Source organism: Nothobranchius furzeri, chromosome 14 (assembly GCF_043380555.1).
Source record: "Nothobranchius furzeri strain GRZ-AD chromosome 14, NfurGRZ-RIMD1, whole genome shotgun sequence".
Lineage (NCBI taxonomy): Eukaryota > Metazoa > Chordata > Actinopteri > Cyprinodontiformes > Nothobranchiidae > Nothobranchius > Nothobranchius furzeri.
In genome coordinates this window covers 33,098,844-33,209,913 of record NC_091754.1, presented here as the reverse complement: position 1 = coordinate 33,209,913, position 111,070 = coordinate 33,098,844, and the positions used below count along the sequence as shown (strand labels likewise).

Below are 111,070 nucleotides of genomic sequence, written 5' to 3'. Positions count from 1 at the left end.
CAGGGCAGTCCAGAGGAGGGTCAGCCAGATAAATAACTTGCAGGCCCACATGATGAACAGCAGTGGGCAGCTGGCCGATAGCAGCGGGTCAAGAGCCGGGAGGAGTGAGAGGTAGGTTTAGTCCGCTTGTACACCCAAACAACAAATTGACAACCAAACAGGATCCAAGGGAGGCAGAAAGTATAGCACCCACTTAGGAAAACTACAATCTAGTGCTCCATTAAAGTGCAAAACACGATAAAATCACGTTCAAATCACCAATGAGCAGCGGCTGCAAAAATGCGCCAGCGTCTACTCCAAGTAATGTGAACATAAATAAAAGCAGCTTATTTAATATGTTAACAACAAAGAAATCCCTGTAATTCTATTAAGCTTTCAGCCTGAACCCCACATTTCCCTGTAAGCTGCTTCATGATTACAGTGGAAGGGTGATGAACAGAACCCTGGTGTTGCTGGTCTGTAGTGACAAGGATGCACAAAGAAACAATGTAGTAGCTTTGCATCAACTGGGTCTTTATTTCTTTTGACACAATTCACATGAATAATTAAAACATGAAATTAGTCTACAAACAACATCAAGTTAAAGCTCTCATTTCAGCTTAACCCTCTGGAGGCAGGCGTTGCAGATTTGCAACGTTAAAACCTACCTACCTGGTTACTCCACATACGTATTTCATGAGCATCTTTTAACTCAGAAGTACCCCTGAAGGACTTGGTTGTTCATCCTTTTATCAAAACTTATTTAGAGCCTGAGAGGGTTAAAGGGAGACTAGGTAGTTTAGGCTTGCTTTTAGCACCTCCTAGTGTTCTTTTGTAGAACCGAAAGCGAAACTTATCTCCTTGCTGTGCGTTCGTCTTTTTAACACCTTAAACTAACAGCTGAAATGTCTCCTCAGCCTTTTTTAGCATCTACAGGAGTGATTCATCACTAAATTAATCAAATCAGCTGTGTTCATGATCTAAAAACACGCAGGAAACGTGCTGGAACCAGACTGCAGCACCAGGTATGTCAGCTCCATTTTTTCCACATTCAACAGACTGGACCAGCACTCCAAAGTTGAAAGTGGAAAATTCTGTTTACAGGGAGCAATAGGGGCTGGGTAGCATTTCATTATCCTTGTAAAAGGTCATTTTAGCACATACTGGCTCAAGAAAATTATTTAAAAATATGAAAGAGCTGCAGAGTCTCTTTAAAATACCATAAGAAGCTCAAACTACCTCCAATTACTTGAAACAAGAAAAATATCAGTAGAAAACAAACTTGTTCTGATTACTATTGCATTTTCTTTATTCTAATAGCTCACCATAATTTTACAAAATCTGTGGAATTTGACTCATGTATAAAACTTAAAAGTATGTTAATGTTATGGGTGACGGTGGCACAGGAGTTACGTACTCGCTCCGTAATCACTCAGTTTGTCACTGTCACTGTGTCCTTGGGTCTGTAAACACTGTTCACCCTTAGTGGAGTTCATGATCATTGTGTCCTTGGGCAAGACCCTAACCCTGGCTTACCAGCTTCATACCAGACTGTGCCATTCAGCTCAACCAGCTAACATGCTATTGAGCTGACAGAACTTTTACTGGAGAAAGAATGAAAGAAAACGATCTTTTATATAGTGCTTCTCAAGATAGAAATCACGAGGCACTTCACAACAAAAATAAAAAGCAAAAAAAAAACTATTAAAGTATAAAAAGATTTCAAAAATTGGTTAGAAATGTGTTTAAAATGAGAAAAAAAATTGTGTTTAAAAAATAATTATGTAAGGAATGGGAGATAAAACATGAATAGGAAACAGGGAAATAAGTGGATCGCGGAGAAAGGCGGAAAAGGTAGAAAGAGCAAAATAAGAAGAGGGTGGTGATGAAGGTCACACAAAAACCAGCTTGAACAGGCGAGTTTTCAGCTGCTTTTTAAAGGAGTCCACTGATCTCAGGCTCAGGGGGAGAAAGGTCCAGAGTCTGGGGGCCACAGCAGCAAATGATCTGTCACCTTTGGTCTTTAGCCTGGTGCTGCACAACCAGTAGGCTTTGATCACTGGACCTCAGGGACCTGCTGGGGGTGTAGGGACTAAGATGATCACCAATGTAAGATGGTGCTTGTCCATGTAAGGCCCTATAGACCAGAACCAGGATCTTGAAATGAACCCTGAAGTTGACTGGCAGCCAGTGAAGCTGGAGGAGAAGCGGGGTGATGTGGGTGTGTTTGGAGGACTTGGTCAGAAGCCGAGCACAGGCGTTCTGAACCACCTGTAGACGGTTCAGAGAGGTTTTACTCAGACACGTGAAAAGAGAGTTACAGTAGTCTAAGCGTGAGGAGATGAAGGTGTGGATAACGGTCTCAAGTTCAGAGCAGGATAGAATGGGACTCAGCAATGTTCCTGAGATGAAAGAAGGAAGAGCGAACAAGAGAACTGACATGAGAATCCAGAGGTGAGAGTTGGGTCATGAAGAAATACACTCCTCCATGTCAAATGGTTTTATTGGGGCTGGACTAGATAAGCTTTTGCTTCTTCCAGTTCCCTCTCAAATGGTTTTATGTTATTGTATGTTTTGTATTGTTTCATTCAACAGCATATGTTTATCGTATTCCTCATTTAAAAAAAAAAAAAATTTTGTATGCACCAGGAATATGGGGGAGTGCATATGCAATTTCATGTTTTCGATGGTTTGAGATAAATAAATAAATAAAATAAATAAAATAAATTGACAAGGATGAAGGAGCCCTGCGGCGACATACAAAGCTGAGTGAGCAGAAGCTAACGGCAGCGTGAAGCAGCAGCATGGGCTGAAGACCAAAGCTAAGCAATGCGATAAAATGGGTAAATAAATGCTGCGCCGCTTAGCGTGCATACTGACAATGTGGCCATTTCATTAGCTTAACAAGCAGGTGAAGACTTACAAGTCAAACAGTAGCATGGATAGACAGCAGTGTGATGGTTGAGCGGCAGCAATCCAAATGAGAAGCAGCAGTATGTACAGTGAGGGATAGTCGCATGTACGTGACTTCAGGCATGTCCCTGCGGTGGATAGTCACCTGTACGTGACTTCAGGCACATCCCTGAATGCACCTTTTTCCCTCGAGGCTTGATCGCAGCACACCCTAGTGGCCAGTGGTGACCTCTGCAAAGGTCACAACAAAATTCCTGACAGAGGGTTTGGTGTGAGAAGAAAGCTGACCAAGAGTCTCTGACTTTGGGAATCAGTTTGTCTGGGGCACAGATGAGGATGTCAGTCTTATCTTCATTCAGCTGCAGAAAGCTCCCAGTCATCCAGGTTTTGATAGAGTCTAAGCAGGAGCATAACAGCTGCAGCTTAGAAATCTCATGGGGCTTAAAGGAGATGTACAGTTGGATTTCATCTGCATAAAGATGGTAGGAGATTTCTTTAAAGGAGCTCAGGTTGTGCTGAAGAGGAAGCAGATAGAGAAGGAAGAGTAGGGGGCCCAGCACAGAACCTTGTTGGACACCATGAGTGAGGGAGGTGGTGGAGGACCTAAACTTGGAGACGGCCACAGAAAAGGAACGATCAGACGGATACAAAGAGAACCATTCCAGAGCAGATCCTGAAAGGCTTACACAGTCTCTCCAGTAGGAGGTGATCGTCAACAGCGTCAAAGGCTGCAGCCAGGTCCAGCAGGACCAGAACAGAACAGTCCCCTTCATCACTGAGTCAGAAGGTCATTAGAGACCCTAAGATGAGCTGTTTCAGCAGGAGCAGGTAAGACCCGTGGCGGAGGGCTTTGTGTTTACATCAACGATGCATGGTGTCATGATGCTGTTGTGGTCTGTAAACACTGCTCACCCTTAGTGGAGTGCATGATCAGTAAGTGATGGCCATTCTATCTGGTGAGGGAATACGCAGCTATACTGCTCTTTGCTGTATATATTCCTTCCAGCTCCAATAATAAAAATAGGAGCAAGGCACTAAACAAGCTGTATCAGCTCACTAGTGAGCAAAAGACAGCCCACCCCAATGCTTTTCTCATTCTGGCTGGGGAATTCAACCATGCAGACCTAAAGAGTGTGTCGGTGTGTATGCCGACACATAGACTTCCCAACAAGAGGAGAAAACACTCTGGACTTGGCTTACACCACTCAGAGATGAGCTTGCAAGGCCCTCCCCCTCCCTTGATTAGGAGCCTCTTATCACTGCGGTCCCTCAAGGATGTGTGTTGAGCCCCCTCCTCTTTACTCTGCTGACCCACGACAGTATTTCATCACGACTCTAACTTTTTCATTAAGTTTGTAGATTGCACAACTGTGATGGGTCTCATCAGTAATAGAGACAAGACAGATTACAGGAGAGAGGTGAGCCGCCTGACGGAGTGGTGCAGTGACAACAATTTCCATCTGAATGTGGAGAAGACAAATTTGTTGTTAACTTCATGTGGCAGTGTGAGCGTCCTGTCACAGTGCCCTGATTGATCATGCGCCCTGGCTACTTGGCCAAGGGGATGTCCCTTTGGCTGACTGGTTAGCGCGCATGACTCTCACCCGGGAGTCTGGGGATCGAATCCCACCCAGGCCCTCGTTTCTCCACCTTGCCACATTCAGAAGAGTACTTACCCAGCATGCTTGTTCTGACCATCATTGGTGAAACTGTGGAGAGGATAGCAACAAGTTTCTGAGAGTGCATAATGCAGAGGACCTCTCCTGGACTAAAAACTCTGTGGCATTAGCCAAGAAAGCACAACAGCGTCTCCTTTCTCCTCAAACTGAAGAAAGCCAGAGCCCTGGCCTCCATCATGGGTACTTTCTACAGAGGCACCGTTGAGAGCATATTAACCTACTGCATCATTGTGTGGTATGGGATTTGTAACGCATCCTGCTGAGTCACTCCAGCGCATAGTGAATGCGGTTGAGAGGATTGTTGGTGTCTCCCTTCTCTTCAAGACATCTACAACAGTTGTCTTACCCGCAAAGCCCTCACCATTGCAGGTGATTCCACACACCGATCTTAGTCTGCTGCCATCATGGAGGAGACTGCGGAGGCTCCAGGCATGGACCAACAGATTGAAGGACTTGTTGGAATGTTTATTATGTGAAGTGCCTTGAGACGACGCTTGTCGTGATTTGGTGCTATATAAATAAATTGAGATGAATTGTGGATTGTGGAACATTCACTTCAATCTCTGGTGCTGAGATCACAGAGTCAGTCAAAGTGCTTCTCTGTTGTAGAGCCCCAGGGATGGATGAAATTTGCCTGGAGTTCCATAAGGCTATGGATGTTGTAGGTATTCGTTGGTTTACATGGCTCTGCAATATTGCGCTGAAACCGCCAGCAGTTTCACTGAATTTGCAGACTGGAGACATTTCTCCCCTATTAAAAAGGGGGACCTAAGTGTGTGTTCTGCTATAGAGGGATCACAATCCTATGCTTCCCTGGTATAGTCAATTCAGGGGTTTGGCTGTGGAACACTGGGCCAGCTCTAAAACCTTTGCAGGGTCCAACAGGATGGGATAGGATGTGTTTTGTGAACTTGAAGATGGGTCCCTCAGTGAATCCTGTGAGGGTACTCCAGCAGTATGGGTTACCAGGCCCCTTGATATGGGCAGATAAGTACCTGTACAATCAGTGCCAGAGTTTGGTCTGCTTCATGCAGATGACGTAGTCATACAGGACCAACAGGTTCTGATGAAGACATGTTGTCTTCATCAGAACCTGATCTACATTGTTAGTTTGAGCAGTTTGCAGCCGAGTGTGACACAGCTGGGAAGCCCATGGTCTTCAGCTTGAAAGAAATACATTTTCTTCTCTGGGTCAGGGTTTTGGTCCTGCCTTAAGTGGAGGAGCTTAAAGAGCCTATATCGTGCAAAATATGTGTGTAGAGTTCAGTTTTTGGCCATGTTATATACTACCCGGCCCAAAAAAAGTCGCCACCTGGTTTTAACTAAGCAAATAGGTACAAGCCTCCTATTGGATAATTACTGCATGGGTGATTATCTTTCAGCTGGAAACAAGTTATGTAACCCCAACTGGTGCAATGAGCTGCTTCTCATTTCTTAAACAACCATGTGGAAAGACACACCTGGTGGTCATGGATGTTAGTCTGTTTGAGGAGGGTCAGATCATTGGCATGCATCAAGCAGAGACAACATCCAAGGAGGTTGCAGAAACGACTAAAACTGGGTTAAGAACTGTCCAACACTTTATTAAAAACTGGTCTGATGAGTCCAGATGGACCCTGTTCCAGAGTGATGGTGCATCAGGGTAAGAAAAGAAGCAGATGATGTGATGCACCCATCAGGCTTAGTGCCTACTGTACAAGCCTGTGGGGGCAGTGCTATGATCTGGGGTTGCTGCAGTTGATCAGGTCTAGGTTAAGCAACAGGATGTGCTCAGTCTACATTCTAACACCCATTTGTGGTCCTAAGCTTTGGGGTAGCGACCAGAAGAACCAGATTGCTGATACAAGCTGCCAAACAGAGTTTTCTCCGGAGGGTGGCTGGGCTCTCTCTAACGGGCCATTCCCATCTGTACCGGGTCGGCCCGGGCTGGCCCGGTTGACTCCACACATCCTTGCCTTAAGCCTATGTGGGCTGATTCTACCCACCAATCAGAGGCTTGCTCTAATGGAAGGTGTGAATTTGCTGTCAGCAGTGGGTGTGTTGGCCCTGGTCGGCCTGAAGCGGACCCCCTCGAGAAGAGGGCTGAGAATGAGCCTTGGTTGGCCCGGAAAAATACCAGGCCACCCAGATATGTAAACAACCTACGCTACCCGGCCCGGGCCGACCCAGTACAGATGGGAATGGCCCATTAGAGATAGGATGAGAAGCTCAGTCATTCAGGAGAGGGCCAAAAGTAGATCTGCTGTTCCGCCACATTGAATGGAGCCAATTCATGTGAATTGGGAATCTGGTTCAGATGCCTCCTACACAGATTTATTGTGAAGTGTTTTGGACATGTCCAACCAGGAGGAGACTTAAAGGAAAACCCAGGGAATGCTAGAGGGACTATGTTTCTCACCTGGCCTGGGAACACCTTAGGATTCCCCCAGAAGAGCTGGCCCAAGTGGCTGGGGAGAGGAAAGTCTGGGCCTCTCTGCTAAGGCTGCTACTCCTGCAACCCAACCTGGGTGGATGACTGACTTTACGACAAACAGCAGCAAATTTGTTTTTGTCTTTTTCAGACTTAACTGTTCCGGGACAGTTTTATGATGATGAATTACAAAATATTTTCAACTGAGTTTCATTCCTTCCCATTGTCTGAGAATGTTTACATCTTCTTAGCTGTGTGAACTCTCATGTGTTGAGTTGCCTACGCAGGGAGGCCCAGACGTTCCCCAGCTACTTGGGCCAGCTCCTCTGGGGGAATCCCAAGGCGTTCCCTGGCCAGCTGAGGGACGCAGTCCCTCTAACGTGTCCTGGGTTCTTATGATTGGACGTGCCCAGAAAACCTCATCAGGAAGGCATCCTAATCAGATGCCTGAGCCACCTCAACTGGCTCCTCTTGACGTGGAGGAGGAGCGGGTCTATTCCAAGCCCCACCCGCATGATCGAGCTTCTCACCCTATCTGTAAGGGAGGGCCCAGCCACCCTGTGGAGAAAGCTCATTTTGGCCGCTTGTATCTGTGATCTCGTTCTTTCGGTCACTGCCCAAAGCTCGTGACCATAGGTGAGGGTAGGATTGTAGATCAGCCGGTAAATTGAGAGCTTTGCCTTCCGGCTCAGCTGTTTTCACCACAACAGACCGGTACAACGCCCGCATCTCTGCAGACGCAGCACCAATCTACCAAAACATTTCATGAATAAATTCTTAAATGTGAAGCTTCATGTGCGAAGTAAAAGATGATAACTGGCTGAATCTCTTTCCACAGATCAAACATAGAAAAGACTTCTCGTCTTTGTGAGTCGTCATGTGTTTGGTCAAGGAACCTCTCTGAGCAAAACACCTGCCGCACGTTTCACATGGATATGGCTTCTCACCTGTGTGAGTTCTCAGGTGAACAGTCAATTGACCACTTCGAGAGAAACATTTACCACAAAAATCACATGGGTAGGGCTTCTCACCTGTGTGAGTTCTCATGTGATCTGTCAGTTTACTACTCTGGGAGAAACATTTACCACAAACCTCACATGGATACGGTTTCTCACCCGTGTGAGTTCTTATGTGAAATGTTAACTCACTACTCCGAGAGAAACATCTACCACACGTTTCACATGAATATGGCTTTTCACCTGTGTGAGTTCTCATGTGAATACCCAAGTGACCACTCTGAGAGAAACATTTACCACACGTTTCACATGGATAGGGCTTTTCACCTGTGTGACTTCTCATGTGAACAGCCAATTTACTAGCCAAAGAGAAGCATTTTCCACAGATTTCACATGAAAATGACCTCTCACCTCTCTGATCTTTGTTTTTTTTACATCTTTTATTTTGTTTTAGTTCTTCATCGCCGTTTGATTTTGAGTTTTCATTGCTGCATCCATCCTGAGCTTGGTTCTCGGCTTCAGTAGAACCCTGACACAAGGGTTGGTTCCTGTTTGGTTCTGGTTCCCAGCAGTCTGATTCTTCAGAAAAAGTCCCCATGAAGGTAGACTTTTCCTGCTTCAGAATGGACAACTCTTCATGCTGACTGATGCAGTGTTCCTCCGGTTCCTCTTTGATCAGTGGATGTTCTGGTTCCTCCTGGTCCAAATTGGAGGTTGTCTCCTGATTACAGCGCTGCTGGTCAGTCACATCCTCCTCATTTACCCTCACGTGATGCTGTGGGGGTTCTGGACAGGCTAAAAGATAAATGAAAATGCGAATTGTTGTGACATTAAGAAAGCGTGTTTCATTTTATTCATCTGATAAAACTGAAGATGTAATGGAAGTAAAGTAATGAACCTCCAGAATAGTTGCAGATAGGGCTGAGCGATGTGGCCTAAAATCATTATCACAATATATTGAAAAGTTTACCTCGATAACGATAGACGATAACTACGTGTATGTGCAAAAAATATGTTGTCCACTAGATGGGGCTGTTACGTGTATTACGTTGAACCTGGTGTTTATGTGACTCCAGATGGTACAACTTTGTTTCCCCCAGTGTCCTGTCCGGCTAAAGCAATCAGAATTGATGTCGGAGTGCCGAAGACAAACCTAACAGTTTTACTCTCACAGGTGGAGCAGTATAGCTTCAGCTACATTGCTTCACCTGATACTAAAACTAGGGATGGCCCGATCCGATCACATGATCGGAAATCGGCCCCGATCACGTGGTTTCAGACTGATCGGGACTCGGGCTTTACTTCCCGATCCAAGCCCCGATTCGGACTTGGATACTGGGTTCAAATTACAGGAGAGCAACTTGGTTCTCCTTAAATGATGTCAGGCTCCCCTGATGCACTTAACTAACACACCCAGAAGGAGCACAAAAGAGATCCAGTTTCTACCCATATTATATTATTTATGTGGACTCAGCGTAGCGGGGATTCTTTTGAGCAGAGACGCAGAGAGCGGCAGGCAGACCGCTGATTATTCATGAACTCCAGCTGTGTTCTGCACACGGCCACAGTAACATTTTCTAAATTTCTAAGTGGCGTCAGCAAAAATATATAATTAACACACAGTCATTCGTGTCCGTTCATTTTCTCTCTGGTAAGTTCTGTCTGGATTTGAGCATGAAGTATGGACGCGCTCGCGCTCGTCACTGGCGCAGCCGGGCAGCGCGGCGTACACTCTGCTTTTTAGCGGTCAATAGATCAATTTGATCTGCTGGTTAAAAAGTTACTTGTGAGGTGTACAAGATGGAAGCAGGCAGGAGTTTTTCTGGAGGAAGATCAGAGAAAGACAGGACAGCAAGATAGGTAAATAAAAACCAAGAAAACAAAACAAAGTTCTTAAATAAATAAAATGTAGATAGATTGATCCCACTACACGTTTGTACCTGTATAAAGCAATAATTTATCAGCATGTAGTATTTATGTATTTGATACGATTCAGATCATCTTCTAAACTCCATCCCACGCCCAGGGACGTAGCTAAGCATTTTGGGGGCCGAGGCTAAATATACCCCTGCCAGGTATTTTAAGTTGAAGTGCGATCTGTTTTTATATTAGACTTTTTATGTTTGCAATCAAGTCCAAAAGTGAAGAGTCAGCCCATCTGAGTGTAGTTTTGCTACCAAGCTAGCTCCATGACTTCAAGTGGGTGCGCCCCTCATGGGTGCAGGTGGAGGAAGGGGCCTCTGATCCACCAAAGCAGATCCACTCAACACCTTGGCTGCACCTAGAAATCCTGTCCATAAAGGTTATGAACAGAATTGGTGACAAAGGGCACCCGAGTCCAACTTACTGCCAGCAACGCGGACCAAGCTCTGACACCACAATCATACAGGGACCAAACAGCTAATATCAGAGAGCCTGGTGCCCCATACTCCCGGAGTATAAACCCTTTAAAAACATTTACCACAGATTTAACAATCACACAGATTTTACCTGAGTGAGTTTTTCTGCGCCTCTGTAGTTCTGAAAGGTCTACATCTTCTCTGTGATCTCTGGTTTGTGGACTTCCCTGACTTTGCTCCACCTTTTCATTTCTGCTTGCTTTCTGTTGTCGGATCTCAGCCCCAGGAAACATTGAGAAAAGGAGCTGGTTTCTGTTTGGTTCTGGTTCGATGTGGTTTCTTTCCTCATCAGTAGGAGTCACGAGGGAGATAACAGCCTCCTGCTTCAGCACAAACTGCTCTTCATCCTGACTGCTGCAGAACTCCTCTTGTTCTAGAAACTGTAACGGATCTGCCTCATCCTGCTCCACTTTAATCAGTAAAGGTTCTGGTTCTTCGTGGTCCAAACTGGAGGCTGTGCCCCGGTTACAGAGCTGCTGGTCAGTCGGACTCTCCTCTGTTACCCAGCCATGTTGCTGTGGGGGTTCTGGGCAGGCTAAAGGAGAAAAGAAAAGAAAACCTAATTTTAATCATCTGGTGCATCTAAAGATTATAAGGAACCAGTAATTTGGCAAATATTCTTCCTAAAATCCCCGAATTGTTGTTTATATTTCTAAAGCGCAAAAATAAAGTGGGAAAACGTTTTACAGTGATTTCACCTGGATTGTGTCTTAAGGCTTCAGAAAAGAAGCATTTCCTAATCCAACCAGACTGATGTTCTGTTCCCAGTAAAACCCGCTGGTGAAACATACCCATTCTGAGCAGGTTTGTGGTTTCCAGCTCACATCCAGCCAGCAGCGCTGACGACCGATCACGTCCTTGTTCGGTCTGCATATTCCTCAAGCAGCAGCAGCAGCAGGAGATAGTCGCTTGCTGATCAACTCTCTCAGTGACTAAATTATTACAGAGACTCACATAATTACCTCATTTTAAAAAAAAAACAACAAGCTAATAATGCTACAAGTCTTTCGTGGTAGTTCGAAGGTTTTAAGTAGTTGGCAAACAACGATGTTGTGTGTTACCGCCACCAACTGGCCTGGAGCCATCATAGCTACAACTAAAAACCCTTATTTCCTCTCATATAAACCATAACTTTTTTACAAACCGATATATATATATATATATATATATATATATATATATATATATATATATATATATATATATATATATATACCTTTGTGGTACCTCCCAGAGACATCCATATATACAAGAGGTGGCTCCTTGTATGCATATATATATATATGCATACAAGGAGCCACCTCTTGTATATATGGATGTCTCTGGGAGGTACCACAAAGGTATATATATATATATATATATATATATATATATATATATATATATATATATATATATATATATTAACCATCAACTCCTGAAAAAAATGCTAATTAAACTTGTTTTCATAACTATGCAGCCTAAAGGACACGGACATACTAATGTTCATCCGGTACTGCACAAGTATTCAACACATACTGAGTATAACATTGACTTTATAGTGTACCAGGATAATGCCAGTCCAAGTTAAACTGAGGAGTTACAGACTCTTACTGCAGAGGGGATGAATGGCCTATGGTAGTGTTCTGTTTTACATCTGGGATGTCTCAGTCTGCCTCTGAAGGAGCTGTCCATGGTCTCCACAGTGGAAAGCAGAGGGTGGGAGGGGTTTTCCAAGATGGAGGTCATCTTTCCCAGCATACTCCTTTCACACATCTCAGCTGAACTGGTTGGCAGCCCAGAACCGAGATTGGTTTGTTAACTAGCTTGTTCGGTCTATTTCCTTCTCACCCAGAGACATTTTTAATACTCCCACAAATGTGGGCCATTGATTACAAACAAGATTTGTTGATTTTCACATGTAAAAAGTAACAAATCCATTCAAGCCCATTTTGCACAAACGAGTACACCCCATTTATAGTCTTAGGAGAAAAGCCACACTTAAGACTACAAAATTAGAATTAGTTTTTCTCAGTTGCTTTGGTGCATTTCTCGCAAAAGAATTGAAATTTGCACCACTGTTATGGCTCTTCTCAAAACAATTAGTGCAAACTGCGAAATATGGTGGATATCTTGCAAAAGTCAGTCACTTCTTCAAAAACAAAAGTCGTTTGCTCAAAATGGGTAGTTCATGCTTCAAAAGCAAGTCCCTTAATCAAAATGGATAATATGTTCATCAAAAGCCAGTATTTATATCAAAGTGTCAGTGCTGTCAAAATCACAAGTCATTACACCAGCATCTTTGGTCACAAAATCAAATGGTTTGAACATGTTTTCATTGTGACGGATTACTTTGTAGGTGCTTACCAATGGCATGTAGTCAGGACAACACAGCATTTTGAAAACTAGAAATTGTAAAGGATAATCAAAACACTTAATATGCACTCTTAATATTTACTTGCAACTGTTCACAGCATTGTGCAGCTGGGGAAATAAAACAATAACAACAAATATAAACTCACGTAGATGTCACAAAGTGGAAAAGTTTGGATTTAGTTTAAGTTGCGTGATTTGTTTGTTTTTTGTTTTTTTGCTTACATGCTTATTTTGTGTTTGGAATGGTTTTTCCCTTTGTGGTACCTCCCAGAGACACTAATTGGAACAAATGGGAACAGGTGTGGAATGCCCACAGGTGCAATGGACTCCAAACGAGGTATAAAAGGAACCGAGAAAAGAGTCCAGGAGAGCAGCAGACACCAGAGACATGCAGAAGGTCTGAGAGTAAGAGACGCACCCTGGATGGTGACGTCTCCGGCAAGGACACGAACGCCCGACCACCCTAGAATGCAGAACGGCACCTGGAGCACTGTCCTGGGATGTGGACAAGCGACCAACTGTGGAGGATCGTGAGTTGCCCTCTCCTCCCCCATGTGAGTGGTGCAATGTTGGTGCTGGTGCCTCTACATCTTGTTAGGGCCTTGGGCCGAGGAGGGCGTGACGTGTCCAAGGAGCGGAGCTGTGCCAGGGGGCTGCAGAGAGACTGGCGGTGTGTGCAGCTGCCAGCGGGCGAGAGGATGACGCTGGAGCCATGGCGGCAGCACATAGAACTTACAGTAGTTCTCCCAACATTTGGCTGCACCCTTCGACCAGTATCGACCATTGTGAGACCATAGTTTATCACATGATCCACAAGTGCTGCCCTGATTTTGTCAGGAATCTGTCTATGTGGTTAGTCTCTTCTTCCTCAGTCTTGTCCCCTCCTCCTCACATCCTCACCCCTCTTCCACAAGGCTGACCTTCCATGTTCTGCAGTTTTGTAGATACAGTATGCACCTCTTGCCAATCCTGTGTACTGGGTTACAGTATTTATAGATACTTGTAAAGTAGGTGTTAACGCAATTCACCTGTTAGGGACTGTGTAGAAGAGGCATTTCATTGGTTGCAAGTAATAGTTCACGCACCTCTTTTCATTAGTGTAAGACAGGGTTCACCTGAGAAAAGTCATTTATGGAGATTTTCATGGAAACTCTTTAAAAACACTGTTATCAAAATGGATGTGTAAAATATTTGACAAGATGTTCAACAATTTTGAGTGCAATGACACAAGCAATGAAATGAAGATTATTACTTGTATGAACAATGACTAGTTAATTATGACATACATGATGAAAGCAAGGTGATAGTGATGAATAGCAATTTTTAAGATATTTGGACTTACTCAACTGCTTCATGTTCAAAGGCATATGTAGATGTAGATAGATGTAGATGTAGATATCCTTTATTGTCATTAAATGATTGTCCATTCAATGAAATCTCCTAGCACTTCACATTAGGTGTTCACTAAAAATGCTAAAAAAAAAAGCTAAAACAAGTACAATATGCAACATGGAATAAAAACAAAGACAGTACAAAATACAATAAATAGTATCAATGTAGTTGATTTTTCTGTCCATTCAGGGTTCTAACAGCCCAGTCCTGCAGCTGAGGGATCTGAACCTTTTCCCAGAGGGCTGCATGGCAACAAGGTAGTGGTTTGGGTGGTAAACGTCCCTGGAGATGGTCCTTGCTCTAGTGAGACACCTCAGCAAGGCGATGGTGTCCAAGGAGGGGAGGGTGCATGCAATCATCTTTACCGCCGCTCTGATGACCTTCTGGTATCTGTTTTTGTCAGCTACTTTGAACCCCGCGTACCACACAGGGATAGCGTAAGTCATCACGCCCTCAATGATTGATCGATAGAAAGACACCAGGAGGATGGTCTGCAGCCTATTCCACTTCAGGACCCTTATGAAGTGCAGCTGCTGTTGTGCTTTTTTTGACCAAGGCAGTGGTATTGATTGTCCATGACAGATTCTCAGAGATGTAAATCCCGAGAAACTTAAAGGAGGGAACTCTCTCCACCTCAGCTCCTTTAATGCAGAGAGGGCGGGGGGCATCCTTACTCCTTCGGAAGTCAATAACCATCTTGGTCTTCTTGATGTTAAGAGAGAGGTTGTGATCATCACACCATTCTGATAAATGGCAAACCTCATCTCTGTATGCTGCGTCATTGTTGTTATGGATGAGTCCTACAAGAGTGGTGTCATCTGCAAAGTTTATGATCTTATTAGAGCGATGAATAGGAATGCAGTCATGGGTGTAGATGGTGAACAGCAGGGGGCTTAGCACACAGCCCTGAGGGGAACCAGTGCTGAGCATCAGAGTGGATGACCGCCTGTCACGAAACCTGACAGCCTGTGGGCGATTGGTAAGGAAATCTTTGATCCAGCCACAGGTGGTAGGGGGGAGGTTCAGACTGATCAACTTGGCAACAAGAATGTTCGGGGTTATGATATTAAAAGCAGAGCTAAAATCAATAAAAAGCATTCTAACGGAAGTGCTGGAGTTCTCCAGACGTTGTAAAGGGGAGTGGAGAGCATTAGATAAAGCATCCTCAGTGGAGCTGTTTGCTTTATATGCAAACTGGTAGGGATCCATGCTGGGTGGGAGGAAGTCCTTGATATGTTTTTGCACCAGCTTCTCAAAGCATTTGGTCACCCAACGCCCAGCCGTCACCTCAGACCCGCGGACCAGCTGACAAGGATAACCCTCCCTTATTTTAATATTGTTAATAATAAAATGCAGCAAAGCGTAAACCTGCAGTTATTCACTGAAGAAAACGTAGCTTCTGTGAGCAAAAAAAAAACATTAAAATGATTAAATGAATCAGGAAAGCAGGAAGTTTATTTTGTGACGTTTTACTTTTTTTTCAGGGAAGACAACTCTGCACATGCTCAACCTATTTAATCTGATTGAATAATTGGTGCATAAAAAAATCACGGCATGATTGGATCATTTTAGATTTCCGATCAACCAAAATTTGAATCAGATTGGGTAAATTTGGCGCATGTAAATGTGGCTAGTGTTACATTTTTCAACAACATAACTATTGATAATAACAACAATAAACAACTTGCCAGTGCTATTAAATAGCAAAAAGAAAGAAAACAGAACATATAAGTGATTAAAAAAATAAAGACAATAACTACTTCCTGGTAGCACTGGGCTCAGCCATCTTTAAATTTGGGATCTCTGGGTCATCTGAAACCTATGAGCTCGCAGCTCGGAATTCCGAGTTCATTGCATCATTTACGGCCAACTTATATCGGAAAAACAAGTTCCGAGGACAACTGGAACGCACATTTTGACTCACGCGCTGATGTTGCAAAGCACTATGGATTTGTAGTCTTGTAGTCTTTGTGCCAGCAGGCTAGTTAACAGACACTCATACATGATCTCACGAGCCAGTTTTGGCCCGAGGGCCTGATCTTGGCACCTGTGATTCACATCTTCTCAACTATGTGAGTTCTCAAGTGAGTAATCAAGTTGCTTCTCTGACAGAAACCTTTTCCACAAGTTTGACATGAAAATGGCCTCTCACCGGTGTGAGTTCTCATGTGAACAGTCAATATACTCCTCTTAGAAAAACATCTACCACAAGTTTCACATGAAAATGGCCTCTCACCTGTGTGAGTTCTCTTGTGAACAGTCAAGTCACTACTCCGAGAGAAACGTTTACCACAAGTCTGACATGAAAATGGCCTCTCACCTGTGTGAGTCCTCATGTGAACAGTCAATATACTCCTCTTAGAAAAACATCCACCACATGTCTGACATGAAAATGGCCTCTCAGCTGTGTGAGTTCTCTTTTGTGTTTTTAGTTTAGGGCTGTGATCTTTGTGTTTTTTACATTTTTTATTTTGTTTTAGTTCTTCATCACTGTTTGATTCTGAGTTTTCATTGCTGCGTCCATCCTGATCTTGGCTCTCAGCTTCTGTAGAACTCTGACACAAGGGTTGGCTCCTGTTTGGTTCTGGTTGACAGCAGTCGGGCACTTCAGAAGGAGAAGTCTCCATGAAGGCAACACTTTGCTGCTTCAGAATGAACTGCCCTTCAGGCTGACTGATGCAGAGCTCCTGCTGTTCCTCTTTGATCAGTGGAGGTTCTGGTTCCTCCTGGTCTAAACTGGAGGTTGTCTCCGGGCTACAAAGCTGCTGATCAGTCATATCCTCCTCCTTTACCCTGACTTGATTCTGTGGGAGTTCTGGACAGGCTAAAAGGCAGAAGAAAACATTGATTAAAGGTGAAGTATGAGGTGTTTCCTGGAAATATTTTTGCAATATTGCTTGAAATGCTCTTCACATACCAATAGCAACCAATAAATTAAATGTTAAGTCTAAATAAATAATAAATGAAACGTTCAGTCCTGGTAAACTTTATCCAATCCAGTTCTGGTTCCCTTGTAAAGGATTGGATCATAACGCCTCTGCAGAGAACACCCTCTGAGCTAGCTGAGCTGCTTGGTGTCACAGACAAGAGTCCCACTTTGTTTATAAATCTCATGCAAGGAGTCTGGTTATTGTTGGGAAACGTTTAGGTAACAGAGTTATTGGCCTTGTTCGAGATGAGGCTTGGAAAAGAGATGAGAGCAGACGGACCCCACAGGGGGAGTGGCTAAAAGCTGGCGTTTAAGTCGGACAGATTTCCCTATATGTAGCTTGCGAGTGACAACGGCTGAACGTATCGCGTTAGTGTTCATAATAGTGTAAAATTCTGGTGCCTGTTAGCCACTGAAACACATCCTCACATGCTTGTGGATATCATATATTGTAGACGTGCATATGACGATATGACTGTAATAATAAGTAAAGGTTATCAGCTGTAGATTTTTAGTGTGCTTATGGGAAACAAAAGAAAAAAAATCACATTTCTCTTTATGGCCTATATAGTTGTCAACTAACATTTCACATTCTACCACAGGATGTTTGGATCAGAATGGGAACCAATCAGATCTTACATCAGGTGAGAGCCAATCCAATTTATTGATAAAGCACCAATAAAAAACAACAATGTGTACCACAGTGCTGTACAATAACAACATACAAAAAAGAGAGAAATAACACAGTTTGCAGCAATCCTGTAAAAATCGCAGTAAAAAACCAACCAACTCAATAGAAGGCTAAAAAAAAGGTGAATCTTCAGGCGAGTTGCCTGTTTTACTTCTATAGGCAGAGCGTTCCATAACCTGGAACCAATCACCCACAAGGCTCGGTCTGCTCTGCCCTTACGTTTTGTCAGGGGCACGAGTAGTCCACGATCAGCCAACCGAAGTCAACGAGAAGTCAACAACTCAGACAAATATTGTGGGGCAAGACCATTTTGGCATTTAAAAACAAGTTACACAACTTTTAAATAAATTCTGTACCTGACTGGAAGCCAATAAAGGCCCGAAAGAACCGACGAAACACGGCCATACTGGGTACCAGTTAATCTAATCTATGCAGAACTGGCTCGTCTCAAACATTCTCCCAGCCAAACTACCCACAATGCCTCAGTCTCAAAAGGATAATCCAGTTGTATTTAGGAGGATGAACAACCTAGGAGCAGTTCAGTCACTAGACATCGAATTCATTTTTACTATTGCCTCAGACTGGTGTTCATTTTTGGAGAACATTGTCTAAAACACTTTCTAAGCTAAACAAGAAGCCAGAAACAAACCGTAGCATATTGGTGCTGAAACACCAAAGTCTAAAACTGAAGCAAAATCCTATAAAAGGGAAGAAAGTGTTGGTCAACTCGTGTCTCACTTGCTTTTAGTACCAGTCATTATCATGTTTTTTTTTTTTTTTTTGGATTGGTGACATGGCGTCGCCGTCGGGTGTGGCTGTGCGTGTCAGAGGAGCTGGTGGAGTTGCTGGTTCTCAAGGAAAATCCGAGATCCTTATATATAAGACAGCAGATGGAAAAACAATTGTGGACGACGAACTTCTAAATTTTATTGATGTCAAAATGAGAACTCTCTCCCAGGATGAATTTGTGTTTTTAGTCTCAAACAATTTCTCGTCGGAGTGGGTTGAAGAATCCAAACGCTTGCTGTTTGAACTATGTAGTTCCTCTGTGCGTCACATCAGGCATAAAGGCCAACAAAAAGACTCAACATCAAAGATTGTCTGAAAGTGCTGAACAAGTGTGGTGAAAACATTCCCAGGTTCATCTCTCATTATTTGGATGAGCTTCCTCCTGTGGGGTTCGGGTACTTGGATGCGTCGGCTCTACTCAGCCGGATGGAAAAGCTGAACGGGGAGCTGGCGTGCCTGAGGGCGGCGGTGGAGTCTCAGGTAAAAGCGGGCGATAATCTCGGTGCAGGCGTGGCGGTTGTGGATCACAGGCTGAGAATTCTGGAGGGCACCCACAACCCACCGAAGCAGCCGGAGGATTTGGAGGTACCGGTACGGTTTCGTGGTGAGGAGAACCTTACAGCGGGACAAGCAACCGAGCCAGGAGGAGGAGGTGAGGGTGAATTGCCACAGTCCCCCTCCTGGAGTAACGCTGAGAAAAGAGGAGCGACTCAAAAGCGTGGCGCACAGCGGGAAGGAGGAGGGATGGCTGCACATCCAAGGAGCAGCAGAAAAACATTGGGATAGCTGGAACCATAGTAGACAACATCCCAGTGATTAGAACTAAATTGGTGAGTGTTTTCGCCACTCGAATCTCCCCCACGCTGGAAGCAGACACTTTAGCATCCTACCTGTCAGAGAGACGAGGAGGCGTGTCACCTGCCAGAAGATCAACTCCAGCAGTGGCAGATTTGGTTCGTTCCAGGTCAGTGCTGAGTGTGGCGAAGTTTCCGACATGTATGATCCACAACTTTGACCAGCAGGGACATATGCCCGCCGATTCTTTGAGCCAAGCAGGCGACGTCTTAATAAGACGTCTGGTGCGGAGGGTGAACTGCCGCTGCAGCCCGCTGCCCCGGTAGCCTCAGCTAGCACGGCAGAAGTTCAGCCTAGTGCCGGCAGAAGGCAAAATTAACTGAAATATGTGAACATAAATGTTGGATCTTATAATGTGCGTGGCTTATGAGTAGGTCACTCAGAGGCAGACAAGTCACGTCGTCTGGTGGTGGATAAGTTATTGGACACCGGTCCGGGTCGCAGGGGCAGCATCCTAACTAGAGTTCCGGACCGTCCTCTCCCCGGCCACCTCCACTAGCTCCTCCGGCAGGACCTTAGGGCGTTCCTGGACCAGTTCGGAGATGTACTTTCTCCAATGTGTCCTAGGACGACCAGGGGGCCTCCTGCCGGTGTTGGTACAGGATCTGCTCGGGTGCAAGATCGGCTCGGGGTCCGTCGACTGCCGATGACGTCAAAGTAGTTGATTGGCTGAACATGAACCTTACGGAATTACGTAATCACGTTACGTTGTTATCACGTTACGTTGGTCCAGGCACATTTTCTGTTGGAAAGATGGACGACTTTTACAAAGAAATCCATCATTACCTCTTTGAAAATACACTTTTAGCATAGAGCTGCATGTATATTAGGGCTGAACGATTAATTTCATGTGCAATTAAATTGCGATGTGACAAAAGGAGATTTTCTAATCGCAAAGGCTGCAATTTGGCAGCGAGTGGTTAGCGCAATGCTAATATACGTGGAAAAACCCATAGGAATGCTAATGCTAATTTCACAGATTACATTATTACAAATTATGAATTAGAAACGTGCCAAATGATTACATTTGGAGTCTAATAGAAAGTAAAACTACCATCAATCAAATAAGTACAGACAGGTATTTTAGTAAAGCCAGAAATAACTCCTGAGTTTTGGCTAGCAGCTATGAGCGTAACTGAACTACGCATGAACAAGACGTCAAAAACTCTAAACACAAAATACTTCAATAAACGGGACACACTTCTTTCCTGCAAATACAATTTCAAAGGTGTTGCTAATACCTATGATCCTTCAAGGGATGTGCTCAAAGAGGAGTTCAACATTATGAATAAAATATAGTGTTTTATTTTACAAATACCGTTATAAACACAAACTTACATCGTAAGAAACATTATTTTAACAACGAAATTGCTAAATTCTTTCCAACAGTATAGATGTGTAGTGTATTTTGTCCAAGTGGGTTTGCCGTACTTTGACGTCATCGGCAGTCGAAGGACCCCGAGCCGATCTTGCATCCGAGCAGATCTTGTACCGACACCGGCAGGACTTGCCTGAAACACCTTCCTGGGGAGGCGTCCAGGAGGCATCCTAACCAGATGCCCACACAAAATAATAGATGGTCCAAAGTGAACCGACTACTGAGGAATGTTATGAGGCGACCAGGAAAACGTTTGAGATGGAAAACATAACCTAAAGACGGATGTATTTGTTAGACTGGGAGAGGTGGGAGGAATATGTATGGCCGATTTTCACACATTTTATTAGTCATTTCTATAATTTCATTAGGTGAAACGTGGCTACGTTGTTGTTGCTTCCACTCTGGTTGTTGTTTCTCTTTGTACTTTTCTACATGTCTAAAGGGAGAAAAGCACATGTCACTGCTTTGTCAATAATAATGATGATTATTATTATTTGCTTCTAGTATTTTGTGAGTTTAAATGTGTTTTCACTCTAAAGTGAACAGTTGAGCTGAAACTCAAAAACATTTACCACAGATTTAACAATCACACAGATTTTACCTGAGTGAGTTTTTCTGCGCCTCTGTAGTTCTGAACGGTCTACATCTTCTCTGTGATCTCTGGTTTGTGGACTTCCCTGACTTTGCTCCACCTTTTCATTTCTGTTTTCTTTCTGTTGTTGGATCTCAGCCCCAGGAAACGTTAAGAAAAGGAGCTGGTTTCTGTTTGGTTCTGGTTCGCTGTGGTTTCTTTCCTCATCAGTAGGAGTCACGAGGGGGGTAGCCGTTTCCTGCTTCAGCACAAACTGCTCTTCATCCCGACTGATGCAGAGCTCCTCTTGTTCTAGAATCTGTAATGGATCTGCCTCATCCTGCTCTGCTTTAATCAGTAAAGATTCTGGACATTTCTGGTTCAAACTGGAGGATGTCTCCTGGTTCCAGAGCTGGTGAGTTAGAGCATCTTCATCTTTCCTGACATAAGGCGCTGGCAGTGGGAGTTCTGGACACAAACAGACCAAACAGCATGCTGAGACACTAGGACAGAACACTTTAATCATCTAAAGAATCTAAAGATGCCTAACACACAAAGTTTTACAGTCAGAAAATAAAACTGACAAGGGTGTGCGTGTGTGTGTGTGCGTGTGTGTGTGTGTGTGTGTGTGTGTGTGTGTGTGTGTGTGTGTGTGTGTGTGTGTGTGTGTGTGTGTGTGTGTGTGTGTGTGTGTGTGTGTGTGTGTGAGAGAGAGAGAGAGAGAGAGAGAGAGAGAGAGAGAGAGAGAGAGAGAGAGAGAGAGAGAGAGAGAGAGAGAGAGAGAGAGAGAGAGAGAGAGAGAGAGAGAGAGAGAGAGACCCACGGCAGACCTGAACAGTTTCTATTAGACTTACTGATTTAAATTGTACTAATAAGTACTACAGGTTAGTGTTCAAACGCTAAGATTAATTAGTCTTTGAGGATAATGGATGAGGGTGTTTTCGTGGACGAAGAGAGCAGAAATGTTATTGATTTATTTCTCTGAAGTGGGAACAAAGTTAACCAGCAGACTGTCCTGAGGTAGTGTCCTCAGTAAACCCTTGCGGATCATACCTATTCTGTGTAAGCTGATCTGTGGTTTCCAGCTGATATCCAACAGTCTGCGGTGACGATCGATCTCTTCCTCGTAGCGGACGATGGTTTTTACAAACTCTGATAATATTTCTTCCGCAGCAGTAGATAGCCGCTTGCTGATAAACTCTCTCAGTGACTGGCCCGGGGACATTGTTACTGCAGATTCTCAAACCTCGTACATTAAAAAACATTAAGCTAACTTTGCTAATTTCTTCACCGGAAGTGTTCTTATTCTGCTTTTCCTCGTTGACGTTACAGGCAAACAACCGCCACCTACTGGACTGGAGGGCGAAAACAGCAACGACACTCAGATTGATGGTTCAAATTGTGTTTAAAAGTATTTGTCTAACTCCAGTCCTCGAGGGCCAGTCTCCTGCATCTTTTGTTGTTTCCCAGTTCCAACACAGTTAATTCACCTGTTCAGCAGCTCATCAAGCTCTGCAGAAGCCGGTTAATCACCTGCTGAATGAAATCAGGTGGGTTTTTTTTTCAACACACCTGATAGTAGGTGGCAAAAATTCACCTTAAGTTGGATGCCACCTGCCATTTAAAAAACAGAAGAAGAATTACAAGTGGAGCCTCAGACTGCTGTGATCATTTCTGGGCGCCGTGGCCTTTTACATCAGCTCTTGCTCCACGGTTGGAGATCAGCGGGACATTAGCTACATGCTAACTCACCCATGTTAACCCTTCAGCAAGAAAAACACGGTACAGCAACTCCAAAGTAAAGGCACCTCCGGCCTGCTTGGTAATAAATCATAACTAGGTATGCTGACCGAAGATATCGGGCTTTGCTGGTCCGCCGCAGTGAAAGATCCACATGTCCGACATGTCCCTTCTCTGATCTGGAGATCAGTGGGACATTTGCAACATGCTAACCCGAAGTTAACTGAGTTTTTCCAGGCTTTTTCAGCAAGATAAACGCAGTTAAGCAACTCAAAAGTGAAGCAGCGTCAACAAAAAGAGCTGAAGTGTTTCCATGGTCTCACTCAGAGATCCACCATTGACCAGCATGACTACAGCCTCGCTTTGGAGCCAGCCCGGCTAACCTGGGAAAATGGAAAAGCCAGCCACCTGTTATTCTCAGACAGGAGACAGGAGAAGCTGGGCACTCGCTCAAGGTTCTTATGCAGCCCCACTATCATGTTTGACCAAGCAGTTAAATGACAGCATTCCCCCCATTCAACCAGCTAAATTATGTACAGAAATATAATTTTACTGACTGATAAAAAGAAGCAGGAGCTGCTTGGATAGTCTGTTATTAACCACAGCTTGCCTTTTTGTCCAACTAATTCCACGATTAACATCCAAACACGAACATACAGACAAAACTAAAGTTCCAACAGTCGAAATGACCTGTGGTCTGTATTTGATATAGCGCCTTCTAGAGTCCTGGAACCCCCCAAGGCGCTTTACAACACAATTAAGAATAAGAATAAGAATGAGAACAACTTTATTTATCCCGAGGGAAATTCTTGTGTCATGTACATGCTCAAAGCAGTTGGAGAGACAAAGGAACAGGTGAAATAGAAATATGATATACAATATATTCATAAAAAAAAAGAAAGATCTACAGTAGTACCATGTAGGATAGTGCAAAACAAACAATCGCATATCTCAATAATTAAATACATGACTGCATCCTTGTGAATAAATAGTTAAGCCGTTGGTGCAGGCGATTCACAAAAGTGATTAAAGTATTGTGTAAAAGAATATGGGTTTGTAGCAGCATATGATATGATGGGGGGGATAAAAACATTTTACAATCAGAACTCTTGGGTAATATTGCACAGTCGGTGAGGGCACAGAATAACCAAGGTAATAGTATTTGGAGAATCACCTACAGCGTGAGGAAGAGTTAAACAATCCTATTGCCACCGGTACGAAGGATTTCCTGTGGCGGTCAGTTCTGCATTTCGGGGCAATGAGTCTTTTGCTGCGTGTGCTTCGATGGTCCATCATGTGGGCGTGCATGGGGTGGGAGGGGTTGTTCATGATAGAGAGAAGCTTTTTTAGCATTCTCCTCTCAGACACCTCCTCCAGGTTCTCCAGTCTAACACCCAGGACAGACCCAGCCCTTCTAATCAGCTTGTTCAGCCGGTTGGCATCAGCTATCTTCACCCCACTGCCCCAGCACACAGCTGCAAAGAACACAACGCTCTCCAATGCCGAGTGATAGAACATGGTCAGCATTTTCCTACCAACATTGAAGGACCTGAGCCGCCTCAGTAGGAAAAGCCGACTCTGCCCTTTTTTGAAGATGGCATTGGTGTTCTTAGTCCAGTCCAGTTTACAGTCCAAGTGTACACCCAGGTACCGGTAGTCCTCAACGATCTCAACGTCAGCCCCTCTTATGGTGACAGGAGTAGGAGGTGGGGCCTGCTTCCTAAAGTCCATAATCAGTTCTTTAGTCTTTGTGATGTTAAGTTGTAGGTTGTTTAGCTCACACCACTCCACAAAGCTGTCCACCACACTCCTGTACTCCACCTCCTGACCATCCCTGATACAGCCCACAATGGCAGAGTCATCAGAGAATTTCTGCAGATGGCAAGACTGAGACTTGTACATGAAGTCAGATGTGTAAAGGGTGAAGAGGAAGGGTGATAGAACTGTCCCGTGCGGCACCCCCGTGCTGACATCAATTAGTCATTCACCCATTCACACACACATTCACACGCTGGTGGGGATGAGCTACGATGTAGCCACAGCTGCCCTGGGGTACACTGACAGAGGCGAGGCTGCCATACACAGGCTCCACCGGTCCCTCCGATCACCACCAGCAGGCAAGGTGGGTTAAGTGAAATGGCCGAACATCTATTAACGTGAGGCCGAGGCTGAGGCCTTTCTCCAGAGCTAGCTCTGAAGTCACGTGGCTCTGATGCTCATTAATTATTCTGAATTTTGAGCATTAAAGTCCACATGAACAGAAGAGTTACAAAAAATTCACCCCCCTCAGAGTAGTCATGAATGTAAACTAGATCTATTAAACCTAAAATGTTTTTTAACCAGGCTGTGAACATGTTTGTTTCTGCTGTGAAATTAGCATTAACATGGGAGTCAATGAGGATTTGCTCACATCTGCTCCCAGACCCTAGTGTATAAGGGTGGAACTGCAAGTTTAGCCTCTTCAGTGTTGGCTTGGTCTCGTTACTATGGCGATACGTTACGCCCAGACCATCCACAAATACAAAAAGAGGTGGAGCTAAGGGTGGGGGGGTGTGATCGAATACTGCTGCACACTCCAGGCCAGTTGGTAGCGGTACAGCACAACGTGATTGTTATCCAACCACCAAACCGTCGAAGAAGATTTTCCGGTGAGTGTCATTTGGAATCGTAGGATGTCCAAGGAAGGGCCCGCCTTTCTCGCCTCTGATTGGCTGGAAGGGCTCTCCTACGATTGGTTATTTCATGTAACGCTGCAGCGTTTTTGCAGATGGATCTTTTGTTGTTTTTTTTACTTAGCACCTTAATAACCATTCAGCCCTGTTTTGCAGCAAACCATTTCCAGTTTGTTTTGTAAAAGAACCCGAAAAACGTAAAATGTGTACTTGAAATACATTTTGTTGCATTTATCACAATGTAAGATGAGGTTATCTTATTACCACAGGCTATTTTATGGCTTCACTTTAATAGATTAAGCCTGTTTACAAGTTAGAGCACATAATCTGTTTAAATGTTTATCATTTAATCAAAATTTAATTCAAAGCTGATCATGCACAACAGACATATTTCACCATTTACATTATTTTAGAAGGGGAAAATACCTGCTGCTCACAGCTGGGTAAAATAGGGCAGTTTATTTCATACCCAGGTAAGGCACACACATATAATAGGATAACCTCAATGCCTGAGAGACAAGTGAGATGAATACAAGATTTATGTTCACATTTTACGTTATTTGGGTGTCTTTTGATAAAAGAAACGGAAAAAACTATTTCGCATAACAAGACAGAATCGGTATTATAGAGGTAAGGTAATATTTTCTTTACAAAACTCCCAAAACCAGCTGTTCTGCTGGCGTCAAGAGGACAATATGCACTAGGGAAGACGGGTTGCTGCTAAATGAAATAGCCAATCTGAGTAGAGCCTGTCTAGCCAATCAGAGGCGAGAAAGGCGGGACCTTCCGTGGACATCCTACGATATCAAATGACGTCGCGCGTGGAGAGCCTTTAGCAAGGTTAGCTTTTTGTTGTTTTGATATGAGGTGAACATTTGAGTCTCTGCAGCATTCATTTCTTCATTTTAGTCCATGGGAGGGTTGTTCAGCAAGAGAATACCTGCTGCTGCTAAAAAATTATTTACAGTTTGTAAAAACTCATCGTCCAGTGACCAGTCCGTGGAAGAGATCGGTGACGGCTGGATGTGAGCTGGAAACCGCAGACCTGCACAGAATGGGTATGTTTCACCAGCGGGACTCGTGTGGTTCTTCCATAGATGTTATGGGCTTTACCGAGGGCACAGTCTCAGGGGAAGGGTTCGTTAGAAGCACAGATAGTCAACGGTTCAGTATGAAATGGCTTTTCTGCAACATTTTACTTGGCAGAATTGCATGAAACGTTCTTCACATACAGATGGCCAGGGATTTGGGGCGAAAATGTACCAATTATGCTATTTTATTTAAATATAAAAGATTGGGCTCCTAGTCACGGACCTTTAGAACCATCTCAACTTCCCCCTGCCGATGGCTACCAATGAATTAAAGGTTGTGTAAAAATGTATCATTTTAAACACCTGAAACGCACACGATCCTCCACGTGCACGAATCGTGCATTTTAGGCTGGTGTGTGTTGTGTTCGTTGTCTTTGCACATAAACCATTAGGGATGTGAATCTTAGAGCAACTCATGATTCGATTCAGAATCGATTCTTAATTTAAATCGATTCACAATCCGTATTAACAAAGAGTGTCAGCTCCAGGATGAACTACTTTGTTGTACAAGTTAGTTAAAGCTATGGGCTTTATTAAAGCTTATTTGACTTTAAACTGGTCATGCTCCAAAAATGCAAATTTACAATGTAAAATAAAGTGATTCTAAAACTGTAAACAGAAGCAATCTTTTGACCAAAAGGCAACATTTATTTTTGCTTACCTTGTAAAATATAACAAATCACTAGTTATTAACAGTAGCTTTGAAAGTAATACGGTCAAATACTTTTCAAGTATGTGTAGAAACAAGTTACATGAGTAATCCTGAGTACTCATTTATCAACTTAGAAAATAAATATGAGAATATCTCAAATTTCTGAGTATGGAAAAAATTACATTCAAGTGCCCTCTTATCAGCAGATTCAAACAGAAATCATCTCAATTTATGGGACCACAAAAGTAAACGGAGTACTGACTCTCCTAAATAAGATAAAAAAAAGTACACCTCAAACCTGTAACATGCCAAATATTTGAGTTCTTGGAATCGATTCTGAACCTTTGTGAATCGATTCTGAATCTTTATTAATAAGAATCCCGATTCAGACTTGAATCGATTTTTTTCAGCACCTCTGTAAACCAGGCTGATAGTTGAACAAGATGAACCTTTTTTTCCACACACACACACACACACTGCTAACTTCCGTTTCTGTGCTTCACTATTTCTGGTAACATCATCCTTGTGGCCTGTCTTAGAGGGACCTCTAGTGTTAACACATTGCAATAACTACTGCTCATAACATCCCCTTTTCTTTGAGGTGACTCTCAACCCTGGTTAACATTACAAGGTAATTATTATTTTTTATAACACATTATAAACAATGTAAACATATCAGCAAATCAACAGATATCACAAAACCCCTCATGTATTATTATTTTTTTCTCTCTCTACAAGTCCAGCCTGTCAGGTTTCTTTATTTCCCGTCTGGACCTTCTTAGTTCTGGTTTGTCTGAAGAAAGGTTTGCATTGCAGTCCACAGGAAGTGTGGTTGCAGATGTCTCAGAATAGGCATCACTTGCCTCGCTGGATGATTGTGGAACCTTCAGCAGACAGCGACGATTGCGCCTGAGAGTCTGCCCATCCTCTGTTTTAACTGCAGATGGTCTTGGGGCCACTTCTTGTAAAACCATTCCCTTTGTATTCCACCCAGCCTCGTCTTCAATCCTGACTGTGTCACTGTTAGTCAGGGGAGTCAGCGGCTTGGCTGAAATATCATAAAATGTCTTCTGTCTCACTTTCTGTTTGTTCAGCCTGTTCTTCAGTTTGGCATGTTTCTTGCATACAATAGCATTCGAGTAGCTTGGAAGTGTTGTGTGCAGCTTTCTGTTCATTAGCAGCTCTGCTGGGGACAATCTGCACTGGAGCACGGTAACTCGACAGTGCTAAGTATGGATCCGAGCTGCTGTCGGCTAGAGGTGTGAATCTTCACTAGTCTCACGATTCGATGCGATTACGATTATTGTGTCAGCGATTCAATTCGATTCGATATCTCGATGCATCACGATGCATCACGATTATTTCATGTGGATTTCATGTCATCAATAAATATATGTTAGACATTTGCTTTTTTATTTAACAAAAACTTTTATTTGCATAAATATGCAGTAAACAGCTTTCTGATAACAGTCCTTGGGACAGTGTAAAAGTACAAAACATTTGAAGCTTTAGTTTGCATTTAAGAGGATTGCACAGCAAAAAAAAAATCTCTTTCCTCATTAAACAATAATGTCTCAGGCTGTCGGAAAAACATGTTCTGTAGATGCTAACAAAATATTTAAAACTCTGAACAACCGTAAATGAGAAATAATTATTTGGAAAGTATTCTCTCCTGTGATAACATTCCTTATACAAAAGTACAAAACTTTAAATTTAAGAGGACTTAAGAACATAAAAAATATCTCCTTATTTGACATTCACTTCTCAGGCTGTGTGGGGGGAAAGAAACGTGTTCTTCAGATGTTTGCAAAATCTACCAATACTGGCATATTTTGGAAAACCCACGAATAATACATAACAGTCCTTGGGACAACAAAAAGTGCAAACATTTTAACATTTGTTTGAATTTAAGAAGATGTACTGAAAAGTAATAATGATGACTAGTTAACATTTGGAAGTTGAAGGTTTTTGTGCAAAAACACCAGTTGATCTACATGCTGTGGTTTGAGAGTAGATCTTTTGGCCGTGACAATGTCTCCAGCAGTGCAGAAAACACGTTCTGCAGATACACTTGTTCCAGGGATGCAAAGGTATCGTTTTGACAGTCGAGCCAGGAGAGGAAATGCAACCTTGTGTACCCTCCACCAGTTTAAAGGGTCCTCAGACAGGGGCAATGATGACGTTTTCAAATAATTATCCATTTCCTCTTCAGCTCTGACATAGGGGGTCTTGGATTCTTCACTAACCTCAACATCATTGAAAGACTGTCCCAGCAAGCTCACAAGTAATGATGTAGGCTTTCTTTTAGCAGCCGAGGGATCGTCTGCCGAGGTTCCATCCTTCTGAACTTCGGGTTGCACCGGAACTTTTGGGTGCATGGCCAGAATACACTCCTGCTGTTTAGGGAAAAAATAAAAAATCATTATTTTATCTGATAGGGAACTTACTAGTCTGTCTAAATTGTATGGCTTTCAATATTTTAAAATATTTAATGATTAATCACACTTTTGAAAATGTTGATGTACCTTATTATCATAATATTTATTTTTATTATGATAAAAGCATTCCGGTGGATTTACTCATTTTATGCTAATGTAAATAATTACTTACAACACCAAACATGACAAATTATTAAGAATATTATACAGAAATGTATATGTTAATTCAAAAAGAAAGTGATGAATTTACCTCCAAACATGTTGCCTCCTCAGTCACTTCTCTGTAGACATCTGATCGCTCCTTCTCTGTCAGGAAAGGTAATCCCTTAAAGCGGGGATCCAGGGCCGAGGCTGTACAAAGCATTTTCTTCTCTGCCTCAGAGCTGTACCTGTGCATGAGATCTGTTCTGACAGCATTCTTGATGTCGTGAATCATGGGTGAGTCGCTGATGCTGCTGGTCATGTTTTGGAGAAGTTGTGCCTTGAGTGGAGCAATCAAGGAGATGGTTGGATTGCTTTCCTCAGATATTAGTGTGGTTGCATCTTTCATTGCTTTTAATGCACTGACAGCGTCTTCAGCGTTAGATACATCTGTCTCGTTGAGCGTGCAGATGTCAGACTCTCCTTTTCTAACTTCCGGTGACAACAAGGTGGCACAAATGGCAGGTTGCTGTTCCAAAAACCTCTGGACCATGTCGTAGGAACTGTTCCACCTTGTTGGTACATCTGTGAGTAGTTTTTGATTTTTCAGACCCAAGCATTTCTGATTTACCTTTAAACAGTGGCTTGCTGTTGTGCTACGATGGAAGAATGTGGATATACGTCTGATTCTTCCCAGAAGCCTGGTAAGCGATGCAACTCGAAGCCCACGCTGTGATGCCAGGTTCAATGTGTGAGCAAAGCATCTGACATGTTTGAATTTTCTGATTTGAGCTGCAAGAATCATGTTTGAAGCGTTGTCTGTAACCAGGACAATATCTTTATCTGACAGCTGCCACTCTGAAACAACATCTGAAAGTAGCTCTGCCAGATGTGCACCTGTGTGAGACTCATAAACAGCTCTCGTCTGCAGCACGTGGGAAATAATCTGCCAGTCCTCGCTCATGTAGTGTGCCGTCACTGTAATATAGGACTCTGTTGCCACTGAAGTCCAGGAATCGCATGTTATTGCTACTAAATTAGCTTTGCTCATGGAGGTTAATATCTTGGCTTTGGTTTCATCATACAGTGCAGGAATTACCTGTTCTGCGAAGTGGCTACGTGCAGGGACCTTGTATCGTGGCTCCAGTGTCTTTAACATGTGTTTGAACCCAGGGTTTTCCACGACAGAATACGGTCGTAAATCCTTCGCAATGAAAGCCCCCACAGCCTGGGTTATTTTCTTCCCTTTTTCCAAGTTGGGAGGTATTATTGAGAGAGCCGCATCAATTCTTGGCTGCGCAGGGCTGGGCGGTTCAACAGCCGGTGTTATTGTTAGCAACTCAGGGTGGAAACGGCTAACATGATTCCTTAAATTGGTGGTGTTCCCGACGTATTTAATCTTGCTGTGGCAGGTTTTACACACGGCATATGACATGTCCAAATCATGTCTCCCTGATTGTTGGTAAAATCCAAAACGGCTCCATATGTCTGCTTTCAGTGTCTTTAGAGGGTCTTTTATCTGTAACGCTAACTCGGAGCTTTGTTCCGCCATGACCGCAAAGGCGCCAGTGCGCAGCTGCATTCGTCGCTCCATTATGACGTATGAAGCAAGGGACAAAATCAGCCGATGCTAGGCTAAAAGATTCATGTTGCGGTTGGAAAACAAACATTATGTTATAATCGATTATAGGGCGCTTCTGCATCGATGCATAATCAGTTATGTCCGCATCGCAATGCATCGATTATATGATTATTTTAAACGGCTCTACTGTTGGCTGCTTTCTTGAGCAGTTGCTTCAGAATGTGAACGCCCTTTTCTGCCTGTCCATTTGACTGTGTGTAATGTGGACTTGATGTGACGTGGCGAAAGTCAAACTGCTTTGTAAACTCTTTCCATTCTCTGCTACTGAAACACGGTCCGTTGTCACTCACCACAATGTGTGGAATGCCGTGCCTGGCAAACCTGGATGGCTGGGAGCTTTCTTCAGCTGAATGAAGATAAGACTGAGATCCTCATCTGTGCCCCAGACAAGCTGGTTCCCAAAGTCAGAGACACTCTTGGTCAGCTTGCTTCTCACACCAAGCCTTCTGTCAGGAATCTTGGCATGACCTTTGACCTAGCTCTCACCCTGGATTCTCATGTCAGTTCTCTTGTTTGCTTTTCCTTCTTCCATCTCAGGAACATTGCTAAGCTGAGTCCCATTCTGTCTCGCTCTGAACTTGAGACAGTTATCCACACCTTCATCTCCTCACGCTTAGACTACTGTAACTCTCTTTTCACGTGTCTGAGCAGAACCTCCCTGAACCGTCTACAGGTGGTTCAGAATGCCTGTGCTCGGCTTCTGACCAAGTCCTCCAAACACACCCACATCACCCCGCTTCTCCTCCAGCTTCACTGGCTGCCAGTCAACTTCAGGGTTCATTTCAAGATCCTGGTTCTGGTCTATAGGGCCTTACATGGACAAGCACCATCTTAAATTGGTGATCTTCTTAGTCCCTACACTCCTAGCAGGTCCCTGAGGTCCAGTGACCAAAGTCTACTGGTTGTGCAGCACCAGGCTAAAGACCAAAGGTGACAGATCATTTGCTGCTGTGGCCCCCAGACTCTGGAACTCTCTCCCCCTGAGCCTGAGATCAGTGGACTCAGTGGTCTCCTTTAAAAAGCAGCTGAAGACTCACTTGTTCAAGCTGGTTTTGGTATGACCTTCATCACCACTCTCTCTTTATTCTGCTCTCCCCACCTATTCCACCTTCCTCAGGATCTACTGATTTCCCTCTTTCCTGTTCACGCTCTCTTTCTTAACATTTTTTAATCACAGTTGTCTATTTTTTTTTTCATTTTAAATATATTTTTAGCCATTTTCTAAATTATTTTTTATATCTTTACAGTTTTTGTGAAGCGCCTCGTGATTTTTATCTTGAGAGGTGCTATAGAAATTATATTTTTTCCTTCTACATATTGTGTAAATACAAGACCCAAAGAAAAATGGAACTGGGAAAGCAACACAAAATGAATTTACAGATAGACACTTGTAGTGTGTGCCAACTAAATATTTCATGTGATGGAAAAGAGAGTTGCAAACACCGAACAACCATTTTTAGTTAATGATTATAATCAGTCTCTCTAGTTTTTCATGCAGCCTGAATATGAAAATAGTCACCTACACCATTAGCTTCTGATAGAAAATAGAAGGTGAAACGCTATAGGAAAATCCTGACACGTCCTAGAAGCAGAGTGCCATGCCGCTAAAGACAGGATCGGGTTTGATTTTTGCCACAAGCCGCTTCTGGGATACATCAATTCCCACAGTTAAAAGTTTCAGTGCAAAATGTCAGGTCATTTTGTAAGTAAAAGACAATTGCAGTGATGCAATTTCATGTCTATGTAGATTACATGAATTTAGACCAGCTCAGTGGCCTAGTGGTAGGGTGTCCGCTAGAGGTGCTGAAAAAAATTGATTCAAGTCTGAATCGGGATTCTTATTTATAAAGATTCAGAATCGATTCCAGGAACTCAAATGTTTGGCATGTTACAGGTTTGGGATTCTCTTTTGTATGTTTTTTTGGTCTTTGTTAGGAGAGTTAGTACTCCGTTTACTTTTGCAGTCCCATTAATAGGTATGATTTATTTTTGAATCTGCTGATAAGTGGGGACTAGAATGTAATTTTTTTTCCATACTCGGAAATTTGAGATATTCTCATGTTTATTTTCTAAGTTGATAAATGAGTACTCAGGATTACTCATGTATTTATTTGAAGTTATTGATAAATGAGAGAAAACATTTTCCTTTGTAAGATATCTAAGGCACTTTTTTTAAACAGGTTGAGGACTCAAATGTTAAACTTGTTCACAGATACTTAAAAAGTATTTGACCGTATTACTTTCAAAGCTACTGTTAGGTAACTAAAGATTTGTTATATTTTACAAGGTAAGCAAAAATAAATGTTGCCTTTTGGTCAAAAGATTGTTTCAGTCAACACTTTTAAAATCACTTTATTTTACCTTGTAAATTAGCTTTTCTTTTAGCATGACCAGTTTAAAGTAAAATAAAAAGTTTCCCATAGCTTTAACTAACTTGCACAACAAAGTAATTAATCCTGGAACTGACACTCTTTGTTAATATTTATTGTGAATCGATTTTAATCGAGAATCGATTCTGAATCGAATCAGCACCCCGAGAATCGGAATCGAATCAAATCGTTGCTCTGAGATTGACATCCCTAGTGTCCTCCCTGGGACTGGGAGGTCAGGGTTCGATTCCCGTCGGGTCATACTAAAGATTTTTAAAATGGGACCCAATGCCTCCCTGCTTGACACTCAGCTTTAAGCGGTTGGATTGGGGGTTAAACCACCAAATAGTTCCCGAGCGCAGCCACCTCTGCAGCTCACTGCTCCTCTCCACTGGAGATGAATTTCACCCGTGTGTGATGATGACTATGGACTTTAACTTTACATTTGAACTGTGGTCTGTTATGGTGCTATTTAACAAAGCTAGCTCGGTTCTGAGCTGCCCGCTGGATTCAGCTGTGGAGATGTGTGAAAGGAGGATGACGGGAAAGATGACCTCCATCTTAAAAATACCCTCCTACCCACTGCATTTCACTGTTGAGACCATGGACAGCTCCATCAGGGGCAGAATTTTCAAGAGCATTTTAAAATATATATAAGTTTAAAATGACTAAAATAAATAAACCATTGTGATTAAAAAATGTGAGGACAAGGAGAGAGAAAGTGAATAAGAAAGGGAAATTGGTGGATCCCGGGAAAGGCGGAAGTCTTTGTGGAATGAGTGAATACTGTGAGATTCCAGCCATGTTTCCTTTATGTCTTTAATACATTTGTGCTTCAAAGTGAGTGTAATCTGCTGTATAGTGGATTTATTTGTCATGAAATTATGACATCAGTTTTTTTCTGGGTTAGTAAAATTTACTTGAATATGCTGAATGAAATGATACGGCCCCAACTCTAGTTGTCACATACGAAATTTAATTACTTTAAATAGATTTTTAATATATTCTAAACAAAAGTGTTTGTGTGTTACTTACATACGATCCTCAGTGAGTCGTGGTGGATGGCTGCTTATACTGAGCCAGGATCCTCTGGAGGTTTCTTCCTGTTAAAAGGGAGTTTTTCCTCTCCATTGTCGCTAAATGCTTGCTTAGTATGAGGATTGCCGTAAAGTCACTCACACTAGTCAGTGACTTGATGCAACCTGCTGGGTTCCTTATATAGGAAACTTTTTTCTGATTGGCTTAATGAACTAACCTGAATTGGAATGTTTACTGTGTGGAGGTCCTTGAGACGACTTGTGGTGATTTGGCGCTATATAAGTAAACTTGAATTGAATACTTTACTGACTGTAAAAACTTTACTGGGAGAAAGATATCGAGACGTATATCGAACTATAGCAGCCCGAGCACCATCAGCCTTTTCAATAACTCCCACTTTTACATTGTTGTGTTTCCTTATTGTCACATGTCAGCATTCTGTTTGATCTGTTTGTATGTGCAGAATTCCCACTGCATTATGTCATAAAAGAGGAGGAGGCGGAACTGACTGACGAGCAGCTCTGTAGCCAGGAGTCAACCTCCAGTTTGGACCAGGAAGAACCAGAACCTTCACTGATCAAAGAGGAACAGCAGGAACTCTGCATCAGTCAGCATGAAGAAAGTGTTCCCTTCATGGGGACGTCTTCTTCTGGAGAATCAGACTTGTGTCAGGGTTCTACAGAAGCTGAGAACCAAGATCACGATGGACGCAGGAACAAAGACTCAGAATCAAACAGCGATGAAGAACTAAAACAAAATAAAAGACGTAAAAAAACCAAAGACTGCCCCAAACTAAAAATATATAAGAAGACTCATGGAGGTGAGAGGCCATATTCATGTGAAACTTGTGGGAAGTGCTTCTCTAAGAGTAGTCACTTGATTGTTCACGTGCGAACTCACACAGGTGAGAAGCCGTATTCATGTGAAACGTGTGGCAAATGTTTCTCTAAAAATAGTCACTTGACAGTTCACATGAGAACTCACACAGGTGAGAAGCCATATTCATGTGAAGCTTGTGGTAAATGTTTCTCTCGGACCAGTGAGGTGACTGATCACATGAGAACTCACACGGGTGAGAAACCGTATCCATGTGAAATTTGTGGTAAATGTTTCTCCCAGAGTAGTAAACTGACTGTTCACATGAGAACTCACACAGGCGAGAAGCCCTACCCATGTGATTTTTGTGGTAAATGTTTCTCTCGAAGTGGTCAATTGACAATTCACCTGAGAACTCACACAGGTGAGAAGCCATATCCATGTGAAACGTGCGGCAGGTGTTTTGCTCAGAGAGGTTCCTTGACCAAACACATGACGACTCACAAAGACGAGAAGTCTTTTCTATGTTTGATCTGTGGAAAGAGATTCAGCCAGTTATCATCTTTTACTTCGCACATGAAGATTCACATTTAAGAATTTATTCATGAAATAAATAACACAACTCACGCAGCTAACATTCTCAGACAATGTGCCTGAACACCAGTTAGTCTGGAAAAGGAAACCAAATAATATAAATAGGGATGTCCTGATCAGGTTTTTTTTGCCTCCGAGTCATTTGATTTTGAGAATCTGCCGATACCGAGTCCGATCCGATACTGTCGATACATTAAAAAAGGGGAAGAAACGGTTCCAGAATGTTCCTTATTTTTTATTTAATTACCTTTTTATTTTAATTTTTAACAACAGATCACTTCTGTGAGGTAGCTTAAACAATCAATAAATAACATAAATTCTTCACTTTTGGACTGAATTGCAAATATAAAAAGTCTAATATAAAAACAGATCGCACTTCAACTTAAAATACCTGGGGAGGGGTCTATTTTGCCTCGGCCCCCAAAATGCTTAGATACGTCCCTGGGCATGGGATGGAGTTTAGAAGATGATCTAAATTGTATCAAATACATAAATACTACATGCTGATAAGTTATTGCTTTATACAGGTACAAACGTGTAGTGGGATCAGTCTACCTACATTTTATTTATTTAAGAACTTTGTTTAGTTTTCTTGGTTTTTATTTTCCTGTCTTCCTGTCCTGTCTGTCCCTGATCTTCCTGCATCTCCCAGTCCTCCAGAAAAACTCCTGCCTGCTTCCATCTTGTATACCTCACAAGTAACTTTTTAACCAGCAGATCAAATTGATCTATTGACCGCTAAAAAGCGGAGTGTGCGCCGCGCTGCCCGGCTGCGCCAGTGACGAGCGCTGCAGTGCAAGCGCGTCCACACGTCATGCTCAAATCCAGACAGAACTTACCAGAGAGAAAATGAACGGACACGAATGACTGTGTGTTAAATATATATTTTTGATGACGCCACTTAGAAACAGAAAATGTTACTGTGGCCGTGTGCAGACCGCAGCTGGAGATCATGAATAATCAGCGGTCTGCCTGCCGCTCTCTGCGTCTCTGCCCAAAAGAATCCCCGCTACGCTGAGTCCACATAAATAATATAATATAGGTAGAAACTGGATCTCTTTTGTGCTCCTTCTGGGTGTGTAAGTTAAGTGCATCATGGGTACCTGACAACCTTTAGGAGAACCAAGTTGCTCTCCTGTAATTTGAACCCAGTATCCAAGTCCGGATCGGGGCTTGGATCGGGAAGTAAAGCCCGAGTCCCGATCAGTCTGAAACCACGTGATCGGGGCCGATTTCCGATCATGTGATCGGATCGGGACATCCCTGATTATAAATATTTTTTAAAAGCTGCAGGATGAACATACTCTACTATGGTTGTTCCCCAGTCTGCTGTGATTGGGGACACTGACACCCCCACATCCTTGCATTTATACTAAGGAACATTCAGAACACCTCTGGCCATTTTGTGCTTAAATTAGCTGGACTTGGTTTTTACTGATAGGACACGAAAACATTTTTGTTAGATATTAACAAGTTTCATACATGAGCCATATTACAAAGCTCTATGTTCAACTATTCATGTTAAATTATAATACATAAAATGCAATCAGACCAAATGAGTATTGGCTGACGTTTTTCTCCTGTTTCAGGTAGTTGAGTTGCTGAAGATGTTTAAAACAGAAATTAGAGATTTAAATTGTTGTAATTATCAGAATACTTCAATGATTTCATTAATCTTGTAATTTGTCATTAACAGAAATAAAGACCCAGTTGATGAAAAACTACTACGTGGTTTCTTTGTCTGACACTGCAGACCTACACACCAAGATTCTTCTCAACACCTTAACTGCATCATCCTGAAGCAGCTTCCAGTAGAGTTCAGGCTCAAACACTTGATAGAAAGAATGCAGGGATTCTGTAAATCTTAGATATTTACTGACAAAGCAGCTTCATTTGTATTGCACATTTCATACAAAAACACAATTCAATGTGTTTTTAAGAGCATAAAGCCTTCTGGATTATTCTGCCTCCAACATCCTTCAGAAAGATGAGAGAAATTAAAGGCTACAGCTGAACATGCATTCAGCCAACATTAGTCTCGCAAAGATCCCATATTGCCTACCAGCTATTGCCCCATATCCTTTATTAATGTTGATCTTTGTAAAGCCCTCGCAAAAAGTTAAAAAGTGTGACTTAGGCTCCCTATCTAAAGTATATAAAACACTAAGGATGTAAGAAAATATCGATATGGCAATATATTGTGATATTTTTTCCAGCGATATTACATTGATATTCAAAAGCCATGTATCTAATTTTTGGAAGAATTTACATGCAAACGTTTGTGTATTTTCTTTTTTTTTGGTGCAATTCAAATGCCGACCGCTAACTGGCAGCAGTGTGCAATGGGTTTTGTTTTCACCATTGAAATGTAAATCCCTCTATCATGGTTCAGATACCTTGTGTTAAACATGTTATGTATCAGTTTGGACCAGTTTGGACTATTTATTGAATATTCCTAATATAAATCTAGTCAATAACAATTGCTAATATGATCTGACTGAATGCATCGCAATAAATTGTGATACATTGTATCGTCTACCCTGTATTGTGATATGCATCGTATCACCAGAATTTCACCAATACACATAAGACACTGTTCAAAATAGACGATTCAAGAGCAAATCATTTCGACAAACGGTAGGTGGATCAGTTAGCTTTGACCAGAATTTCTAGTCTCAAAGTTGTTTAAAATCTTTTAAAATGACCAGGAACCCCAATTTGCTATTTATTCCATGCACATTTCTGCACAGGGTACATTAAACAGGTCCTCAGATGTTCAGGATGGGGTTTGGGCCGTCTGACACCTGTAAATACTGCACAGACAACATTCCTGACAATTATATCCACGAACTGTGGTCTTGTTCATCTGTTCAGGAATTCTGGTGTAGAGTTTGTGAAGACCTGTCAAAGTGAAATGTGATGTGATATGTGTGGTGGCGTCAGCTGGTTTAGGCCATACGATGCCTGCTCTGTCTCCCTGGGGTTCCAGCGCTCAGGGGAGACCCTTGAATCTCTAGGGCTTGGAACTCCTCCATCTTCCACACATCGTCAGGTCTGTGGCCCCTCACACTCACCATTGGACGCTCCTATAGAGAAACCTTACATATACAAGCGCGTGTACACACACAGGTGCTCACATGGTGCTCTAAGTATGGACCTGGGCATTTTTAACACATCACCTAAGGCCGTGGTTCGCACTAAATGCACTGTGAAATATTATCGTGTGTTTTTCAGCAAAAACAGTTACTTTTGTGTATCCTCATGTTGTTGGCACAGTGATGTTTTGGTCTTGTGTTTTTGTGTGTCCCCTTTTTTTTCTCTCTGCAGGTCTGGAGGAAGATTCTTGTGCATCATTTACTGTTTGTTTTTGTGAGTCCCCCCTCCCCACCTCTTCCATCTCTCTCCCCCTTTCTCTTTCACTTTTGTCTCTATGGTTGGGATTTAAAACACTCGAAAATATTTCTAATAAATTTTGGTATCTATCTATCTATCAAAAGGCAAAGTTAAAGACTGAGCAGCTATAGTGCAGAAGTTGCAGCATAAATATGATTCAAAGTTCCGATGAATAAATGAAAGTTTTCAATTTTCATTTTAAACACATTTGAAGTAATGAGGAAGCTGATTCCACCTGTGTGCAGCATGGTAGCTAAAAGCAGCTTCACCCTGTTTGGTTCTGACCCAGGTTTCTACCAGTTGGCTGTTTTCTAAAGATCCTAGAGCCCTGCTGTGTGGATATACTGCAAGGTTATATTTTTATGTTCACACTTCTAAACTGCAACAGCTCATGGTAATGAGCCAGGAAGCTTCCTTTTGATTAAACACAAAGATATGTAGTCTGAAACTTAAGGTGGAGGACCATTAAAGCAGAAATCTGAATTTCTTTTTCAGTGGCACCGTCTAGAGTTGGAAAGAATTTATTGCACCTTTAAGGTGGCAGTATGTAGATCCCTGACACTAGCAGGAACTGCATACATGTCAGGGTAGCTTTATACCATATCGCCATGACTGTCGCTAGTTTAACAAAGCATTACAGTAAATGTTGTTACCTGTAGAGCAGAAAGCATGCAACCTCAGAATCCTCAGACTTTGTTGGTCCTTCAGTTAATTCCATGAGAGACTGTAATGCCGATTGTAGTTTTCTTTCCGGATCTACTCAGGGTCCTGCGTCTGCTGATGATGTCATCATACTACAACAATACAGAACTTATGTTTTGAAAAAAGTTTAGCAGTTTTGTTATTAAATTTGTGTTTCTTACTTCCTAAATGTTTTTGAATACGGTAACACAACTTTCGTAAGTCGTACGTCCAGCCAATCATTCCAGTGTGACATCATCGACAGGTGCAGAACCCCGAGCCAGAAGGAAACATAGCATCTAACATGGAATCCCCCAAAGACGCTAGCCCCGCACCCTATGTACTTTAGACCAAATTTTTATGGTGATATGTTATGAAGCCGCCAATATTTTTCAACAACTGGACATCATTTTATTCCTTTTCAACAACATTTCAAAGGATATTTCCAGAGATTAATGGTAAAAACTACACATGGTCTCTTTAAGACTTTCTCCTTACTTTCATAATTATGGCTGGAAACACCTCTGAGTTAACGTACTAAAACACATTGATTTACAATTATTATTCTAACTCATCCATCCATCGATTTTTGGCTGCTTATCCGAGGTTGGGTTGTGGGAGCTGTAGCCTAAGCAGGCAGGCCCAGGCTTCCCTCTCCCCAGTCACTTGGGCCAGCTCCTCCAGAGGAATCCCAAGGCATTCCCTGGCCAGCCGAGAGACATAGTCCCTCCAACGTGTCCTGGGTCTTCCTTTAGTTGGACGTGCCCAGAAAACCTCACCAGGCAGGGATCCAGGAGGCATCCTAATTAGATGCCCAAGGCACCTTGACTGGCTCCTCTCGATGTGGAGGAGCAGCAGATCTATTCAGAGCCTCTCACAGATGACCAAGCTTTTCACCTTATCTCTAGAGAGAGCCCAGCCCTGCGGAGAAAGTTCATTTAGGCTGCTTGCATTCATGATCTTGTTCTTTCTGCCTCTACCCAAAACTCGTGACCATAAGTGAGGGTTGGGACACAGATTGACCAAAAAATTGAGAGCTTTGCCTTATGGCTCAGCTTTCTCTTCACCAAGGCAATACCCGCATCACTGCAGATGCAGCACCAACCTGTCGAACTTCAGTTCCATCTTTCCCTCACTTCTGAACAAGACCCCTAGACACCTAAACTCCTCCTCTAGGAGCAGGACCGCATCTGGGACCTGGAAAAGAAATTCTACCCATTTCTGACTCAAGACCATTGTGTCGGTTTTAAAGGAGCTGATTCTCATCCCAGGTGTTTCACACTTGGCTGCGAACCGCTCTAGAGATCACGTTCTGATGAAACCAACAAGACCACATCATCGGCAAAAAGCAGAGAAACAATCCTTAGGCCACCAGAATGGATGCCCTCACCACCTTGGCTGTGCCTAGAAATCCCGTCCATAAAAGTTATGAACAGAATCGATGACAAAGGGCAGCTTTGGCGGAGTCCATCTCTCACCAGGAACGAGCCCGACTTACTGCCGGCAATGCGGACCAAGTTCTGAGACCGGTCAGTGACCTAACAGCCCGTATCAGAGGGCCTGATACCCCATACCCCCGAAGTACCACCCACAGGGCCTCCCAAGGGACATGGTCGAACGCCTTCTCCAAACCCACAAAACACATGTAGATGGTTGGGCGAGCTCCCACACTTCCTCAGGACCCTCTAAGTGTATAGAGCTGGTCATGTGTTCAACTGCAGGACGAAAACCAAATTTCTCGTCTTGAATCTGAGGTTCGACCATCCAACGGCCCCTCCTCTCCAAGACCTCTGAATAGACGTTACCAGGGAGGATCAGGAGTGTGAGCCCCCTGTAGTTGGAACACACCCCGCGGTCCCCCTATTTAAATAGGGGCACCACCACCCCGGTCTGCCAAACCAGTGGAACTGCCCCCGATTTCCATCAGTCAACACAGCCCTACAGCATCCAGAGCCTTTAGGATCTCACCCACCCCCAGAGCCTTGCCACCGAGTAGCTTTTTGACCACCTCAGTGACCTCGGCACCAGAGATTGGAGAGCCCAAACCAAAGTCTCCAGACTCTGCTTCCTCACTGGAAGAAGTGCCGGTGGAATTGAGGAGGTCTTTGGAGTACTCCACTCACCGATCCACAACATCCTGATTTGAGATCACCAGCACACCTGTATCCTGAGCTGCCTGGGACTCATTCAACAGACCAACAGGGACAGCACTGTGTGGTGACCCAGGAGTCCCACTCTTACGTGGTTCAAAGAATCTCTGTATATAGGCTCCCTCTGGCCACCTCTCAGGGTTGTACATCTCCATATTCAGCACATCTCCGTATTCAGCAGATGGGTCATGTTTATTTTTGCTGATGGCTTCTGAAGGGCAAAGTGTGTGGAGGGTTTATATCTGTTAATATTGGGATTAATAGCTTTCTGTTTGTCAGGACGAAACAAGGGTCAGTTAATTAAAAAGTAAACTCAGACTAAGTTAAAATGAGTTAAACAAATTATTTTAAGCTGACACAAGAAGCACACTTCCAGTCTGTTATACTATTTCACCAGTCAGGGAGATTTTAGAAGTGTTTTAGTCTACGAGAACTATCAATCCCAGAATGCACCGGAGCAGTCACTTGACTGACTCCACTTCTCTTGTCAGTCACTGGACTCCACTAGATTCCAAAGTTCAAAAACAATTTTGTTGTGTCTTGTTTTCCTCCTCAGTAATAAAGTAAATAAAATATTGAGATGTGGATAACGATGAGTAAATCTGCGTAGATCTGAACCATCGACCTATAAATATCTGAACATGTAAAAGGTTTCATGTGTTTACATTATTTAAATAAAAACGTTTTATCGCAGTTTACTTAAAATAAGTGGACACCGGTGAAGCTAGTGGATATCATTGTTTTTATTCATTTTAATCATTATTTTTCAGGGTTTGTTTTTCAGAGCGAGAAGTTTGCAGTTTGTCCTTCCGGGGATTCCGTACCGCCCTTTTACTGTTTGACTGACTCTTGTGCAGGAGTGTAGGAGTTCTTACAGAAACACCGATACTTGCGTCTGATCTGCATCTCTATTCATCATTAAACATAGGATGAGCTCTTGTGAGTCCAGCAGCATCACTGTGATCGGCAGGTAAGCGAGAAAAAAGACGTTTCCGGTGTTAAAAACTTTAACCTGATGGCCAACGACACTTTTCTGTTTGATACAACCTGTTTTCGTATTTATCTATCCTTCAGATAATACCATCCTAATTTAACGAGGTAGAACCATCGACATAAGGGTAGAACATTCCACAGTGAAGCATGGCAGATGTTTTACTCTTTAACCCGTTTCTTGCACACTGCTCGTGTTTTTCTGTGCACTCAGCTGAATTTGCCCTAAGTGACCGAACTTAACCCGAAAGAAAACACAAGAGCTTTGCATCATTTCTGCCCCCTGCTGCTATGCAAGCAGACATGAGTTAAAACTATGCTTTCTGTGCTGCAGTGGGCTGATCGGCCGCTCCTGGGCTATGGTGTTTATTAGTGGAGGCTACAGAGTAAAGCTCTATGATAACCAGCCAGGACAGGCTGCTGTTGCCCTCACTGAGATCAGGTGAGTCTCATCACTCATAAATTCAGACAGACCTCCAGCTGCTTCTTCATTCATCTGTTATCAGTCTCCAACATGGTTACCATCTAAATGTGTTATTTATAACTTCATAACTACAAACCAATTTAAACAGAATATCTGATTCTACTAAATTATGTCATTTGTATTGCACACTAATCAGGGTGAGTATAAGCATACATTGATTATTTTGAGGAAAAATAAACCATGTGTTTTTTTGTAGTACAATTCAATTCAATTATTTGTTTATCTTTTATTCATGTATTACTTCTTCCTAAAAATACCCATAAGTATACAAAGTGAAAAGTGACGGGGAGATGAGCGGTCTCAGTCCTCTCAGATGTCAGGACGTTGCTTTAACGTCATCATATTCAGATTTCAGATTCAGATTTCAGATTTATAGGCCAAGTAAAATTACATTTACAAGGAATTTAGCGTCGGTCGATGTTCGCTCTCTAAAACATACAACAACTTCAATAAATGAGAATAAAATACATAAAAAACACATAAGAACATGTATACCCGCACACATGTACATTTACACACACACACACACACACACACACACACACACACACACACACACACACACACACACACAAACATATACATATATGCACACACATATACATATGTATACACACACACACACACTCATATCCATAAGCATACTGAATAAGTATTAAAAACTATAGTAAAAGGATGGTAAAAGAATCTACAGATTCAGGAGAGAAATGGCTGAAGGAAAGAAACTGTTCTTGTGTCTGGTAGTTTTTGTGTACAGTGATCTATAGCGTCTGCCAGATGGGAGGAGATGGAAGAGAGTAGATGCAGGATGTGTGGCATCTTGGACAATATTAACTGCCTTTTTCCTGGTCCTGCTGATGTACAATTCCTGGGCCGAGGGCATTTGGGCACCAATGATATGTCCATTTTTGTGGCTGACCCAAACCAGACAGTGATGAATGAGCAAAGTATGGATTTGACTGCAGCAGTGTAGAAGATGATCAGCAGCTCTTATGGTAGGCCATACTTCCTTAGTTGCCATAAGAAATACATCCTCTGCTGAGCCTTTTTGAGGATGGAGTTGATGTTTGTTTCCCACTTCAGATCCCTGGAAATGATAGTTCCCAAGAACTTGAATGAGTCCACCATTGACACTGGGCTGTTGGATATTGTGAGGGGGGGCAGCACTGTGGGAAGCTTCCTAAAATCCACGACCATCTCCACAGTCTTAAGGGTGTTAAGCTCAAGACTGTGCTGACTACACCAGACCACCAGCCTCTCAACTTCTCGCTGATAAGCAGACTCCTCACCATCCCGGATGAGCCCATTGACAGTGGTGTCATCTGCAAATTTCAGGATTTTAACAGCTGTGTCCTTAGAGGTGCAGTCATTGGTGTACAATGAAAAGAGCAGTGGAGAAAGGACACACCCCTGTGGTGTACCGGTGCTGATCAGCCTTGTGCCAGACGTAACATTGTTCAACCGCACATGCTGGCTCCTATTTGTCAGGAAGCTGGAAATCCACTGACACATAGCAGAGGAAACAGTGAGCTGAGAAAGCTTTGTGGTGAGGATTTCTGGTATAACGGTGTTAAAAGCAGAGCTAAAATCCACAAACAATATCCTTGCGTAGGTCCTTGGTTGATCAAGATGTTCCAGGATGAAGTGCAGCCCCATGTTAATTGCATCATCCACTGACCTGTTTGCCCTATAGGCAAACTGCAGGGGATCCAGCTGGTGGCCTGTGGTGCTTTTAAGATGGGACAGCACCAAGCGCTCAAAGGACTTCATGACTACTGATGTCAAAGCCACGGGTCTGTAGTCATTCAGTTCGGTAGGGGAGGATTTCTTCGGTACTGGGATGATAGTGGAGCTTTTGAAGCATGATGGAACCTCACACAGCTCCAGCGATCTGTTGAATATCGTTGTGAAGACAGGTGCTAGTTGGATAGCACAGGTCCTGAGGCAGGAAGGAGTTACGCCATCTGGGCCTGGTGCCTTCCGTACTTTCTGTCTCCTAAAGATGTTGCAGACATCCTCTTCCTTCACAAGGAACGTAGCTTGTGAATTAGAGGAAAGAGGAGTAAGAGTTTCCAGGTGAGGGGTGGTGGCTGCAGCTATGCTGGAGTGGAGGAGGGGTGTGACATTTATGTTGCAACTGTTTTGACAGTGAGTGATATCACTGAGCAGCGCCAAAGGCATCCACATTATAAGTTAGAAGTGGTGTCGTGTCAAACGCATTTAATCTATTCTGAGGATCGGGAGAGCAGCAGTGTGATGAGAAATGCAGCATTCCACAACCAGAAGCGTTGAGACAACAAAGCATCGTGAATTATGCCGTTGGAAGTTTAGAAACTGTGATTTTAAAAGCGGGTGCACACTACTTTTTGGTTTCCTTCCACCCTGCTTCACCAGCAGCTCTTCCAACTTCACAATTTCCAGTTGTCTGATGGCGTCTGCCGATGTCATTTCCTACTGAGTTACAACGAATCAGCACAAGTTAAGCACAACTCCCGCTCAGCAACTCTACTGGGCTATTTCTGAGAACATACCCCAATTCTGGTTCTCCGTTGGTTCCTGAAGTGACCTGGAACGAGATCTTTTCGGGCCAACCAGTGAAATGGTAAATGATCTGTATTAGATGTAGTGCCTTCTAGAGTCCTAGAACCCCCCAAGGTGCTTTACAACACAATCAGTTGTTCACCCATGCACACACATTCATTTCCTGGTGGTGATGCACTTGTGGACTGACAGAGCTTTAGGTGTGTGTGTGTGTGTGTGTGTGTGTGTGTGTGTGTGTGTGTGTGTGTGTGTGTGTGTGTGTGTGTGTGTGTGCGTGCGTGCGTGCGTGCGTGCGTGCGTGTGTGTGTGTGTGTATTACAGGAAGCAGATGGAGGAGCTTGAGAAGTGTAAGATGCTGAGAGGAGAGCTGACCTCCAGACAGCAGCTGGATCTGCTCAGCAGCCATGACGACCTGTCCCAGGCCCTGGAGGGATCCTTCTTTGTCCAGGTGACACAAACAGGATGCTTCATCTTTATGACGCTAACTAAATCTTTGCATCACTCCGTGCAGCAGGTTTGTTACACAGATTAAACTCAAGGGGGCAGTATATCATCACTGACGTCTGTTCTAGATTTAAATGAATCAAAACAAAATAAAAATAAAGGTTTACTGCAACTTTCCGACATGAATCACAGAAACAAACTATTTTGGGATAAAGTTTTTAATAATGAACATATGAGAAAAAATATTTTGACTTCATTCTGTCATTAGAGAATGTAGATTTTTCTTTCTGTTCCAGGAGAGTGTATTTGAGCAGCTGGAAGTCAAGCAGCAAGTCTTCCAGGACATAGAGCGTCTTGTGAGTCCAGACGTTGTCCTGAGCAGCTCCACTTCCTGCCTGGTGCCAAGCAGTGTCTTCTCCAAGGTTCAGAGCAGAAGTCGCTGCCTCGTTTCCCATCCGGTTAGCTCGACCACATTCTCTAAGAGAGGAGTTTATGATTGCTCCATCATGTTAACAGGATCTCTGCTTCTACTGGCTCTTCTCAACACTGAGATCTTAAACCATAACCCTAGAAGAGAGAGGTTAGGATCTTCTCACTGGGCTCAGACAATTGCATATTCTGAGTTGGAGTCACTCTGAATCAGTGACTATTGATTGAGCATTGTTTGAACATGTTCAAAGTCCCAGCAACAGGAGAATGAGGCCTTGTGGCCTTCAAAAGGAAACTCTGCAGTCATTTGGAGACATTTAGCAAACTCACCTAACCCAGTCAGAAACCCTAATTACAGTTTTTCTTCAATGCTTAAACACATTTCTTGAATCTATGCCTCATATTCTCATAATAGTAAACACAAATCCATAACACCTCACCCAATTTCCCAAACATCGTGTTTTCTGGTCAAAATGAAGCTCTACACTCAAACCGTTCACTCTTGCTGAAAAACCAAACACACACACACACACACACACACACACACACACACACACACACACACACACACACACACACGTCTTACCAATTGGTGGAATAAATTCTAAACAATATTTGATAAACTGCCAAGCTATGTTGTTTGTGGTTCTCCGCCACAAAATCCTTTTCACATGATGAACACAAAAGAGGCAACCAATATATATACAGTTGCACATTTTCATTCATACAGTTCAACACACACCACAAACATTATTCCACCTCAGCCTCCAGTCTTTGGTCTGGGCCAGGCCAGAGAATCTCACCCACATCACAGGCTACATCAGCCCTAGCTGGGCAGTGGGGGGGGGGGGGGGGGGATCCTCTTGCTTGCCTGATCCACCCCTGGCATGCATGAACTGAGATGTCTAGGCAGGCTTCATTCGCGGCCTGGAGGAGGTGAACACAGACATGAGGTTCTCTCTGTCGTACACTTTTCACCGCCGTACGGAAAAAACACTTCTATATGGTTTAGAAAGGGAGAGTATGCAGACAGAAAGATGTTTGAAAACCTTGGGTTATTGGTAAACCAGTCTTGAACCAGAGTGAAGCGACTCACATTGGAATGGACTCGTTGCCCCGCCTCCCTCATAGTCATACCATAGACAAGGACTTGGTGTTCTAGACCTCCTTCTCCTCAGTTTCCTTTGCATCTCTTTGGATCCATTGTTTCAAGCCTGCATGTGCTGACTTTGGCCCTTTTATCTATCCATCAGAGTTTCTGATTGGTGTGTGTTAAACTGTGACATCTAGCGTTTCCAGTTGGTTAATTGTGTGCTAATTGAGCTCAAGTTGTGCTGACTTCAGTTAACATTACTAGTGCTTTCCAAATGACCACATGGTGTCAGCACTGAAACATGTAGGGATTTGTGTTTAGAGTTTTGTAGGAACAGTTCACCAAATCTGACTCGTGTTAAAGCAGGGGAATAATGTGTATGGTCAGGGAAATGGGTGTGCGTTTTGAAAAATGGCATTATGGTTTTGGAATTTGAGTTCAAAAGGTGGCTGTAGTGTTTAAGCAAGCGGAAAAAACTAATAGTTTTTATATAAGAAAAAAAAACATTTTAAGAGTTTAAACAATTATTGTTGAGTTTGCTGATGTTTAAATATTAAAAAATACCAGAATCTGAACTATAAATAAATATAATTCTGGTTTAAACGTGTTGAGCTTAAACCAGACCAGATCCTCACAAGTGTATCAGGGTTACAAATAATAACTGTCCCAATTGCTCCAGGTTAACCCACCCTACTATGTGAAACTGGTCGAGCTGGTACCTCACCCAGAGACCGCAGCATCTGTTATGGAAACCACCTACACTCTGATGATGAAGGTAAAGACCCCGTAAGAAACAGTTTGGCAGTTATTGATATCAGAGTGAGTGATGAAAACTCTGAGTTTGATGGATGGTTGTAAAGTCCTGCTAGACGAAAGGGAAACCTTTATGCTTCTCATTCAAGAACAAACTCCACTCAGGAGTGTATTTTAATTTATTTTTGTGCCTTAAGATCAGTCTGAACTGTCCCTTTTCCCCTTTTATCTGAAAGGAAGGCCACTACAAGACAACCTTTGGGTTTGTGACAGAAGTTTATCTTTAGATGGCACTCAGACGCTGAACAAGAGCAAATGGCTTAATCCTGCTGAACTTCATGAGCATGTTTGGTGTTGTTTGTGAATCTGACTCGGAGCAGCAGGTCGAGGGAAGAAATGAAGAGGAACAAAACCAGACTACCTGTGAATGTGTGATGACATCCATGGTACATGGCCTGTATTTGATATAGCACCTTCTAGAGTCCTGGAACCCCCCAAGGCGCTTTTCAACACATTCAGTCATTCACTCATGCACACACACATTCACACCCTGGTGGTGATGAGCTACAATGTAGCCACAGCTGCCCTGGGGCGCACTGACAGAGGCGTACCTGCTGAGCTCTGGCGTCACCGGTCCCTCCAACCTCTACCAACAGGCAAGGTGGGTTTAGTGTCTTGCCCAAGAACACAAGAACAGAATTCTCTGTCGGGAGCCAGGATTGATCCTACAACCCTCCGATTACGGGACAACCCACTCTACCTCTATCAGCTCAGTGGCCTAGTGGTAGAGTGTCCGCCCAGAGACTGGGAGTTCAGGGTTAAATTCCTGGTCGGGTCACACCAAAGACTTTGAAAAAAAAAAATGGAACCCAATGCCTCCCTGCTTGACATTCAGCATTAAGGGGTTGGATTGGGGGGGTTAAACCACCAAATGGTTCCCGATCGCGGCCGTGCCTGCAGCTCACCGCTCCCCCAGGGGGGTAGGTCAAATGTGGACAACCAATGTCACACACACTGATGTGTGTGTGACAACTGATGGGACCTCAACTTTTAACTTTTGTAACCTCCTGAGCTACTGCTGCCCTATAAGAGGTAATCTCAATGTTAGCTGTGATTGATACAAGTCTGTCCTACTACTGCTTTTCTGTCATTCTCACCATGTTTCAGTGTGTTTTCTTATTTCTGGAGCGATTGCACTGCTAGACTTCTGTTTCGTCTTGGTTCAGGTTGGTCAGGTGCCCATCCGTCTGAGAAAAGAGATCGATGGCTTCGCTCTCAACAGAGTCCAGGTTGCCATCATTGCAGAGTCCTGGAGGCTGGTCCAGGTCAGAATCAGATTTTTTTATGACAGCCTGAACAACACAAATCCATTTCCTCTTCAATCATATGCACATCAGATGGTGGTCGCAGTTTAATTATGATGTGAAATTAACGTGTTTTCTCCAAATGTTTGGTAACAGCTTACCGTAAATCCTCTAATATTAGCCTGTATTTAACTAACTGCCGGGTATCATATTTTGGCCGGTGTCGGAGTTGGCGGAAGTGAATAATGGCCGGTTTTTTATTGTGGCCGGGTGGAATGTGGTAACAAGCAAGTACGGGGGGCGGTTGTGTCTTCCGTCTCACTTTTGATTTGCCAGTGATAGACCGCGAGGGTAACTTTAACCATGGCAGGTGCGGAGACGAAGAGGAGGCGAAAATTTGATATCAAGTTCAAAGAGAACGTGCTGATTATGCTGCAGAACACTCTGGGGAGCAGTAGCAGGGGTTGTATGAACTAGTCACTAGTCGACTTCACCGCTCTATAGTGACTTGTTATGCCTGTCATCGACTAGTCGCTGTCACATGATAATGACCGGCAAGATGCAGTCCACGGAAAAGACAGCAGCCTGCTGTCAGCAGGTGACAGGTGATGTGCCCCGATCCACAGCAGCGAAACGCATCAGGCACAAATAAAAGAATAAAAACATAAAAGGAAATGAGCCGACATGAACGATCGCGTGTTAAATTAGTTTTTGAGGTGGCGACACCTAATTTGATAACGTTACTGTGGCCGTGCTCAGGACGCAGATGTCTGGAGCGCGTCAACAATCAGAGTGTTGCATGCGCAAGCTGGTTAAGGTTAGGATGGGGGTGAGGGGAATGTTAAATTGCAAGAGGGTAAAGGTCACAATTTGGTTAAATGTCCGTTTTACGGCGGGCGTCAGTACCGACGCTCTGGCACAGCGCGCTGCCTTCCGTGGCCGGCAAGCAGCGCGCACTCCGCTGTTTTTGCGGTCGGTAGATCTTTTAGAACTGCAGTTCAAAGGTAACTCATAAGGTGAATATATATGAACCCAGGTAGCAGTTTTTCTTTAGGATTGAGAGGAGATGCAGGAAGATAATAAACAGGCAGGACAGAAAAATAGTCAGATAAAAACAAGTTAGTTTTTGTACCTGGTGGTTGTTTAGAGCAGCAGGAACTCTGAGAGGCTGCAGGTGCATCAGTGAGTTTGCGGCCGCTGCGCAGGGGGAGGGGGAGAGGGCTGAAGCAGAAACTACCGTTGTTAAAAGAAATGTGTTTAACTTTGAAAATGTGGGCGCAATTTTAATTGTCAAAAACTCCAGCGAACAATTAGTTCATTTTGCTCAAATAGAAATTGAGGCCTGCCTCTAATTCTGGTCCTCCTTCCAATAAAGGCCTGGAGCTTGATGAGCTTGAGTCAAATACAGACCCGGGCCTGTATTAGAGGATTTATGGTACTTGGATAACCATTTCTCTCCTTTAGTGATTAGTCACTTTTATTATAAGGTTATACTTATGTAGATCCTCATCACAGCCTAATATGGGCGTAGCTGCCCTGCAAGATTCACCTGTTGGTATTCACTCTCCTCCTTGGATGTCTACCTAATGTTTAGCTGAGATGAGCTTAGCTTTCATAAGTCTTATTTACAGTAATTTACCCACACGTTAATCGTCGTCGTCTCATCTTCCTCCGCTTATCCGGGTCCGGGTAGCGGGGGCAGCATCCCAACTAGGGAGCTCCAGACTGTCCTCTCCCTGGCCACCTCCACCAGCTCCTCCGGCAGGACCCCAAGGCATTCCCAGACCAGATTGGAGTTGTAACCTCTCCAACGTGTCCTGGGTCGACCCGGGGGCCTCCTGCCGGCAGGACATGCTCGAAACACCTCCCCGGGGAGGCGTCCAGGAGGCATCCTGACCAGATGCCCAAACCACCTCAACTGGCTCCTTTCGATCCGGAGGAGCAGCGGTTCTACTCCGAGTCCCTCCCGAATGTCCGAGCTCCTCACCCTATCTCTAAGGCTGAGCCCGGCTACCCTACGGAGGAAACTCATTTCGGCCGCTTGTATCCGCGATCTCGTTCTTTCGGTCATTACCCAAAGCTCATGACCATAGGTGAGGATTGGGACGTAGATCGACCGGTAAATCGTTTGTATTCTGAGCAGAGAAAAACAAGATTGTGATCTAATTGTCCCAGAGGAGGTCTTGTTTTGGACATGTATGCATTCTTTACATTTGCATAACACAAATCCAATGTCTTGTTTTCTCTGGTGGAGCAGCTGACAAACTGTTGAAATGTTGGAAGTGTAGCTGAGAGTGAGGCATGATTAAAATCACCAGATATAGTCACAAATGCATTGGGGTGCTGGGTTTGTAGCTTAGCGACAATGGAACTGATGGCATCACATGCATTTTCAGCAATGGCTGAAGGTGGAATATAAACGGTTGCCAAGACAACACTGGTGAACTCTTGGCAAATAATATGGGCGACAACTTACAGGAACATGAGGTGAGAAGAACCTTGAGAGCAGTAAACCCCAGGAAAGCTGCCGGACCAGACGGCATACCAGGGATCGTGGTCAAGGAGTGTGCCAGTGAGCTGGCTGGTATCCTCACCAAGTTGTTTAACCTCTCCCTGTCTCATGCTTCAGTCCCAAGCTGCCTCAAGTCTGCAACAATTATTCCCATCCCCAAAAAAATCTTCCATAGACAGCTTAACTCATTCACCGCCAGCTGTTTCCTGATCACTAACGGCCTTCGCTGCCAGCGTTTCTCATCGTTTTTACTGTTTTTTTAAGAGTCACAGAACGTTGCGCGCTAGCATGATGTCGATGCCAAAACAGCCAAAACAAAGCGGAGACTCACCTCTTACATCAGGAAGAAGCCGTGTGTTTCGAGCGTTATCCGTTCTTTCGTAATCCGTTGTCGAATTGTGATCGGCAGACGCTTTTCCGGTTCGCGCCTCACTTTTTTTACAGGAACGGCCCAAAACGATCTCCAAACACATGGATGTGTTGCTTCCTGATCATGTGATCTGTGACGTATGCGGATGAAGATCGGCTTCAGGGCTGAGATGTTTGTTCTCTCAGCGCGGGGGCTCGTTCCGATGCTCAAACAGTAAAAAAATGCAAATGACGACTTTAGTCGTCATCGGCAGTCAACGGTTGGATCTAAAATGACGACTTTAGTCGTCAATGGCAGTGAATGAGTTAAACGACTATCGACCAGTTGCCCTCACACATGTAATCACAAAGTATCTGGAGCGACTTATCACCAACCACATCCAAGCCTGTCTCCCCACCTCCTTCGACCCCCTTCAGTTTGCCTACCGGGCAAACAGATCAACAGAGGATGCCATCGCCCTGATGCTGCACACAACACTGAGCCACCTAGAGACCAGAGGAAGCTACGTCAGGATGCTCTGTGTTGACTTCAGTTCAGCTTTCAATACCATCATCCCAGACATTCTTCTCATAAAACTGCTGAGCCTTCAGATCCCTCCCTCCACCTACCACTGGATAAAAGACTTTCTCACAAAATGACCACAGCATGTTAAACTTGGCTCCCATCTCTCCTCCTCCATCCTGCTCAGTACTGGCTCTCCTCAGGGCTGTGTGCTGAGCCCCCTACTGTACACTCTGTCCACATCGGACTGTACCGCATCCCACCCATCCACAGGCATCTTTAAGTTTGCTGATGACACCACTGTGGTCGGCCTCATCACAGACGGAGATGAGGCAGCGTACCGGGCAGAGGTCAGTAATCTGTCAAGGTGGTGCTTAGACAACAACCTCACTCTGAATATACAAAAAACAAAAGAGCTCATTCTGGATTTCAGGAGACACAGTCACACACACGCCCCTGTCCTCATAAATGGAGGGCGTGTGGACCGTGTCCCCTCCATCAGGTTCCTTGGCACCATCATCTCTGCTGACCTGTCCTGGTCTGCCAACACCAGAGCTCTGGTTAAAAAGGCTCAGCAGCGGCTGCACTTTCTCCGGGTCTTGAGAAGGTGTGGCCTGGATCAGAAACTGCTGCTGGCTTTCTACCACTGCTCCGTGGAGAGCACCTTCACCTACTCCCTGAGTGTGTGGTATGCAGGCTCCACTGCTGAGGACAGGAAGGCTGTTCAGAGGACAATAAACACTGCCCAGAGGATTATTGGCTGCACCCTGCCATCCTTGAGGCCATCTCTAGAACCCGCTGCCTGAAGAGAACCGCTGCTATCCTCCGTGACCCCACCCACCCTGCCCACTGCCTGTTTGACCTATTGCCCTCAGGGCACCACTTCAGGTCAGGTAGTTAACCTATCACATACCACCAGACTTTCCAACAGCTTCTTCCCTTGGGCCATCAGAATATTCAACACAACAGCATCATTCAACCCCCCACATCCCCATCAGTAATGTGGACTAATCTGTTTTAAATCCTTTTAAATTGTTGTTTTAGCAGATCTGAATCACTGGTTGCACTTTCTTGTTGTTTGCTAAATGTTTTTAAATTGTTTTTAGTCCTCTATGGTTTTGACATTTATTATTATTTATTGTCTTGTGCACTGTTGATGGCGGACCATCTGTAATTTAATTGCCATGAGCAATTACAATGAAGTCTATTCTATTCTATTCTTCTATTCTAAACCAGCTTGTTGCCATGGTTACGCACCATAACAAATGCTCAAAAAGTGAAAAAATAGCAGTAAAAGTCCTCCAAGCTTCACAGCACCAGAAACAGAAAAGTAAAATGTAAAAAAAATACTCTTTTTCTTGAGAAACTAGAAGAAAAAATGTCCAAGAAAAGGCAAAACTTACATATAGTCAACAGAGCTACTCCAACATGCAGCCACCCAGAGCAGCGCAGTTCCGAAATCATTCACTGCCATTGACGACTAAAGTCGTCATTTGCATTTTTTTTTTACTGTGTGGTCCAGGGTATCCGCAGGTCCTTAAAAAGTCTTAACAAGTCTTAAATTAGCTTTTCCTAATTTAAGGCCTTAAAAGTCCTTAAAAATGACAAATAATCCTTAAATCCAGTTTCCAGAGGTCTTAAATTACCAACGACCCAATAAACAAGATTCTTTTATTTCTATAAAAACTTCGTGAATTTCTAGTTAGTGTTCAGCATTTTTTGTGTATGACGTTGGAGTAAGCGGAACCGTACGCAGTCAGTTGGTTGTGAAAGGGGGCTATTTTTCTAGATAAACACATTAGCTGGTTAAGCTAGTGGGAGCTTGCGCCATGGGGAAGTGCAAGTTTAATGGTAACTGGATGGCTAATCCCACGTTCGCGACGTGGTTAGCACCGGTTCCAGGCAATACCTGGAAATTATCGCTTAAATTTAATTTTTAAAATAGCTTAAATTTGGTCAAAGTGGCCTTAAAATAGGTCTTAAAAAGTCTTAAATTTGGCTCCCTTAAATCTGCAGATACCCTGGTGGTCATCGGAACGAGCCCCCGCACCATGAGAACAAACATCTCAGCTCTGAAGCCGATCTTCATCCGCATACGTCACACGTCACATAATCAGGAAGCAGAAAATCCATGTGTTAGGAGATTGTTTTGGGCCGTTCCTGTAAAAAAAAAGTGAGGCACAAACCGGAAAAGCATCTGCCGATCACAATTCGACAATGGATTATGAAAGAACGGATAACGCTCGAAACACGCAGATTATTCCCCATGTAAGATGAGTCTCCACTTTGTTTTGGTTGTTTTGGCGTCGACGTCATCCTAGCAAGCAACGTTCTGTGACTCTTAAAAAACTGTAAAAACGGCGAGAAACGCTGGCAGCGAAGGGCTTTTCCATTCAGGAAACGGCTGGCAGGGAATGAGTTAAGTCAAAAGCACAGTAAAAATCACAGCATTGGGTTTTTTAAAGTGATGGGTAAAAAACTGTCAGTTTTATATGGAAGAAGAAAATATTTTATATAGCGCACCTCAAAATTAAAATCACGAGGTGCTTCACAAGAACAATAAAATTAAAAATATAAAAAAAAGATTAAAAAATGGGAGAAAAACAGAACATTTTCTATTAAAACAATGTGAATGAAAGATTGTATAAAAATTGGTGGGGCGACGTCCCCAGCCTCCTTGGCTAAACTGACATCTATAATTGTTGTTCTTCCCTCTTCAATGGAAGAAGACCCGTCCTGTCAGTGGTGTTACGCCTGGCATCCGGATGCCGATTTCATCGTCAGGGAAATGTTTAGCACAAACATAAGTCCTATGGCAGCAATCCAAGTTTCAGGAGTTGTTTAACGGTCTAAAACATTGTGAAATGAAGGTTTTAGTTTAGTATTTTTAGACTTTGTGCAGAAATGAATGCTACTTCTGTCTGACCCATAGTTCACCTTGCACGGTAACAGGAAAAGGGCTTTTTGCCATCCTCTCTGTAGGTGTCATTTTTGTGACATAGGCGCGTTTTAATACAGTCACAACATCTGGGTGTTCACTTTTATTGACAGTGAGCAATAATTATGATGCTGCTGCATAATGTGTAATTATGTTTGTATAAAACTTTCTTGTGAAATTACAAATGTTCTGTGTACTCTTAAACGAGAGACACACCAGATTCAACAATGCATGGATGGACCATGTGGTTAGTTTATTGCACATTCTTTACTGGCTGTACTGCTATAACAGCCTGGCCAGCTGTCCGATACATGTGGATATATAGTCTGGCCACGACCCATAGACAGAGCTCAGTTGCGGGAAGAGTCTATGGTTGTCTTTCAAATGCTATTGGACAACAAACAATGTGATGTAGTCACCACTACGATTGTTGTACAACAGGTCAGTCTGCCATGCACTGTTGAAGAAGACACAAATACATCCTTTTTCTAACCTCTATCTGTCTTTGACTCAAAGAAAACCCAAGTCCGCATGGTCCAGAGTTGATGCCTAAGCTGTTTCAAACGAGCCGATGCCATCTTAGTAGTTCCGCTCTATCGCAGCATCCCGCCCTCCAAAACGATGATCGGCAAGACAAGATTGTTCTCGCCTGCTGAGGCGCCTATGGAGCGTGGCTAAACCAACCTGCAGAGCCAAATCCTTTTGCTCTTGCTACGCTCTGTCTAGATTTCTAGGCTACGGTTATAACAATCAGATGTACTGGTGTGGAAACAAGTCATTAAACACTCATCCCTGCAGCTTCTCCCAAAACATGAATCTCACTTCAACTCCAGACAGAAACCAGACAAACAGGAAATGATGAAAATAAATAAATTAATGAATAAGTAAACAAAGTTTAACATGAAGTCCCTCCCTGACAATTGAGGCTCGTTTCTGGCAGTGGCCTTGTCCTTACGTAACCCCCCCCACCCCCACCCAATAAACTCTCAGAAAGTGGTCCTTGAGCTGCGGCCAGCACTGGAAAGCAGAGCAGCTGAGAAAGCACCTTGTTACCCCAAGTGATTATAGTGGAGAACAGACCTCACCCACCACCCCGTTTCTTTCAGATAACAGCTTCGTTGTTGGACGCTGGAGCCTAACAAAGACGACCCTGTGCCTTTCCTCCTGCTCACCCCACTCTCTGTATCTGTTTCCTCTGTGGTCGGCCAACAGGCATCTCAAACCCAAAGATACCTGAACCCCTCCCTCTGCCTGGCCTGCCTTTCATCCCTCCATCCTCTGCTCTCTCCTCCATGTACATTATCCCGAGGACACATAGTTAACTGATTAGGGAAACTTAATATAGTGGGACTGAACTGATGGGATCAAAGAGACTGTAGATGTTACATTAGAGGGTAGAAATTACAACTGTGTTGAGCTTCCACAGAGAAATCTCACATCGTTGTTCTTTAATGTGACCTGCTGTTGTGTTGGTGGCGTCATAAAATCACCGACTGTCTGATGTTTTGGGTGATTACTGAACAAATGAAGCTAAAATATATAAATAAATTCAATCAAATGAGCTCAGTTAACGTTTTTTGGGTCGTCTCACTCCAACAGGATGGTGTTATCTCAGTGAAGGACATCGACCTGGTGATGTCAGAGGGGCTAGGAATGCGTTACGCCTTTATCGGTCCCATGGAAACAATGCATTTAAATGCACCTGAAGGTAAAGTTCCTTGTGTAAACTTCCAACTTAAACTCACACAGGAAGGTCATGCGTTTTTTTTTTTTTTTTACTTGTGTAAGAGCAAAACTTGTTGCCCGCATGTCCAATTTGAACCTTGCTGGGAAACATCTCCCAGCACAACATACATGTGCTGACCTCCACTGTGATGCTGCTGCTGTGTGTGTGCGTCACACTGAGAGTGAAACCTCAGGGAGATGGAGAATATCAAAGGGGAGTGTGAAACCCAGAGAGTAACCCTGACTGCTCACACACACACACACACACACACACACACACACACACACACACCGTACACTCTGGCTGAACAAAGCAGCCTTTTGATGGGTAGTTACTCACACAGTAATCCAAAACACACAGCCCTCATCATGGTCTTCCAACCAGATGCCAGCTCTACCTGTGGTGACAGTACTGAACCTTTTACTGAGTTTTTTAATCCAGGAAGCTGTAGTGTGATCATGTTCTCAAAAGACAGTTTCCACCTACCTCTGTTCTGTTCCGACCCCAGATCCTTCCAATCAGATAGAGAAGCACTCCGGCTCTCTGTCTGCAAACCTGAATGCTTCGGAAACCATTATCCCGCACAACAGAACATTGTTCTGGAGAAAAACAACAAACCACCTTAAGCTACTGTTTGCTGCCTCTTTGGGACTGTTTTTCAAACCAGTTAGACCAATTTCTGTAGCATAAAAACCAGATAAACACAAGACAAAAATACAGCTAACAATGTTGGCGCCAAGTGTGAGGAGGAACGAGCCCAGGGCATCTGCAGATGTGACACTTTCCTGCAGCGTGATAACTCCAGACCTTGAATTAAATACACAATCATAAATCAGCAAATTTATTAAAGTGGCTGAATTCAAATAAACACAATGTTTTTTTGTTTTTTGTTTTTAATCAAAAAAAATTTTTGTAAACACAAAGTTCTGACTTTTGCTGTCTTAATGAAGAGACATGGATATGTGCAAAACCCCAGTGAAACGATAAAGATAAGAAAAGACCCCTTTCCCATTCATGTGAGATGTTTAGTTGAATGCAAGTGGTACTTCTCACACTGTTGTGTCATGTGCAGCGAATCCTACTAAGATCAACGCAAACAGAAGGCCCCCATCCAGCAGGGTTTAAGGTTTCTCTGCTGCAACACACCTGATTTTAATCAGTGGGTGATTAACGGGCTTCTGCAGAGGTTCACGACCTGCTGAACAGGTAGTCTCACCACCAAATCAGAGGTTGGACACCACTGATTTAAAACAAAGCACCTGCCTCAATGAATTTTCTTCTCTCTTTTTGGGAGTTACGTCTTCAAACACACAGCTCTTAACCTTCTTCCTCACTAGAATGTAAACAACCCACATGGCTGGCCCCTCCCAATGACCATTTCTGCCTGCTCATTGTCATTTATAACAGGAGATCTTACAGCTCTACAGATCAGATTGTGACATTTTATCTGTAATCTCTGTTATTGCAGAGTTATTTTAAAGGGATATTCAACCCCTAAATGAAATTTAGCCTGTTGGCATATTCCTCAGAGTTAGATAAGATGGGCTGTAGCTGCCTCTGGCATGATAAAAAGGACAGAGAGCCTCGACGGGTGCATAAACTTTATTGTTGTCTCCTTTCTTTTTGTGATTCAACCTTAACTCTCACCCACCCTAACCTAAACCCAACAATGTACAAAAACACAATTATGTACATACACAAATCAACACCTGAATACAAATCTTAATAAGTAATGATTATAAAATATCAAAAACAAGCACGCCTTGTCTGCTGGCCAAGGGTGCTAATCAATGATAGCAGTTCTACATACGGCAGCCATTCTGCTGACTACACAGCAAAACAAACCAAGTCAGCACTACAGCATCAAAACAAATCTCAACACGATTAAAAATACTAAAGATTGTGAGAAAAGCCCGGAGCCCCCAGGGAAAAAATATGTTTTTTAGTACCTGTTCAACAAGTGGTGTGGTTATTAACTTACACACTGTTGCTCGCCCCCAACTCCGGGAGCATCGGAACGGCAACAGCCTTGCCAGTTCGGAGCAGCTTATGGACTGTGTCAATTTGACGATTAGTGGAGGGGGAGTCATAATCTTTAAATAAATAAAAGAAAACACTTTGTTTTGTGGGTTTCATTTTTTTTCTTTTGGTTGTGCTCTGCTTTCACTGGCCAATACTATATCACTGTTAAATATGTTTATATGCTCAATTTTTTTGGGTGGGGCAACTTTATGATATTAGTTATTACTATTATTAGTGCCCCGCTTGTTTTCACCTGTGTGTGAACAAACATGGCTTCGGCCGCAGCTGAGCGACAACGAGGTTTTCGTTATGAAGAGAACGCAGGGTTTCCTTAGCGCGCGGCGCTAACAACTTAGCGACGTGACATGTCTCGGAGAAAGCGTAAAAACACGTTGGACGCTTCTTCTGAAGCAGGAAAATAACACTTCTTCTTAAGCAGAGCACGACGTCGCCTCGGCTCGTTCACCCTCTGCCGAGCCGGTGTCGGTACAGAATCTGCTCGGGTTCAAGATCGGCTCGGGGTCCTTCGACTGCCGATGACGTCAAAGTACGGCAAACCGACTCGGACAAAATATACTACACCTCTATACTGTTGGAAAGAATTTAGCACTTTCGTTATTAAAATAACGTTTCTTAAGACGTAAGTTTGTGTTTATAATGGTATTAGTAAAATAAAACACTATATCTTATTCATAATGTTGAACTCCTCTTTGAGCACATCCCTTGAAGAATCATAGGTATTAGCAACACCTGTGAAATTGTATTTGCAGGAAAGAAGTGTGTCCCGTTTATTTAAGTATTTTGTGTTTAGAGTTTTTGACGTCTTGTCATAGACTGTAGCTGCTAGCCAAACCTCTGGAGTTAAAAGTTTTCTGGCTTTACTAAAAAACCTGTCTGTATTTATTTGATTGATGGTATTTTTACTTTCTTTTAGACTCCAAATGTAATCATTTGGCACGTTTGTAATTCATTATTTGCAATAATGTAATCGGCGATATTAGCATTAGCATTCCTATGGGTTTTTCCATGTATATTAGCATTGCGCTAACCACTCGCTGCCAAATTGCAGCCTTTGAGATTAGAAAATCTCCTGGCTTTACTAAAATACCTGTCTGTACTAATTTGATTGATGGTATTTTTACTTTCTATAAGACTCCAAATGTAATCATTTGGCACGTTTCTAAATCATAATTTGTAATAATGTAATCGGCGATATTAGCATTAGCATTCCTATGGGTTTTTCCATGTATATTAGCATTGCGCTAACCACTCGCTGCCAAATTGAAGCCTTTGAGATTAGAAAATCTCCTTTTGTCTCATCGCAATTTAATTGCACATGCAGTTAATCGTTCAGCCCTAATATACATGCAGCTCTATGCTACAAGCGTATTTTCAAAGAGGTAATGATGGATTTCTTTGTAAAAGTTGTCCATCTTTCCATTAGAAAGATTTGCCTGGACCAACGTTTTTTTTTTTTTTTTTTTTTTTTTTTTGCAGAAAAGCATATTTACATTACAAATAAGGCGAACATGCCAATGTATTCAGATGAGAATTGAACAGTCAGTGAAAAGGGGGAGGACAAAAACAAACAACAAAAAAAAAAACAACACAAAAACAATGCAAGGGACCACTACACAGTTCCAGGAAGTCTACAAAAAAGTCTATACATATCTTCATAGCTGTTATTATTGATACATTTAAGGGATCTTAGATACAATCTAAAATCATGTACAAATGCATTGAACACAGGGGGTGATTTCAGTATTTTTTGTTTATGTATGAAGAATTTTGCCAGACAGAGAAGTAGATTGTAGCAGAGTTCTTGGTTGTTTGTTTGAAGGAGAGTTCCAAAGGTGACGACATCTCTTGAAATGGGACATGGGATTCCAATCTGAGGTTGAATCCAGTTTTCAAAACAGTTCCAAAACGTCCGTGTCTTGTTGCATTCAAAGAAAATATGATCAGTTGTTTCAACATCCTTCCCACAAAAGGAACATGAATTATCATCAATGTTAAAACGTTTTCTGAGCAGATCCTTTGAGGGATAGACATTGTTTAGAATTTTAAAATGCGTTTCTTTGACTTTAGGTTGAACAGGAAGTTTTAAATAAAGAGTCCTTAGTTTAATAATGGAGCTTTTACCAAATTTGTAAATTATGTTGTTCTTGTTGACTTTACAAGGGTATAGTTGATCAGTAAAACACCGTCTAATAAATTGGTTGGTACACTTTTTATCCGTAAGGGGAATACCTTGGATGGAGATAGAACCATACTGTGGATTTATAGGTTGGTGTTGAATAATGTTTCTGTACTGGAAGACCACCTCTTTAGGAAGTGCTATTAATAATTTTATAAAATCAGATTTAGGAGGGCTAAAGTTATATTTAAGACAAAATTCATCGTACCCTAGTAGTTCACCATTATCTTTCATCAAGTGTACAACAGACCAAATTTTCCTATTCATCCAATCTTCATAAAATAGTGACCTATTACGGCATAATACATATCTATTGTTCCAAATTATAGAAGAGTGAGGGGAATAATTATGTACATACAACAACTTCCAATACATTAGTACTTGTTTGTGGAACTCTGATAATTTTGTGGGCAGTTTGTTTATATCAAAATCTGATAACAGTAAAATTTTTAGACCACCCATTTTGTTAAATATATGACTGGGGATAGAATACCAGAAAGCGTTCGGATTCTTGAGCCAAGATTTTAGCCAATTAATTTTGAGTGTTCCGTTAAGGCAATTGAAATCTATTACTTTTAAGCCTCCATCTTTAATTTCTTTGACCATTTCATCTTTCTTTATATAGTGTGGCTTATTTCTCCAAATGAAGTTAAAATTGATGGTGTTAATCTTTTTAATTAGGTTGTTTGAAATTGCAGTACTGCAGGTTGGATAAACTAATCGAGATATACTCTCCATTTTGGTTAAATAAATGCGCCCTAATATGGAGAGATCCCTCTGAAGCCAAATATTTAGTTTGGCTTTAATTTCATTAAGTTTATTTGTTATGTTTGTCCTTAGGTTAAATTGTTGGTCTTTAGAAATATATGTTCCTAGATATTTAATTTCAGATTTGATGGGAATGTTACAAATTTCTTTTAGAGGGGAGTCATGAATAGCCAATAGTTCACATTTTTTCAAATTTAGCTTAAGTCCACATGCTGCAGAGAATAGCTTTATTTTATCAATAGCAATAGGAATTTGTTTATAATCTTTTAAGAAAAGCGTGGTGTCATCCGCTAATTGACTTATGATCAACTCTGTGCCAAGGACATTTAACTTTTTTAGATCCACACAGTTTTTTAAGTAGATTGCTAACATTTCACTAACTAATATGAAAAGGCAAGGAGAAATTGGGCAGCCTTGTGGTATGCCCACAGAGACATTGAACCTGGGGGTGGAACCTCTGGGTAATGAAACACAGCTGCTAATATTCCGATACAAACCTCTGATGAGATTAGTAAACTTAACGCCAAAGCCAAGATGTTCTAGAACTGAGAAGATAAATTGGTGTTCCACTGAATCAAATGCTTTATAGAAATCTAAAAATAATATGAAACCGTCATCATTTATCATATCACTATATTCAATAATATCCATTACCAATCTTATATTGTTGTGAATAGATCTTCCTTTTAAAAATCCTGACTGTGTTTCCGAAACAATATCTGAAATTCCAGATTGAACACGTATCTTGAAAATGTAAGTCAGAAGTTTATAATCTGTATTTCTTAGGGTAATTGGTCTTCTGTTTTCGATAATCCTATGGTCTTTATCTGCTTTTGGAATTGATATTATTACACCATGTCGCATTGTAGGAGGGAGATCGCAGGATTCAAAAATCTCTGAGAAAACACCAAACAGTAAATCTTTTATTTCTTCCCAGAAATGATGGTAGAAGTTGGCTGTAAGTCCATCTGGACCGGGAGCTTTGTTCAGGGATAGTCGCTTCACAGCTTTATCCAGCTCTAAGCTTGTTATATTGTCATCACATAAAAGTCTGAAGTCATCATTGATTTTAGGAATATGCATTTCAATACTGTTCAGGAAGTTATTACAATTTTCTTCAGAGAATTTTGAGGAGTACAAATTGTCATAAAATTTAAGAATTTCCTTTGAAATTATCTCGTCATCTGTAATTTCTATATTATTTATCAATATTGATTTTATACTGTTCTGTTTTTGTCTCCTTTTTTCCAGATTACAGAAGTATGCATTATTCTTTTCACCCTCCTCAATCCACTTTGCCCTAGACCTAATAAATGCACCTTTTGCTTTTTGAGTATACATTTCATCTAAAGTGGATTGAAGATTCCGAATCTTTTGTTTGTCATCCTCCGTAGGGCTAGAATTGCTGCAGTAAAAATTCAGTTCTTTAACAAGATCTATCTCTTTCTTCTGAGATTCTCTTAAAATTGTTTTGCTAAATGAGATTGAAAATTGTCTAACTTTATATTTGAAAAATTCCCATTTCCTTACTGAAGTGTCTAGTTCTTCTGACGTAATAACACCTGACAGAATAGATCTTATCCCGTCACAATAAGAATCATAATTTAGTAGAGTGGAGTTCAATTTCCAATATTTAGTTGTCCCCCGAGTGGAAACCTTTGGTTTTAATTGTAGATAAATAAGACAGTGATCTGTCAGAGGTGCAGCGGAGATATCAGTATTGATCTCATATGATAGTAAATCATTAGCCACAAGCCAGTGGTCAATTCTGGATTTATAATTTGTGTTGAACCATGTGAATCTAATTGTATTTGGGTTAAGATGACGCCAAGCATCCACTAAATTCTGTTCATAGCAAAAGTTATTAAGGATGGAGTTTGGGTGACTTGAGGAATATTTAGAGGGCCATTTATCCAAAAAATCATCCTGAACCATATTAATGTCTCCCCCAACAATGACATTGTTGGTGGAGTATGATACTTTAAGATGCTCAAGCTGTGAGGCTATTACTTCTAACAGTAGTTTATTTTGGTGTATAGTATTGTACCCATACAGATTTGTTAAAATAAATTTTGCATTATCAATATCAATAACAAGGATTAACCAGTGACCATGTTCATCTTTGTGTTGAGCGATAACTTGGCCCTGGAAGTTTTTTAGTAAAACAGCGACCCCTGCTGACCTCGAAGTTCCGTGGCAGAAGTAAGCTCCGTCGCCCCACTGTTTAGACCAAAAAGTGTTGTCCTCAGGCTTGGAGTGAGTTTCTTGTAGTAATACTATATTAGCATTTTTCCCTTTGCAAAACAGGAAAAGACTTTTCCTTTTAGTTATGTTTCTTAATCCCCTTGCATTAATTGAAATTAAAGAAAGGTTGCTTTTCAAAAACATGTAACACAAATAACAGAACAAATTATGTGCGTGTTACCTTAGAAGAACGTAACAAGTAGCAGAACCCTGAGATAGAAATGAACATTTTAGCTCACATATATGGATTTAAAACCCATTTCCAGTGCTAATTAAGGAGTTATCTTTTGACCGTTGATGTATGCATGACGACCCCTGTAGATCGCCTTCAGCCCCGCCTTGCGTGCTTGCTCCACCTTTGGCCATACGGCCAGCCGTGCCTCTCTCTCTTCCTTGGTGAGATCCTCAGCAAATTTGATGTTCAGCTCCCTGCAGATCGGGTGGCCCTTGGTGGCACGCCAGAGTTCCTCCTTGTAGGTTCTCAGCGAGAATTGTAGGATGATCTGTCGGGGACGGCCGTTGAGGGGGGTACCGAGGCGGTGGACGGTGTCCAGGATCAGTTCCACTTTTTCAGCCCAGTGTGGCAGAATCTTTATTAAAACGCCAGCTACCTTTTTTCGTGTGTCTTCATCCTTTTCTTCTTTAAGATCGTTGAGTCGCAGATTCCATCGTCGCTTGTAAGACTCTTGGTCTTCCGTCATTTTTTCAACACGGAGCAATTTGGCTGTCAGATCTAGATTTGTAGCCTTTAACAATTTAATCTCTTCAGTCAATCCTTTGTTCTTTTCTTTGAGATCTTTTATTTCACCGCTGTTGAAGTCAACCGCTTTCACAATGCTGGCAATGGTGAGAGTGTTTTGTTTTAAATCGCCTCGGAGCTCTTCAATTGAATTTTTGAGACTTTCAACTGCAGCCAAAATGACACTTGCTTCAGCGCTGATAGCAGCCTCTTCATGTCCTCTTTGTTTTTTTAAGGGCAGTGCAGCTTTACCTGGTGAAGTTAAGAGATTCTTGGTCCCCCTCAAATTGGTCTCTATAGCCTCTTGGCACGCATAGTCGTGGGGTAGCAAGGCTTTGATAGCTTTACCGTTAGCTTTGCTGTTAGCCATTCTTCAGCATGCAACCGGAGTAACTTCCAAAGTTTTCCAATGACGGTCAAAGGCGCGTTTGAGAGTAATTATTGCTTAGGAAATAGGTATTAGGTAGTTTTGTGAGTTACATAGAGCTACATCTGCTATAAATTCAGGGTTAGCTACTCAGAGCACGCTACTTCTCGGCTACCCGCTCCACCATCTTCCCTCTCGCTCCCCCGGGTGCTTTTGCCTGGACCAACGTAACATGATAACAACGTAACGTGATTACGTAATTCCGTAAGGTTCATGTTCAGCCAATCAACTACTTAGACGTCATCGGCAGTCGACGGACCCCGAGCCGATCTTGCACCCGAGCAGATCCTGTACCGACACCGGACTGAGCTCGGTCACTGGGTCGTTGGAGCTGCCCCGTGACTGCCTGATGGAAAACCAGCGGGTTTCATCAGACTCGTAAAGTTTCTTGTTTTTGCTGGGGACCCCCTGTATTTTACCGCTCCCTCCTGCAGTCTTCCCCTTTTACAATTTAAAATGGTTCTGTAAATCCGTGTATCAATAGAAACAATCTCTGCCTCTGCCAGCTGCAGTAAATGTAGTTTCCAAATAATAAGAGGTGCATTCATCTGTGTATCTCCTTTGATCCGCATTAGTGATATTTTCAGCACCAGAACAGTGAAGCAAAGAAAGATTCCTGAGTTTGTTAGTAATTTTATTTATTAGTTGCATCTAACCTGTTCTATTTTTCTCTGAAATGAGATCAAATCAGTGCTTCTATGGGTTGGCTCCAATCTGCACTGGAAAATTTTACTTTATTTAGAGACTTGTTGCAGAAAATATTCAGAATGCGCAGTTATTTGCTACCACAAGCGATCTCTGGTCCAGCCGCACATCAGAGCCGTATTTGAGCTTAACTATCCACTACATGAGCAACTGGGAGCTACATAGTATTTTGAACAAGTTAATGTTTGCACAATATGTTTGCAATTGGCATGTTTGCGCTTTAAATCTGTTTACGATTTTAATTTATGTTAAGTTACTTGAAAAACGAGATAAACTGAGTTTTGTAATTGTTTCTCTCAGGGCTTTTATCGTCTCTGGTGTGAGTTTAAAATATAAGTGTGTTAGCACTGAGTTGATTATATTATATGAATAAATGTTTATTTATTCAATGTTTCTCTTCTTTAATACGCAATTGAAGTTATGCTATTCATGGATAAAAAATCGTGATAAAATCTAAATCGTGATAAAATATTGGAAAAATCATGATATTCTATTTTTGCCATATCGCCCAGCCCTATCTTGGGGTCATTCTAGACCCAACATTATCCTTCAAGAGTCACATAAATAAAGTGTCCCAGGTACTTAAATTTAATAATCGAAATGTTATTCATATACGTAATAATCTAAATATGAATGTTGCAAAAACTTATTTTTACTCAATGATCATCTCTCATATGGACTATTGTTTGACATCCTGGTCACTTGCTTGTCCAACAACACTTAAAACTATTGAAAACATTTATAAAAGAAGTTTAAAATTACTTGACAAAAACCGACTTCCCACCACCACTGTCATGTTAAAAAAACATAAATTACTGAACTTCAATAACTTAATGAAACTTAAAAGAGTCTGTTTAATATATAAAGTCTTACACTCCCTTGCTCCACCACCACTAAAGCAGTTCATTAGGAATAAAGAAAGCTCAAACAGGACTACACGAGCTACAATTCGAGGAGAATTGTTTATACCACATAGACGGACAGCATTTGGGCAGAACGTCCTCTCTGTCAAGGGTGGCCATCTGTGGAACAGTCTTCCTCAACCCATTAGAGAATGCTCGACTTTCAATTTGTTTAAGGCAAAGGATAAAAACTGGTTATGGACAAATCAAGTGTGTGATCATGTATGAGTTGTATAGTTTTAATGTTTTATTTGTGAATAGAATGGTGTGTGTGTGTGTGTGTGTGTGTGTGTGTGTGTGTGTGTGTGTGTGTGTGTGTGTGTGTGTGTGTGTGTGTGTGTGTGTGTGTGTGTAAGTTTGTTGATGGAGTTTTTATTATGAATGAATGATGAATTTTTATGAATTATGTCTTTTTATGTCTAGGGACAACAGATGGAAATTAGCCTTTGGCTATAATCTGGCATGTTTACATTCATGTAATCTGCTTTCACATTTATGTTCATTAACACGCACTGTCCTAAATAAATAAATAAACCCCAGCACCCACGTCCTGACCCATCCACCTCCACCACAAAAGACCTCATGGGGTCCAGGTGTTGGAGGATAGGAGCCATGAAGAAGCAATGCATAAGAGAGTGGAATGCTGGAACGACATCTGGAGGGAGCTTGAAAGGGTGTGATTGGTTCTGGGATTAGGTCATTTTAAAATTCGCATAACTCTGCCTTATAGCTTAGACCCCAATTATAAGGCTAACCCACATTTTAAAATTATTTTCAATAAAAAAAAAACTTGTATTATATTTGGGTCAAAATGGTAAGTAGCAGCTATCAAACAAATAGAGGTGTGTGGGCAATGGGCTGGTTCAAAATGACTGATGGGCCAGTTCTGGCCCTTGGGCCGCTTAATGAATAGGGCTGGCATAGCATAAACAATATAAGTGAATGGTAACAGCTAAAAATCTGTGTGAAAAAGCCGTGACTCTAGCCTAGTGAACTAGACCAAATTCTTGCTTTGCAAAGTTTGGTCTAGGAATGCGCCACTGGAACCTCTGCAGCCCCCAACAGCATTCTGGCTGGCCAATCACAGCTCTCTAGAGGGGTTTCAAACACATAAAGAGCTGTGATTGGTCCATAATGGTGGGCCAATCATAGTGCTCTATCTGCTTAGTGAACAAATCACAGAGCTTTATCAGCTTTGTGGGCCAATCAGGGCACTCTATATGCCTGGTGGGTGGGATGATGCAACAGAGTGAAACAAGAGTATGTCACATTCATTGTCCAGTAGCATGCGGAGATCATTTGAAAGACAACGGTAGAACCCTCCCCACAACCGAGAGCCGTCAATGGAGCGTTGCCAGACTAAATAATATATTTATTTAGTCTGGCTTGCCAGGCTACCATGACTCAGTATTGATCCTAATTTTTGGGTGACGGTCAGCAATCATATGGACTGCAAATGAAAATACAAGTGAACATGAAGGAATTACATTATTACAAGCACCACTGTGAGGACATCACGCAGCGGCCCTCAAAGATACCTACCTCCGTAAACACAAGTACACGACCTCCAGCGAATTCCATCAAATGTGGAATGAAGAAGACATTGGCTTGCTGCCCTGGCAATTCCTCCAACAATACCCGTGGAGAAAATGAAAAGAATCCACTGAATCTGTCTGATTGAAGGGAGTCCTGATGATTTGTTACCAGGCATTAGCATTATCTTACCATCAAACAGCAGAGATATTATTATTAAATATGTGAAACATGTTTGTTCTTTTGGTCATACCTGTGTTTACACCCCCAGGTTTGGAAGATTATATAAAGCGATACGGGGAGGGGTTAAGCAGGGTTCTGGCTTCCTTTGGACCCACACCAGACTTCCTGGCTGATTCTTCCAGGAGCATCTATAAGGTAACAAAGTAACCTGGGTTAGCGATCATACCTGTTGAACTTTTACACATTTTGACACCTAAGCAACTTTTCAGTTCTCTTTGATGATACTCTGAATATTGTTGCAGTTCTGGAAAACATACAGTATCTAATTGAATCGAGGCTCAGCTGTAGAAGTCAAGTCCAGTACTCGAACTTCTGAGGCTGCTAGACCGGGACCTGGTTGACGCTCTGTGTTGATCCGATGTTGACTGATTTGATTACGTAAAAAACAGCCTTAAGCGTGGAATTGTTATGATAATGCTTGTTTAATGTTGATTGCATTCCAGGTGAATGATAGGAGTAATTGCTAACTTTCCCATTCAAACGTCTTCACGCCACAGCGGTCAAAAACCTGTTTGCCCTTCCGGAATAGTGCCTGACACCAACAATGACATCACTACCTTTATTCCGACCAGTAACAATGACACGCCCACATATCAATTAAGACATCGAGACCAAAGAAAAGGAAACAACATATTTGGCTCCTACACACCGGCCCCTAATTGTTATTGTCAATAACAATTTAAACTAAATAGAGTAGGAGCAACCATAATGATCAGGTCGATTTATACCCCATTAACAAGGCAAAGTTTTGTCACTGGCCTATCCAAAACATTGGTTTTTGTTTGCAACCTGACTGAACGTACCAATCCATTCTTATCTGGAAAGGTTTTCAGAACTCTCCCAAGTGGCCAAGAGCCATGTGGAGCGGAAGGATCCATAATCACAACCACATCTCCAGGGACCAAACTCTTTCTTCTTGCATTCCATTTTTGTCTCTCTTGGAGTAAAGGTAAGTATTCATGGATCCATCTTTTCCAAAAAATGTCAGCAAGATACTGTACTTGCTTCCAACGTCTTCTCATGTATTGATCTTTAGGTTCAAACACGCCTGGTGGAAAAGCGGGTTTACGCTTTAAAAGAAGAAGATGATTAGGTGTTAGAGGTTCAAGATTGTTGGGATCGTCTGAGAGTTTTGTGATTGGTCGATCATTCAAAATGGCTTCTACTTCACAAAATGTTGTATGAAGTCCATCATCATCCAACCGTTGTTGATGTAGTACTGAGTTGAGAACCTTTCTCACTGAACGGATCATGCGTTCCCACACACCACCATGATGTGAGCCTGTTGGTGGGTTAAAACTCCAGTGTACCTCAACCTGTGACAAGGCTCCTTGAATCTTGTCCTGATCCAATGCTGCCAAGGCTTCCTTCAGTTCTCTTCGTGCACCAACAAAGTTGGTGCCATTATCAGATGTCAAATGTGTCACCTGTCCTCTTCTGCTGATAAAATTTCCTGAGGACAAAGAAAGAATCTCCTTGCTGAATCTTTGGTGCTGACAATAACGAATTATTGCAAGTTCTGATTCCATCAAATCATCCAATGTCAAAGCACCTCTTTTTGTAACCATTTGACTGATGGTCTGCTTTGACTGATCCTGTGGCTGCTTTTTTGAACGACTTCGGGCCAGCAACATGACTTTCAATCTCAAAAACCAAGCAACTGTTATTTTGAGCTTCTTCCAGTCAGAGAAGTACAAGATGAGCTGGTCTGTAGGACTATTGTCATGACCTATATTAATGGTGTTCACTGTTGCCTCCTTCTTCACTTCTTGATCATTACAATCCAGTGATGTGTCCAAAACTGGTTCGGGCCACTCTTCTGGGTGTCTCCAAAGAAACGGAGGTCCTTTCAACCAGTTGTTCTTTTCCAAGAAATCTGAGACTTTCATTCCTCTTGACGCACCATCAGCTGGATTGTCTTTAGAGCTGACATGTCTCCATTGTGAAGGTTCTGACACTTCTCTGATGGTTGAAATTCTGTTGGCCACGAATGTGTGAAAGCGTTTGTCCTCATTGTTCAGATATTTTAGTACCGAAGTACTATCGGTCCAAAAAACTGAAGCTTCCAGTTGAAAATTGAGCTCCATCTTCAGCAAAGTGTCCATTCTGGCAGCTAAAACAGCTGCTGTCAGTTCCAACCTTGGAATAGTAACAGCTTTTAATGGTGTTACTCTGACTTTGCTAAGCAGAAAGGTAACCTGAATGTCGTCCTCTGGATTCAACATCCGAATGTAGGTTACAGTTCCGTATCCTCGTTCACTTGCATCAGCAAAGTGGTGTAACTGTGCAAGTTTGATTTTCCCAAACTTCACTGGCTTGATGCATCTATTTACATTAAATGCAGTCAGTTGTTTGGTTTTCAAGAGTTTTTTCTTCAAAACTTGCATCCTTTGTTTGACTACTGCAAGATTGTTTGGTACTTCTTTGTCTTTAAAGGGCAACTTTAAACAATATTGTTTCCCTTGCAACACTGCTGAACGATCCATGCTTTCCATAAACTGGAGATCTTCTTGGGACATTTCACTTCCCTCCACGACTTTCTCGTTGAACTCATGCTTATATTGGTTTGCCAACATTTCTTCCAATTTGCACACAGAAATTCTGTTCACTGCGGCTGTGAGAGGATCATCTTTTAAGATATCACTGTTACCATTCAGTGTACCACTAACCACCCATCCTAATACTGTCTTAATAGCATACGGACCATTTCCACAACTATTAATAACTTCCCAGGGTTCCAGCAGTTTAGACGCATTGGTTCCAATCAGCAAGTCCACATCCGCTGTTATGGTTGCAAAATTGACCTTTGATAAATATGGCCATTTTGTCAGTTCTTCCTTTGTCATCATGTTATCAACAGTGACAGGCATTTTCACTTGTGTGAGGACTTCAGGAAGACTGTAGAAGTCATCACTGTGTAGGCCAGATACCTCCAAACCATTCAGTAAGTGTGTTGGCAAAACTGTTTTTTGCCCCATTGTGCTCAACAGGAAGCTGGTTTTCCGACCAGCAACATTCAACCTTTGCATCAGCTGCTCAGTACAAAATGTGGCTGAGCTTCCAGGATCCAAAAATGCATAGGTGTGTATTATTTGATTTCCCTTGGTGCTTTTAACCTTTACTGGTAAGATAGACAGCACACACTTTTCATTACCGGCCCCTGTATGTCCACATGTTTTGGGTGAAATTAACTGGTTGGAAGTATCCACTGTTTCAACCGGTGTTTCTCTTTTTATATGAACCACAGTAGGATGGAGGTGTCCACAAACTTTGCATTTTAGACGGGCCTTACAATCCCGGCTCAGGTGCCCTGTACACAAACATGCAAAACAAATCCCCTTTTCCATCAGAAATGAGAGCTTTTCTTTGTGCCTTTTTTCTTTAAATTTCTTGCATCCCTCCAATGGATGTATGTGAGCACAATAAAAACACTCATCGGATGCTGGCTCTTTATTTCCTTTTGATACCTCCATTGAAGTTACTGTGGTGGCAACAACATTTCCTTTTACTCTGTTGCTGGATGGTATTCTGAAACTGGTAACAGCCTTTGTCCCAATGACACCAGAGATTGGGTCATGCATTTCACCAAACAATGGATCTGACAAAATCTTGACACGACGTTCAATGAACAGGACCAAATCGTTAAAACATGCTGGACGTCCGGTTGATTCCATTATTTCATAAGCACTGGTCCTCCATTGCTCCTTTAACTTAAAGGGTAGCTTTGCAATAATGGCTCTCATATGTACGGGCATGTCCAACTCCTGCATGTGTTGCAGATCTTCCATGGCATTACTGCATCCTCTTAAAAACAAGGAATAGGCTTGTAGTGCTTTCAGATCTTCTGATTTCATGGGTTGCCAGGAAAAAGCCTTTTCCATGTAAGCACTTGAAATCGTATATTGATTTCCAAAATGTTTCTGTAACAACTCCTTTGCCATTGTATAGCCACGCTCCGGAGCCATGTGCTGACAACTGCGTACCACCTCACGTGGTTGTCCTCTTGTAAATTGCTCAAGATAATACAAGCAATCAGCTTTTCCTGTCTTTTTCTCCACTCCTTGTTCAAAGGCTTTTATGAAGGCTCTGTATTGAAGAGGGTCACCTTCAAATATAGGAATATTCCTTGGTGGTAATGAGGTCAACTGTTGCTGCTGTAACAATGCTGCTGATATTTCATTTTGTCTATGCATGACATTCAGTATATTTTCAGAAACGTCTTTATTGCTTTGTGGCTGCTGTATTGGTTGAACAGTTAAAGGATGAGCCAAAAGATGAGATGTTTCTGGAATATTGTCCTCTTCCTGGTGACGAAGCAGATATTTTGAGGAATCCTCAATCCATTGCCTTGTTTTTGTAGGTTGCACATCTTTTAATAGCTGCCTTGCACTTGTTTGAGTTGTTTTCAATGCTCCAGGTTGATATTCCTTTGCCAGTGGATTTAAAACATCATGAGCCTTTTTCCCTTTTTCCCTTTCAAAATAAGAGTTCATGCCATTGCTCGATCCTTGTGAAGAACCTTTTCTTCCAAAAGTTTGCAACACAGCCAGTTTTGCATCAAATGCAGCAATTTCTGTTTCCAGTTCCAGCTGTTCCTTTTTCCTCTTCAACATCAATTCTTCCTCCTCCAATGCATGTTTTTTCTTTAATTCTGCAGCACGAGCCAGAAGTGCTGCTTTGTCTGCCTGAGCCATGACAGCTGCCACTGATGTGCTGCTGGATTTATTACTACGACCACTTTTGTGACTTGAATATTTACTGATATTTGAAACACTGTCATTAGGGTTTATATCATCAACAACCTTGTCATTTTTATCACCATCATCATTTGAAACCCACACCTTAGTGTTCTCAACACACTCATCAATAGGAAGCATTTTTGCTTTAAACCATATTTCATGTTTTTCTTTTTCATCAACCGGCAATAAACCCATCAAATCATTATGCAAACCTTTTACCTTAACATACAGCGCAAGCATGTCTTCCAAAGCATTTTTTACCATTGATTTTTCATTTTTCTGCATCAAACTTTGTATTGACTTCATTAATACTGCTGCTTTGTTTAATATTGCTTTTCTACCTGATTGCAACCTGTCCAACTCATTAACAAGTGCCTTCTCAGTGAGCTTTACCACTCTTTTTACTGCTACCGTTTTAGCACAGTCCGACAGGCTACTTGCAATAGATTGCACGTTAGTCCCGTGATTCATTATCTCCGACTTTGCTTCCTCGGTTTCCATGACAACCCCCCCCCAGGTTCGCAGCGAAGATGAAAACTTGTACAAAGTTGTAGCTCCCTTAATTCGGTTACCAATGCATTGGATTTTTGTTTTTCTTTTGTGTGCACACAATTTAAATGGCCATGCTCAGCGTAGCGCTACGCATACCTCTTTGATGGGCGCCGTGACGACTTGTGGCTGCGGTGATCCTCAGCTTGATCCGACGCCTTGATTTCCTCCTCCAAACAAACAGGAAACGCCCTTCAGACCCGCAGTGATCCAACGCACATCCAATTGCTCCACTTGTCACACAGCTCCCTTTCGACCAGCGACAACAGCGTCCAACGACGTCCACTAATCCCACGGGAGGTTTTTGACTAAATGTAGAAGTCAAGTCCAGTACTCGAACTTCTGAGGCTGCTAGACCGGGACCTGGTTGACGCTCTGTGTTGATCCGATGTTGACTGATTTGATTACGTAAAAAACAGCCTTAAGCGTGGAATTGTTATGATAATGCTTGTTTAATGTTGATTGCATTCCAGGTGAATGATAGGAGTAATTGCTAACTTTCCCATTCAAACGTCTTCACGCCACAGCGGTCAAAAACCTGTTTGCCCTTCCGGAATAGTGCCTGACACCAACAATGACATCACTACCTTTATTCCGACCAGTAACAATGACACGCCCACATATCAATTAAGACATCGAGACCAAAGAAAAGGAAACAACATATTTGGCTCCTACATCAGCCTTAGAAGTAAGGTGAGGACCTCAGCTGAGGCGGTTCAGATCTCTGATTAGGATATCACATTTACCCCTCTAATTCAATTCAAGTTTATTTATACAGCGCCAAATCACGACAAGAGTCGTCTCAAGGCACTTCAAATAGTAAACATTCCAATACAGGTCAGTTCATTAAGCCAATCAGAAAAAAGTTTCCTATACAAAAGGAACCCAGCAAATTGCATCGATTCACTGACTAGTGTCAGTGTCTTTACAGCAATCCTCATACTAAGTAAGCATTTAGCGACAGTGAAGAGGAAAACTCCCTTTTAACAGGAAGAAACCTCCAGAGGATCCTGGCTCAGCATAAGCAGCCATCCACCACAACTCACTGGGGATCGAGAAGACAGAGCAGACACACGCACACACACACACACACACACACACACACACACACACACACACACACACACACACACACACATATACCAAGTAGTGTTTCTATGGTTACATTGTGATTTCTTAGTAAATATTTTATTTGGTTCGCGGCCGAGTGTGAAGCGGCTGGGATGAGAATCAGCACCTCCAAATCTGAGACCATGGTTCTCGACCGGGAAAGGGGGGCTTGCCAACTCTGGGTTGGGAGAGAGGTCCTACCTCAGGTGGAGAAGTTTAAGTATCTTGGGGTCTTGTTCATGAGTGAGGGTAGGAGGGATTGGGAGATCGACAGGCGGATTGGTTTGGCGTCCGCAGTGATGCGGACGCTGAGCCGATCTGTCGTGGTGAAGAGGGAGCTGAGCCAGAAAGCCAGGCTCTCGATTTACCGGTCGATCTACGTCCCAATCCTCACCTATGGTCATGAGCTTTGGGTAATGACCGAAAGAACGAGATCACGGATACAAGCGGCCGAAATGAGTTTCCTCCGTAGGGTAGCCGGGCTCAGCCTTAGAGATAGGGTGAGGAGCTCGGACATTTGGGAGGGACTCGGAGTAGAACCGCTGCTCCTCCGGATCAAAAGGAGCCAGTTGAGGTGGTTTGGGCATTTGGTGAGGATGCCTCCTGGACGCCTCCCTGGGGAGGTGTTTCGGGCATGTCCTGCCGGCAGGAGGCCCCCGGGTCGACCCAGGACACGTTGGAGAGGTTACATCTCCAATCTGGTCCGAGAACGCCTTGGGGTCCTGCTGGAGGAACTGGTGGGGGTGGCCGGGGAGAGGACGGTCTGGAGCTCCCTAGTTGGGATGCTGTCCCTGCGACCCGGACCCGGATAAGCAGTGGAAGACGTTGACGATATACTTTAATTATAGATTCACTAGGATAAATACAATAAACGGGTAAACTAGTAGCACATTCAATGTCAAAGAAAATAAAAAGTTATTAGGAGAGGGAGAATGTTTAAGTGGTTAGCAGCAGTGTTCAAGCGGTATGGCCCCTTCCATGAGGGCACCACAGCTCAGCAGAACTAGCCTGGCCTGCCAGACTCCTCCTCTGGGAACTCTCCTATTCAAATAACCCTACCCCGTGAGAATTCTAACCGAGTCAATCAGTGCTGAGTAGCGTACGTCACACGCCATAATGCCGAGTTTGTCGAACATGGCGACTGAAGCAGAGTTAGCTGCGGCTCTTTCCTCTTTTCTAAATGACAAATGTTTTTAACCCTCAGGCTTCATTAGGGACATTTGTCCATTTGGGCAGTTTGGTTTTTCTTTTTGACTCCATTTCACCACCGTTTTGCATATGGTACAAAATTTTGTCGCAAAATCTCTCCGGACAAATTTTGAAATTCAATTTGGAATTTAGAAAATAGACCAAGGGAACACTATGGGGGAAAAAAAAACACTTGAGACCTTAGAGGACAAAAACATCCACCTGTCAAAGTGGCTATAAAAAATGTATATATATTTTTTCCCCATAGATCTATTGAACAACTTCAGCCCTACTCAAACATAAAAATTTCAATCATTTTGAGGATTTTAACCCTTGAAATGCCCATTTGAATACTAAGTTGTTGCTGTAATTTATGGGGGGGGGGGCGGAGTTAATTTCTAAAAAAGAAAAAATGTTTTGCCTGAGGTGTTTTGTACAAATCAGTCTGGATTGTGTATGAAATATCTAAAATTTTGAATGTTTTGCATTTATAGTTTTTACATAACAGATTTAAAATTTACAATACACTCGAGCCATTAGAAAAAAACGTCCCATTGACTTCAATGCAAACCAGTTTTTGATCCTGTATCATCTGCAACAAAGAAACCATACTTTCTCTGATGTTATGGTTTCATTTTGGCCAAAAGTTGTAATGACCAGACTGGAGGGACCCGTGAAGATAACCGAGACACAGTAAAGCGAATTAAAGTTATTATGGAACAGTTATTATGGAGGAATGTTACCAGTCTGAAGGAAGGGCTGTAGCAGAGGCTTGGTCAGGAAGAGAGCGGTCGTCAAAGCCGGGGAGATCAGAGTAGTTCCAAAAAGGGGCAGGCAAGAGGCAGCGAGTCCAGGATCCAGGGCCAAGGTCAGAAATCCAGGTAATCAGATGCACGAGATAATCCAGGCAGGGTGTGGGCAAAGGGATAATCCAAAGGTCCAGAACAAGGTCGAGATGCGAGAGCAGAGGGTCAAGAGTGCTGGAGAAACTACTGGCAAATGCTTTCAATTATCTGGCGCTGGCTTCTTCTTCTTCTTCTTCTTCTTCTTCTTATTGTTTAATGGCGGGTGGCAACCAACTTTTAGGTGCATTTCCGCCACCTTCTGAATGGGAGTGTGAGTCGAAGTGGGGAGTATCCTACTTAAAAAAAAAACAAAAAAAAAAACTAAATCCTATCAAGCTGTCCCTTAAAAAGTCTATGACTAACCTATACACCACTAGTCCCCCATTTAACAGAATACCCAACTCAAATTCCCTATATCCCTTAACTTTTAACTTTTCAACCAACAATTTCCTATTACCCACATATTTCCTACAAGCACATAATACATGTTCTACCGTTTCCCTATCAAGTCCACAGTCACACATACCGGTATTATGCCGTCCAAGAATAAAAAGTGTACTGTTCAAAGCTGTATGTCCCAGTCTCATCCTTGTTATCACTGCCTGATTTCTGTTACTCATGTGTATGATTTCCATTCTTCCAACCTTTCCCTTTAATTTGTACAAATGTCTTCCTTTCACGTCTCGTATCCATTGTTCTTGCCATTCATCCAGAATCTGCTGTCTAATAACTGATTTCACCTCTGCAACACTGTATGGAACCTCCATCACAGTATCCAGTGTTGTTGCCTGCTTTGCATAATAATCAGCTATTTCATTACCCTCTACTCCACTGTGAGCTGGAACCCACATAAACTTAACCTCTGAATCAGTCTTCATCAACCTAAACAAGCACTCGAATATCTCATACAAAATATCTAATCTCTTGTCTGCTGACATTTCTCTAATTGACAACAATACAGACATGGAGTCTGAGCAAATAATACTTTTCCTAACACTGTTTTGTTCTATCCACTGTAAACTAAATGAAATGGCTAACATTTCCACTGTATATACTGACAGATTATTAGATGTTCGACTTTTATGAAATTTACTAAATTTCGGAATCCAGAAAGAAAACCCTGTCAAATTTCCTGACTCTCTCGACCCGTCAGTATATACAGGGATGAATGATTGATGAGCGTCATTTAATCTTTCTTCCACAACATTATCCCAGTTTCCCACACCTTTCTGTATTTTAATTACATTGTGAATATGAAAATCTATCACCACTTTTGGAAATAACCAAAACGGAGTAGGCGAATATAAAAATTTCTTAAGAACAACTAAATCATTTAATTTAAAGGCTTCCGCCAATCTACACGATTTCCAGACCATGCTCTCATACTGTCCATTGAAACATTGCCCTCCTACTGTCATCTGGCGCTGGCTTGGTGTTGGTCCTGGTGTTTTATAGGGAGTGTTGCAGGTGGAGCTGATGAGGAGTTAATGTGAGACAGGTGGTTTGGATGAGGTTGATGGTGAGCTGGTTGTGGTTGCTGGGGAAACAGGGCTTGGCTGGAGCAGGGACATGACAAAAGTAGTCCAATTTATGATTCTTACTGTTCAGTAACGGAGAGCCGTCTTTACCGACTGTACACTCCACCTCCCTCTACTCCCCCACTTGTCCAGATCTAGGCTAACATCAGATTTTAACCATAGGCCCTATCAAATAAAAATGTTTTAAGCTTAGTCTTAAAAGTAGACAAGGTGTCTGCCTCACAGACTAAAGCTGGGAGCTGGTTCCACAGGAGAGGAGCCTGATAACTAAAAGATCTGCCTCCCATCCTAATTTTAGATATTCTGGGAACCACCAGTAGACTGCAGTCTGAGAGCGAAGTGCTCGGTTAGGAACGTATGGAACAATCAGATCACTGATGTATGATGGAGCTTGATTATTAAGAGCTTTAAATGTGAGAAGAAGGATCTTAAAATCTATTCTGAATTTAACAGGTAGCCAATGTAGAGAAGCTAAGACAGGAGAGCTATGATCTCTCTTTTTAATTCTCATCAGAACTCTAGCTGCAGCATTTTGGACAAGCTGAAGACTTTTAACCACATTCTGTGGACTTCCTGAGGGTAATGAATCACAGTAATCCAGTCTTGATGTAATAAATGCCTGAACTAGTTTTTCAGCATCACTCTTGGAAAGGATGCTTCTAATCTTAGCTATATAATGATTTTCTGGATCTCACTAGGAAGGGGTCCTGGGGCAGACAAGGATTATGTCCTCTCAAGCCTGGGACTTGGGGTTCCCAATAAGGTGCTGAAATGTTGTTGGAGAGTGATCTATTATGGAACCGTTTAGCTTTTATTAGGGGCTAAAACTAATCAGTCCCCGTAAGTAATCGTTCGTTGTCAAATGCATGAAGACGATCTCCAAAGGGGAGCCACCGACTATTATTACCTGATCAGTCTTTTCACTGGTGTCTGCCTTACTGGTGTCCACAGGAGATGTGTGAGCTGATCCCCAGTGACCAGCAGCATCTGTCAGCCAGGAGGGAGAGGAGAGACCAGCTGCTCATGGGTCTGTCCAAGCTGAAGAAGGACCAGTGAGGTCAACACACAGGGCCCAGAACAAGAGCTCTTAAAAACCTTCAGGCTGAAATTAGAACTTCTAATTTTTATTTCATTCACTACAAATATGACTGATTCCTTAGATGTTCTATTATTTGTCATCATGAGCTCATCATCAAAGCAATCAGAACTAGAACCATGAACACAATGTGCATGTGATTTAAAGAAGGCTGTTATTTTTTATTTAAAAAAATCACTACAAAATAAAGGATTCCTATTGATGCAGCTAAGCCCATTAGTGTCTGTTTTTTTCCCACAGATCACATTTAAATAAAGACATTTAGTGAAAAGTGTGAAACAATGTGTGGGTCAGAAAAATACTTCTGGCCTAAATAGAATAAAAAGGACTGAGAGTCTTGTTGTGTGCATAAACTTTGTTTATTTTCTTCTTTGTTATTCAATTTAGACCTGGCACTGTGAAAACTGAGAATAACAGTGTACAAAAACACAATTATATACAAACACAAGTAAACACCTGAATACAAATCATACATAATGGGTATGAATCGCAAAAACAAGCGCACCTCGCTCCGCTGGCCAAGGTGATAGCAGTTCCACATACGGCAGCCTTTCTGCTGACCACAACAGGTGACAACCAAGCAAAACAAACCAAGTCAGCACAACAGCATCAAAACGAATCTTAACACTAAAAATACTACATTTTGTGAGACTTACACGGGGGTGCAGTACTTAACCTGCAGCTGAAGCAAAATCACACTATAAACTTTGCAGACTTCAGTGTGCTCTCTTTTCTCCAAGCCAGACAATGTCATCTTGAGTCTTCCTGCTCACTTCCTGGAAGGGTGTGGCTACTTTTGTAACATCCTGTGGCTAAATCAAGATATTACCATCACTGCTACACTCCCACCTAAACCATGGCTGATTACATGTAAACATTTCAAACATTACTTACATGGCCTGTATTTGTATAGCACCTTCTTAGGGTTCTACAACCCCCCAAGTCGCTTCACAACACAGTCAGTCATCCACACGATCACACACTGGTGGGGACGATGTAGCCACAGCTGTCCTGGGGCGCACTGACAAAGGTCAGGCTGCTTTACACTGGTGCCACTGGTCCCTCTGACCACCACCAGCAGGCAAGGCGTTACACTTTAGTTACACTTATACATCTTACATCCCTTTAAGTAAGCAGCCACTATCTTCAGCCACTGCTCTACTCCCACCAAGCACCCAGAATCCTTGTGCCCTCATTTCTGGTATGGTTTGGCCATGACCCTGAAGATCAAAAATCTTATGCTCTACTGTCTAAGTGTGGGGTTCTGACTCAGGATAGGGTTTATACCTTCTCAGCCATATGTTTTTTGGAAGAACAGGTGGACCCGGTCCTTTGTAGGGCAGGGGCATCTGATAACGTGTTGTCTTCATGAGTAATGTTAGCAAGAAACTGCACAAAATGATTTTCTCTTGAGATACATCCTTATGTTGATATGTTCTATTGTTGAAATCCCTTTCCAAGACTTTTAGGACACAAACTCGCAAAATCACAAGATCCTTCGAGTTTTCAAAGATCTCGAGGGATCTTGAGATTTTGCGAGTCCAGAGAGGAGCACAGCAAGGAAGCTGCTCTGTGGCCAAGACTCTCCCGGTGTGTATTGGACCACATTGAAGTGAATAAACCGTTATACTGCCATTCCACGTCACTGATGTAAGGGAAAGACTGCTCCCAGTATGTGAGGTAGCACAAATTTACGTCTGAGGTGTGCAGTATGGGAGTTCCGCATACGATGCTCTCACCTTTTCTTTTCACCTTATACACCTCGAACTTCTCCTACAAGACCAGCAGCTGTCATCTGCAGAAGTTGTCTGATGATTCATCCATTGTCAGCTGTGTGTCTGAGGGGAATGACCAGAAGTACAGGTCAGTCATCATTGACATTGTGGACTTTGCTTGAACACCAGTAAGACAAAGGAAATGGTGACTGATTTCCAGAGAAAAACTCCTCCTAACTCAACATTAAACATCTAGGGAGCAGATACTGAGGTAGTGGATACCTTTAAGTAGCTGGGTGTTCACATCAACAGCAAACTGAACTGGTCCAACAACACAGGTGCTCTATAAGAAGGGCCAAAGCCGCCTCGACCTCCTGAGGGGGCTGAGGTCTTTCTGAGTTAATTCCCAGCTGCTAAAATCCTTTTATCACTCTGTTGTTGGCTCTGTTCTTCACTCTGCTGTGGTCTGTTGGTGTGCAGGCATCTCTGACCGAGACTGGAAGAGGCTAAACAAGCTAGTTAACAAAGCTAGCTCGGTTCTGGGCTGCCAACTAGATTCAGTTGAGGAGATGTGTGAAAGGAGGATGCTGGGGTAGCTGACCTCTATCTTGGAAAAACCTTCCCACCCACTGCATTCCACTGTGGAGACCATGGACAGCTCATTCAAAGGCAGACTGAGACATCCAGATGTAAAACAGAACACTGCCATAGGTCATTGATCCCCTCTGCAATTAGAGTGTAAATCCCTCAAGACTTTAAGTTCACGGTTTGTTTATGCCATTGTTGTAGGGGTAAATATGTTGCTTTTAAGCTTACTATATTACCTCTACTAATGACCATTAAGCTGTGATATTCTATATAAATATAGGATATCACCCTTATCAGTCTTTGAATGTTTAATCAGAAGATTCTAGGATTCTTTGCCTTTTCAGTGATCAAACACACTTCGTATTAATTCAGATAGAGTCAGGTGTAACGTAGTAATTATTGTATGTATTTTGGGTGCTTTTAAAGCCTAATATTCTACCCTACACTTTGACCAATGTGATGTGAATTTCCATATGAATATGGAAATCCAGCCTGATTGGTCTTTGAATGTTTAACCAGAAGATTTAGAATTCTTTGTTTATTCAGGGATTGTAAGACACTCTGTATTAATTCAAGAAGAGAGTCAAGTTTATAAAAAGTAAGAATTTATTTTCCAAACAATTATAAACATGACAAGTTAACTAAGACTTCTGTGATGGATGGATCTAGGCTGATGGGATGTGATGTATGGTGACTATGTGTGAACGTGAGGTTATCAGAACCTTCATACCTAGAAGAACTGAGTTCTGGGTGTAAAAAGAGAGAATTTGGTTTGCATTAACTATGAAGTTGATTCTTATCAAAACCACATCAGATGCGATCATGCTGTGTCTACCTCACCCTTTTGGAGACCTTCTTCACGGATCCGGAGGTCAGGAAGGTTGGATGACCTCTGGGCACTGAGGTTCAATAGATTAACCGCAGCACCAACTCTCCAGTCCAGCAATGTTTCCCAAGTCACAACAGGTTGGAACTACTTTGCATCTAGAAGGACTCTTAGGGAGTCGGAAATGTGTCAGCTTTGTTCTGCAGGAACCGTTTGCTGTGTCAGCTTCAGCGTGTAGCAAATGTTTGACAGCTTGTCAAAAATGCTCTGGGTTAAAGAGGTTTCGCTCCGGACGGCCGTTCCGTAGCTTTCTCTAGAACTTAGTCACGGTGAAGTGAGCTCTGTTTTAATATTCTCATGTTATGGTTTACTTGTCCAGTCGGAACGTGCCATGTTAAGGGGTGTTAACAAGCAAACCTCAGAACTCACGCCTTCTTTCAGATACAGGATGCTCTGATTTGTGGGTAAGAAAATATCCATGTGTCATGACGTTTAACTTAACTTTAATTTATCTCTAATGAACCTTGTGTCCGAGTGTAGATGATTACCTTGTCATATCAAACATTACCGATCATCATATATAAATCTTTCAATGTAATAATAACATTCCTTTCAAACTTCAGTAATTCAAGCACAGATTAATCAACCTTATTAATTTAAGCACAGATTAATCAAGACATTATTATTATTCATATAACATTTGTTCGTTCAACCATATTGTTCATTCACTATTATAACAGTTCAGTCCTTTCTTCTGTGCAGGACGGCCTAGATACGCAGACAGGCTTGGCACAGAAGGACCTTGAGAAGGGAACATGATGTTGACAATCTGTCATGTGTGACAAAACTGTGTAAACACAGTGTCGAATCTTTTCCTGCAACTTGGAAGATTAAGAGACGCACAGACACAGATTCAAGTCTATAGCTGACCGATGGCATGTAGGTCAATCTGTAGGTGAAAACTGACCATTTCTGGACATTACACAGGTTCATAAAAGGTAAGAAATTTATTTTCTAAACAAATTACAAACAAGACAGGTTAAATAAGGTGAATGTGATGAATGAATCTACCGGTAAGTGGATGGAATGTGATGTATGATGATTGAATGGTGTGTGTTTATCAGAACCTTGTATCTAGCAGAAACTATATTCTGGGTGTGAATATAATTTGGTCTGTATTAAACTATGAAGTTGGTTCTTATCAAAACGGCATCAGACGAAATCCTGCTGTGTTCTACGTACCCCTGAGGAGACTCTCCTTCGAATCCGAGATGTCGGGGGGGTCGGGTGACCCCAAGGTACCGAAGTTTGTAGAAAAGACCGCAGTACGACCAGATCGGTCCAGAGTCGTCTCCCGGATCACAGCAGATAGATGAAATTGTTTGCGTCTAGACCAGCTGTTTCTGAATAGCTGAAGGAACCGTTTTGCTGTCAGCTGTAGCATGTAGGTTTTTTGACAGCTTGTCAAGAGATGCAGTGGTTAGAGAGTTTTCCCCCGGTGGCCAGTCCAGAGTTCTGCTCAAAACTAACTGAATAGTTATACAGGGATTGTAGCAAGTTTGGGCGCGGGCTGCCGGCTCCACAAGCCAGCAGCCTGCGCCGCAGACAGGGATTGTAGCAAGGAATAGCAAGTTTCTGTTTTAATATTCCCATATTATGATTCTGGACGTGCCATGTTAAGAGGTGTTAACAAACAGCCCTCAGAACATCACGCCTTCTTTCAGATAGAAGGTTCTCTTATTTGTGGGTAAGAACATATCTATGTGCATGAAATTACTTTAACTTTAATTTATCTCTAATGAACATTGTGTCTGAGTGTAGATAATGATTCACTTGTTAAACCAAACATTACTGATCATAACATCAAAATGTTTCATTGTAATATTAAAATTCATTTCAACTTCATTAAATCAGACACAGATTATTTAAACGTTAATATTATTATTCATATAACATTTGTTAATTCAACCATATTATTATTTAATGGTTATTTAACTTATGAGTTGTAAAAGTTTTTCTTTCACAAGAAGGCTTTGTTTGGGAACATAGGCTGACATCTTGTTCCCCCTGAAATGTCAACAAGGACTGCAGAATCTTCTGGGCTTTAGAAGACAGGATAGAAACTCCACTCAGGTAGTGGAATTGGGTCTGTAGATGACCGGACATTGTGTAGGTCAATATGTAGGTGAAAATTGACCATTTCTGGACGTTACACGATCCGCCATTAAATCAAAAAGAAGGAATCCCATTTGATATCACTGTTCGATGTCATATATAATGTTGTTCCTCTCCACTGCCAGGATTAAAGCCATGCAAAACACACCGCTGCACTTCTCGAACAATGCAGGGTAATAAGCCAATAAGCCGTTAGGTCACACCATCGACATATAAATATTGGACAATGGGTTTCCATAGACTCCAATGATAAGTTTTTGTGCTAAAATGGGAGGTGGCCACCACCACCATTTTGACCGTGTCACAGGTTCCGTCAAGCCCAGACAATTCCACAAAAGGGAAGGGAGGTGGAGCTGAGGGTGGGGCTGTAAGGCTGGGGTCAACTGACGACACCCGGTCGAACTAGCTACAAGCTATCCCAAAGCTAATGCGGAGGTGGGAGCTAAGCTAACGGAGGCAGCAACCTAGCTACAACCAGAGTTAACTGTACACAACACCAGAGCTTCTGAGTCAGAGTTACGCCGGGCTGACCGCTGGGTAAAACCGGGTGGAACACAGAGGTCTCCGAGACCTCCACAAGCTGGCAGCCGCACAGCAGACAAGCGCCGCTGCGATCTGAGATGCGCAGAGCTGCCGCTGGGGAGAACCGGGTGGAAAGGTTTCCATCCCAGAGCTCCACAAGTCGGCAGCCCGCGTAGCAGACAGAAGCCGCGATCAGACAGAGATGCGCCTAGCTGCGGGGAGGGGAGAACGGTTGGAAAACATCGGTTTCCATCCAGAGCTTCACAAGCCGGCAGCCCGCGCAGCAGACAGAGATGCGCCGAGCTGCGGGGAGAACCAGCCGTCAGCCCGCGCAGCACACAGAAGCCACGATCAGACAGAGATGCGCCGAGCTGCGGGGAGGGGAGAAACGGGTGGAAAATAGAGGTCTTCCGAGAGCTCCACAAGCCGATAGTCGGAACCCAGCTCCACCAACATGTTATATTTCAACCCATTTTCTAAAGTGCAGCATTATGTTAAATGCACTGGGTTTTACCCTATTACATTTAAATTTCATGGTTAAACAGTACAAGTTAAAATCTAAGCTCAGCTCGGCAGTGACCTAAAATACATAAATATAATTTTACTTACCGAAAACAATGAAGTGGAGACTCCTTGGATGCTCTATTAGTGCAATTAATGCCACAGCAAGTCATTTTGTCCAACAATTGCACAAAAAATATCCAAAAAAGAATACACAAACACAGACACTCAAAATCCTGGAACAATTTCCAAGCCAGACCGAGGCTCTACTGAGGCCTTTCCCCGGAGCTAGCTCTGTGGTCACGTGGGTCTGATGCTCATTAATCATACAGAATTTTAGGCTTTTAATACACTTAAACAGAAGAGTGAGAAGAAAAATTCACCCCCCTCAGAGTTGTCATGAGTGTAAACTAGATCATTTAAACCAAAAACATATTTTGGAACCAGGCTGTAAACATGTTTATTTCTGCTGTGAAATTGGTATTTTTCCATCCATTCATGTCGTATGATCAGTACTGTTTGATTTAACAAGTTAATCATTATCTACACTCATACACAATGTTCGTTAGATGCAAATCAAAGTAACGGTCATCTCACATAAAGTTTAAAGATTCTTTATCCACGGAATTAGAACAGCTTGTATCTGGAAGGTGTGGTTTTCTGAGGGATGTTTGGTAACGCCTACAGATACGTCAAATTCTGATTTGCAGAAATGACGAACTCTAGATTATTAAAACTAAAATGATTTCCCGAGTTATTCAGTTTCGAGTGGAACTCAAAAGTGGCCAGTTCGGAACCAGCCTCCTTGAGACACCTTGCTCTTTGAGACACAGTCAAACCTGTTGGCACACTGCCAGCTGACACAGTCATTCGGCTCCTTAAAGGGACTTTACGGAGTTTTGAATTTTTATGCTCGCGATTGCCCCCTCAGGCCAAAAGCGTAACGGCAGCTTCAATAGTAGGCTCGTGCATGAGGCGCGCATGCTGTACGTGCACACTCCTTAACGAAAATAACAGCTGAGACAGTCCCGTGTGTGTGTGTGTGTGTGTGTGTGTGTGTGTGTGTGTGTGTGTGTGTGTGTGTGGCCCGGAGGACAGAGGACAGGAGAACGCGCAGCTAATTAATTAAATAATTTGGTTCTGTACCTTTCTCTTCAGCACAGCCGACAAAGGTTTATGATGGGTCAGTCCTCCTGCATGCTCAGATCATTCCCTTCCCTTGCTTGAAAAATTGTTCCAAAATGAAAGTTGAACCCACATCTTTTTTATCTGTGAATTCAATGCTGTTCGGCGAGTCTCAAATAAAAATTTGGGCATCTTAATGTAAAAAAAATATACAATTAATGTAAAAAATAAATTCTAAATAAATTATGTTCACATCCAGAATCAAACCCAGGTCTTCCACAAGGGAGTCCGCCATCCAACTAGGTGTGCTATAGCACCAGTGATGACTTTTGTATCTGTAATATTTATATTCCTGATGACAGCTGAAACAACGTTCAGAGAACGGTTCGGAGCGAAAATGGCTATTTTGTTGCTAATTTGCAGGAAATATCTAGAAGAAAGTAGCTAAGGGTCCTCAGAAATGTAGCTAGGTTCATCACTAGGCGTTAGGAACAGCGACAAAGTCGCTGAGTTGGCACTACCTCTCTCTGCTCCTAAAGCTACGGATAGCAAATGCTACGGGCTATGCCTGAGCGTGAACGCGCATGAAGCAGCCTGCTCGACCCGAGCAGCTCTCTTTTTCTGTGATTTTACAGAAAAACATGCAATCACAGTAAAAATGCCAGGGCTCATTCTACAGGACCAGGGCATTGCAGGAGAATGTATGGAGAAGAAATTCATTATTTCTATACATGTTTTGGCTGTCAAACTTCCATAATGCCCTTTTAAGAAACAGCTCCTTAAGAAAATCCGTCTTAGACGCAACCAACCTTCATACCTGTTGTGACCTGGAGACAACTCTAGACCGGACTGGCCGTACTGCGGTTATTCTATGAACTTCGGTGCCTTGAGGTCCACCCGACTTCCTGATATTCCGGGGCTCTCCGCCAGGGTTTGTAGACACAACAGATTGCGTCTGATCACAATCTCTTTCAGATACAAAAGTTCTGATTCACATCTACTTTACACCATCTTCAACTCACATTCCATCACTGCATATCCACTCCATCACATATCATTATTTATGCTTGTCATGTATATTCATTAGTTTAGAAAAGAATAAAATTCCTTTTAACTATATTCTTGACTCTGCCTGAATAAATACGAAGTGTGTTTATGGTCCCTGAACAAGCAAAGAATCCTAAACTTTTCTGGTTAAATGTCCAAAGATCAATCAGGTTTATATTTCATATTTATATGGAATCATCACATCTTATTGACTGCATTATTAAATAATGCAGTCATTACGCTATGAAGTGTGATGCCACACACGCATTGACGTAATCTACATGGCTATGAAATTTCATCGCTATGATAATCTTTTTTTTTTTAATTACCTGGGGTTTTACTCTGAAACCGTGTGTGATTTCCTGTTCAACCCAATGTTAACTCCAGAAATTGATGTGTCCCAGAAGCTGTTCACAGCAAAAATAGAACCTGATGCCATCTTTAGCAGAGCGGCGAGCTGCTTCAGGGACGTTCATCCTCACCAGCGTGTGAAGTGCTTTGAGAGTTGTAAAACCCTAAGAAGGTGCTTTACAAATACAGGCCATTATCATTCATTTACCAAATCAAGGTGCTCATTAGACAGCGTGTGGGTTTTAAGGGGGCTTACAATTGGCATGACTGCAGACGTGTCCACCATAGCTGTGGCCCTAGAATTGAATGTTTATTTCTCTACTATTCATCAATCAAGACAACACCTCACCAAAGTGTCAGACGCCATAAAATGTGAGCATTTCCCCATTTAGGTTGGATACAACGACCGACTGTATTCAGGCTGAGACCCTGATGTGGACGCTGAGCATGCAGACGAGCTTCTTCTTTGGTTATTCAAACCAACTGTTGCAGCATTTGTCCGAGTGTCGGAAGTCAGACCATCATGGGTGGGAAAATGCTGGATGTTGTAGTCCAGGACTAAAACTAAGATGCTGTTTACTGAAAATCTTGAGAAATACCCTAAAACCAACAAAAACTATAAAAGCAATAGTTGTGAACACCCAGTGGCCCTGATTTCCCAGCTGGCCCCTCCCAGTGCCTGGGCCCTCCCTGGTTTCTGCAGGAGGGATGATAAACCTCAGGAGGCACAGGTACACTTCACACATACCGTAGCACCAAGAGGAAGCCGAGCTCCAATAATCCAAACCTGTGTGTGCTGCGACTCAGAAAACAAGAGGACTGGCTGCTCGTCTTCCTTCGTGAAAACATTTTAGGTTAACTGATCCACTCTCCTCAAAGGTGAGCTCTAGGTTTGATCTTTGTGCTTTAATGACAGAACAACAGTCAAACCTGCACCAAATGTTTTAAAATACTAGATCTGAAATGTGAAATGTCAAATAATTCTAGTAGTTTAAACTAGTATTCTGAAATAATTGATAATTTTCTTTATTTCTGAGTGAATGCAAAGTTTAAATCTGTCTGAACTAATGGGGTTTTCATCCAGCCTTAAAGGCAAAATCTTTGTGAATCTGGAGAGTGACACTTATCCCAGAGCTGTCCAGGAATGTGGGTCTATTTGTTTTTCCAGCTCTTGTCAGTGAATTAAAGACTCTCTTGTTTTATGTTTAGCAAGTTTCTACTTCCTTATCAGCCAAATTCCTAAAGACGCTGTAGGAGAAAAAGTCAAAACCTCTTGATTTTTTAATCATTTGTGCTAAATCCTGCAGGTTGTCCTGAGCGTTCGGCGTCCTCTTCACCACGATGAGTTGGGGAGCTCTATATACCAAACTTGGTGGCGTTAATAAGCACTCCACCAGCCTTGGGAAGATCTGGCTCTCTGTGCTCTTCATCTTCAGAATAACCATACTGGTTCTGGCTGCTGAGAGTGTGTGGGGAGACGAGCAGTCCGACTTCACCTGTAACACTCTGCAGCCGGGTTGTAAAAACGTCTGCTACGACCACTTCTTTCCCGTGTCACACATCCGCTTCTGGTGCCTGCAGCTCATCTTTGTCTCCACACCAGCGCTGCTTGTAGCCATGCACGTGGCCTACAAGAAGAATGGGCAAAAGAGGAACATGCTGGCTGCAAACGGCACAGAAAAAGTAGACCTGGAGATCCTGAAGAAGAAGCGTCTGCCCATCACAGGTAGTCTATGGTGGACCTACACCTGTAGCCTGTTCTTCAGGCTCATCTTTGAGGGGGGCTTCATGTATGCTCTGTATTTTGTCTACGACGGCTTTAAGATGCCGAGACTTGTGCAGTGCGAGCAGTGGCCTTGCCCCAACAAGGTGGACTGCTTCATCTCTCGCCCAACAGAGAAAACTGTTTTCACCATCTTCATGGTGGCCTCTTCGGCCATCTGCATAGTGCTGAACGTGGCCGAGCTGTTCTACCTCATCGCCAAGGCGCTCATAAGGTGCTCGAGTAGGTCAAGACAGCAGAAGCACCCTTACTCGGAGAGGGTGACACGGGACAACAAGAAGAACGAGATGTTGCTGTCGTCCTCCACAGATTCATCCAGCAACAAGACCATGTGCTGAGGAGCACAGAGACAAGGAGCTAACCGCTGACCTGGGTAGACATTGCCTTTTCCAGTGGCTGAGTTCAGACCAGCGGTCGTCAGAGTCTACCAACACCTAATGAGCTGCATCCCATCCAGAGCCGCTCACTAAAACACAAACCAGCAACAAACAAGCATCTTCTATTTCTACATCAATAGTAAACTTACAGATTAGAAGACACTTTCTGCTGATGATGCAATCTTTTTTGATACACTGGTGAGCAGTAAATTAATCCCATTAAGACCAGTTTGGAAGACGGAACAAATTCAGTCATAAAGTGTGAAATTAATAAGAGTTTGTATCAGAACAGAAACTGAGAAAAGTCACTTTACTTTTATTAGTAGCTGATTTTGACTTGTGTTTTTTTCTTTGTTGATGTTTGAGTCACCGGTGGACGTGAATGAGTGAGTGAACACTGACCCCTAGTGGTGAAAGAAGGATAAACGTCACTGGTGGACGTGAATGAGTGAGTGAACACTGCCCCTAGTGGTGAAAGAAGGATAAACGTCACTGGTGGACGTGAATGAGTGAGTGAACACTGCCCCTAGTGGTGAATACAGGGTAAATGTCATAAATGATGCTGTAAACGTTACAGATTTTTTAATGCTGTTTTTGTTTGTTTAACATAATGAAAACTATTCCTACAGCTTTGAGCTGAATATGAAGTTCTTCATTTTAAAAAAGGTTTCTGATTTTTTGTTTTAAAATGAAAGTTTGTTTTAATATTAAAACATTTTTATGTCATGCTAACACAGACTGGAAAACATGTTCTGGGTGAGTTTTATCAGACTTGATGTCTAAACGCTTGTAGTGGTGTACAGATATGAGTCCTCGTTAGCATTTGCGTTGTTTTATTTTACTTAACAGAATAAATTTTAGGTTAGAAAAACCTACAAAGTTGGCTCCTGTGGTCAGATCAAAATCGTTAGTCTCCTTGCCTTTATGCCGGATCAGACCTGCCCGGTGCTTTTTGGACGGACCTCACTATCGTGTCTAATTTTAGCTACAACACTCATCATAGCTCAGCCTTAATGCTGCTGATCCCAAAATGAAACTGTCGGTCTTCTCTCCATCCAAAGATAGATCAGTCATATGTGTTTGTTTAGAGAGACACCTCTACTGAACACAGAGAAGTCATTTAGGAATTGCATGACAACTTTGCGTGTGTGTGTGTGTGTGTGTGTGGGAGGGGGCAGCCGTGTAAATCATGAGATTTTGTTATGTTGATGTTGCATAACTGCTGCAGCAGGGGTTAGGGACCACACTTTCGTACTTCAGAAACACAAACAAAGAGGTTTAGCACATCCAGCTTTTGCTGACCTTTGACCTCTTGCTGTCAAACAGCTCTGACTTAGTCAAGGTTATAATTTTCTACCCAGATTTTTACACTAACCTAATAAAAGGAACACACTGATTACTAAAAAAACATTCTAGAAACAAATAAATGAAATGGTTGTAATTGTGATTTTTATTTGGGGGGGGGGGGGGGTACACTTGCACTTTGATGATCCTTAAATTTGTCCATCTGGAGTGTTTTATTCCATAAATCTGTTAGAACAAACTGTCCTCTGTTGTGTCCAATAACTGTCCTGTACAGGACAGCGTGAAACAAAATTGTTTCACCTCAAATCTTTGCTCTGTTCTCTAGTTAGAAGCTGTCAGAGTTTAGGACTAAAGTTGGACAGAGATGGTTAGGGATTGATTTTGCTTTTGTGTGTAAAGAGATGACATCCTCACTAAGAGGCTGAGCAGAGGGTTTGTTGGGATGTTGAGACGCTGGAGGCTGAAATAACTCTGGATCTGTCAAAAGCGTCAAAAGCAGGGTTTTACCTCTGGTTTGACTCCAGTTGTTGTTGAAATGTTCACTAATGAAGTTTTCTAAATCAGATTTATTCTGATCTTAGCTTGATTCTGAAATTATCTCATTAAATGATTTGATAAATTCTCAGACTTTTGATTTTATCGCTGATTTCTGCTCCATTACCTCAGCTTCATCACAATAATACCAGAGTTTATTTGTTTTTACTGATGCTAATATTCTGGACTGGTCAGACGACATAAGCAGCCTAAGTGTGAAGAGAAACTTGGGAAGTCCTTCAGAATGCCTGAATAAATATTGATCAAAACCTGGAAGCAAAAACTAAAAGAAGACAGTTTTATTTTCTCCCTCGTGTTGGACGACGCGCAGAGCACCTCCTATATTATTTATTGTTTTCAGAAACAATCTAAAAATCCTTGGATGTTTTAGGGACAAGTCAGCTCCAGGAGAAAAGTTAATTTGCAGATAATTCCATTTTATACATTTTATTTTAATTAATATGCACTAAAATTTGTTGGGTTATTTCTTCAACCCAGTTACTGGGTTATTCATGTTGGGTTGTTATTCTGGGTTATAAATTCAGAGATGTACTCATATATTTTTTTAGCCCAAGTTTTTGACTGGATTATTTGTCTGCGAGTAGGTTAACCCAATAATTGGGTTAAGTTCCCACTCCAGTAAGTGGCAGGAGTGCGCTTTGAAATTTGCTGGTCAAACAATGAGAAAACCGGAAAAGGAGGATGCTTAGGCGGGAAACAAAAATGAGCAGTTTACAGTCACTGAGCGAGAAAAGTTGCCAGAGTGCTTTTCTCTTACTTTTGGTCCCTGATTTCTTCACATTCCTTTAATTCGTCTTTGTCTTGTGGCCAACACTAGCTTAAACACTAGCTTAAACACTAGCTTAAACGTTTGCACCACTACTGACGTTCACTTGCCCGCCATTAGTACACGAGGATTGCTAACTTGCTAATTAGCAAATGTGGCTCTTTTTCAAAAGGTTGGGTTATTTTAACCCTTAAAATGTTTTTTTTTCACCTATAAACACATCAACCCAAAATTTGGGTTGATGAAAATAACCCAAATATTTTGGTTAAAAAATAGCCCAAGATGGGGTTTTTTGACCCAAGGGTTTTGTGTGTAGCACCAGTCAAAAATATTAGCTATTTCTATCATAAATTAATTTTATCTGTCTTTGCAAATGAACTCTTCATCTCTTTCTCCATCCTGACCTTCACCTCTGAATCTTCATAAGAACTTTGAACCCAGTGCGCATGCGTGAACGCTCCATCCAATGTACGCGCTTCCAGGTGCTGCTTGAGTTAAATACAGAGAAGCCTAAAGCAAATTTATACATTGCTCTACTTTAATTTAAGAGTTCTGATGTGTGTAAATTGTGCACATTTATGATTGTGTTGAACAGATCTGTGTGCGCATGCCTACCGACGTTGGTTTGGTACGAGGAAAGTTTGGAGACGTGAACTTTTACGCACAGTTTAGGATCCGTTTCGGGGAGGTTAGCAGGGGCGTGGTGTGCCTCCGGACAGGCTGATGACTCTGGATTCACTCACGCATGGTCACACAATGTGACAGTCCAGACATGGCTGGAAACGGGAGGCAGCCCCATCTCCGACTCCAAACCGCCTCCAAAAACTAACAAAGAGCAGCTTTTACGCGCCCAACTCCAGCGGGCCCGGGACGGCGCCGGGAAAGTTTGTGGGACATCATTTAGAGTTTGTTGAGCTGTCAGAGAGGAGACCGGCGGGGCTGGGTTCAGTCTCCGCAGGAGGTCCAGGCTGTCCAGCGATGGCACCGGGGATGGCGGACGGATTTGGTCTCCGGGTTTAATTATGATATCTCCGTTTTAAAGGTAGGACGGACGTTTTTGACACATTTCCGCAATTCAAATGAGAATAAAGAGTTCATTTTAACCTGTTTGAACAAGAGAATAACAAAAGGAGACAACGCTTAAAGGGAGTCTGGACTCTGGCACTCTCTGCATTGTGCGTCTGGCACCTGTCTTTGTATTTGAACCTGACTCCCAAAAGGCCTCAAATCCCGCTGAGACTGTTTCTGCTGTAATAGTTCCGCTCTACTGTAACCATAGCAACTCATGATCTGCCCTGTTTCACAGCTCAGCTGTCTTATTCATTAAAACTTATAGAAATTGATAAAAACAAAGACTCAGAGGATGTAAACTATTTTTGTTTTACAGATAATTTTCTCTTCCAGGTATCATCCAATCTGTTGATTCTAGTCGATGGATTTATTACCTTCAAGAGAAGAAAATTTCAGTAAGTTACCCTCTATGTGTTTAAGGGTATAAACCGACCTTTACCACAGTTATTATCAGATGGTTTTTAATAGCCACTTAAAATGGTTAGTTTAAAGATGTACCACTAAGACAGATCTATAGAATAATAAGTTAAACATTTATATTTAGATTTTAGCCTCTAAACTCATTTTAAAAGACATTTACTCAGTTTTGTATCGTCATTTAGGAACTTATTTGATTTTGGACTCTTGTTCTTGCAGAAGATATCATCTTGGGTCCTTGCTCCTTTTGATAGAATATTTTCAATAAACACAACACAAAAATAACCTTTTTTGGACTTTTCAAAGTAAAAGCATCACTATTTTTTGACAGTAGGTTACCATAATATTTACAGATGTATTTTTGCTCATTTCCAAATTTACAGTAAGTGTTTTATTTCTGTTTAGCTCACGTAGTGTGTGTGTGTGTGTGTGTGTGTGTGTGTGTGTGTGTGTGTGTGTGTGTGTGTGTGTGCGTGCGTGCACGCGCCACAGCAGATCCCCATCTCTGCTAAATGCTGTTTTCGAACATAATAATGTCGATCTCAGCACATGCCTGCTGCTCAGCGGGGCGAGCAGGTGAGAGACAGAGACAGGCCTGGCTCAGAGAAAGGGAGTCAGTCACACAGGTGGCCTGTACAGTACACCAGCTAACACAGCATCCCAACTGTCTGTTTGGTGATTATTGTTTATTAAAAAGAGATTTTGACACCCCGGTTGGAGCCGCTCCTCTCAGCCATGCCCTGGTTGTGTTTGTGAGTAGTGTCAAAGATCAGGGTAAAGACTTTTGGAACTTCTTCTAGATTCATAATCCTCGTTTAATCCTGACATAATCTCTCTGTTTACCCCCCTTCTCCTGCTCCAGCCTCTACTTTCTCCACAGGCTAGAAGCTTTGAAGCATGGGTGACTGGAGTTTTCTGGGCCGGCTGTTGGAGAATGCTCAGGAGCACTCGACGGTCATCGGCAAGGTCTGGCTGACTGTCCTCTTCATCTTCAGGATCCTGGTGCTGGGGGCTGCCGCCGAGGAGGTGTGGGGCGACGAGCAGTCCGACTTCACCTGTAACACCCAGCAGCCTGGTTGTGAGAATGTCTGCTACGATGAAGCCTTCCCCATCTCGCACATCCGATTCTGGGTGCTGCAGATCATCTTCGTGTCCACGCCAACGCTCATCTACCTGGGCCACGTGCTACACATCGTCCGCATGGAGGAGAAGCGCAAAGAGAAGGAGGAGGAGATGCGCAAAGCCAACCGCATCCAGGAGGAGAAAGAACTCCTTTATAAAAATCGCGGCGATGCTGGAGGAGGTGGCAGGAAGGAGAAGCAACCAATCAGGGACGAGCACGGAAAGATCCGTATCAGAGGTGCACTGCTGCGCACCTACGTGTTCAATATTATTTTCAAGACCCTGTTTGAAGTGGGTTTCATTTTGGGCCAGTATTTCCTTTATGGCTTCCAGCTGAGGCCCCTGTACAAATGTGCACGTTGGCCGTGCCCCAACACCGTTGACTGCTTCATATCCAGACCCACTGAAAAGACCATTTTTATTTTATTCATGCTTGTGGTGGCTTGCGTGTCTCTTTTGCTGAATTTACTAGAGATCTATCACCTCGGATGGAAGAAGGTTAAACAGGGTGTGACGAATGAGTTTGCCCCTGATGAAGAGTTGCTGCATCGCGTCAACCCTGCAGAGCCTGAGTGTTTGGCCTCCGCCCCCAGAACTGCCCCATCCAGCCTCAGCTACCCTCCTAATTACATCGATGTGGCAGCAGGCAGTGGGGCTTTTCTGCCCCCCATCAGGCCAGCAGCTTTGGCCACGGTGGGCGACATCCAGCAGGACGAGTCCCTTCACCAGTCCTCATCATCTTCCCACTACTACATCAGCAACAACAACCACAAACTGGCCACGCAGCAGAACTGGGCCAACCTGGCCACCGAGCAGCAGACTCGGGAGATGAAGGCCACGACCCCCTCACCATCCTCTTCTTCCTCTGCCAACAATGAAAATGAGCTGCAGCCCACCGCCAGCGCTGCTCTGCTCCTTCCTACCAGCAAACCCCCCAATGGCAGCAACGTAGGCACCGCCTCCAAGGAAGGTCCCATCACCACTACGGCGGAGATGCACGAACCCCCGCTACCAGTCAGCACGGACCCTCGGAGGCTCAGTCGGGCCAGCAAGAGCAGCAGCATCAGGGCCAGGCCGAGCGACCTGGCCATCTAACCTCCATGACCCTACGTAAAACAACTCACTATCCTCACACACACACACTTAGAGAGAAAATTTCAAAAAGGGACCCAGAAAACCTGAGTTCTAGAGAAGAGAAAGGACAATAAAACATCCCAAAGTTCAGATCCCCCACAATTCTTTGCACCTGCCTCCGTCAGTGTTGCTTTCACACAACTTAAGCTAAAGAAAGACACACTCTCTAAGATGCTGCTCTAAAAAATCTAGACGACATGAAGCAAACGTGCCACAGCGGCCATGTTGACTTGTGAGCAAACACCCAAAAATCCAACAGAGAATCTTTAGGAGTTCCGCAGTTTTTATTGTCACATTTTACGTGCTTCTTTATTGGTTTTACTCTGAAAGCGCTATTTTTTTAATAACCTGAATGGATTTTTCCCCTTTAAATTGCCTATTTGTAGTAGTCAGTTCGTAACTGAGAAGCATCTCTTACTATTAAATGAAGTTGAAAACGACTGCTGCTACTCGTGTCACAACTGGAACGCTTTAGATGTGTTTAACACGATGCTTTGATGCTTTTAGATCCCAGAGATCCAGCTGAGCTCAGCAGCAGCAGCGGTTCTGTGTCTGCGGCGCGTCGCTGTTCGGTTCCGTCGTTCACCACGGGCACGTTTCACCTCTCATTTCCGCCTGTGAGCCCAACGCTGAGGCAGAGCTGAATTATGGGATAGCTTTCATTTGCATAGCACAACATCACAACGAGGAGTTAACACGCCCGTGCACACTTTCATAACAACATCATTCCTGCAGCTAAATCAGCATTTTACTTTGGTTCTTAGAATTAAGAACAATGCTAAATAATGTCATTTATCATGTGTCTTTCTGTTGTTGCTTGGAGGACATTTAAAACAAATAAACACAAAAATGACAACGCCCACACATTTTGTTCAAAAGTCTGCATCTATTTTCCATTCCAGATGTTTACATCTCATTAGTTGCTAAATATTTGCACATTTAGAAAGAAATTTGTTTATTTAAATTGTGATATTGGTGGTGTTGGGGGGGGGGGGGGCAGAATGTGACGTAAACCTGATCCCCTCTGAAGGGAAGAAGATAAAGTCTTAAAAACAAAGAGCTGTGGTTCTGAAGAAGGAGCTCTTCGTCTCCAAATCTGATGATGAAAAGTGAAAAAAGCTGAGGCGCTTTTTTAGTTTTTCCAGTTCCTGTGTTCCCACAAATCCCTCTGGACTGCGGTTAGACGTCACAACGGACAAGTCCGCTGCTGAGAAAGCGTTAGCCTTAGCCGGCCCTTTCCTAACCTCTGCAGACCCGACAGGATGTTGCATCCGAAGCGTGTCGTTCCTCCTGTTTCATGCAGAGCATGATTTCTTTGGCTCACCAGAGTCCCATCTCACGACTTTGCTGTCTTAAACCAGAAAAGTGCCTTGTGTCTGAATGATTCTACTGTATAAAAAAACATAAAAAACAAGTTGATGTAAATGTTAATTTACCTCAAATGTTTACAAAACTGTTACTAAATAAATTTTTGTACAATATCGCAGTTTTTCATTCTTGAGCTTGTCTTCTGGTCCCTGATGAGATAAGGAACAAACGGTGTTCCGGGTCAGTTTGTTTTAAAGGCTAGACCTGCAGATGCCACCATGATTAGAATCTGAGGTACCAGATTTGTCCTTTTAGTCTTTTATAGTTGGTACAGAAAGTGTTCATACCCCCATCAACATTGCAGCCATTTGCTAAAATTAATTAAATTCATTTGTCCACAATAATGTACACACAGCACCTCGTACTGACAGAAAAACACAGAATTTAAAAAAATATTGCTGCAGATTAATTAAAAAAACTAACTGAAATATCACATGGTCCTAAGTACAGGTGCTGGCCAGTAAATTAGAATATCATCAAAAGGTTGAAAATATTTCAGTAATTCCATTCAAAACGTGAAACTTGTACATTATATTCATGCAATGCACACAGACCAATGTATTTCCGATGTTTATTACGTTTAATTTTGATATTTATAGGTGACAACCAATGAAAACATCAAATCTGGTATCTCAGAAAATTAGAATATTCTAAAGGCCAATGAAAAAATGTTTGTTTCTCTAATGTTGGCCAACTGAAAAGAATGAACATGAAAAGAATGTGCATGTATAGCACTCAATACTTAGTCGGGGCTCCTTTTGCCTCAATAACTGCAGTAATGCGGCGTGGCATGGACTCGATCAGTCTGTGGCACTGCTCAGGTGTTATGAGAGCCCAGGTTGCTCTGATAGTCGTCTTCAGCTCCTCTGCATTGTTGGGTCTAGCGTATTGCATCCTCCGCTTCACAATACCCCATAGATTTTCTATGGGGTTAAGGTCAGGCGAGTTTGCTGGCCAATCAAGGACAGGGATACCATGGTCCTTGAACCAGGTGCTGGTGGTTTTGGCACTGTGTGCAGGTGCCAAGTCCTGTTGAAAGGTGAAGTCTGCATCCCCATAAAGTTGGTCAGCAGCAGGAAGCATGAAGTGCTCTAAAACTTCCTGGTAGACGGCTGCATTGACCCTGGACCTCAGGAAACAGAGTGGGCCAACACCGGCAGATGACATGGCACCCCACACCATCACTGACGGTGGAAACTTTACACTGGACCTCATGCAACGTGGATTCTGTGCTTCTCCGCTCTTCCTCCAGACTCTGGGTCCTTGATTTCCAAAGGAAATGCAGAACTTGCTTTCATCAGAAAACATAACTTTGGACCACTCAGCATCAGTCCAGTCCTTTTTGTCCTTGGCCCAGGCGAGACACTTCTTGCGCTGTTTCATGTTCAAGAGTGGCTTGACACACGGAATGCGACACCTGAATCCCATGTCTTTCATGAGTCTCCTCGTGGTGGTTCTTGAAGCGCTGACTCCAGCTGCAGTCCACTCTTTGTGGATCTCCCCCACATTTTTGAATGGGTTTGTCGTCACAATTCTCTGCAGGGTGCGGTTATCCCTAGAGCTTGTACACTTTTTTCTACCACATTTTTTCCGTCCCTTCGCCTGTCTGTTAATGTGCTTGGACACAGAGCTCTGCGAACAGCCAGCTTCTTTAGCAATCACCTTTTGTGTCTTGCCCTCCTTGTGCAAGGTGTCAATGATTGTCTTTTGGACAGCTGTTAAGTCAGAAGTCTTCCCCATGATTGTGGTGCCTTCAAAACAAGACTGAGGGACCTTTTAAAGGCCTTTGCAGGTGTTTTGAGTAAATCAGCTGATTAGAGTGGCAGCAGGTGTCTTCTATATTCAGCCTTTTCAGAATATTCTAATTTTTTGAGATACCAAATTTGGAGTTTTCATTAGTTGTCACTTATGAATATCAAATTTAAATGTAATGAACATTGGAAATACATTGGTCTGTGTGCATTGCATGAATATAATGTACAAGTTTCACGTTTTGAATGGAATTACTGAAATATTTTCAACCTTTTGATGATATTCTAATTTACTGGCCAGCACCTGTATTCAGACCCGTTGCTCAGAACATTCTCTTTATGTGTAAAGAAGATAAGGTCTGAAGTCACATCATTGCTTCACGGTGTTCCCCAGGGCTCGATCCTTTGCCCAATTTTGTGTCTTTTATATATTTGCCCTCTTGGGGAGATTAATAAAAGCTTTACTAATGTGTCCTACCATTTATATGTGGATGACATTCAACTGTACTGCTCTTTCAAGGACACAGAGTTTAACAAGTTAGCTGATCTACTTGATTGCATTGCGCGTATTAAGGACTCGCTAGCCAGTAACTGTCTTCAGTTGAACTCAAGCAAGACCGAAACACTGATCATTGCTCCTGAACAGAAAGTGCTTTTAATCAAACAACCCCTCGGTTCCCTGAGCTCCTCAGTCCAGACCAGTCTCAGAAACCTTGGTGTTCTTTTTGACCAGTCCATGTCTTTGAGCTGCCACTGAAAACATTTAGTTAAGAACTGCTTTTATCATTTGTGAAACATTTCCAAATTGAGAGCTTTTACTTCAAAATCAGACTTGGAGATGATTATCCATGCTTTTATTTCCTCTCGTTTAGATTATTGTAATTCTATCTTTACTTGTTTTAACAAATCAGATGTCTGTCATCTCCACTTGGTCCAGAACGCTGCAGCAAGGCTTTTAACAGGAACCAGTAGAAGGGCTCACATAACACCGGTTTTATCTTCTGTACATTGGCTACCAGTCGAGTTTAGAATTGATTTTAAAAATTTAGTTTTGACTTTTAGAGCTCTTAATGGACTAGCTCCTCAATATTTATCAGACCTTTTAATCCCTCACTCTTCTGGCCGCACTCTACGGTCCTCGGGTCAAAACCTACTGAAAGTCCCTAAGACCAGATTTAAAACTAGAGAGGACCTGTCCTTTCAAGCTGCAGCTCCCAGACTTTGGAACGCCCTGCCCTTGTTTCTTCGTGTGGCCGACTCGGTTGAATCTTTTAAAAAGCAGCTGAAGACACTTGTATTTAGACAAGCTTTTATGTAAGTTGACCTTGTGCTCCTGTCCTGTTTTGCCTTTTTATGTATGTTGTGAAGCACTTTGTGATTTTATCTTTGAAAAGTGCTATATAAATAAAGTTTTACTTACTTACTCAGTATTGAGCAGAGGCACCTTTTGAGCTAATACAGCCATGAGTCTTCCTGGTAAAGATGCAACAAGTTTCTCACTCCTGGATGTGGGGATTCAATCCAATCCAATCCAATCCAGTTTATTTATAAAGCACTTTACAAGACCCAGCACAGGAACAAAGTGCTGTACAGAAAGTACATTAAAACAATTGACTAGAAAGAAAACAGCAAAGATAAATAAAACACATGATACATAAAATTAAACTAGCCCTATATTAAAAATAAAAACTTGATAAAACTTGATAAAACCGCATTTGAATCACCTAAAACAGCTAAAATAAAATAAAAAATAGAAACCAACATCTCACAAGGTATTAAAAGCCAGGGTAAAGAGGTGTGTTTTCAGGAGTGCCTTAAAAGCAGATAAGGAACTGGCCTGTCTTATCTCTAAAGGAAGTTCGTTCCACAGTTTTGGGGCTGCAACAGCAAAAGCACGATCTCCTCTAAATTTACGCTCAGTCCTGGGTACAATCAGGAGCAGCTGATCAGCAGACCTGAGAGAGCGGGAGGGAGTGTAAGGCTGTATCAGATCAGATTCCTCTCCAGTTCTGTCAGGTTGGATGGTGAACGTTGGTGGACGGCCATTTTTAGGTCTCTTCAGTGATGCTCGATGGATTTAAGTCAGGGCTCTGGCTGGGCCATTCAAGAACAGTCACTCCTTTGTTACTATAGCTGTGTGCTTAGGGTCATCGTCATGTTAATATGGTAATAATTTACAGAATACACAAAAACTTTTGCCCTTAATAGAAAAATAATTGGGAATCCGTAAGAGTCTTACGGTAAGACTCTGTTTAAAAAAGACAACTTTTATGATATTTGGTGATCAAAAGGAACTTGACAGGGAGATCAATTTAAAATTATGCAATGTTGAAATTGAAAGGGTGACAGAGATTACATTTTTGGGAGTGGTCAATGATCATAAAATGAAATGGACACAGCGTGTTTATTACATTATAGGAAAACTTTCTAGGATGAATGCAATACTGTACAAATCATTTATTGTTCACCCATACTACCTCACATATCATACTGTGTGGAAACAGTTAATGCAATAGTTCTCTTACAAAAACTGCAATACGTATTATTAATAAGGCAGATTATTTGGCACATACACATTTATTGTTTGTAAAATCACATGTCATGAAATGTAATGATTTAGTATAATGCAAATTATGTATAAAGCTAAATTTAAGTAACTTCCGCTAAGCATACAAAGGTTTTTTTTCTTCTGTAGAAACAAAGTATGATTTTGGAGACGATATTAAATTTACTGTTCCTTCAGCAAAAAACTAAATTCCAAGTAAATGTATATCTGTGGTGGGGGTTAAATTATGGAATAATGCCGGTGTAAATTTAAGAACTTGTGGTGCATTTCTGTGGTTTAAAAGGATGGTTTTGAACATCATTTTTGAGGGTTACAAGAGTTTATAAGTTCTGTTGTAAATCTAAGAGTATTGTGTTTTCTTAGACTAAACTGTGTATATTTGTCTTCTTTTTCTTTTCTATTTTTTGCTTAAATTGTACAGATTGTATGTGTTAATGTGTGGATTCATTTGTTTAATCATAAATATAAGCATTCTGCTTCTGCCTGAGCCTTTTCAGTCACTTTAAATGTAATGTTTTATGATTATCTTATGTTTTGTTATGTTTCTGACTGAATAAATCGAATCAAATCAAATGTTAGAGGTAAACCTTTGACACAGTCCTGAGCACTCTGGAGAAGGTTCTTGTCCAGGATATCCCTTTACTTGTCCACATTTATCGTTCCCTTGATTACAATCAGTCGTCTTGTCCCTGCAGCTGAAAAACACCCCCACAGCATGATGCTGCCACCGCCATGCTTCACTGTGGAGATAGTATTGAACAAATGATGAGCAGTGCCCAGTTTTCGCCACACATATGTCTTAGAATTAAGGCCAAAAAGTTCTATCTTGGTCACATCAGACCAGAGAATCTTATGTCTAACCATCTCAGGGTCCTTCAGGTGTCTTTTGGCAAACTCCATGCTGGCTTTCACGTGTCTTACACTGAGGAGAGGCTTCCAACAGGCCAGTCTGCCATAAAGCCCCGACTGGTGGAGGGCTGCAGTGATGGTTGACTTTCTACAACCTTCTCCATCTCCTGACTGCATCTCTGAAGCTCAGCCACAGTGATGTTTGGGTTCTTCTTTACCTCTCTCACCAACGCTTTTCTCCCCCGGTAGCTCAGTTTGGCTGAAAACCTGCTCTAGGAAGGGTTCTGGTCGTCCCAAACGACTTCCATTTAAGGATTATGGAAGCCACTGTGCTCTTAGGAACCTGAAGTGCAGCAGAGATGTTTCTGTAACCTTGGCCAGATCTGTGCAGATCTTGGCTATCCTAATCAAGTCCACTCAGTAGAATCAAACACAGCTGACCATCTCAAGGATGACATGGAAGCACCTGAGTCCTAATACTTAGGACCATGTGGTATTTCAGTTTGTCTTTTTTAACAAATCTGCAGAAATTTCTAAAATTCTGTGTTTTTCTGTCGATACGGGGTGCTGTGTGTTCATTAATGAGAAAAAAATGACGTTATTTGATTTTAGTAAATGGCAGCAATATGACATTGACGGCGGTCTGAATACTTTCTGTACTCACTGTATGTAGTTGATGGTGTTTGAGGAAAACCTTCCCAATAATAATTGTCCAAATGTTCTTCTGAGAAAACACTTCCAATCTGAGCAAGTATTTTATCTCCCAGTCATCGTTGAAGCAGCAGAGGATGTCCCAGGAGAAGCTGGAGGAAGTGGCAGCTTCTCCCACACCCTGAATTCAACTCAGCAGAACATGTCGTTAGCTAACTTTATATTTGTTTAATTGACAAACATCATTCATTTCTGACAACACAATCAGTGTTTCTATCCTTTTATTTTTATTTTAGACCCACTTTAATAAACTGTCAATGATGAGGCTTTGACGTAAACGACCCAAGAACGTTTATTTCCTCGTTTCCTGCTCTGATCTCTTCCTGTTTGTTTTGTGCTGTAACCTTCAGCCTCTCAGCTGTCCTCCCACAGCATTACAGCTAGCAGTAACACAACGTGACACCGAAGCAGAACCCCTCTGACAACAAGCAGAGATGATTAAAATGAGACCGGCGTGTCAGGTCTGACACCTGCGAGTCAAACATCACAGACGTGCTCCTCATTTCTAGCCTAGAATCTAGTCCATCATTTGCCAAAGCAAAAATCATTTTACTTTGCATTTTTGTCCAGGCACACTGAATCGGGACCTTCTCAAGGCCGGCCACGATTGTTGCCGACCAATCACAGCGCATTTATTTAGAAAAAATATTGTTTTACGGTTTTTTATGTTTTATGTCGTTCTTCCGCGATCTAATGGCTGACTGCGCCATAGGCTGACATCAGTGGTGGTCCAATCACAGCGCTCTATTGGTTTGGTGGGCAGGGGCGTCGTACTAGGGGGGGAAAGTGGACCTGACTACCCAGGGCCCAAGAGGGGAGAGGGGTCCATGATTCCCTCCCCCGTTTTTATTTAGAAAACATTGGGCCCCCTTTGTGTCAATTTGTGTCATTATATTGTTGTTGCCAACTAAAGATGGGAAAATAGAACCAGACTTTATGTAATTGTTCGTTATCCCCAAAGGAGGAGCTTCTCCCTCTGGCTAGAGTAGTGCTGTAGTGACAACAACATATGCTAACTAACTAATAATCATGAAACGATGCAGAGAAACATGTGTTATGAGCAAAATTCTGTTTTATTTAATTTTGTGACTTACTTATTTTAGAAATTGACCATTATCCATACCAACTTCAGACATTCTCTATTCAAAAATCACTATTCAGTGAACTCTGTAGGATTTGTAAGTTTAGTATAAATAATTTGTTTATTAGTTCAGATAATGACAACCTGTCCACAGATTCACAGTTTTAACACTTAATATCTTACTCATCTTTGTTGGACGCTAACTTGGCAATATTCAAAATAGAGCCACTAAAAATATGACTGTTAAGTTTCTGTATTGGATTTAATGTTTTTGTTAGGGTTTATAATGGTATTTAGTGCCCTCTTGTGAAAAGTGTTATTTTTGACATTGCAGTGTGTGGGAAATTGCACTTGTTGAATGTAAATGGCAAGTGTAGTTTCATCCACCTGTGTCATCTGTATGTTTGTGTGGACTTTATTTATTTACTTTTACAAATTAAACCACTTTTGTGTTCATGTGCCGAATGGGGCCCAATGACATTGAGAGTGTACAGGGCCCACAATTGGGTGCTACGCCCCTGTTGGTGGGCTAATCACAGCGCTCTATTGGTTTGGTGGGCCAATCACATCACTTGGTAGGCAGGATTTTACTGGAAAAACAAAAATGGCGAGTCGGCGACAGCTCATTTGAAACTTTGGACTATTTTGATTTTGGCTTTTCTTTGAGTCAAGAGCAGATAGAGGTACTTAGGTTTATTTAGAAAAAGGATTTATTTGTGTCTTCTTTGATGGAGTACGGCGGACCGCCTCGTTGACTGACATCTGTAGCTGTGAGTACATCAGTGCCGTGTCCAGGACTTTTAAAATGGGGTGGCCCATGTGGGGCACTTGTGTATGCCTGGGTGGCACCAATGGTTATGCTTATTTATTTATTTACACAAATCATTTATTTATTTATTTACTTTCTAGTGAATTTTGGAGTTTCACATTACACAATCACCATTTTTTTTTCTATTAATCTTCTAGTTTTGTGGTGGTTAGCAAGTCACTTCTTGTTGCATTATTGCCACCAAATGGAGTTGAGTGGGACTCTAAATACTATTTATGTGAATATGAAAAAATAATAAATATTAATACTACAGAAATGTTCTGTAGGCCTGGGCTAGAAGACAATGTTAAAGGTGCATGCTAACACACACTATTTTTGGAGTTTACAACTCAAGCCTTTTGTCGACAATGTAAAGTCAATTTAAACTGGAACTTAGTAGGGTGGCACCTGGGGGTGGCCAATCAGATTCTAAGGGTGGCATGTGCTACCCCAGGCCACTCCCTGGACATGCCCCTGGTGTTTGTTAACCAATAGCATGTGGGGACAGTTTGAAAGACAACCGTAGATCCCGCCCCACCACTGAGAGCCGTTAATGGACTATGGCCAGACTATATACTCACATATAGGATGGCTTGCCAGGCTAATGTTTCTACACTAAGAATGAATTTTCAGCCTTGGGTGACACCTGACAATCCCTCGAGTCTCTAATATTCCATTGCTGGGCCACCGAGTTCCACCCACCTCCGCGACTGGTCTTCCCGTTTGGTGGAAGTGGAGGAGGGTGGAGGGTACGGGGGCTAGGACCCCGACAAAAACTTGGATCGAGGGCTGACTTTCAATGGATCGCAGCGAGGTAGCTGCTCTGCCACGCACGAAACCCTGACCCAGAATCAGGTCGTCTGCAAGTCATTTAGCACCACGTCCTCCACAAACCTGCAGTGCGCAATTGGAGAGGGGCGGCCATCATCCGGCCGCACCCCAGCCCAGTCACGAATGACTCTCCGCACCGGCCCGAGGGCCAGCTATCCGGGACCAACCGAAGATTCGCGGCGCTACGGTATCATTACGTCTAGGCGGGATTCTGACTTAGAGGCATTCAGTCATAATCCCACAGATGGTAGCTTCGCCCCATTGGCTCCTCAGCCAAGCACATACACTAAATGTCTGAACCTGCGGTTCCTCTCGTACTGAGCAGGATTACTATTGCAACAACACATCATCAGTAGGGTAAAACTAACCTGTCTCACGACGGCATTATTAAAGTAGCTTTCTGGAGTTTTCTCCTTTCAGGAGTTATGTGTGATTTTTCGTACACAACTGTGATATAATGTAAACAATATGTCTTTTTTTTTGCAAAGCACGCCCCGCAGAGCTCCGTGCAATAGGAAACTGAACGTTAAACTACCGCTTACGTGCTTCAAATTTAAGGAAGTACCACAACTGATTCAGAGCTGATGAACTTTTCATGGACAAGCAGGTCTGTAAAATATAAATATACGAAAACACAACATGACATGAGAAATACACTCGTAAAACAACGTGTTTTCGCTCTGTTTGTCGGCTACAGACACCTATTAATACACAAGAAACGTGAAGTTGCCATCTTAAAAAAACGGATCAAGAGACTATTTGTGTGATACGCTTGTCAGCCACTAGATGGTGCCATCGGATAAGAGAAATACGTCGGAAAGAGACTAAGTCCAGCCGAAAATTCTCAAATATTTATGCAAAATTAATCATGCGATGCAAAACTGAAATAAAAGACACTCCCATGAACCACCCTTAGCTTGAAGTGGTTTTAAGCTCGGACTAGCTGTTAGCTAGAAACTTTTTTATTGACTATTGGAGTAAATTTAAAACACTTTTACGGGATGAGTTTATAGAAAATTTAAACCAGAGGCAGCAACACAAGCGGAACTAAATAAAATAAGAATCTGGTGCAAAAGTCCATTTATGTCAATAATTAAACTTAGACTGAGAGACCATCTAAAGGCTCAGGAACCCTTTTGTTGTGTATTCCTCCGCTGACTAGAGAGTGACACTTTGAATCTAGAATGTTGAACCTTTTCACAATATTCTAATTGTCTGAGATTTTGAATGATGGGTTTTCATAACATTTAAAGGCTTCAGCCTGGATTAGCACGGAATGAGTCTATCTGATATATATTAGTTTCACCTTTTAAGTTGAATTGCTAATACAAATGAACTTTTGCATGATATTCAACTTTTTCTGTTTCACCAAATGCCTGTGAAATCTGAGATTTAATAGTAAACATTCTGAATAACTGGAGCTAGGGTACAGGATGTTGACCTTTTCATGGATTAAAAGCATCAAGTGAAGCCTGTCAGTTGTGGCATTTCACCGTTTCGACTCCTCTTAAGCCTTACTTGGCTTCGTGGTGGAAAAGTGACTTGTAAAGAAAGCAAACATCTGCCACTGAGTCACCAGTCTGCAGCTCGGAGTGAACAAGAGGCTATATTTAGCCTTTAATCACCTAACAAATTCACACTCAGCCCACAGCACAAGTGCCCCTGACCCTCTTTGTGTATTTCAGGAGTGTGATGAGTCGGTTTGAGTTCTGTTGGATGGAAACTTCTCTAACTTCATACTCACACAAAAACATTTAAATAAAACATTCAAATACAGAAAGACTAGAATCATGATGTTTGGAGCTGACTGAGTTATGCTTGTTTGTTATTTCAAACACAACGTTCTCCTGTGATGCTGCAACAATCTGTTCTCACTCAGATGGACTCTAAGCTAGCAGCATGCGAAACCTGGCTCCTCATCTGATAAGTTTAATGAATTATATTCAGTTTTGCATGAGCTCATTCTGATTAGCTGTGGAAAATGTGCTAATCTACAAAACCTTGACTTTTCTAATGCGGACCCATTGTGTAAATGGTGTATTGTTGCAGCATGTGCCTAATGTGCAATCACATAGAGTGGGC

At 42.5% G+C, this 111,070-nt stretch overlaps 5 protein-coding genes across 7 annotated transcripts; 4 read left to right on the top strand and 1 right to left on the bottom strand.

Moving 5' to 3' along the window:
- Nucleotides 1-6,133: 6,133 nt before the first annotated feature.
- LOC129152293 (zinc finger protein 91) lies at nt 6,134-22,652 on the bottom strand. The gene is made up of 12 exons (XM_054746615.2): nt 22,350-22,652; nt 21,327-21,764; nt 16,142-16,907; nt 16,008-16,064; nt 14,664-15,407; nt 14,312-14,599; nt 13,280-13,395; nt 13,110-13,154; nt 12,956-12,967; nt 11,128-11,298; nt 10,428-10,871; nt 6,134-8,732 (listed from the first exon to the last, which is right to left on the bottom strand). The coding sequence occupies exons 1-12, from the start codon at nt 22,519-22,521 to the stop codon at nt 7,759-7,761; spliced, it is 4,227 nt and encodes a 1,408-aa protein (XP_054602590.2). The 5' UTR covers nt 22,522-22,652; the 3' UTR covers nt 6,134-7,758.
- A 3,841-nt stretch (nt 22,653-26,493) lies between these two features.
- On the top strand, nt 26,494-38,213 carry LOC107389624 (zinc finger protein 572). The gene is made up of 2 exons (XM_015965858.3): nt 26,494-26,766; nt 35,543-38,213. Exons 1-2 carry the CDS (start codon nt 26,763-26,765, stop codon nt 36,487-36,489), a joined length of 951 nt encoding a protein of 316 aa, XP_015821344.1. The 5' UTR covers nt 26,494-26,762; the 3' UTR covers nt 36,490-38,213.
- A 5,311-nt stretch (nt 38,214-43,524) lies between these two features.
- On the top strand, nt 43,525-81,854 carry cryl1 (crystallin, lambda 1). 2 transcript variants are annotated; one of them, XM_054746617.2, is made up of 9 exons: nt 43,525-43,683; nt 44,038-44,145; nt 47,050-47,176; nt 47,469-47,630; nt 49,374-49,469; nt 50,674-50,772; nt 58,672-58,780; nt 70,607-70,713; nt 81,499-81,854. In XM_054746617.2, the coding sequence occupies exons 1-9, from the start codon at nt 43,643-43,645 to the stop codon at nt 81,601-81,603; spliced, it is 954 nt and encodes a 317-aa protein (XP_054602592.1). In that variant the 5' UTR covers nt 43,525-43,642; the 3' UTR covers nt 81,604-81,854. The 2 variants fall into 2 exon arrangements, with proteins under 2 accessions (XP_054602592.1, XP_070400177.1); XM_070544076.1 differs by lacking the exon at nt 43,525-43,683 and adding an exon at nt 43,785-43,811.
- Nucleotides 81,855-89,422: 7,568 nt separating this feature from the next.
- Nucleotides 89,423-94,116, top strand: gjb8 (gap junction protein beta 8). Its single transcript, XM_015965861.3, has 2 exons — nt 89,423-91,372; nt 91,801-94,116. Exon 2 carries the CDS (start codon nt 91,835-91,837, stop codon nt 92,612-92,614), a length of 780 nt encoding a protein of 259 aa, XP_015821347.1. The 5' UTR covers nt 89,423-91,372; nt 91,801-91,834; the 3' UTR covers nt 92,615-94,116.
- A 1,660-nt stretch (nt 94,117-95,776) lies between these two features.
- On the top strand, nt 95,777-100,495 carry gja3 (gap junction protein, alpha 3). Of its 2 annotated transcripts, XM_015965862.3 has the most exons (3): nt 95,777-96,321; nt 96,684-96,745; nt 97,630-100,495. In XM_015965862.3, exon 3 carries the CDS (start codon nt 97,665-97,667, stop codon nt 98,982-98,984), a length of 1,320 nt encoding a protein of 439 aa, XP_015821348.1. In that variant the 5' UTR covers nt 95,777-96,321; nt 96,684-96,745; nt 97,630-97,664; the 3' UTR covers nt 98,985-100,495. The 2 variants fall into 2 exon arrangements, with proteins under 2 accessions (XP_015821348.1, XP_015821349.1); XM_015965863.3 differs by having other exon boundaries at nt 95,777-96,745.
- The last annotated feature ends 10,575 nt before the right edge of the window (nt 100,496-111,070 follow it).

Excerpts from the sequence above, each read along its gene's own strand:
- LOC129152293 (XM_054746615.2), bottom strand. The coding sequence starts at position 22,521 with ATGTCCCCGGGCCAGTCACTGAGAGAGTTTATCAGCAAGCGGCTATCT. Across the intron at positions 15,408-16,007 it reads GTGCTTTGCAACATCAGCGC|GGAGGGTTATCCTTGTCAGC; the intron begins GTGAGTCAAAAT and ends TATTAAAATAAG. Across the intron at positions 13,155-13,279 it reads GCCCAAGGCCCTAACAAGAT|GGTGGTCGGGCGTTCGTGTC; the intron begins GTAGAGGCACCA and ends TCTGCATTCTAG.
- cryl1 (XM_054746617.2), top strand. The coding sequence starts at position 43,643 with ATGAGCTCTTGTGAGTCCAGCAGCATCACTGTGATCGGCAG. Across the intron at positions 44,146-47,049 it reads GTTGCCCTCACTGAGATCAG|GAAGCAGATGGAGGAGCTTG; the intron begins GTGAGTCTCATC and ends TGTGTATTACAG. Across the intron at positions 58,781-70,606 it reads GCATTTAAATGCACCTGAAG|GTTTGGAAGATTATATAAAG; the intron begins GTAAAGTTCCTT and ends TTACACCCCCAG.
- gjb8 (XM_015965861.3), top strand. The coding sequence starts at position 91,835 with ATGAGTTGGGGAGCTCTATATACCAAACTTGGTGGCGTTAATAAGCAC.
- gja3 (XM_015965862.3), top strand. The coding sequence starts at position 97,665 with ATGGGTGACTGGAGTTTTCTGGGCCGGCTGTTGGAGAATGCTCAGGAG.